The following is a 117,604-nucleotide window of genomic DNA, read 5'->3' as shown; positions in this document are numbered from 1 at the left end:
CCCCAAGACGGTCTTGCAAATGTTTGCAGACAAGGATCGCCCTCGGTCCCACTCACGGACTGACCGTCCCCCATCAGTGGTTTTGAGTTGGGACCCTCGTCACTGGGGTGAGTGGAAGGGTCGATCCCAGTGTTGGCCCTGGTTTTTCTTAGTGGTCTCTCCATGGGCAGAAGCGTTTCCCGTCTCTGAATGTGAGCTCGCTCGACCATGCATCGGGGCGCCTCGTGCCTCCTTCCTATGGCCATCGTGAGCACTGAAGGGCCCCGAAGGAGTGTCCCCTTCCTGTCACCACCTCTGTAATCTGCTGCCGTCACGGTGGTTCCCACATGGAGAGTCTGGGAGGTAGTATGGAAACGTGGCCTGCCGCAGAGACCCCTGAGGCGACCTGGGAGGATTTCTCCCCGCCCCTGGCCACTCAAAAGACCAGAGAGGAACAGACATGAGAAGGACGGAGGGCTGTTTTCAGAAACCCTTCTGGAGGGAGGGTTACCTCTTTACTGATGCGGATGGGGATGTTCAGTTGTCGGGCATCATAGCAAGGCGGGGGGCCTTCGGTGTGGCCAGGTAGGGGGAGAGGGCAGAGCTGGCGTAATTCAGGCTGTTGGGGCCAGCGGGGGGTGTGTTAACAGGGCTGGCAGCAGAGGGCGGGGAGAGGGTGGTTAGCGCCACACCGCCCTCATCCAGGGAGCGCTTGTAAGGGACTGGAGCGTCGTTCCGGAGGTCCCGGAGGGCCAGGTAGGCCTGGAATGCCTGTGGGCAGAGAAGGGCACACCGGAGGCTGGCTCGGGTCGGGCAGGGAAGCGGGGAGACCGGGGCCGGGGACTGGCCTCGGGAGGGAGACACGGGGCACGGCTGCGCCCACCGCTCACTTGGACAAGGGCACCCAGCGCGACGCCCGACGCCGGGCTGCACCCGCTCGGGGTGGGGGGCGCCTTCTTTCCAGTTTGCCCAGTCACAGAAGGGGCTAGCAGAGGCCCTGGGAGGCGCCCTGCGCCACCCCCAGGGGAGCTGAGGTGAGGGGGGGGGTGTTCCAGCTCCCCGGCCCCGCCCTGAGGAGGGCCCCCCTCAACTCACCCAGATGAGGACGGAGAAGAAAGTGAAGGTGATGGTGGCCTTGGCGCTGCTGCTTCCCAGGAGGAGCCCTTCGGGGGGTGAGTGCTGCCACTGGTTGGCCAGGAAGCAGAAACCCACGAACCAGATGCCTGTCCACAGGACTGGGGGGGGCCGCAATAGAGAAGAGGGGTGGAGGGGCCGGGGGGGGCTGGCCCAGGAAGGGCGGCTGGGTGCGGGAAGCGTGGGGCGCCGCCGGGCAGTCCGCTCCGGGAGCCACCGCGGGCCACACATGGCAGGTTGCGTGTCAATCACTTAAAACAGGATTTAAACATGCCGCCCCTCTGTTGCACCGGCCACACCTCGAGTGCTCAGTGGCCACGTGTGGCCGGTGACTCCCATAGCCGGGAATGTAGGTGCGAACATTCCCAGCCTCACAGAAAGTTCTCTCGGATGGCCCTGGACTCAGTGACCTTTGGGGGTCCTCCCAGCCCTGAGATGCTGGAACCCAGCCTGGTGCGGAGGAGGAGGAGGAGGAGGAGGAGGAAGAGGGAGAGGGAGGGGGAAGGAGGGGGAAGGAGACAGTTGAGATCAGACTGGGGGTGGAAAGCCCAGGGCCTGAGGTAAAGGAACTCATTATTTAGCGCCTACTGTGTGCCAGTCTCTATCTAGGGCACTCGGCAGTGGTTAGGATGTGAGACTTCGCTCCGAAGCCTGGAATTGCCACTTAGCAGCTGTGTGCCCAATTACATAATCTCCTCGAGCCTCAGTTTCCTCCTCTGCCCAATGGGGACATGACTTCCCACCTCAGGTGGTTCTGAGGGACAAATGAGACGAGGCACGTGGAGCCCTTGGCTCTGTGCCTGACACGTGGGAAGTGCCCAGAAAAGGTCAACGTTACTAGAGGCCTCCTTCCTCTCCTGCAGCCTCAGAAAAGCGCTGCCTTGTGGGGGTTTTCATCCCAGCTTCCGCTGAAGCCCGGAGAGGGGAAGAGAGCCGCTCGCGCCCTCGGGGCGACGAGGCGCCCGAGTGGAGGTTTCAGACTCCAGTTTGCCTGGCTCCGGGCTGGAACCCCACCTCCCGCCACCGGGTGGCTTTTCAAGAAATGTTCTGTGAAGAGGGGAGGTGAATGCGAGGAAAAAGCAGGGCAGAAGGGAGGCTGCTAGAATTAGCCTGGGGGTCAGAAGAGGTGACCCTCACACTGAGTCTAAAGGATGAGTAATAATTCCCTGGAGGGGGGAACCAGCGGGCGCAGAAGAGCTTCTGGAAGGGAGGGGCGAGGCTTCAGGTCACGTGTGGGGGACGGTGGCGAAGGGAGGCGTCCTGGGGGGCCGAGGGGGCGGCTCTGGGCGGGCGGGCGGGCGCAGGGGCTCACCAGCCAGGATGAAGTCCAGGAGCTGGAAGGCCGTCTTGAAGCGGCTGCTGCCGATGCGGCTCTCGTGGGTGTCCAGGGCGAGGAAGGCCAGGCAGGTGAGGAAGGCCAGGAGGCCGGCCCCCACGGCGAAGCCGCAGGCCGTGCTGTTGCTGTTCAGGACGCAGCGGAGCCTCGAAGACTCCGTGTTGTTCTGGTGGCCGTCGGTCAGCAGGGAGGAGAGGACGACGAGGGAGAACACCTACGGGGACGGGGTAGGGGTGGGTTCCCAGCCGCCTGAGCGGAGCTCAGAGTCCACCCGATCTGCGCCTCCTCCCAGGTCCCCGTCCGGACCCTGGGCCCCGCTCCTTCTCCCCCTGTCACGTCCGCGGCCCCCCCCCCCCCCCCCCGGAGCCTGTCCCTCCGGCTGCTCGTCTTGTCCGCCCTGGCGTGGGCCTCGTCCTCTCCCCCTGGGCCCTCCCGCGCGGCCTCCTCCTTTGGCCTCCCTGCCTCCAGTCTCGGCCCCCGAGCCCACCCTCCACCCCAAGGCCCCAGAGAGGTCCTTCCACGCCCTCCTGTGTGGTCTGTATCGTCCTCGCTCTTCCGGTCTCACCTCTCCCCACTCGGCCCTGCCTTGCCCACACTCCCCTCCCGCCACCCCAGACAGGTCCCTGTTACCAGACCCAGGTGCCGATACAAAATGCCCAGTGTGGTGCCGGGGACACCACGTGAGGAACTCCGTCAGCATTTGCCATCACGATCGTTCTCTCTGCCTCCACCCCTCCCCTCTGCCTGCTCTTCCCCTTCCCTCCCCGCTCGCTTCGTTCCTGTTAATTTTTTTAAATTAAAAAAGTTTTTTTTTAATGTTTACTTATTTTTGACAGAGAGAGCATGAGTGGGGGAGGGAGGGGCAGAGAGAGAGAGGGAGACACAGAATCCCAAGCTGGCTCCAGGCTCCGAGCTGTCAGCGCAGAGCCCGACGCGGGGCTCGAACTCCCGAACTGCGAGATGGTGACCTGAGCGGAAGCCGGTCGCTCAACCGACTGAGCCACCCAGGCACCCCTCCTATTAAATTTTTAAAAATAAATTTGTGAAATAGTCCAAACACACAAAAAAGTACAGAGCGAAACGTGACAAACCCTCAGTACCTAACAAACATTACCATTTTTCTCCTAACCCCCCCCGCCCCCCCCCCACACCGTTTTTTTATTTGCTTCAGGAGTTTTTTAAAAGGAAAACAGAACCTCACAGATACAGCAGCCCCCTGCCTGTGCGTGCTGCGGACAGCAGGCTGTACGGAGTACGACAGTGTTTATTTATTAAATGCCACTGAAGTTCCCCACCAGCGAGCCAGTGAGCAAGCGAGCGTGGGAGCCAGAGTCAGCCTTACAGTCACGCTGGGATGTGGGTTACCACCAACACCCCCATTGTTTTCGATCATGGAACCCGGGCCCAGAGAGGCTGAGGAGTTGCCCAGAACCAATCAGCTGGTAAGTGGCAGTGGCCATGGGCGTGGCCTGGCTCCTGAACCTGCTTTAAGGCCCCGCTGTACCGCTGTACCGCCTCACGCTGAACCGGACGCCTCCGGGGCAAGGTTCCGATCAGTACAACTGGGTGGAAATTTGCCCGATGGCGATTGGCCCCAGACAGATATGGAAGGAATGGGTGTGTGTATGGGGCAGGGGGGAATTGTTCCGGGGAGGCTTTCTGGATGACGTGGCAGGTCTGCGGAGTGAGGAAGGCTGAGGAATGAGGACGTTGTCTGGAGGGCAATAGGGAGCCACAGCAGAGCTGCGAGCAGGGGAGGATAGGGGCAGATCTGGGGCCTGTGTGCAGACAGACTGGGGAGGGTGAGACTGGAGGTCGGGAGGCTAGGGAGGAGGCTGCGGCCTGGGGTCTGGGAGAGAGTCAAGGTTTGAGCACCTAAGTCGTGGGGTTGGATTTAGGAAGAAATAAAGGCAGGTGTGGATTGCGTGTCAAAGAATGAGGAGTTTTTCAGGCAGACGGGGGAGGAAGGGCATTCCAGGGGGGCAGGCTGTGTGTGCAAAAGCCAGATGCTGCAGAATAGGGCTCTTTCAGGGGCTGCAGAGAAACCTCATCGGAGGGATCCAGTATGAGAGGACCCTGGAAAAGTGGGCAGGAGCCAGACCCTCAGAGGCTTTGAACACCAGACAGAGGGGCCTGGACTTGGGAGCCATGGAGAGTGAAATTTCGTACTTGGATTTAACTTCATGCAGGGAAGTGTTCTGAGCAGAGGGTGGCCAGGGTTAGACGTGGCCCTGGAGTCTGAGAAAATCTCCAGGGTCACGATGGATTGGAGGGGGTGAGACCGAGCAGCCAAAAGACCAGAGAAGAGACTGGTGGGAAGAGGCCTGGGCAGAAATGCCGGGGCCTGAGCTGAGGTCAGAGCTCTGGGGAATCCAGTGACAGTCAGGATGTAAATTTGGACTTGGTGACTGACTGGACGTGGTGGTGTTGGGGACGGAGCAGGGGTGGGGGGAGGAGGCGAGGGGAAGGAGTTCACTAGAATTTGGACTCCTCCCGGATAGAAGGGTGTGAGAGCCTTCTCTCTATGCCCAGCGCCAGCTTGGACCTCAGCCAATGCGTGCTGGAAGTCACTTTGGACCCTTCTTTTCTCGTCCATTGGAGTCTCTATCCTCAGTTGAGCATCCGACTTTGTCTCAGGTCATCATCTCACGGTTCGTGAGTTTGAGTCCCGCATCGGGCTCTGTGCTGTCGGTGTGGAACCCGCTGCGGACCCTCTGTCCCCCCTTCTCTCTGCACCTCCCCCCGTGCTCTCCCTCTCTCTCTCTCAAAAATAAATAAGCATTAAAAAATATCACGATCACAATAACGGCCAGTGCTGCTTTCGCTCGGCCCTATAGCACTACCCAAGGCTGTCCACATCTGTTCTCTGTTTCGGGGCCAGGAGTCCACAGAAGGGGGGCATCTCGCCCTGCTGCTTGGGGACAGAGCCAGGTCCAGGACTGGAAGGACCATTGATCACTTGAGCCCGTGTCCATTTTACCTGCGCTCCCTCCCTTGCGCCAGCCCCACGTGGTAGACGTCACTGATTCATTTCTGTTTCACAGGTGATAAATCGAAGCCATTACGGTGGGGTGGAAAGAGCCAGACGCGTCTGACTTTGCCAGCTGTGCGGCCTCGGGCAAATCACGCACCCCTTGGAGCCTCAGTTTCCCAGTCTGTCTCAGTGCTGTGAAGAGGCGGTGGGGGCCTAGGCCTGATCGTAGTTCTCATGACCAGAGAGGCGAAGTGTCCTCTCAAGGTCAGTCAGCGAAGGAGGGGGGACTGGGATCCGACCCTCCTGACTTCCGGGCCCGTGGGCTGTCTGCCCAGTGACCCTGGGAACCTTGGGCTGTGGCGCACGCCCAGGGCACTGGAGACTCAGGGAGGGGGGCCCAGCTGGGCAGAAGGGACCCCGGCCCCCTGAAGCCAGAGTCCAACCTCCTTCCACAACCTCCTTGGCCCGTCCCCAGGGAAGGAGCAAAGATTCATCAGTTAAGGTACCAGCTGGCAGGCGGCAGTGAGGACAAGGGCACCAGCTGCCCACAGACTCCCTACTGGGGAGCCAGGCCAGGGGGGAAGGAGGAGAGGGCGGGCGGGAGGGAGGCGGCGGGCAAAGTCCGTGACCAAAACGTCTGGCGCGGTTGGCGGTCCTTCCCTCCCCTTTCCCCACACCAGTCCGTGCCAGCTGGGCCTCCTTCTCCCTCGCCACCCACTTTTCCTTCCGGAGCTGTGGAGGCGCGAGAATCCTTTTGACTCGCCCGCCAGCTGGGTGACATCCTTGGGCAACCCCCCCCCCCCCACCGTGAGCCTCAGTTTTCCCTTGGGTCAAACAAGGGTAGTAACACCAGTGTCCCAGTAGTAACTCCTCGTGGTGACAAGAGCTCACGCCAGTGAGGGACTCGGACGGGGAATTCGTAATCCCCCTGGGGAAGGACAGCAGTGTCCACAAGTCCCTGTCGCCCTGGGCCCCCCAAAGCCATCTCCTCGCTCACAGCAATGGCCTGTCAAAAACAATGTCTATTTAACGAGTGATTATTGGGGCGCCTGGGTGTCTCCGTTGGTTGAGCTGGGTTGGTGTCGGCTCAAGGCATGACGTCACGGGTTCGTGGGTTTGAGCCCCACATCCGGCTCTGTGTGGCGCCTGCTTGGGATTCTCTCTTTCTCCCTCTCTCTCTGCCCCTCCCCCGCTTGTTCTCTCTCTCTCAAAATACATAAATAAACTTAAAAAAAAAAAAAAAGGAGTGATTATTTACTTTCCAGGCCCATGCTTATCACCTTGTCATTTTCAGGACAATCTTTCCTAGGAGCAGGGTAGGAGGGGCCTTTTCTTACACTCAAGGGTATGGAGATTCAGGGAGGTCAAGTCACTTTCTCAAGGTCACACCGACCTAGGGTGACTGGGTCAGTTATCTGACAAAACGGGGGCACTTTTGAAAATGAAAGCCGGAGGGGCGCCTGGGTGGCTCAGTCTGTTAAGCGTCCGACTTCGGTTCAGGTCATGATCTCACAGTCTGTGAGTTCAAGCCCCGTGTCAGGCTCTGTGCTGACAGCTCGGAGCCCAGAACCTGCTTCAGATTCTGTGTCTCCCTCTCTCTCTGCACCTTCCCTGCTCATGCTCTGTCTCTATCTGAAAAATAAATTTAAAAAAAAAATTAAAAAAAAGAAAATGAAAGCTGGAGCTATTGCTGATTCAACCAGGACCGGCCCAGGCGAAGCCGGGAGTGCGTCACCCTCTGTGGACAGCGTGGATTCTAAGTCCTTCCCCGCCCACAGTTTCCAGAAGGGGCAGGGAGGAGATGCTCTGGATTCGATCCAGGGCACCCCACCTACTCCCATGACCCCAATCAAGTCTCATCACCTCCTTGGGCCTCAGTTTCCGGCTCCGTCAAAGGAGAGCAGAGGAGGCCCAGAGAGGCCCAGTGATTGGCTCAAGGTCACACAGCCAAGTCTGGGCTGAATGAAGATTTGAGTGCAGGTGCCTTGACTCTGGGAACGTGATAAGGATCAAAAAACGCCTGTAAAGCCCTTGCTTGGTACACAGCCTGGCACACAGTGACCACCCCAATGCCTGGTATCTTAGGTCTATGTGATGTACTCTCCTCCCACCACCGTGCACCTCTTTCTTCCTAGGGGACCCAGACCCGCTCGTCTCCCGGTCCCTTGCCCGAGGAGTACAAAACGAATGGGTTCTGGCCTGTCACAGACCCCCACTTTGAATCCCGGCCCTGCCTCTCACTGTGTGCCCTTGGCCAACACTGTCCAATGGAACTTTCCGCCATGACGGAAATGCTCGAAGATCTGCATCATCCACTCCAAGAGCCACGTGTGGCTGGTGGCCATCTGAAAAGTGGCCGCTGTGACTGAGGAATGGAATCTTTTCTTCTAATGAGTTTAAATTGCGAGAGCCACACGTGGCTTGTGGCTACGCCATTGGACAGTGCAGCCTTGGAACCGTGACTTAACTTCCTCTGATGCTGTTTTCTTAGCTCACCCATGGGGCTCATAGCACGACTTGGACGAGTTGTTTCCTCCTGTGAGAGTTAGTAAGTGGTCCCAGTAGCACAGGGGCTATAGCTCGGTGCTCAGTAAAAGGTGACTTTGGTTATTAGCTGCCTTTTGCTTTGTTGTCCCCATGTGACCGCTTCCGTCCCCCCACCCTTTCCACCCTGTGTCCGCGGGGCGAGAACTATTTCCTGTCGCCCGTGGGGCAGTCGGGCCACAGGAGGGCCTCACCCCTGCAAAGATCCGGGTGATCGTCTTTGGCCTCTTCAGAAACTGCACGGCTTCACTGTCAGCCAGGTCCTGGAGGCTTTCAGGGATGTGCATGGCGGGTGCTCTGCTCCTGGGGCCCCGGGAGGCGGGAGCAGGGATGCTGGGTGCTGCTTGCTGGGCGCCGCCGTCCAGAGGCTCCAGGCCCGCCCTGGGCTTGGCTCCTGCAAGACGAGACGGATGGTGGGAGGTTAGAGGCGCAGGCGTGGGGTGAAGGAGCTGCCAGGAGTCCCAGGAATAGGGGCATGGGGTAAAGGGTGCTGGGGTGGGGGTGGGGTGGGGTCCCAAGACTGGGTTCATGTGGGGTGATGGGTCTACCAGGGTTCCGAGGATTGGGGGCATGGGGCAAAGGGGCTGGTAGGGGTCCCAGAAGTTAGGGGTGCAGGGTGAGAGGGTGGCTGAGGGGCCCATGAATTGGGTGCAGGGTAGGGGAGCTCCTGAGAAATCCGGAGATGGGGGTACAGTGTGAAGGGGTTGCTGGGGGTCCCAGGGGTCAGGAATGCAATCCTAGGAGGCTGTAGGGTGAGGGGGCTGCCTGGGGCCCCCGAGGTGGAGGTGCACGGCGAGGGGATCCCAGCGCAGGGAGGAGGCGTGGGGAGAGGGCTGGGATACCCGGGTCACCTCCCTGACCCAGAAGCCAAAGGGCTCATTCTAAGGACTGTGTTCTCTAAGGAGACGCGAGTAGGACTTTCCAGGGACCAGGGGGTGCCAGGCTGTAGATCGGCGCCCCCGGGGGGAGGTCTGAACCACAGGAGTCCCTGCCACGTTTTGGGGTGACAGCGCCCATAATGGAGGACCCAGGCATCTCAGGGTGGATTTCAGCCTGTCCTCGTGGCTTGGGATTTTCGTAGGATGAGAGCCTCCCCTCCGAATTCAACTCCATTTTCCCGAAAGTGCTTTTTCCTCAAGCTGGGGGGGGTCTGGACCTCACAGGTGTGGGGAACATGGGCTGCGAACTGAGCTGTCCCGTCAGAATTAGGAGGCCACGCCCCAGGCACCAAGCTACCTTTTAAGAACTGGAGTCTTCCCTTTAAGGATCTGGAATGGGGGTGGTGGGGCTTGGGGGTGATGCTGCCTGACAAAGGGCCACCCCTACTCCGGAGGCCCGGTCTGCGTCACCTGGAGGCGGGCGCTTCCTTCCGCCCACCCTTCGCTCCGGGTCTCCGGCGCCACCTCCGCCTTCTTTTGGGTCCGCTTTTTCCCGCCTTTTCGCTCCTCCACAGCTGATTGGCTGCGGCCAAGTCCCGCCCCCCGCCCTTTCCCCGCCTACTCGGGAGCGGACACGAGCGGGGGCGTGGCCTCCGCGGACGTTGGGCCGCCCGCCGTTGGCTGGCGGCGCGCGGGAGCCCTGCCGAGACCCAGTCCTCCCGGGAGTCTCGCGCCCGCTCCGCCCCCTTCTCTTTGAAGCGCGCGGACACGGAGAGGCTTCCGCAGCGCGTGCGCCGCGCTCAAACAAGGCGAGAGAAGAAAGGCTGGCAGATGGCGCACGCGCGGTTGAGACAGGGCATCGGAGGGAAGATGGACAGCGCGCCGTGACCCAGGCTTTGCGCATGCGTCTTACTGCAGGCTGAAGCCGAACCTTGGGGACCCAGGACACCTTCGTACGCATGCGCAGGAGGCTCAATGACAGTCGAGCGTTGGCTAAGGTGAGGGAGACGGCGGACTGCATGGCCGGGGGAGGGCCGCCCTGCATCCCCTATGTAGCCTTTCCGAGCCTCTCCTATGCTCCTAAGATTCACCTGTTGCTTAGACCCCGCAGAAACCCGTTATACAACTAAAGGGTCTCTGGGCCCGAAAAACGCCCAGGACTCAAAATCTCCGACTCCTGCCTGGGGCGCAGACCAAATGTGCAGTGTGGGAGGGCACACAGGCAAGACGGGCTACAAGACTGGCAGATGGGCTCTGTGCCCTGCCTGGGGTATGGACGGTCCCTGGAGGTGGAGAGGGCGCTTTTCCTGTAGATGACCTTTGACCCCTGCCCATTTCCCTTGTTTAGGCTCCAGGGAAAGGGTCTGGCTATGCTGCTGGTGACCCGGGGGGTCTGGGGATCCAGGGTCCGAGTATGGTCCCTGTTGCCCACGCTTCTCGGGCCCCCCCGGGCCCTGTCGTCGCTAGCGGCCAAGATGGGGGAGTACCGCAAGATGTGGAACCCCACGGAGCCCCGCGACTGGGCCCAGCAGTACCGCGAGCGGTTCATCCCGTTCTCCAAGGAGCAACTGCTCCGCCTCCTGATACAGGTACCGCCTGTCCCGGGTCCAAGAGCCCGGGGACTACGACTCCCGGCAGGCATCGCGGCGGCACAGCCCTACGTGCCGCAGAGGGCTCTCCTGGCGCCTCCTGGGAGTTGTAGTTCCCGTTCCCTTTGTGCTCCGAGGTGGGCGTGGCGTTGGAATGCGGCGGGGGTGGGGGGGCTCTGTGAGCCGTGGATGTAGTTGATTCCAGACTCAAGCTTGTTCTGGGGTCTTGCTTGAACAAGCCTTCTCTGGGGCATGGTTTTTACCTCTGCAAAATGGGTATGATAATCATCCTCATCAGTATTCTTACTGCTACCTAATAATAATCACCATACTTATGAAGCTTTAATCATAATTATTATCACACTGTTTGAGCTCTTACTGTTTGGCACTGTGCTAAGCATTTTCCATGCGTTGTTGGATCATCAGAACAACCCAGTAAGAGAGACACTTCCGTCATCCCCATTGTACAAATGAGGTAACTGAAGCAGGGGAAGGAAAGTGACTGACTCAAGGCTGTGTCGTTGTGGCCCAGGTTTGCACCGAAGTGGCCTGACCAGAGCAGGGCAGGGACTGTGGTCTACGGTGAGGCATTAGGCACCTGCTCCACTGAGAGTCCTGGTCTGGCTCCAGAGCTAAGCTCCTGCCCCACTGTCATCATCCGACTTGTCATGATTGAGGGTTATCATTCATTCATTTTAAAATTATTGATTGAACACCTGTCTGTACTAAGGCCTGTGCCAGACTCGACCCACAAGCACACACGTAAATCAGACATACGTAGACACACACGCATGTATATGGACACACGATGGCATTAGATTGTCACCATCGATCTCCGACAAAGTGGGTGTGATCCTCAGTTGCTGATAAGGGAACAGGCCTAGAAAGGTAAAGGCGTTCACCTAGGTCACGGAGGTAGGAAGCACAAAGAAAGAGTTAAATATGTGTGTTCTGGAGTCAGACAGGCCTGGTTTGGAGTCTCGGCTTCTTCTTCTTTTTTTTTTTTTTTTAACGTTTTATTTATTTTTGAGACAGGGAGAGACAGAGCATGAACAGGGGAGGGTCAGAGAGAGGGAGACACAGAATCCGAAACAGGCTCCAGGCTCCGAGCTGTCAGCACAGAGCCCGACGCGGGGCTCGAACCCAGGAACCGGGAGATCAGGACCTGAACCAGGAGATCATGACCTGAGCCAAAGTCTGACGCTTGAGCCACTGAGCCACCTAGGCGCCCCCAAAACAAAATTTTTTTTAATTTTTTTTTTATTTTTATTTTTTCAACGTTTATTTATTTTTGGGACAGAGAGAGACAGAGCATGAACGGGGGAGGGGCAGAGAGAGAGGGAGACACAGAATCGGAAACAGGCTCCAGGCTCCGAGCCATCAACCCAGAGCCTGACGCGGGGCTCGAACTCACGGACCGCGAGATCGTGACCTGGCTGAGTCGGACGCTTAACCGACTGCGCCACCCAGGCGCCCCCCAAAACAAAATTTTAGAAAGCCCAGAGCTGCCAGAGAAAGAAATCCTCCCTGTGAGGAAGGGGAAGGAGGCCTACAGAGGAGTTTTGTTTCCTGGGGTTACAGGAATTCCACTCCAGCCCCGCGGACAAGGCAGCCTTGGAGTTGTTTGCGGCGCACGTGGACTTCTGCACCTTGTTCCACTACCACCACATCCTGGCCCGACTGCAGGTGAGGACGTGGCCCCGCCCACCTTGGCCTTGGGGTGCCTGTGCCCTAACCCATTCATCCGGTACACAACCTGGCTATGCTCCGAGCAGTGATGGTTGAGTGAAGACCCGAGTGAAGACAGGGAGAGAGCCCGATCCGTGTCTGGTGGCCTCGGGCGGGGGTGGGGGTGGGGGTGGGCACATTCCAAGCAGAGGGGGTGGAAAGCAAGTGCAAAGGCCCTGGGGTACGGGTGTTGGAAGAACCCGAGGGGGCTACTGTGCCGTGGATGAAGGCAGAGAGGCATTGGGGGCAAACTGTGCCTGGCCTTGTGGGTAGTGGGGGGGACTTCGCCTTGACTTCTAAGTTAGCTGGGAGGGCTACTGAGCAGAGGAGGGACATGCGCTGATTTAGGTGTTAGCGGGCGCCTTCTGGAACAGCCTGTCAGACGCAGGGAGATCTATTCAGAGTCTATTATGTTCGTCCAGCTGAGGGATAATGGCCACCCCAGCAAGAGTAATAGCGGTGGACGCGGAGAAAAGTGGTCTGGACGCTGGTAATGGTTGGAAGGCACTGGCGTTGGGCTGTGCGGGCGGGCGATGGGGGGGGAAGGAGAAAGTCAGGGGGTGCCTCCAGTTCCTCTGAAAGAACGGAGCTGCCATTTACCGAGCCGCGGAAGACGGGGCGGGGGCGGGAGGCAGGTCTGTGGGGAAGACGGGAGCTCGGTCTGGCACTCGGGAATCTTAGATGCTTCTAAGCCAGCCTCATAGAGTGATGGACCTGGATGTGGGCTCTGGGGGTCGGGGGAGGGGGCTGGGCCGGGAAGCATCCCTGGGAGCACTTAGATGGTACTGGACAAGACCACCAAGGGGGTTAGCTTAGCCTGGGATCCGCCCAGCCTTGAGATCGGCATGGGGAACTAGCCCCAGGAGGGGGGCGGCCAAAGAGCCAGCCGGAGAGAGAAGCAGAACCCCTGGAGAGAGGGATGTCAGGAAGCCACATGCTCCGGGTCCCCTTCCTTCCCCGTCCCCGGGATGCCGGCTGCGTGGGGGGTCCTGGAGACAGTGATCAGCTTCGGGGATCTTCTGTGAGGGACTCCCAGAGCTCAGAAAAGCCCTTGTGCTCACAGTCGTGGTTTATTGCAACGAAAGGAGGGCGAACAAAACAAAACGAGCGAAAGGAAAAAGGCGATGGGGCCGGGGTGGGGGGTGGGGGCAGTGGAGGGGCAGACAGAGAGAGAGAGAGAGAGAGAAAATCCCAAGTGGGCTCCACACTGTCAATGCAGAGCTTCGCAGAGATTCGGGGCTCGATCTCACAACCATGAGATCATGACCTGAGCTGAAATCAAGGGTCGGATGTTTAACTGACTGGGCCGCCCAGGTGTCCCCTAAAGATCTTATTTTCGAGGAATCTCTACCCCTAACGGGAGGCTCCAACTCACAAGCCGGAGATCAAGGGTCACATGCCCCACCCACTGAGGCAGCCAGGTGCCCCAACTGGTGTCCAGGATTTTAGGGGGCAGGGGGTGGGGGGAGGGGGTCTGTCAGCGCCTGCGTAGCTGACCTGAGCTACTCAGTCACCAGCTCCTCCAGAGGTCAAACTGCTACTTCATGGCCCGAGGCCCCGCCATAAACCACATAGTTAGCATAGACTAGCTACTGGGCAGGGAGAGGGGAAGAAAAAGAATCCTAAGCAGGGCCCGCACTTTCAGCGCAGAGCTCGACGTGAGGCTCGATCTCACGCACCCCGAGATCATGAGCCAAAATCGAGAGTCCGACGCGTACCCGACTGAGCCACCCATTCGAGTGCGTCCGAGCAAGACCCTCCGATCGGGCAGAACATTTCCAAGGGCCTAGAAGTTATCCCAAGAGCCCAGTCGATGGCCGGTCCTTTGGAAGGTGCGGGGTTTGGACACCCCAGGCCTGTCAGCCAGCCCCTCACTGCTCCCTGCCGCTGCCCTCGGACACGGCCCCTCTCTGCTTTGAGTAGCAGTGACATCGGCCCCTTATTGCTGAGCTCACTCTGGGTCGTGCTCGTCGGCTCCTTCCTGTGGAATCGAGGGGGAGCCGCCCGGAGCCCCGTTTGCAGAGGCAGAAACCGAGGCACTGAGAGGGCCTGGCTGAGCTACGATTTGCCCCCATGTCCAGCTGCCTCTGAGCTCTAGCCCGGGGACCCCAGGAGGCAGGGTTTTTCAAAAACGCTGTTGAAAAAGATCATTTTCTTTATTCATTCATTCATTCATTCATTCATTCATTCATTCATTCATTTTATGATTTTAAAAAATGTTTTTTATTTATTTTTTGAGAGAGTGCAAGCAGGGGAGGGGCAGAGAGGGGGGGGACAGAGGATCCGAAGCGGGCTCTGCGCGACAGCAGAGAGCCCGATGCGGGGCTTGAACTCACGAACTGTGAGATCATGCCCTGAGCCCAAGTCGGGCACTCACTGACTGAGCCACCCAGGTGCCCCCAAAAGCATTTTATTATGTGAACATTTAAATGTACAGGAACACATGGGGCGGTGGGCGGCTCAGTCAGCTAAGCGTCCGGCTTTTGATCTCCGCTCGGGTCATGATCTCACAGTCTGTGGGTTCAAGCCCCTCATTGGGCTCCGTGCTGACAGGGTGGGGCCTGCTTGGGAGTCTCTCTCTCTCTCCCTCTCTCTTTCCCATCCCCGTTCATGCTTGTGCTCTTTCTGTCTCTCTCTCTCTCTCTCTCTCTGTGTCTCTCAAAAATAAATAAATAAACTTAAACAGTTTTAAGAATTTAAAAAACATATGGAAACATAGAAAACGTATACAGCAGAGATGCATATTTCCACTGAGGTAGGAGATTCTAAGCTGCGATGCTAGGAGGAGAAGGGAAGAGCTATAGAGACAGGTGGGACACATGAGTGACCCTTTGCTGGTGACCTGAGTCCCTCGAGGAAGCGGCCTGGGGCAGGAAAAGAACAGCTAGCTTCATTGTTCACTACCTGTGTGGGTGACCTTGGCAGGTGACCTCCGTCCGCGCCTCCTTTCCCTCATTCATTCATCCGTGAGTGCACAGCAGATATTTCTTGAGCACCTACTGCGTCCTCCAAATGGTTCCAGGCCCCAGGACGTAGTGGTGAGCCTGACCGATGGGCGTCTCTGCCTCACGGGATCACGTTCTAGGGAAGGACCCAGGTCTTCAAGACGGCGAAGACGGAGGGGCGCCTGGTTGGCCCGGTCGGTGGAGCATATCCGACTCTTGATCTTGGGGGTGTGAGTTCGAGCCCCATGTCGGGGTAGAGTTCACTTAAAAGAGTTTAAAAAAAAAAAAAAAAGACGGTAAGGAAGTGAAATGTGTGAAGAGGCGCCAAGTACTGAGGAGGAAGTTGCCAGATCAAGCAGAGGGCACCCGGTTTATTTGTTTCCAACTGCTGCCATCACAAATCACCGTAAAGCGGGTGGCCGAAAACCACAGAAATTTGTTCTCTCGGAGTTCGGGAGGCCAGAAGTCCAAAATCAAAGTGTGGGCGGGGTGGGTTTCTCGCGGAGGCTCTGAGGGGGGAACCACCCCGTGCCCGGTCCTGGAGGACAGTGACTGTCATTGTCAGCCTTCCTTGGCTCGTAGCCACGACGGTCCAATCTCTGTCTCCGTCTTCACATCACCTTCTTCTCTGTGGCCCTGCGTGCCCTTCTCTGTCTCCTATAAAGGCCACCGTCACTGGATATAGGGCCCACCCGAATCCAGGATGGTCTCACCCTGGGATTCTTACTCCTTAGACCTGCAAAGTCCCTATTTCCAAATGAAGTCAGATTCTGAGGTTCTGAGGGGACACCATTCAACCCTCTCCACCTCGTTAAATTTGAATTTCAGATAAGCTGGGAATAATTTTTTTTTTTTTTTAGTATAATCATGTCCTAGGTAACGCAGTCCTCAAATATTGCACGGGACATACGGAGGCCGAATAATTATTAGTTGTTGATCTAGAAATCAAATCTCACCTGGTATACTGTATTTTTTTTTTTTTTTTGTGGCTAAATCTGGTAACCCTAATTAAGAAGAAATTAGAGGGGCGCCTGGGTGGCGCAGTCGGTTAAGCGTCCGACTTCAGCCAGGTCATGATCTTGTGGTCCGTGAGTTCGAGCCTCGCGTCAGGCTCTGGGCTGATGGCTCAGAGCCTGGAGCCTGTTTCCGATTCTGTGTCTCCCTCTCTCTCTGCCCCTCCCCCGTTCATGCTCTGTCTCTCTCTGTCCCAAAAATAAAATAAAAAATAAAAAAAAAAAAAAAGAAGAAATTAGAAAACAGGAATGTTTTGCAATGATAGGGAGAGTAGTCAGGGGAGGCCTCACTGAGGCGGCGACATTTGAGCAGAGACCAGAAGGAGGCAAGAGGGAGAGCCATGAGGAGATCTGTGGGAACAGTAAGTGCAAAGGCCCTGCGGCAGGGCTGTGCATGGTGTATAGGAGGGATAGCAAGGAGGCTGGTGGGGCTAGAGCTGAGTGAGCACAGGGGAGAGGGCTGGAGATGAGGGCCCAGAGCCTTGTGGGACACAGTGAGGACTTTGCTTGGACTCCAAGTGATGTGGAAGCCACCAGAGGGCTCTAAGCAGCGGGATGTAAGCTGCCTTCTATTACGACGGGCGCCCTCCGGCGGCTTCCCGGGGAACGGACTGGGTTGGGGCTGGAGGATGGGAGCAGGGCAAGGGCAAGGGGGGGCTCAGACTTGGCGCGTGGAGGAGGAGGGGTGGTGGGAAGAAGTGGTTGGATTCTGGATCCGTTTTGAATGGGGGTCCATCAGGGATTTGCCGATGGGTTCAGGGTGGGCACCTGGAAGGATGGGCTTGGACGCTTCTAAGCTGGGTAATGTGGCGGGAGGAGCAGGTCTGGGGAGGGGTCTCAGGACCCCAGTTTGGGACGTAGTGCCTTTGAGAGGATGCCCGTCGGGTGCCCGCGCGGAGGTGTCGAGACGCCCGTCGGACGTCTGTGGCCACGCGTCGAGTAGGCTCTTGGCATGTAAGTCCGGCGCACAGGACCCACCTGAGCAGCAGACTCGGGCCCGTACCCTGCCCTCGGACAGCTGAACTTGGGTGGCAGGGACAGTTGTGAGTCAGACACCCTCCCCCGACGAACAGATACAGCCACACAGTGAACTCCCAGGGTGCAGTTCGTGCCAGCGCGTAACGAAGCTTGACCTTGGTTTCTGAACCGAAGTCTGTGTGCGTATCAGAAAACGCACCCCTTTCTGTCGCCTGGTGCTGTGCACGCGACATTGGCAGCTGCTAGCCCCATGTGGCTGTTTAAATGTGAGGGCGCTGAAATGAAATAAAATTTAGAAATTCCGTCCGAAATTTCAGTTGTGTTCGCCGTGTTTCAAGTGTTCCGGAGCCACCGGTGACCAGTGGTGAGGTATTGGATGGTGCAGATCTAGATGTTTCTATCCTTGGAGGCAGTTCTTTTGGAATGTGCTGCTCTAGACCCTTTATTTCCATCTGAAAGGGCGACTGTTCCGATAAATGTATGGGTCGACAGCATCTACAACGGTGCTTATGTTAGACTGGCACATTTGTGCAGCGTACAATCTGCCCAACCACGCAAGGCGGCTCTGCTCAGCCTGAGGAATGGAGGGGGGCTTTTTGAGGGCGAGAAGGGAGCTGGAATACGATAGAAGAGTGGGACTTCAGTCGCGGAAAGGGAAGGAGGAGGGGAGTGGGGGGCAGGGAGAGTCTCTTAACAGCATGTACAACATCCCTGTGACTGGAGGAACTAAAACCATTGTGAGCCACCAAGGGGGACCGTGGTGTTAGGTCCTGGGAGGCCTTGCGGGAAGGACACGGTCCAGAGCACGGTCCTACTTCCTGAGGGCAGTGGGAGCCTCGGAATGAGTTTTGCAGGAGATTGACATGGTTACATGTGTAATTCCTGATATGCCACTTCCTGGCTGTGTGACCTCAGGCAGTTCCTTAACCTCTCTGTGCCTCATTTCCCACATCTCTAAACGAGGATAACCACAGGGGCCATCGTCACCTTATGTGCATAACGCGTGCACAACCTGCTTCAAACAGTGCCCGACACACAGCAAGCGCTATATAACCGCGCGTTATCATTTATTACTGTTGTTCTCGTGGTGCGATGGAATCTCGGCTGCCGTGTAGACAGGACAGGTGGTTGAGGGTGGGGCGAGGGGCTTTGGGGAGGCCACTGAGAAGGCCGCTGGACTCATCCAGGTAGGAAGAGGAGTTGGTGGTGTGGACGGGGTGGGGCCAGTGGGCAAAGGGGGCCTGTTTCGGAGGGAGAATCAGCAGGGTTCAACGTGTGGGGGAGGGGAGGAGCCGGGGGTCACCTGCGGCCTCCAGGTTTCTGGCCGGAAGCCCTGCGTGGATGTCAAGTGCCCAGCGGAGAATCTAGCGCGCGGCGGATGCTTGCCGAATACCGATTTCTCGCTCTCTCCTCCAGCTCTGAGCTTCCCTCCCTGTCAAACCCCAGCTCTGTCCGGGAAGTGAAATTTCTCAAGGTCACTCTCTGAGTCTGAGAACAGGAGGGACTTCCGGCACGGGGGGGGGGGGGGGGGGGCGGGGGGGGTGCTTTGGGCTGGAGTCCCGCCCCCCTGGCGCCCGCCCCAGCCCTGGGAGTTCGTTCCAAAGGGGGTTTGCTAGGCTCGGCTGCCAGGTTGTTTCCTGCTCCGTCGTTTCCAAGGTCGTGGGCCTTCCCACCTCCGGACCTCTGCCCAGGCCGTTCCTGCCGCTGGTAGACCCTCTTCCCTTCCACCAATTCAACCCTGCACTTGGCCCGGACAAGTGGTTCCTTAAGGCTACCTCTCCTGGGAGACACGGAGAGTTCGGCTCGTTTTATGGACCAGTGAGTCCCCTGTGCCGCATAGTCTGGCGTGAGTCACGTGTCTTCCTGAAACCGGCAAATAGGCTAGGCACCCAGCAGTTCGCTCACTCACTCATTCATTTGTTCATCCATCCATCCGTCCATCCGTCCATCCATTCAGTCCACAAGTTTTTGCAAGGTGGGTAGGGAGGGATAGGTGCATAAGATGAGGTGGGCAGGGTGGAGGCCAGTTTGCGAGGGGCCTTGGAGGCGGTGGAACGACTCTGGTATTTATTCCAAGGGCAGGGGGGAAGCCACCGCGGGGAGAGGGTGTGGGATCTGTTTATAGTCTAAATAATAAATGAGCTCTTGGTGCGACAGTTTCGTGGAGCACGGTGTAGGAGAGGCGAGAGAAGGGGCACCTGGGTGGCTCAGTCGGTTGAGCATCTGACTTCGGCTCAGGTCATGGTCTCGTGGTTTGTGGGTTCGAGCCCCGCGTCGGGCTCTGTGCTGACGGCTCAGAGCCTGGAGCCACTGCTTCGGCTTCCGTGTCTCCCTCTCTCTCTGTTCCTCCCCCACTCTCGTTCTGTCTCTCAAAATAAATAAAAATGTTAAAAAATTTAAAAGAGTGGCGAGAGAAGAAGCCCAGTGCAGTTGTTTGGGGCAGAGGACAGGTAGCCGGGACAGGAAGGGGTTACTGGAGATGGGGGTGGGGGGAGGGGAACGATGGATTCGAGGACTCCTCGGAGGTCTAGCCAGTGAACTTGCAAAAGGTCTGGACCAGGGGGCGACCACAAGAAAGGAATCAAGGATGCCTCCGAGGTGTCTGATCAGAGCATCCGAATGAATCAGGCAGTGCCCTTTCCTGAAGGGAGAAGGCTGGGGGGAGGGAGAGGAAGGAACGAAGCATTCTCCTTGGGCCGTGTTAGATGTAAGGTGGCGTTTCCAACGGGAGATGTCAGAGATCTTTGAATATGAGAGTCTGACGCCCAGGGTAGAGGCCAAGGCTGACTGGAGGTGGGGGGGGGGGGGAATAGGTTTGGGAGAGGAAACCGGGAAACGTATTCTCTCTGTGCATCCCTGCGTCCACCTTCCCGTCTGTTACTGGGGGAGGAGGGACAGGACAGACGCTCAGGCCCCGGAACTGGTTATTAGGTCCAGAACCTGGAGGACGGGTCCGGGCTGGAGACGCGAGTCGCGCACAGATACATAGAGACGCACAGAGTGGTGTTTAAAGGCACGGGAATAACGAGGCTATTTAGGGTGCGCTCAGAGAGAGGAAAGGGAAGAGGGCCCAGCACAAGGCCTGGGGTCCCCCGTCATCTGAGGGATGGGGCCGGGAGCAATCCCTCATGCCGCGCCCTAGCCCGTCTCTCTTCTCTCTGACTCTCTCCTCAGGCCTTGTATGACCCCATCAACCCCGACAGGGAGACCCTCGACCAGCCTTCGCTTACGGACCCACAGCGTCTGTCCAACGAACAGGAGGTGCTCCAGGCTCTGGAGCCCCTGCTGGCCCAGGCCAATTTCTCCCCGCTGTCTGAGGACGCTCTGGCCTACGCTCTGGTGGTCCACCACCCTCAGGATGAGGTCCAGGTGCCTGTCTTCCAGAGGAGGACCAAAACTCCGGAAGGCCTGGGGGCAGGGATGAGCCTTTGGGAGGCAGAGGCTGCTGGGAGTTGTCCTGAACGCAGGGCGTGAGCCCATGCAGCGTTCTCGGTGAATTAGACTAGGGCACCTCTTTCCCAGTCGGTCCACTGCCATCTGTTGGAAAAAGAAACGGACCTTCTTAGGACTAGAGGCTTTCTCGCCATCTGCCAGAAAACTGTGATAATAAGTAATACGAAATGCTCATCCTTAAAGTAAAAAAAAAAATAATAAAAGTACTATAATCTTCCAAACTCCCCCATTTTAACGATGTTAAGACATACTTTTTACTGAAGTCACATTCTATTGTCCCTGAAATTGGAAAATAACTTCTAAGTGGTGGTGTGGCCTAGTGTTAATTGGCAATATATTTTCTCTTTCAATTGCTTCATAAGGTAATGGAGGATCCAATCGACAATCATATTACAATATATAAATGCATCAAAGTGAAATGTCGTGTACCTTAAGCTTACACAATGTCACATGTCGTATCTGACAACCGGTGGCATCTTAGATTCTCAGAAATATGGCAGTAAAAATGACTGTGAGGTAAATGGTGCCATCTCAGATAGTATGCCCTTGCGCAGTACACAACACGAGCAACCATACAGGGCCACCCTGCCTAAACACCGGGTGATGATAAGCCTGGGAGGAGGGTGGACATCACTGGGAGAAGGGGCATCTAATTCCAGTAACCTGTGCTCTCACCGCAGACCATGCTCATCCGCCTCTGCTTCCTTTGTCCCCCTCGTCAGGTGACAGTAAATTTGGATCAGTATATCTACATGCAGTTCTGGGCCCTGGGCCAGCGAGTTGGGCAGATCCCCCGTAAGTCCAGCGTGGGCTCCAAACGTGGCTTCATCAGGTCGCCCCCCGCAGAGAGGTGAGGCGGCCCTTGTTCCCCAGCTGCAGCGAGAGGGAGCAAGGTTAGAGTCGAGAGGGGACTGCAGGTCAGTGTCTGCATTTGGGTGTCTGGGCCCTGGGTGGGAAGTCGAGAAAGGGGGCGGGGAGATCACCCAAATGCCGCCTTTCCTTCCCAGGGGGAACATAAGAACTAGCATTCCCAGGGGAAGAGAGAGGGGAGCGACACTTGTCCCCATTTTCCAAATGAGGAAAGCGGAGCCTCAAGCAAAGGAAGGCCACATTCTGAAGAAATGGCGCCACCAGGACTCCGATGAGCCTCATACTTTGAACGGAGGCCCTTCAAATACAGAGTAGGGTCAGGAGAGCCAGATCTTCCCTTGGGCCTATAAATTACCCGATCCTTCTGGAAATCAGTTGATCAGATATGGTCACGAATCCAAAAAAGCAAAGCAAAGCAAAGCAAAACAAAACAAAACAAAACAAAAAAAAACACCGCCGAAGACAAAAAGCCCTCACGCCCCTAAAGCAGCAATTCTGTTTCCAGGAATCTATTCCAAGGAGATATTTATACTTTGCAGGCTGTGTAGTTTAATTGTCTGTCTCTCGCGCTGGATTATAAGCTCCACCAAGGCGGCGATTGTCTCTCCAGAGCTTCGTAGCACTCCCTGGCACCTAGCAGGCACTCTAAGTTACAAGTAGAATTTGAATTTGAAAAAAAAAATAAATAAATGAAACACACAAACAAAAAACCAGAACTAAAGAAAAGACAGTCTATTCAGCTCTCATTTACCAAGCCCAGGAAACCAGAAGCCATGGTTGTGTCCAATAACCGGGGATTGCATTGTTCAGCTGACGCCCTGTGGTTGGACCCTTGGCGTAGGTCTGACTTTCCTCCCACCGCCTTGGGGTAGCAGCCTTGAAAATGACCGCGTTACTGCAGAGCTAGAGAGGGCGCCCCGGGGGGGCTGGAGGGGGCTCCCCGGGGCGGTCCTGACCACCTCGCCCCTTCTGTCTTGGTCCGTCAGGAGGTACTTCAAGCGGGTGGTGCTAGCGGCCCGAACGAAGCGGGGGCACCTGGTGCTGAAGAGCTTCAAGGACACGCCGCTGGAGGGTCTGGAGCAGCTGCTGCCTGAGCTGAAGGTGCGCACGCCCACCCTGCAGCGTGCGCTGCTCAACGTCACGCTTTTCGTCTCGGGCGTGGTGTTCTTTGTCAACGTGGGCATGGTGGTGCTCTCGGACCTCAAGATGGCCACCTCCCTGCTGCTGTTGCTCTTTGCCGCCTTCATGGGCCTGCGGGCCTCCAAGGTAAGGGGACTGCCCGCCACGCTTCTTGGGTCCCTGCCTCTGCGCGTTCGTTCGGCCCCAAGGTCAGGCCACCCTCTATTTTGGTTTATTTCCGGCGTTAATCTGCTTCATGCCTTCCCTCCTTCGCTCAGTCATTCTTCCTTCCCCTCCCGCCTCCTTTCCTTCCTTCCTTCCTCATCCTGGCCGGGGCGTCGTTATCACCAGGCGAGCTGTTGTATCGGGGCAGCCTCCCTGAGCTCCAGCCCGAATGGACTCAACGGGAAACTGGGCCTGGGGCCCGGGAAACTATATTTTTAACACACCCCCTTCCTGATTCTGCTACATGTGAATGCAGGGCCACCTGGTACAGTTGCACAGGTTGTTCACCATCCAAGGATTCAGAGCTGAGGGCCTGGCAGCGGGGGGTGGGGTGGAGCTGAAACCTAACTTGTGCCCTGTGTGCTGTCTTGAGGCTGAGTTGGCCGGGGGAGAGGGGCTGCCTTTTACCAATTCTCCCCAGGGTTGGCACCGGTCCCAGGAGTGTGGACTGGACTGGTGTGTGGAGTCCATTGTGCTTGATCATTCACTCGCTGGTTCATTGGTTTTCAAGCTGTTTACAGCCATCCCAGCAGGCTCTTAGGACAATGATAATAAATCCCGCAGATAATAGCCAGGCTGTGCTGGCTGAGAAGGTGAAGGGCTGGGGGTGGGGGTAGCTGCTGAGGACCAGGGGTCAGGCAGGATCTAAAGGAAGCTTTTTTTTTTTTTTTTTTAATGTTTATTTATTTTTGAGAGAGAGAGAGAGAGAGAGAGAGAGTGTGCAGGGCAGAGAGAGAGGGGGACAGAGGATCCAAAGCGGGCTCCTCGCTGACAGCAGTGAGCGAAGGGTGGGGCTCGAACTCACGAACCATGAGATCATGACCTGGGCTGACCTCAGTCAGCCTCCCGTTTGAAAGGGGAGGAGTGAACCCGGTGGAGAAAGGGGCTGGGCAGGCACAGCGTGGTGGGGGGGGGGGGGGATCTCGCAGGGCTGGAGTCCGGGGTCCAGGGTGGAGAAGTGAGGCCCTAGAGAGTGGCAAGGGCCTTGAATGCCAGAATAGGGACCCTGGGGTTTAGCCACTGGGCAGCAGCTGCTATGGAAGAATTGCAGGCCCCGAGGGAGCCTGCAGCCTCCATGGAGGGGGTGGGGCTATGAGACCAAGAGCAGGGAGGCTGGGAAGGGTGTCAAGTGGTCTGGGGGGGCACCCAGAGTCCCAGCCCCAGGGGGACCATCCGTCCCACCTCACAGGCCCCTATTTATTTATTTTATTTTATTTGTTCAAGTTTATTTATCTATTTTGAGAGAGAGAGAGAGAATGAGCATAGCGGTAAGGGAGAGGGGGGACAGAGAAGGAGAGACAGGATCCCAGGCAGGCTCCGTGCCATCAGCACAGAGCCGGACGCGGGGCTCGAACTCACGAAAACGTGAGCCGAAATCAAGAGTCGGACGCTTAACGGACTAAGCCACCCGGGCGCCCCTCTGAGGGGCCCAGTTCCAAACCCGGTTCACTAGTTAATGTGACGCATCCGTTAAATGTTTTCCCACGCTCTGGGCGGAGCCTCCAACCCTTGACCGTGAGCCCTCCCAGCCTCCTTCCAGCCGCCCCTCCCCGTGCACACTTGTTCCCTCCTGTGTGTCGGTGGCTCCCAGATATCTGTCTCTGGTGCAGGCGTCTCTCCCAGTCTCCAGCCCCCCACCCCACCCGCCCCCTGGACACGCCCGAGCCCTTCCCACGCGCCCCACATCCCACTGAGCTCAGGATCCTTCCTCCCCAACCCCCCTTCATCCCGAGCCCCTGTCTAAGGGGCCGGTCTCAGGTGATTTTGCCGCGATAGGCACGTCCCTCTTTCTTTCCCCCCCTCAAAGAGCTCATCCACTTCTGGCGTTTCCGCCGACAGCTTTCTACATCTCCCGGATCGGATGCTCCGCGCCCAGCCTGGGGCCGCCAGCTCCGGGCCCCCTTTGCCCTCCCCTCCAGCGGCGGCTCCCCACACACCTGCTCCTCGTCCTGGTTCTCTGTCTGCAGAGGGCCCTGTGCCCCCTGTCACCGCTAGACCCTGAAGCTGCCCTCGCCCTACCCCCTAGTCTGTCCTTCCTGCCCCGATATTGTGCCCCGTCTCGTTCCCTCGGTCCTGGCCCCAGCCCAGGCCTTCCCAGCCTCCCCGTCGGTCCCCTCCAGCCCATCCCCGAGGTCCCCGGAGCTGGCCCTGGTTCAGCGTGGGCCCCCTCAGCTCAGCACAGAGCAGGGCCGGGCTTGTTGAGAAGCAAGCAGCCCAGAGATCTCTCCCTGGAGGGAGACATGCGGAGGTCGCAGTGGACACTGCAGGAGCCTGATGACACAGCTGCCCATCTGGGGGACGCGGCGTCCTTGAGGACTGAGCCTTGAGGATTGAGGCAGTGAGTGTTTTCTAAGAGCAGCCCAGGGGTGACTTGGCTTGTTCTGAGGCCCCAGAGGCCCAAGACAGAGGGCAGCTCGGGATACTGTTCAGGGGTTAAATTGGCTCATCGGCACGGGCTGCGTTCAGAGAGGAGGAGCAGGAGGCCAGCGGGAGAAACCTTCAGGGGCCGGGCCACACAGGGCCTTGGCCAGGGAGCTCGGGCTCTCTGAGGGCGCTGGGGAGCCACGGCAGGGCTGTGAGCAAGGGGGGAGCGGGGTCAGTTCTGGGGCTGTGCAGAGACAGACCGGAAGGGGCAGAGGCCGGCGGGAGGAGGCCATGCACCAGGCGGCTGGGAGAGGAGGGGACAGCGCAGAGAGGGGGAACCGGCAGGCCAGGAGGTGGGCTGAGGGGAGGCGTTTTGGTTGTCGAAGGGGACACCCAGGTGGCAGCCGGTGTGTCCTCAGCGAGAGGCCCGGCCTCATCTGCGTGCCACGGAACGTGGCGTGACCTGCTCACTTAATGTAAGAGAATTCAGCTCCATGAGCTTGGCCGAAACAGACACAAAACCCAACGTGTATTTCATCCCAGACCGTCCCTAACACGCGCCCTTCCTACACCTCGCCTTCAACCGAAGCGATGGCGATTCGTTCCAACGCAGGGACGCACCCCGTGCCGGGCTGGGCTCGTAAGAAGAGGGGGCACGGTCGCGCACAACCGTGTCATCAGTCCCTGGCAGTGATCTGAGCGATTTCCACGGCTGGGCTGCCTTCAGAGGCATTTCACCCTAGTTCTCCGCGCAAGATGGGCAGACAGCCCGTGCATTTAAAAGATGGCAGCCTGGGGCGCCTGGGTGGCGCAGTCGGTTAAGCGTCCGGCTTCAGCCAGGTCACGATCTCGCGGTCTGTGAGTTCGAGCCCCGCGTCGGGCTCTGGGCTGATGGCTCGGAGCCTGGGGCCTGTTTCCGATTCTGTGTCTCCCTCTCTCTCTACCCCTCCCCCATTCATGCTCTGTCTCTCTCTGTCCCAAAAATAAATAAAAAACGTTGAAAAAAAAATTAAAAAAAAAAATAAATAAAAATAAAAGATGGCAGCCTGGGGCGCCTGGGTGGCTCCGTCAGTTAAACGTCCAACTTCAGCTTACGTCGTGATCTCATGGTTCGCGGGTTCGAGCCCCGCGTCGGGTTCAAGCCCCGCGTCGGGTTCTGTGCTGACAGCTCAGAGCCTGGAGCCTGCTTCACATTCTGTGTCTCCCTCTCTCTCTACCCGTCCCCCCACTCACACTCTGTCTCTCTCAAAATAAATAAACATAATAATTTAAAATTTTCTTAAAATAAAAATATAAAAAAATAAAAGACAGCAGCCAGCCTGGAGCGTGGACGAATATTCCATAGTAGCTGATGTTGAAACGCCCTGGCCGTTGTGGGCCTGGCTTCGTGCCAAGAGCCTGCCTCTTAAACCTCTTGTTGACTCTCTGACCCTTTCCTGCCATCTAGCCGGGCTCACTGATAGTGTTCCCCGAGGATTTAGGTTTGGGCCAAGGGCTCACAGTTGGCCCCAGCCTGCCAGGCTATGAGACCCAGCAGTGTTGAACTCATTTTGTGGCTGAATGGAGGAATCTGAGTGGAGGATTCTAGCGTGAGCCCCAGAGGGCACTGGTGGGCTCGCATTTCCTTCCTTGGGGGACACCAAGCATGGGGATTGGGGTCCGGGAGAGGAGGGGGCAAAGCGTGGAGAAGGAGGCCCCAGACTTCTTTCCCTCAAGGAGGTTTGGAGTATTTGTTTTCTGTTAGCACTTCTCTTGACCATTTCATATGTAAACCCTTCTTCTTACTATGGAAGAAGTTCAAACAACTGTGGGATTAAAAGCACTTGATGAGCTCCTGAGCATCCCCGAGTCTCTAATTATCAAACAGTCAATCCGGGTCCACCTACACGCCCCCTGCCCTCCCACCACTGGGTTATTCGGAAGCAAATCCTAGACATGCCCTCTGGAAATACTTTAGTGTGTGTCTAAAAAGATAAGGACTTAAAAAAAAAAAAAAAAATCACTGTAGCAGAAAGTTCCAAGGCTGCAGCTCAAATGGTCTGGAAACCCTTGAGCAAATCCATTACTATGTGGCTCAGCTAAGCAGACCAGTGAAGCGGTTGCTAAAAGCTGTCGGTGGCCTCGGGGTCAGTGGGGCGGGAGCGAGTGTGTGTGTGTGTGTGTGTGTGTGAAAAATACAAATACCCGGGCACCAGCCCCGGGGACCTGAACCCGAAGAGGTCCGGGGAGGGCCCGGGAGCCCGCGGAAAGGACCATGCCAGCGTTGAGTGGCTGGGGGTGGGGTGGGTGTCGGGGTGGGGGGCGTGGGGCCCCGGGCGGCCCTGCCCCCTCCCACCCCGTCGCGCCGCTGAGCCCGCGGGGCGCTGTCCCGCCCGCAGATGTTCGGACAGCGGCGCAGCGCGCAGGCGCTGGAGTTGGCGCACATGCTCTACTACCGAAGCACCTCGAACAACTCGGAGCTGCTCAGCGCCCTGGCCCTGCGCGCGCAGGAGGAGCACGCCAAGGAGGCCCTGCTGGCGCACAGCTTCCTGGCCCGGCTGCCCCGGACGGCCCGCGGCGCGCCGGAAGGTAGGACTTGTCCCCGGGGCCCCGCCCCCGCCCCATCCCTTCGCGGCCCAGAACTGACGTGGCCCCACCTGAAACGAACTCCATTCACACCCTACACGGTCAAGACTCCGCCCCCCCATTCCCAACTGGCCCCACCCCATTGAGGACACCCCCCCCCCCCACCCTCACCGCGCAGGCCCAGTACTCCCGGTTCCTACGGGCGAGTCTGACCTATAACATCCCAGGTGACCTCGGCGCTCAGCATGCCGATGGGAACCCTTGAACCCAGCTTCCGATCTTGATGGATCGAGTCCCTCCCTGGGGTGACCGACTTCCCTATCCTGACCTCCTCCTGGATTAGGGTCTCGGGTCATCAGTCTCCTGTTGTGGCATGCCCTCCTTTGCTCCCACCTTGCCCAGCGCTCCTTCCAAAAGAGGCTCTTGCCCCTTCCCCCTGGGAGCCCCAGGTTGACAGGAACCTCCACCCTTCCCTGAACAAGAGGCCCTGACTTGTCCCTAGACGAGAGCCCCAGAGTCGGACCCTTCCTAGCCTCAAGCGGACCTCTAGGCTGCTCCCAAACCCGGACCCCTTGTATTCCTTGTCCTGCGCCCTCCCTGCTGTCCCTTCCGGGTCCTTCCAGGCCCCAGTCACCTCCTCACAACACCTGCTTCTCCCCCTGCAGAGACCTCCCTGTGGCTCCAGTCCGAGGTAGAGAACTGGCTTCTGGCCCAGTCGGGCTGTGACGTGGCCTTCAACGGAACTCGGGCCCTGGCCCACCTGCAAGCCCTGACCCCCAGCGTCGGGATGTACCCGCCCCCGGGTTTCCCCAAACTAGACGCGTTGCCTGCAGTCATTTCCGAGTCCCCCCGGTCCGCACCCAGTAGTGACAAGCCCTGAGCGAAACCACTGCCCAGCCTCGCCCAGCCACCTGGTTAGGAACTAAGCCCCGCCTCCTCCACGCTGAGCTGTCAATCACAGCCACTTCTGCTTTGCCCCTCCCCAACTTCCACTTACCCACAAGCAATCGCTTTCGTTACTCCGTATTCTCAGACAAAGCCGGCAATTGAGGCAGCCTAGGGTTGCTAGGCAAGCCCCCGCCCCAGCGCAGCCAATCTAAGCTTTTTGGCTTCTGCGGCGGTTCCGTCGCTTAGTCCCACCCCCGCCGTAAACAGCCAAACGGGGTTCGGCCCAGGAGGAGTGTCGGCCAATCAGAGCTGCTCAGTGCTACGAACCCCTGGGCACAGTTGTTAGACTGTATCTTCCCGAGGCCAGAGATCATTGTCTTTTTAGCCCGCTCCGGGCTAACTGCCCAACTTGCTCGCCGAGGCGGGGCCCCAGCCCACAGCCAACGGGAGCCGCTCAGCCCCGCTCTCTGGCAAACTGCCAACGACAGCTGCCGGGCACCAGCAGCCCTGGGCTGCCAGTTGGCGCTGCGTAGAAGAAACCAGTCAACATTTCTAAAAGGAAACCTGATCTTTCCATGAATTGACGCTGCTGATAAAGGCAGGCTATCTGGTCAGCTGCTGATCAGCTTGTCCAGGCTGAAGGGGTTGCGAGCCTTGTGTCGGGCAGAAAACCGCGGGTCAGGAGGAAGCAGCGACTACGCTCCCTCCAAGACGCATTTCCAACTCAGGCCCCAACAACCTCAGGTGCCTTTCCTGCCCGGGCCCCTCACCCTTTCGGCAGAAACTACCTCGGTCTGGATCTTTCTTCCACCAGTGGCCTGTGCAATATTTATTGGTCTATCAATTTCGCCCTCGTCCTCTCTCCCAAAGGAATAAATCGTGTGCAATGAATCTGGATGAGTGGGGGTAGCTGCAGGGGTTGGAGAGAAGGAAAGCATCAGAATCCTTGAAGGAAGAGACTGGGTCTTGGGGAAAATTGCATTTGGGTGGGTCCTAGGCAGAAAAAGCTGTCACCCTAGGGAGAGACTGGGTTCGCAGTTGGTGAAGGAGACTGCCTGTGGTAACGGAAGAGGATCTGAGAGAAAACCTGGCTCCCCAAAAGACTGGGTCTTATGAGCAAGGGAGATAGGACAGCCATGTGCCGTTGTGCAAGTTGTTCACTGCCAAAGGCACACAAGCCAGGGCACCGGTGGAGGTAAAATCCAGCCATCCCTCCACCCCCCCACATGCCTCCTAATGGGCTGAGTAAGCCTGGAGAAGGTGCGGGGGGGGGGGGGTGGCAGCTCACTTTTACTAAGGTGTCATCTGGGTTAGAGGCAGAATTGGATGTGGGAGGGGAAAGAAGAGGGGTTGTCCTAACGAGAGGAGAGTGAGTTCCAAGAAGGAAATAGAAAAGTGTCTTCGGGGGGGGGGGGGGGGCAACAATCTAGAACAACACACATCCTGCCTGGTTGAGAGAAAGACACCCTTGTACAAGGAAAGAGGACAGGAAACCCACAGTCTTGGTTCTTCCCCACAAGTGCCTAGAAGTCTAGACTCAGGAGGAATCCTGGGACGGGAGGGCCCAGGGCCCCCGGTCTGTGTAAGGGGAAAGGCGGCTGGGACACCGGGCCCCTGTGTCTTGCTTTAGAAGGGAGGCCCGGAGCTGTGCATTCCGAAGGCTGCTGCTGGAGCGGCTGTCCCCGGTTTTGGAGACCTCAGAAGTGAGCGACCTGGGTTCCTGGAGGAGGCAGGAAGGAAGGAAGGAAGGAAGCAGACAGAGCGGGCGGTTAAACGGTTTATTGGTTTTATTTTCTGGAGGACGCGGCGGGGCCGGGGCTTCGGGGTGAGACCGAGGGTCCGGGAGCGGGCAGGGGGCTGCAGGGCGACGCGGGGCCCTCACTCCCGCTTCCGCAGGTGGATGTAGATGACGCCGCTGGCCAGGGCGAGGGGGAAGGCCACCCAAGCCAGGGCGAAGCAGTAACCGAAGCTGCCCCCCGCCGGGCGCTCCGCCAGGATCTCCTCCGCGTGAATGGCGTAGATCAGCGCCCCCGTAAACACGGCCACGCCTGAGGGGAGACGGGAACCGGGTGGCACGCAGTACCCGCAAGAAGACTGCATTTCCCAACAACCCATGGGGCAAAGAAGCCTCGGGAAGGCCCGTGCGCAGCACCGCTGCCTTCTGGGAGTTGTGGTTCGCTGCCTCCGCGCCGTGCACGGAGGCTACTGCAGATTGGCTTTGGGCAATTCAGTTCGTCTAGCTGGGTGCCCCTTACTCATCCATAAAATGGGACGATAGTATCCATCCATCCATCCATCCAACCATCCCTTCAAGGAATGTTTTTTTATGCCTTGCTATGAGCTAAGCACGCAAATAGTGATTTAAGACGGCAGGGGCTTTGTAGGAACCTAAGAAGGTACGATTCCCGAAGCCGAGGACTATGATCACTTAGCTCTTTGCACCCGAAGTCAAGAAAATTGAAAAGCACATAAACTCCCTTCTGAAGTGTCTGATACACGGTGGGTTATAAAACCACTACCATTATGATTCAGAGTTCTCTCCTGGAGTATTACTTAGCCACTGCCTCTGCCCTCCCATCCCTGGGATCTACATTATTTACCCACACCACGCTCCCCAGCTCTGGCTCCTTGAAGCTCTAAGTGTCAGTTTCCACATGACTCAGAGACACAGACTGCAAACCACAGAATCAGTGAAAACTACTGATTCCCTGGCAGAGAGGTAGCCCACGGAGGCACTTCAGGTGGCCCCTCCCTCCCCTCCCCCCCCTCCCCTCCCCTCCCCTTCCCCAGGGGGCAGTGCTCACTGGTGCAAAGCTGGCAGAGGCCAGTGGCATAGAATAGCCCCCCTCGCCGCATGGTGTAGAGCTGGAACATGAACAGGATGAAGGACAGACAGCAGAGGATGAGGGACAGCACCATGAGGACCTGGACCGCCTTCAGCCAGCCTGCAATAAGGAGGAGAGAGAGGTGGAAGTCACAGTAGGTTCCGGGGTTCCGGCTCCGTCCGCTCGCTCACCGCCCCATTGTGGGCCATACAAGTTTGGTGGCCACTTCTATTGACCTTGATTCCCGGAACTTTGCTGAGTCCCCTTATCAGTTCTCAAAGCTGCTTTGAAGAGTCTTCAGGCTTTTCTACATGAACACATCCCCTGGGAATAGAGACCTCTTTTTTTTTTTTTTTTTTTTTTTTTAACTTTTGCCTCTCCCATCTTTACACCTTTTATTTCTTTTTTCTTGCCCTGTTGCGTTGGCTACCTCCAGGACAACACCGGAGAGCACTGGTGAGAACAGAAGTTCTGGCTTCGCTCTCTGGGGAAAAGCGTTTAATCTCTCACTTCCAAAAACTTAAAGGGGTACAGTGCCACTCCCTTCTAGCTCAAATACATCAGCAGCAGCACCCCCTCCACCCCCCCCCCCCGCCACCTTGTTCAGGACTTGGAAGGATTCAGCCCCACTCTTTTGTTGGAACTCAATGAATTGGTCCCAGCCATCCATTCCAAACACCAGTCTCCTCTCCTTAGAACTTCGAGAACATAATTCTACCTTCTCAGAATCTTGGGAGCTCTCTCCCCATTCCTTAAACCTATAGCATGTGGCCTCCACTCTTTCTGAATCAAAAGGGAGGGGGGCCTTTAGCCGATCCTCCTTAGAACATGAGCATATCACCCCCCCTACCACCCAGAAAAGTGGGTCATAATCAGCCCCACTCACTGAGCATTGGGGCCCAGACCTGCCCCCTCAAACTCTGAAGGGTTCCTACCTAATTCTTGATTCTGGGAAGAGACCGGGGTTACCCCTCCCCTGGCAGACGGGTCCCCGATGCCCCTCACCATTCTCGCTGACGTTACTGCAGGCCCACGTTTTGTTGTCATTGTTCCATGTGCAGTCATACCAGAGATTCAGGGACTCCTTCCCCGGGAGGGTCCACCAGGACTGGGATGGACCAAGAGACAAGGGCAGGGTTAGGAAAGGCAAGTGTGCAGGGTCAGGGAGATTGTGGGGAGGGTTAGGGAAAGGGTGAGGGGCTGGAGGGCGCTGAACTGGGGGCAAAGCATGGATTTAGTGAGAAGGGGTCGGGGGGGGGGGGACAGTCAGGGCAGAAAAGGGCAGGGGAGACGCATCCGAGCCAGGGCTCAGAAGGAGAGATGCTAGGGAAAAGGGGCGGGGCCAGAGTGGCTTCAGAAGAGGGGCGTGGCGGGAGCCTTCGGGAGAAGATAGCCCGCTGCTGGAGTAGGCTTACCTTGTCCAAAGTGGCCACGAAAAGCAGGATGAGAATGAGGATGTGAAGGGCAGAGACCACCAGCAGGAGGAGGGACATGGCTACGTGGAAGCCGGCGATGGGGGGTTGTCAGGAGATGGCTGTTTCAGGAGGTTGGGACAGGGGCGGCTGAGCCCCCTCGGATCCTGGTGGAGAAGGGGGCTGAGTCCAGACTCCAGGGCATGCTGGAGAAGAGGGGCCGGGAACCCGGACCCTTTGAGTCTGCGCGGGGAGGAGGCTGGGGGCCTGAACTCCTGGATCCCCCAGGGGTTGAAGCAGGCCAGGGGTGGACTCGGGTCCAGGAGTGAGTTGGACCAGCAGTGTCTCCTCAGAGTCCTGACCCTGGGCACATATGGGCCAGGATATGAAAATTCAAGTTCATGCCATCCCAGGTTCATCAGAAGCTGGGGGCTTCCCCCAGAGACAGGCATCCTTGACTCACCCCCCTCCTCTCCTGGGGTGTGGGGGGGTGGGGGACCGGTGAGTCACCCGGTGACTCATCCCTCCCCCCCCACCCCTGCCTCCAAGCACCAGGGAAACCCCAGCCCCTGGCTATGCCCACGAGGTCCCCACCCCACCCTGCTGCCAGACTGACGGTGCCAGACTGGTGCCTGCTGAACATCTTCTGGAGAAAATGGGCAAGACCCAGGTTGGGGGTAGGAGGCTGGGGTTGGGGCGGGGGGAGGCTTGAAAAGAAGGAGCCAGCCTCCCAGGACCCTTCAGTGTCTAGAACGGGGTGGGGGGGGGCGGGGTGCCTGGAGGTCCCCCAGACTTGGGGTGTACTCGGGCAAAGCCCTGGGCTCAGCGTCCTCAGGAGAGACTGGACGGCCGTGGGGAAAAGCTAAAGAAAGTTTACCAGTGGAGGGCTCTGCTGAGAACCCCCAAACCTTGCAGGGCCCCACCCCTTCCCGAATCTCCACCCCAAGTGCTAAGAGATCACTTCTTAAATTACAAGCATTTCCATGGGATCTGAGAGTGGGGGCGTCTCTCCCAGCCTGGGGTTATTCCCAAACTGCTGCACTCCCAAATAAAGAAAGAAATCCCAGTCCGAATAACGGACTGGAAACTTACCGCGAGCGGCAGAAAAAGTCAGAGTTGGAGTCTCGTCCTTTGCTTAGGGCCTCCGCGCCCCGCCCTTCTCCTCCCTCCTTCCACCCTCTCGAGGCCCCCGCCTCTCGCCTCTCCCGCCGCCTCCCTCCCTCCCTCGCTCTCTCCTCTGGCTCTCTCCCCCCTTCTCCCCCTCAATCCGGAACTCTTTCCCTCTCCCTCCTTTCCTCCCTTTTTCTCTCTCCTTCTGCCTCCTGTCTCTCCAGTCCTCACTGCCTACACCTCCTTCTTTCGCTCTCTTCTCACCCTCCTGGTTTCTCTCTCCGCTCCTCTCAATATATACTGACCCTTTTATACCCACCCGCGCCGCGCCCAGCCCAGCTGAGGTCTGCAGCCGGAGGGAGGGCCTAAGCACTTGGGTTCCTTATTCTCTGGGCCCCCACCCACTGCTCCCAGACAGGCATCTTCTGGGGCTCCCTCCCAGGATTGAGCTGAGAATTTGGAGCCAAGGGAGCCGAGCAGGGCCAGGGTGGGGCAAGAATCAAAGAGTGGGAGGGCCCGGTTCTCAGGCCTCTGCTCTGGGTCTTGCCCCGGCCCCGGATGTCTGCTTTCCTTGATGGGGTTTAGGACTGGATACTCTAATGGGGGTCTGGCGGAGGAGACCAGACCAGGCGGAGGTCTGGTTGAGAGCTGGGAGAGTTGGCCCGATTGTGGGAATCAGGGGATGGAAAATGGGAACACGTCAGACTCTGGAAGGGGGCAGGCGGTGGGATTTAATCCGGGTGCCACCATTTCCTGCCTGGGGGTCCTTGACCAATGATTTAAACTCTCTGAGCCTCGTTTTCCTCATCTGTGATATGGGTACAATGATACTGATCATACTGACAAGATACTGGTCGTCATAATTTGGATACTTATTCTAAATGAATAAGGTAGGGGCGCCTGGGTGGCTCAGGTCACGATCTCACGGTTCATGGGTTCGAGCCCCTCGTCAGGCTCTGCACTGACAGCCAGGAGCCTGGAGCCTGCTTTGGATTCTATATCTCGCGCTCTGCTCTCAACAATGAATAAGGAAACATTTAAAAAGACAAATGAATAAGGTAATACCAGTACACTAACACACCTACACGTTCAGGTTCATTCCTTTCTTCATCAAACATTTATTGAACATCTGTTAGGAACCAGGAGGTAAGAATAAAGAAAACAGAGGCAATGCCTGCTGTTATGGAGCTTACCTTCCCTGTAGGAGCAGACTTTAAAGAGAAAACCCATCAATGAAGACTGATGTATTGCAGCCAGTGCTAAGTGCTTTTCAGGAAATAGAGTGGAGGTGATAATGACCACGTGGGAGGAGCCTACTTTAAACAAGGTGATCAGGCAAGACCTCTGTGAGGAGGTGATCTCTGAGCTGAGACCTGAGGACAGGACAGTCATTTCAGTGCTGGAGGAAGGGAAAGTGCAAGACTCCGGAGAACAAGCTCAGGTTGTCTGGGGAGTGGACAGAAGGGCCAGTGTGGCTGGAAGAGAGGGAGTTGGAGGGAGTGGTAGGAAGAGAAATCAAAGAGGGCCCTTGAAGAACTAGGGGAGGAGTTTGTATTTTATTCTAAGTGCAGTGACAAGCCATTGGAGGGTTTTAAACAGAAGAGCAGCACCAGGGACTTAATGTTAACTATTTATTATTATTATTATTATTATTGTTGTTGTTATTAAGTTATATCTGGGTCTCTTGGAAGGTTTGGGTGCTAGTGAAAAATTAGAATAAGGGATCAGATGTCTGGGGTCCTGATGAAGAATTGAGTTGGAGAACTGAAATTCTAGGTTCCTACAAGGGAAGGAAACTGGCCGATAGGGTGGCTGGGTATCTTGATGGGGCAGGAGAGTGGATGGTCATCTCGGCTCCCTGAAGGGGTGAGGGCCGGGCAATTCAGTGACTTAGGTGGGTACTCAGGAGACACAGAAACTGGGGCACCAGTATGGCAGTCTATAGAGGCCAGTGGGCAGCATTCCAAACTGCTACACTCAACAGCTGTGAGTTAGGACAAGTTACTAATAACCTTTCTATGCCTGTTTATCTGTAAAATAGGGCTAATAGTAAATACATCATAGGGTATTTCTTAGACTGTCGGGCACATTGTTATACCAACCACTGGAACCCCGAATGGAGGTAGTACTGGGGGACTCTAGTTCAAGGTCTCTAGGATTGGGGGGAAGGAGAAAATTCTTGGGTCCATTGGGCCCCAAAGGCTAAACAGTTGGGAATACAAAATGAGGGTTCCTGGGGGGTGGGGAATAAATAGTCCCAAACTTAAGTGTTTGAGAAGGACACAGACTGGGGGCCAGGGTCACTGAGAAAAAAAATGAGGCGGGAGGGTCACGTGATCTTCATGGAGCCCTGGCACAGGGAACCAGACTGGCCCCGGAAAGAGTCTGGAAGCCAGGGGCTAGGGAGATGGAAATGTGGGTGGGCAAGGTGGAAAACAGGAGGCTAGGACTCGAAATCAAGTTCCCGGAGTGCAATGAGCGCCAGACTTGGGGACCTTGGGAACGTGGAGGAGGTCCCTCGTGCTAGGACCCTGTGGAAGAGGGAGAACCAGGGAGCCCCAGGGCGGTAACGGGATCTCCCCGTCCTGGGCCTCCAAGGCTTCGAGCTGAGCTGAGCGCCCGCGGGCTGCTTCCTCCCACAGGAAACCGCAGGCTTCGGGCACACCCAGCCGGCAGGGAGCGGCGCCCACTACCCGCCCGCTCCGGGGAGGCCCACGTGGGCAGCAGCCCGCAGCGCGGGCGGCCCGCCTGCCGAGCGAAGGGGGCGTGGCCAGGAGGGGGCGTGGCCGGAAAAGCGGGGGCGGCCCGAAGAGCCCGAGGCCCCGCCCACTCCCGCCTCTCAGGGTGCGGACCCACAAGAAGTTTTTGGCGGCTTCGCTGGAGGCCGTTGGCCGCGCATGCGTAGTGAGTCACTGCAAGGACCGGCGTTGGTGATGAACGTTCCTTCCTCACAACTCCCGGCATCGGCACCGTCTTCCTGCTAATGACTCTTCAAACAACGTGGTCTTGACTTAAGACACGCATCTCTCGGGCCTCGTCCCGAAACACCTGGGCCTAGCTCCAAAGCCTTCCAGACCTTTCCCTCCCAGTCCTGGCTCCATAGGGTCTTTCAGCTTCTGCCTCTCCCTTCCGAAAGCACAGCCCGCCGCTCACAGTCCCTCGCTCTCGGTAGGCGCCTTCCCACCGGGTCCCTTAACGAGTACTTCTAGCCACGCCCCTCGCAAGTCCGTGAACCTACGGCCTCGGCAGGTACCGGTGCCCCTCCCATCGGCAGCCCCCCCCATAGCCCCACCCCTCGCCACTCCCCGCAGCCCCTCCCTCCACAGGTAGCCGTGCTCCTCCCACAGGTTCCAACCCTCGCTGGCCCTGCCAGCCCCACCCCTTACAGGTCTCCCTGCCTTCTCAAGCCCTGTAGCCCCGCCCCTCAAGGCACGCCCAGTTTCTCAACGGCCCTCTGCCCCGCCCCTCGCAGGGCTCACAGCTCCGCCCCTCGCAGGGCTCCCCACCTCCCAGCCCTTCTGTTCACAGCCTGCTAGGTCTCCTGAGGTCTCCCGGCCGCCTCGGCCCCTCCTCTCCAACCTCCCCTCCCAAGACCCCTCTTCCTCCGCGCTCCCTCCTCCCCCGCTCCCTACCCAGGCCCCGCCTCCTCAGCCTCCCCTCCCACAGCCCCTCCTCCCCAGCCTCCCCGCCCATGGCCCCTCCTCCCCAGCGCCCATCCCAAGCCCCTCCTCCCCAGCCTCCCCTCGCGCGGCCACTCCTAGAGGCCTCCGTCCCACCCCCGCCGCGGTCCTCAGGCCTCATTGGCCCTTTATCTCCCCAGTAACCAGGCCACAACAGTGAGCTTGGAGAACCAAGGACAGGTCAGGCACTCCAGCAGGTAGGGGACAGGGCTCGCTCCCCACAGCCGGCCGGGGTTTCCTTCTCCTCCGTGTCTCCTTCCCCCAAACAGCCACGCCTCAGAGATACCGAGAGCCCAGGGGACCTGCCCCCCTGCCAGAGTCAGAGTAGAAACACAAGACAGAGAATATGGGAGGTCGGGAGGGATGTGGGGAGAGGCCTGAGAGGTGCTCCCCTACAACTCATTGGAGGCATTGAGACTCAAAGAGAGGCCAGAGTTGGTTCCGGGGTCACCTTCCGATTGCCTCGCGGTCCGTCCCCACCCTCCTTCCGGCGCCCTCCTGCTCTCTGTCTGAAGGGGTTCCTGTGTCGCCCCTACAGGAGGCCCCCCCCCCCACCTTTGGCCAAGATGCCTTTGGGACTCTCTGCAGGGAGCACCCGCTCCGAGGATGGAACCGAGGCCTTCCTGGAAGGAATGGGTAATTCAGACGCTCTTGGCTTTTTTTCCCACTCATTCCTCATTGTCCCAAGTTCTAGGTACTGTGCTCTGGGACACGGGGTGGGGGGTGGGGAGAAGCGGGGAGGCCTTCCAGGAGAGTCCTCTAGCGGGAAACACACATGCGTGGGAATGGAGGTGGAGCAGGGCAGATGGATAGGCCAAGCCTGGAGGGCTTCCTGCAGGAGGAGAAGTTTGTGTGGGGCTTGGAACTCCTCCCAGGAGTTACCGATGGGAGAAGGAAGGGATGAGCGTTTCAGTAGAGGGAACATGTGCCTAGAACAGGGTTTCTAAGCCTCCACACAGTTGACGCTTGGAGTCAGATCATTCTTTAGTCATGGCGGCTGTCCTGGGCATTGTAGGACATCCCTGACCTCTATCCATTATATGCCAGGAGCAGCCTGTCCCACCCCGTCCCCACATCCTGACAATCAAAAGTGTCTCCAGACATTGCCAACTGTCCTTGCGCGCAGAATCACTGGTTGAGAACCACTGGGCCTTGGGAGGTGGGGAGCTAGCTGGTGGCCCAGACTGGAGAGGTGGTTAGGTTCGGGTCATATGGGGCCTTGAACCCCGGGCCCAGGACCTGCGGCTTTGTTCTCAGGCCCTGGAACTCCGTTCTGGGTGTAGAAAGACCTTCCGGGATTGTGAAGGGAGGCCTGGAGGCTGGGGAGGAGGCTGGGGTGATGGTCCCGGCAGGACAAGATGAGACCCGAGCTTGGAGGATGGGCTGCGAGTGAGGAGGCCAGAGGACAGGACTGAGGACTGCTGGGCTACGGGGGCTGAAGGGGCGAGGGGGAACAAGACTGCGGTCCCCAGATCTTGGCCGCAAGTTCCAGATCCTCTGTGGCCGGCGCCTGAGGACCGTGAGGCCTTCCGGGAGCGCCCTCTAGTGGGGAGGCGGAAGTGTGCCCAAACCGGGAGTAGACGTGGGTTTGGGGGAAAAATCCCCCGGAGGTCAGCTTGGGGTCCGGGAGTACCAAGGGGGTGAGGTAGGCGTGAGGGATACAGGAACTGAGGTGCAGGGCTAGAGGGGTGTTGGGGACTGGGTGGGCCTTTCGGCTGCAGTTTGTGGGAGCCGGAGTTCCCAGGCCCTGGAGAGGAAGGGGCTGGGGCCGGGATCTCTACTGAGCCCAGTTGGCTGGTCCTGCCCTCAGCGGATTGGGAGCTGAGCCGACTGCGACGACAGTGCAAAGTGATGGAGGGAGAGAGGCGGGCTTACAACAAGGAAGTCCACCAGCGCATCAACAAGCAACTGTGAGACCCGTGCCTGGACCCGGAGCTTGGGGAGCGAGGGGGCTCTTAAAGGGGTTGGGGGCCCGCCTCCTGGGTCCCAGAGGGGAAGGGGCAGGCCGGGTGTCTGGCCCTTAGTGATTCTGAGACTCTGCCCCTCGCTGGCATGCTCTCCAACTCCCCGCCTGGGCAGTGAGGAGATCCAGCGCCTGGAGGGGGTGCGGGATAAACTTCAGGTGCAGATCCGCGTGGCCCAGAGCCAGGTCAAGCGGCTGCGGGACAGCGAGAGGCTGGAGAACACGGGTCATCTGCTGAAGTGTCAGGTCCGGGTGCAGGCCGAGGTCAAGGAGCTACAGGAGCAGACCAGAGCCCTGGACAATCAGGTGGGTTCGGACACCAGCCTCTGTGGATCGGAACTGCTCTGAGCCTTGGCTTCCTGGTCTGAAAATGGGCCCATTTGAAATCATGCACGTGGGAGAGTTATAGTCAGACTCCAATAGGAATGCAGGTGTTTTGTGCTTAGCACAGCCCCACACACCCCAAAACGGAGCTGGTGAGGTTAAAGGGGAAAGAAAGTCTCACCTCCTGACGTCAGCAAAACCTGCAGTAGAGTCCTGGCCCTGCCGCGTCAGAGCTGTGTGACCACGGGCAGCTCTTCGACCTCTCTGGGCCCTAGTTTTTGCGCGTGCAAAAAGGGGACGTTGGTAACCCAGCCGTGTCGACCTGGGTCTCTAATCCCACCTGCTCCAAGACCTTGACCTGGGACACAGCGTGACTTTTCTAGGGCAGGGTTCTTCCAGGTTTCTATGACCGTCACTCCTGAGGCAGTTCACACGCCTGTGGATGTAAACACACACGTATTTGGGAAACACAAGTTTTCACCAGGGAATAGTTTTGTTTTTTTTTTTCCCAGGTGGGATTCATTCTGCTATTTTCTGTTCTATTCTTCATTAAAAAGAAAAAGTTGCTTCCCTAGACCAAATGATTTCTTGCACACGATTGGATCACAAACAGGAGTTTGAAGGTTGCTTATCTCGGTGGTCTGTATTACTTTCCTATTTGTGCTGTAACGGATTACTACAGACTTGGTGGGTTAAAATAATACAAATTAGTTACCTTACAGTGCTGGAGGACAGAAGGCCAAAATGGGTCTCCCTGGGCTAAATTCAGGGTATCAGCGGGCAGCCTTTCTTCTGAAGAGACAGAGTGTGAGTAGGGGAGGGGCAGCGAGAGAGGGAGACACAGAATCCGAAGCGGGCTCCAGGCTCTGAGCTGTCCGCACAGAGCCTGACGCTGGGCTTGAACTCATGAACTGTGAGATCGTGATCTGAAGTCAGACACTCAACCTACTGAGCCACCCAGGTGCCCCTGGACTTTTAAAAAAAAATTAAGAATTTTTATTTTTTTTAATTTTTTTTTTCAACGTTTTTTATTTATTTTTGGGACAGAGAGAGACAGAGCATGAACGGGGGAGGGGCAGAGAGAGAGGGAGACACAGAATCGGAAACAGGCTCCAGGCTCCGAGCCATCAGCCCAGAGCCTGACGCGGGGCTCGAACTCACGGACCGTGAGATTGTGACCTGGCTGAAGTCGGACGCTTAACCGACTGCGCCACCCAGGCGCCCCAATGTACTGACTTTTAAAACTTCCAATCTACTACCGACGGCTACTTGTATAAGGCTTTTGCCTTGACACTTGCACTCAGAATAGCCTCAAAACACAGTTTCTGATGCTTGCTTAAATTCTCTCATTTTCTGAGCCTGTCACGTCAGAGACTGATGACAGACAGCCCTTGGACTTGCACTAGTTTATAGCGCTCACCGGTCTGTGTAGAAATAAAAAAAAAGTGGGGACACCTGGATGGCTCAGTTTGTGAAGCATCTGACTTCAGCTCAGGTCATGATCTTGCAATTTGTGAGTTCGAGCCCCACATCGGGCTCTGTGCTGACGGCTCAGCCTGCTTCAGATTCCGTGTCTCTCTCTTTCTGTGCCCCCCCTCTCTCTCAAAAGTAAATAAACATTAAAAAAAAAAAAGCTGATAAAATTCAGCATCCATCCATGCTAGAAACTCTTAGAAGGTGACAAGGAATAAAAGGAAATTTCCTGAGTTGGCAAAGGACAACTATAAAACATCTATAGAAAATATCATATTTGATAGCAAAACATGAAAAAAAATTATCTTTGAGATCAGTAACAATATAAGGATGCCACCTAGCACCACTTCCGTTTAATATTGTACTGGAGGTTCTATCTGGTGCAGTGGGGCCAAGAAAAAAAAAACATTGGAGAGGAAAAAATGAAATTGTCATTGTTTGTAGATGATGTATTTGTGTACAGAGAAGATCCAGAAGACTCTAACACTAACTGTTTTTGTAATTAACAAGGTATGTTAACCATATGGCTGGATACAGAATTAATGTTCCAAGTTAATGATACTTCCCTGTATTAGCAGCAACTATGATAAAATAAGAGAAGAAAACACGCACTTATAATAAGCCACAGAAGTACCTGAGAAGAAATCTAACAAAAGTGTGCCAGACCTCTATGGAGTAAATTGTAAAATTTTATTGAGGGGTATTAAAGAACAGCTTAATAAATATAGAGATCTATCCATGGATGGGAAGAGTTAGTGCCCTAAAATGCCAGGTCTCCAAAATAATTTATAGTTTCAGTGTAATCCCAACCAAAGCATGGAAAGTCTTTCTTCAATGGACGAAATTGACAAGCAGATTCTAAGGTTTCTATGGTAGTCAATGGACGAGATGACATAGACTGACTTAAAAGAAGAAGAACAATGTGAAAGGATGTGCTTTCTCACTTCTCAAGATCTAGTATAAAATTCTTGTAATTGATGGAGGGCTAATCAAATGGATCAATGGGACAGAGGAGAGAGCCCTGTAAGAGACCAATGCACATGTGGACATCTGATGCACAACTTCGGGACATGGGAAAAGAGGGCTTTGATAATGGTGCTGTGAAAACTGGATGTTCATACTGTAAGATGAAAGAGAGACCCTTATCTCTCCTCCAACCCCCATAACTAATTCCAGATGGATCAGATCTAACCGTGTGAAGGTAGGGAAGGATTTCTTAAATTAGTTATAGAAATCTGTACTTCTAAAGAAAAAGACTGTTACTTCTGGTGACTTTAAAGCTAATAACTTTTGTTGAAAGAAACAGAGTGTGCAAAGAAGGTCGTGGAATGGAAAGTTATTTGCAACGCATATAGCTGACAAAGGACTATTATCAAGAACATATAAAGAACAACTACAAATCATTGAAGAGTCAGCCCAATTAAAAAAAAAATAGCCAAAGGATTTGGGCTGACATATCACAAAACGAGAGATTCAGATGTCCCAATAAATGTAGGAATGACTCACCACTCATTAGTAATCAGAGAAAGGCAAATGGATTTCGCAATGAGGTTCCATTAATCACTCACCAAATTTTCCAAACTCAGTGTCCGAAAATACCAAGTGTTGGGTGTAAAGGGGCAAGTGGGAGCCCCTAATGAACCGTGGGTGGGGACATAAATTGTCACACGTATTCTGAAAAGTCTTTCCCCCCATTATCTATTACCTTTAAAGATAGACCTACCCTGGGTTTCAGGGTCACACCCACTTGGCATGATCACCGGAAACAGTCTCCCAGGAGGATAGGGAACAGGAAACACCTGCATCTTCTCATGACGGCATCAAACACATCTTCCTTGAGCATCCAGGGGCTGCTTCTCAGCACCTCCAGCTGGGTGATCCCACGCAAGCGGGTGGGTGATGCCCACCTTGGCAGAGGGAGGCATCACACCCAAGAGGAGTCATCTCTGTAACAGCTCATGAAGACAAAGCCTAAGTCTAACCACCCCCCCACTCAGTGATAAGAAAAACTCCACAGAGAAGCCAGATGTCTGCTCAGTCCTGGTCATGTAGGCTCTTGGGATCTATGAGCCCACTCGAAGTCCTTTTAGTCCAATGTAGTTCACCAATCAGGTCGTTTTTATAATAAACACCGTTGCCTGGGAACAGAGCTGGCATTCCATAGTTACCTTAACCCGGTATGTTTCCATGAAAACAGTGTCAGAAGAAGGTAAGCCAAACTCACCTTCTAAGGGAAAACAGGTTTAGACCTATTGTTAACTCTTCTTCCCACCCAGCAAGTGCACTTCTGAGCATGTGCCCTGGAACCAGGATTCATGTAAAGAGATATTGAAAGAAGCATGATCACATATTGGCCAGCTCCAAACTGGAAATAACCCAAAGGTCCATCAGTATGTGAGTGAATAAATAAATTGTGGAATAGTCACATAACGAAATAGTATACAGCAACGAAAAATGAGTGAATCACAATTACAGCCACAAGGGTGAGTCTAACACACATTTGCAGGAAGCAAGACAAAAAACATACAGAGAGTGGGGCGCCTGGGTGGTTCCGTTGGCTAAGCGACTGACTCTTGGTTTCAGCTCAGGTCATGATCTCCCGGTTCATGGGATTGAGCCCCGCACTGTCAGTTCAGAGCCTGCTTGGGATTCTCTCTCTCCCTCACTCGCTTCCCTTCCCCCACTCGCACTCTCTCTTTCAAAATAAATACACTTAAAACAGAGAAAAAAAAACCCACACAGGTAGCACGATTTCATTCACATAAAATTCAAAATCAGGCCAAATGCAACTTTTGTTTTAGGGGTACGTACATGGGTGATAAAACCATAAAGTAAAAACATGAATTTCACTTAAGGAAGTATGGTAAACAGAAGAGTGATCCCTGTAAGACGTCCACCTCCTAATCCTGGGAACCTGTGAGTATCTTACTTTATTTACATGGCAGAAGAGACTGCGGATGTGATTGAGGATTTTGAGTTGGGGAGATTACCCTAGATTAAACCGGAATTCTCCCCCGGAGCTTCCAGAAGGAATTCAGCCTGGCTGACACCTTGATTTTCTGAAACCAGTGAAATTGATTTCGGATTTCTGACCTTCAGAACTGTAAGAAAAAAGGTCGTGGTGTTTTAAGCCAGTCCGTGTGTGGTACTTTGTTCCAGCAGTAATAGGAACTGACAGAGGGAGGGCAGTGGCACGTATGGAGAGGAAGGGAGGAGTGATGGGGGGGGAGGATCTGCATTGCTGTCGGCATTCTGGTTCTCGACCTGGCAGGTGGTTCAAGGATGTTCAGTTAAAAATACGTATAATGAGTTGTACGTACATCATCTATGCCCTTTTCTGTGCACAGTGACTTTTTAAAAAAAAAAGTTTATTTATTTTTGAGACAGAGACAGAGAGAGGCAGAGAGAGAGAGGGAGGGAGAGAGAATCCCAAGCAGGCTCCACACTGTCCGCTCAGAGCCCGATGTAGGGCTTGAATTCATGAACCGTGAAATCATGACCTGAGCCAAAACCAAGAGTCGGATGCTTAACCAACTGACCCACCCAAACAGCCCCATCATGACATTTTTTTTTAAAGAAAACAAACAAAAAAAGATGTTAGCCATTGTAGACCTAAATGTAAAATCTAAAATTATAGAACTTTTAGGGGCCCCTGGGTGGCTTAGTCAGTTAAGCATCCGACTTCAGCTCAGGTCATGATCTCATGGTTCGTGGGTTCGAGCCCCGCATCAGGCTCTGTGCTGACAGCTCAGAGCCTGGAGCCTGCTTCGGATTCTGTGTCTCCTTCTCTCTGCCCCTCCCCTGCTCACACTCTGTGGGTGGGTGTGTCTCTCTCTCTCAAAAATAAACATTAAAAATTTTTTTGAAACTATAAAACTTTTAGAAGGAAACAGGAGAAGAGCTTTGTGAGCTTGGCTTAGGCAAAGATTTCTTTCTTTCTTTCTTTCTTTCTTTCTTTCTTTCTTTCTTTCTTTCTTTCTTTCTTTCTTTCCTTCCTTCCTTCCTTCCTTCCTTCCTTCCTTCCTTCCTTCTTTCTCATTTTTTTTTTTTTTTAAGCTTAGGCAAAGATTTCTCAGCTACATCACCAAAAGCATGATCCATAAAAGGACATATTGACAAACCGGACTCCATAAAATTTGAAAACTTTCCTTCAAAAGGTATTGTTAAGAGAATGACAAGCTAAGCCCTACAAGGGGAGAGAATATTTGTCACGTGTGCAGCTGATAAAGAACTTGTATCTAGACTTTATCAAGAACTCTCAATAAGAAAACAGCGGATCCAATCAGGAAAAACTGGCGAAAGACTGGAACAGACACTTCACCAGAAAACATATAAGATGATAAGCACGTGGAAGAGGCTCAGTGGTGTTAGTCATTAAAGGAATGCAAATTAAAGTCACGAGAAACTTCTACACGCCATTTTAGAATGGCTAAAATTAAAAAGACTATACCAAGTGTTAATGAGGATGTGGAGGAACTGGAACTCTCACAGCCTGCTGGGTGGAATGTAAATGGCACCACCACTTTGGAAACCACTTTGGCAGTTCCTAAAAAACTAAATGTACCCTAACCATACGAATCAGACATTCTACCTCCTAGGCATTTACCCAAGAGAAAACGAGGCATATGTTCGTTGGTACAAAGACTTGTACGCGAGTCTTCATAACAGCTTTATCTGTAAAATTCAAGATGGAAACCATTCAAATGTCCACCAGAAGGTGAATGGATAAGGAAATTGTGGTACATCCATACAATGGAAAGCTACTCACCAATAAAAAGGAATGGGCTATTGATATACCCAACAAGGTGGATGAATTTCAGAATAACTTCTCTGAGTGAAAGAAGCCAGACCCCTCCCCCTCACAAAGAGTATACACTATGCGAGTCCATTGATTGACTGACTGATTGATTTTTAAGTAATTTCTACACCCAACGTGGGGCTCGAACTTACAACGATCAAGAGTCTACCGACTGGGCCAGCCAGGCACCCCTATGATTTCCTTTACAAAACTCCTTAGTGACAGAAAACACATGGGTGACTGCCAGGGGGAGGGGACTGTAGGAAGCAAGTGCACGGAAGAATGACAAAGGGACACAAGGAAACTTTTGGGGGAGATATGTTCACTAATCTTGATTACGCCAGTCTTATCAAATTGTATACTTTAAATGGTGTAGTTTTATTGTATGTTATTTATACTTCGATAAAGCTGTCAGAAAAGTTTCCTACCTCACACCGTATAAAAACATAAGTTCTGGGGCACTTGGGCGGATCAGTCAGTTGAGCATCTGACTCTTGATTTCCACTCAGGTCATGATCCCAGGGTTGTGGGATCAAGCCTTGCATCAGACTCCGTGCTGAGCATGGAACCTGCTTGAGACTCTCTCTCTCTCTCTCTCTCTCTCTCTCTGCCCATCTCCCCCACTCATGCTCTCTCTCTAAAATAAACATAAATTCTAGTGTTATTAGAGACCCAAATGTGAAAAGCAAAATTTGAGGAGCGTGTTTTCTAATCTTGGGAGGAATTTCTGAAGTGAGTGGGTCCTAAACTTTCCTTGTGCCCAGAACCCTTAATTTCTGAGTAATATTTTTAGAACCTCTAACCTCCAACAGTCAGCGGTGTACCATGAAACCAGCAGGTAGGGAGGCAAAACACCCTGATTTATAGCATTGGCTGATTTTCCTAACAAATACAGGTATCCCCTGCTGTTTGAAAATTGCGCGTTATACCGCTTTGCTTTTTCAGAAGACCTGTGTTAGTACCTGTTTTCACTAAGTGAAAGACGACTGAGGAGGACTTGAACTTTTACCAGAAAAAAAAAAAAGGCAAAAAAAGAAAAAATAGCATTCAGCATTTGTGGCCCCCAAGCTCCTTCCTGGGGACCACACTCAGCATACCAGAGGTGTGAACTCGGTCTGTCGGCGTCTATGTTTTATCTTGGTTTATTTTGTGTATCTGTTAGCAAGGTGTGTCCTAAGGTATCAGAAAAGCCTAAGAGGTTATTTTTGGGGTCTCGGAATGCTATACACTTTTTCCCGTACAAATTACTGGTAATTCCTTCTTCACTTTCTGCCATGTTGGCTTATAAAGGGTCTCGTAGGTGGGGCGCCTGGGTGGCTCAGTCGGTTAAGCATCCGACTTCGGCTCAGGTCATGATCTCATGGTTCGTGAGTTCGAGCCCCGCGTTGGGCTCTGTGCTGACAGCTCAGAGCCTGGAGCCTGTTTCAGATTCTGTGTCTCCCTCTCTCTGACCCTCCCCCGTTCATGCTCTGTCTCTCTCTGTCTCAAAAATAAATAAACGTTAAAAAAAAGATTAAAAAAAAATAAAGGGTCTCATAGGAACGGTCTACTTTCAGATGATGGGGAAACCTGTACTCTCGACTTGGCTGCGGTGAACACATCCTAAGATGACCCCCAGTGAGTCACACGCTTGTGCAACGCCCTCCCCTTCAGTTGGGGGCAGAACCTGTGACTTGCTTCTGGCCAAGAAAATACAGCCTGAGGGGATGTCACTCCCTTCATTAGGTTATGCCATCTAAGACTGTCCCCTTGGGGTGCCTGGGTGGCTCAGTCCGTTGAGTGTCTGACTTCGGCTCAGGTCATGATCTCACAGGTCGTGATGTTCGATCCCCACATCGGGCTCTGTGCTGACAGCTCAGAGCCCGCTTTGGATCATCTGTCTCTCTCTCTCTCTCTCTCTCTCTGCCCCTCCCCTTCTCTCTCTCTCTCTCTCTTTCACACCCCCCCCCACACACAAATAAAAACATTCAATAATAATGAAAAAAAGACTGTCCCTTACTAGGGGCGCCTGGGTGGCTCAGCTGGTTAAGCATCTGACTTTGGCTCAGGTCATGATCTCAGGGCTCCTGAGTTCGAGCCACGAGTCCGGCTCTGTGCTGACAGCTCGGAGCCTGGAGCCTGCTTCGGATTCTGTGTCTCCCTCTCTCTCTGCCCCCCTCCCACTCACGGTCTCTCTCTCTCACAAATAAACATTCAAAAGATTTTTAAACAAACCAGTGTTTTCATCCTAACAACCTAGAGACCATTTGAGAATCCACAAGTAGAAAACAAAGTTGTATTTCATTCTTTTTTTTAAATGTTTATGCACTTTTTGAGAGACAGAGCATGAGTGGGGGGAGGGCCACAGCGAGAGGGAGACACAGAATCCGAAGCAGGCTCCAGGCTCTGAGCTGACAGCAGAGAGAGCCTGACTCAGGGCTCGAACCTACAAACTGTGAGATCCTGACCTGAGCCGAAGTCGGACGCCTAACTGACTGAGCCACCCAGGTGTCCCCTGTGTTTCATTCTTAAAAACCACAATTACTTACCTGTGGGATGTTTGTGCCTTTGGGTCTTGGAGTCAGATTGGACTCACCACTCTTGCTTTGTGCTGACTTCTGTGCAGTACTTGGCTTTTCTTTCTTTCTTTCTTTCTTTCTTTCTTTCTTTCTTTCTTTCTTTCTCCTTTCTTCCTTCCTTCCTTCCTTCCTTCCTTCCTTCCTTCCTTCCTTCCTTCCTTTTTTCTTTCCTTCATTGAAAATTTGACTGGGATAATTATAGATGCATGGCAATTGGAAGAAATAATAAGAAATAGAGGTCCGTCGTACACTTTGGCTAGTTTTCCCCGCTGGTAACATTTCTGTATATTTGATTTATTTAAAAATGTTTATTCATTTATTTTTGTGCACGAGAGGGGCAGGGACAGAGAGAGAGAGGGAGAGAGAGAATCCCAAGCAGGCTCTGAGCTTTTGGTAGCCCCCCGACGTGGGGCTTGATCTCCTGAACCATGAGACCACCACCTGAATCAAAATGAAGAGTTGGCCACTTAACCAGCTGAGCCACCCAGGAACTGCCCCCTCCCACCCCCGTGGATGTTTGAAACTCAGTTTCACAAAGACGTGACTCATCAAAAGGAACATAGCACCGTCTTATGTTGAACCTGTGAACTACCTTGAGCTTGTAGTTCATGCGGTGTCTGACCAGTGTCAGCGTCCCTCCCTCAAAACTGAAAATATCAGGGCGCCTGGGTGGCTCAGTTGGTTGGGCGTCTGACTTTCGCTCAGGTCATGATCTCACAGTTCGTGGGTTTGAGCCCCACGTCGGGCTCTGTGCTGACAGCTCAGAGCCTGGAGCCTGCTTCAGAGTCTGTGTCTCCCTCTCTCTCTGTCCCTTCCCTGCTTGCACTCTGTCTCTTAAAAATGAATAAAAACGTAAAAAAAATTTTTTTTTAACTAAAAAAACCCCTGAAAATATCCCCATGGTTGCTTGCCCCTTTGAACTTGTTGCAGTGCTCGGGGGTGCCTGGGTGCATGAGTTCGTTTTCTAGGGGACGCGATAACAAAGAACCACAAACTTTGGGTGGTTTAAATGACAGGAATTTATTGTCCCATGTTTTGTAGGTTGGGGGCCCAAGATGGAAGTGTTGGAGGGTGGCGTTTTCCCTCTGTGCACCTTCTAGGTCCAAATTTCCCCTTTGCATAACGACACCAGTCATACTGGATCGGGGCCCACCCTCATGACCTCATCTTGACTTGATTATCTCTGTAAAGAGCCTGTCTCCAAATCAGGTCACGTCCTGAGGTCCCGGGGATTAGCACTTAAACATAGGAATTTGGGGGGGGGCGGGACCCAATCTAACCCGAATTAGGAAACGCAGCCTTAAAGCAATTCCATTTATTCGTCTGATCTGCACGTTTTAGTGAGAACCTACTGTGTTAGGCACACGCCCAAAAAGACAGCATTCTGCCCTCATGGAGCTTCCCATTTTATTGGGGAGACGGCATGCCCCGAATGAGTAAAGATGAATAGGGAAATGAGGACAGGTTGGCAAAGGTTTCACACATAGCTACACCCAGGGGACTCTCACGGCATCAGGGCTCATTCTCATCATTCTCTCAGTCTCTTGTCTCCACTTTGTCTGCTGGCCTCATCCTCCCAGGACCCTCCGTGTGCTGGGGACTTGGACCGCGGAAGTCCTAGAGCCCCATCCATCTACCGCACGCATGTGCCCCCAAAATACCAGGAAGGGATTCAGGCTGGTTCCGCTTGGCTCACGTGCCCATCCCTAGGACGGTCACATGGACTGTAGGAACCTGGGTCATGTGGCTGGTAGGGCGGCTCGTTGTGTTTGGAAGCTAGAACCACACGCAAAGTGGGGCCCGCCAGCAGAAGAAGGATAGAACAGGTGGCTGGGGCCACAAGGTTGGCAGATGGCAGCCACACTCGGCCGCTCACCTCTCTTGGTGCCTCAGTCACTCGCACATTCAGCCATCGAACAGTTACTACCACCCCCTCTCCTCCAGATCCAGGAGTGGGAGACCCGGATCTTTAGCCACAGTAAGGATATCAAGGCCCCGGGACTCGTCCTGGATCAGAAGGTCAAGATCCGGCGAAGGATCAAGATCCTAGAAGACCAGTTGGACAGGGTGAGGGCCAGCCTCTTGGCTCTCTCCAGACCTGAGCTCTGGGGGTTGGGAGGGGAAACTGAGCATGGGGTCACGTTCCAGAAATGGTGGACCAGATGCCTGGAGGGGGGCAGGCCTGAAATGCTGGGCTCCCTGAGAAGGATCAGGGGGCATCCTGAGGGATGGAGTGTCCCCAAGGAAAGGAGACTGATGCCTGGGTCCTTAGGGGAGCTGGGCAATGCTCTCAGGGTCCCCAAATAGGGAATGGGCCCCCGCACGTGACAAGCGCCCAACCTTGGCCGAGTGTGGAAGAGGGAGGCAGGCGGGGCCTCAGACAGACTTTTGTACCCCCCCCCCCCAGGTCACCTGTCGCTTTGACATCCAGCTGGTGCGGAATGCGGCCCTGCGGGAAGAGTTGGATCTCCTGCGCATTGAGAGGAACCGCTATCTGAACATGGACCATAAGCTGCAGAAGGTCAGTGGCCTCGAAGGGCCAAGGAGCCCTTGGCCCAGCTGGGGTAGGGAGAGGATTCGACTCCAGCACTCCGGCCTCAAGTACGGAATCCACTGGAGACATAGGTTGACATCAGTCCAGAGGGAATGGGGACCTCGAAACTGTTCCAGGACGCCTCTCACAAAGAAAGCAGCCTCGTTTCGAATTGCAGAAGCCAGGGATGTCATTTTGAATATTTTCAGCCGGGGCAGTCAATGAGCGAGCAAGACCATTTCCGTTCTATGGGTATTTCTGTAATCTTCGATGGCCCTCGAGGAACCTTCTCTTTCTCCTCCACCTTCCCTTCCCTGAAAAAATAGTGCAAAGAACTCTAGCCTTCCCCAAGATTGATAATTTGCCATATTCACACACACACATGTTCTAATTATTATTATTTTTTTTTTACTGAAAATAATCCGTTATCATAATTGCTGGACTTGGGAGAGCGCAGGGCAGACATTATGCCCCTAAGAACTTCCATGTGAATTTCCCAAGAATGAGACCATTTTCTTACCAAAACACAGGGCGGTTTTCCAAGTCAGGGACTTCAAAGTTATTACAATCCTAAACAGTCCCTATTGAAAGTTCTCTGATGGTCCCAGTGATGCTCTTTGTAGCCGATTTGATTTTCCGGCTCCAGGCTCCAAGCCAGGGCCCCACGTCGCATTTGGTTGTCCTGGCTCTGTTCATCTGGAACCATCCCTGGGCCCTTCTTTGTTTTCATGACTTTGACATTTTGGAGCCAAGTCTCCTCCGTGTGGGTTTGTCCGATCTTTCTTCACGATGAGATCCACCTTGCGCATTTTTGGCGGAACACCAGAGAAGCGATGCTGTGTCCTTGGTACGCACTGGGTAGGAGGCACGTCGGTCCCTTAACTAGCGATGTCGCCGTTGATCCCTTGGTTAACCAGATCCCTCCCACGGACGTCTCCCTTTGTGATGAGTAAGTAGAGATTTTTGGAGACTTAGTCAATATCTTGGTCCCCGACACATTTTTCACTCGGTTGTTTGGGCATCCATGAATGATTCTTGCCGGAATGATTATTACTGTCACAACGGCTGCCGAATGGTGACCCCTTTCTCGACCTCCGTCATCTCTCCTGCATTTATTAGTTAGCATTTTACTCAAGGAAGGGCCTCGCATTCTCCGCTGTATATTTTGTGTGTTATCAGGAAGCTTTCGAGTATTCTTACATCATCGTTCATTAGGATGTTCAAATTGTCCCGGGTTGGGCCAGTGGGAGACCTTAAGCTGGCCTCTGTGTCCTTTTGATGGGCCCCATCGTTTTTGTTTTTGTTGTTTGTTTTAACATTTCCTTCTGGCACAGGAAGATAGTCCAGGTAATTTGCATTCATTCTGCCCCCACCCGGGAGTTAGCCGCGATGCTACTCCTGGGAGTCCTGGTCCCTTCTGGAAAGGAGGAGGTGTTGAGAAATGATGAGACAGCCACTGCCAGAGGGGCCTCAGGGACCCCGGGGCAATATTGCTTTGAGGCCCTTTTTCTGGAGAGAACTAGGGAACACACACATATACTTTGTTGTTGTTTTTTAATTAAAAAAATTTTTTTCTAAGAGAGAGAGGGAGAGAGCGCACTGAAGAGGGGGAGGGGCAGAGAGAGGGGGACGGAGGACCCGAAGCAGGCTCTGCAAGGAAAGCACAGAGCCCAGCGCGGGGCTTGAACTCACAAACCGTGAGATTATGACCTGAGCTGAAGGCAGACACTTAACCGACTGAGCCACCCAGGTGCCCCTTTTAAGTTTTTAGAAAATGTGTATTTATTTATTAAAAAAAATTTTTTTTAATGTTTATTTTTGAGAGAGAGGGAGCACAGAGCCCGACGCGGGTCTGGAACCCACGAACCGTGAGCTCATGAGCTGAGCCCAAGTCCGACGCTTAACAGACTCGGCCCCCCAGGCGCTCCCCCAAAACCTGTTTAAAGTACAGTTCGGTTCATTTGCTTCTGTTTTGTATTCTGTCTTACTTCTCCCCCTTCCTCCCGTCACTGTTGATTCGGTATTCTTGATGAACATAGAAACCATTAACAGAGGTTCCCAAACCAAAAGTCTTCCAAAAGGTACCCCAGAGAAACATCATTTCTAATTGCATTCAAGTAATACGCATTATATCCGTGGGTAAATATATATATATTATATATAAATATATAATTAATATATAATAATATATTAATATAATAACATATTATTATATATTATATAATATTATATATTAATATATTATATATTAATATAATATTATATATGATATATAATATTATATATTATAATATATAATATAATATATATTATATATATTATATTACATAATATATATATTTCCTCCCTTCTCTCTCCTGAAAGGACCCTTTGTACCCATAATAACCGCCAAGACATTTCTTTGCAACTAGAAAGTGGATGGGTGTGGTCACAGGAAATTCACGCACATTTCTGAACCCAACTTGGGTGGGTGTTCTTAGGAATGTTCTGGGGTGAGGGTTTCACGGCGAGAAGCCCTCTGAGCCAGCAGGCCAGCCCAGCGGCCACCAACGAGGAAGGTCCACGCATGTGGGAGGCCCGCGAGTCCTGCCTGCTTATTGCGGGGTGGGGTGGGGGTGGGGGCGCCGGGCCTAAAAGAAGGCCCTACAGTGAGGAGGCCGTAAGAAAGACATCGGTTCTGTCTCGTCCTCTGGCAGGAAATCAGCGCCCTGCGACGCACGGTCAGCGCCCTAATGGTCTCTTCTGCGGCCGCCTACACCGTCAGGTAGGACCCCGCTTTGGCTCCCGCGTGGGGGCCGCGCTCATGCAGCACGTGCTTTGCGGTAGGCTGTGGCAGGCGGGTCGGAACTGCAGAAATAGACTGTCGCAACCTTTTTTTTTTTTTTTTTTTTTTTAAATAAGGTGCCCCCTTTCTCTCCTTCCGGTGATCTCCCAGTCCCTCGGGGCGAGGTCCCACTCGGGGGTATGGAGGAACCTCTTTGGCCCCAGTCTGTGAACGGCATTGTAGCACACGGGCTGTGGGGAGAGTGAACCCAGACGCTGCTTGCCCTGGCGCGGGTGGCCCCGGGGACAGCCACCTGGGAAGCGTCGCGGCATGAGAGTAATTAGATCATTAGATTGTTACGCTGAAAGGTAGGAGATCCTCTCAGGCCCCCTTCAGATGGAGTCACGTTGTGGGGAGTCCAGAAGTCCCCGCCGTTGTACATTTTGGCCTCTGTCTGGGGGCTCCCGCGCTGGCTCCTGCCCCAGCCTTGCTTCTTTATGAGCTTGGACCCCTTCTCTTGCTCCGAATGGTTTCCTACCTTCTTTATTTTATTTTATTTTATTTTATTTTATTTTATTTTATTTTTTACACTCTATTCTGTTTTGTTTTATTTATATAGGGGCGCCCGGGTAGCTCCGTCAGTTCAGAGTCCGATTTCGGCTCAGGTCATGATCTTGCCATTTGTGGGTTCGAGCCCCGCCTCAGGCTCTGTGCCGACAGCTCAGAGCCCGGAGCCTGCTTCGGATTCTGTGTCTCCCTCTCTCTCTCTCTGCCTCTCCCCTGCTCATGCTCTCTCTCCCTCAAAAACAAATAAACGTTAAAAATTTTTTTTTAATGTTATTTATATATTTGGAGAGAGAGAGTGAGAGACAGAGCGTGAGCAGGGGAGGAGCAGAGAGAGAGCAAAGCAGGTTCCAGGCTTTGAGTTGTCAGCACAGAGCCCAAGGTGGGGCTCGATCTTGTCAACCGTGAGATCAAGACCTGAACCGAAACCGAGAGGCGGACGCTTGACCGACTGAGTCACCCAGGCGCCCAGTTTCCTGCCTGACGTCTGCTTACTCATGGCACATGATGCCTCAGGACATCAATTATAGCCCAGATCGACCTTAATGGTTGCTGAGATTTCTTCCTTGCTTGGGGCCTCCGATGGCACTCCTCCGGCAGATGGCCGAGGGCAGGCTAGCTGGGTACCGGGACAGGGTGGTCTCATCGTATTGACGCTTCCCGTCAGACCTGCCAGCGGGTCCACCGCTTCCTTGCTGGATGACCCGGGGCCGGTCACATCCGCTCTCTGAGCCTGCTTCCTCCGCGGTGACGGGACGCGTCATCATGGCGGCTACCTCACGGGGATGCTGTTGTAGAAAGGTCGGGAAGTCGGGATCCCTCTTCCCCGCCCCTCAGTTGGCATGGAACCCAAGGCACGGAAAGCGCCACGAGTCCCAATCCCCAAGAAGGGCTGCCACCAGCACCTGGAGATGGAGGTGTCACTGGGGGCTGGTGGCAGGGTGGGGTGAGGCCTCCCACGGAGGAGGGCTGACTTGAGAAGGCCTTGAAGGAATTTGAAAAGAACACGAAGCTGGCGAGGGCGCCTGCGTGGCTCGGTCGGTTTAGCATCAGACTCCTGACTTCGGCTCAGGTCGCGATCTCACGGGTCATGAGTTCGAGCCCCACATCCGGCTCTGTCGGCAGGGAGCCTGCTTAGGATTCTCTCTCTCTGCCCCTCCCTCACTTGTGCGCAGGAGCTCGCTCCCTCAAAATAGATAAATGAACTAAAAAAAAAAAAAAAAAAGAAATAGAAGCTGGGGCTGGGGCTGGGGCTGGAGGCAACCAAAGTTGGCACGGGTCGGGAGGTGGGAAGAGAATGGCTGGAGGGCAGGGACCTGCGGAGATGGGCCTGCTGTTCTCCCAACATAACGACCGGGTGATCTTTGACCCTGTGACGCGTGGGGCCCTAGGAATTTCCGCTGCACCATGTGTAAAAGCTGAAAAGCTCAGTGACCGAGGCTTCCAGAGCGTCCCCCGATATCCTGACACGCGGCTGATGTCATCTGTGTGTCCAACACGAGGCCCCGAATGGTCCGGGCCGCTATTTCCAATCACACGACCCTCCGGACTCCGCCGATTGCCTTAACGCCTGGGGTCTAACCCTCCCGGGGCGGGAGCAGAATCTCTAACCGTGGCCTCCTGTCTCACGGCTCACGCAATAATGCACAGCCTCCCTCCCCCCCCGCCAGGACCCCGTGTGTGCTTCGCAGCACGGCCCCCTCGTGGGTGAGGCCATCAGTCCCTTATGTGGCCCCGTCCCCACCCTGGTTCCACACCCGTCACCTGACTCCCTTGCAGGATCCTAGAAAGTGTTCTGCCTTTTTGTGACCTGGAGGGGGGGGGGGGGATGACACCTGATTCTGATTCTGCCCCATCCCTGGGACCCCAGGCTGCGCCGTCCTCCCTGACCCCAGGGCTCGCCCCCCCATCCCCCCCCAGGGAGGAGGCAAAGACCAAGCTGGGCCTGCTGCAGGAGAGGGCGGATAAGGAGGTGGCCCAGAACGAGACGGAGCTGCAGACCCTGCATCGGCACATAGCGCACCTCGACCAGTTCCACCGCTTCCTCAAGCTCAAGAACGACGAGAGGCAGCTGGACCCCGCCGTCGTGGAGAAGCGCGAGAAGCGGGGTGAGACCCGGGCCGCCGGCCGGGGTTGGGGGGGAGGAGGGGGACGGGGCTCGGGGGCTCCCGGCCCCTCCGCCGACCTCACTGCCGCAACTCCCGCAGCCCGGGAGGTGGCCGAAGGCCTCCGGAAGACGTCCCAGGAGAAGCTGGTGCTGCACTGCGAAGATGCCATGAACAAACTGTCCCAGCTGACTGGGGAGAGCGACCCGGACGTGCTGGTGGAGAGGTACCTGGAGAGTGAGTACGGGGCCGCGGCGGCGGGCGGGGGGGGGGGGGGGGGGCTCCAGGCGCCGGATGGGCTCGGTCACCCGCATCGCATCGGGGGCCTCCGCTTGGGCCCCGGGGGCTTCTGCACCTGCGATGCAGACGCGAGGGGTCAGGGACGCGCTACTCGCCCGGCTCCGTGCGCCCCCCGTCTCTCTCCCTCCCCGGTCTCTTCCTTCTGCGCTGGTCCCCCTGGGGCCTGGAACGCTCAGTCCCCTCGGGGTGTCTTTATTTCCGTTTGGTGTTTGTTTCTGGGCGTGTCTGTGTCCCCGTCCCCCCCACCCCCCCCCCTTCGAGGGCCTGCCGGTCACTCTCCAGATCTGCCCTCGACCTCTGGGAGTCTCCCTCTGGTGCTTGTTGCTGTAGTCCCCCGGGGCCTGATCTCGCGCGCGCGCGCGCGCGCGCTCTCTCTCTCTCTCTCTCCCCCCCCCCCCCACCTCTGCTGCTTTCTCTGCCTCACTTCTCTCTTGCTCTGCGTTTCTCGGTATCTCTGGGTCTCTCTCTGGACTTGGCCGCCGTCTCTCTTACTCCGACTTGCTCTGCCTGCCTCTGTGCCTCTCCGTCTCTGCCTCCCTTGGTCTCTGCGTGTTTGTCTCTGCGTGGTCGTCCTCCCCGTCCCTTTCCCTGTCCCGCGCGGGTCCCTCCGCCTCCGGCCCCCTGGATCCGCCTCTCCCGCCTCTCGCCAGGGGAGGGGCGCAACTTCGCGGAGTTCACCTTCATCAACGAGCAGAACTCGGAACTGGAGCGCCTGCAGGAGGAGATCAAGGAGGTGAGGGAGGCCCCCCTTCCCCACTCCCTTCTCCCCTCCCCTCCGCCGCCTCCGCGCGCGCGAGGCTCCCCCGCCCTCGCCCCCAATACCTCCGGCCGCGCGCTCGCGCCCCGCAGTTGCAGGAGACCTTGGCGAGCACCCGCCAGAGCGAGGATAACCTTCGCGAGCAAAGAGAGCAGCAGCGAAGGGCCCTGCAGCAGCGAACCGACGAGGTGCGCGCGGAGGCCGACCAGGTGGAGGCCCGCTTCCAGAACCTTCGGGGACAGCTGGAGAAGCTCAAGGCCGGTGAGCGCCGGCCCCACCTCCTTCACCTGGGAGGACGCGATGCGTGGTCGGCCCCGGGCGGCCGCCTGGAAATGGGCCCGTCTGCCCACCCGGTACCCCCCATCCACTCCTCCATCCTGCCATCCTTCCGGTGTGCGGGGCCCAAGAGTCAGGCTGCCCCGGGTTTGAAGCCAGCGCCGTCTTTTGGGTGCGGTTTCCTGGGCCTGAGCCCCTCTGGCAACTGGAATGGGCGGCCGCGCGTGGATTCCTGGGTTGTCACGAGAATTGGATGGGGTGACCGTCGGGAAGGGACAGAAGGTGGCCCTGGTGCCTCTGAGCAAGCAGGGGGGCCACCTGTGGTCACAGTAGGAGATCGGTTACCGGCAGATCCTCCTTTGCTCTGTGGTGACCGTGACTGCTGCCCTGTGCTAGGTGAGGAGGCAGGGGTGGGGTGGAGGGGGGGCAGGGGTGGAGAGGAGACCAGCCTGAGCGCTGGGTGTCCCGCAGCCTTCGGAGGGGCTAGGGTGAAGGACGGACCCTCAGACGGGGTGGGAGCCTCGACCCCGCTTGGGATGCGGGGACCGTAACGTGCGAGGCCCAGCTGAGGACCAAAAGGCGGGGTCCCTTGTTAAAAAAAAAAAATGGTGCAGGGGCCTACAGCCGGCTGACACCTGCTCTGTGAAGGGGGGGGAGTGGGGGTGGGCGGTGACCCATGGCTTCCTGGGAGCAGAAATGCTGGAGGCTGAGTTTGAGGGGTGAGTGTTTAACTGCAGAGCTGGGAGGGGTAGGTGCTCCCAGCACGTGGGGCCGAGGCCTGGAGGTGCTCCCAGGAATGTTGGCTCATTGTGTGGAGAGGGGATGCGAGGGCGTGGGTGGGAGGTGCAGGGTGGTGGATCCTGGAGAGATGCCAGGCTGGGGTACTGGGGAGCCATGGTAGGGCTGTGAGCAGGAGAGGCCATGGGTGGGGAGGTTAGGAGAGGAGGAGGGAGAGAGGAGGGAAGGGAGCCCAGAAGTAGCAGACGGATGGGTCATGGGGGGGGGGTGAAGCACACGGGGTCTGGCCTGGTGGGGGTAAGACCCCTCTATGAGTCAGGGAACGTGGGAGAAGGAGTGGGTTTGGAGATGCCCCTGAAGTTCAGAGTGAGCACCGCGGGGGGGGGGGGGGGATGTTCAGGGAGGGACCCCCGGGACCACGGGGACAAGCGGTAGAGACGCAGTGAGGTCAGGTGTGCCATGCGGGATTTGTGTCAAGGTCACGGGTGCCGCCTGATGTCACTAACAATAACCAGTCACAGCCGAACAATAAGTAGATACAAGCGGGTCCGCCAGGGGCAGTGGTTAACGCAGTCAGGGCAGCAGCGGGGGGGCGGGGGGGTGGCCCAATATTTAAAAAACACAGGAAACAGCCTCAGTGGTGGATCTCCCAGGGGAGCACCCCCCCCAGGGGAGCACCCGTGTGAGTACCTCTCTGGGGGAGCTCCTGAGGTGGGGGTGGGGGGTCACTGGGCGGGATGGGAGTTGGGTGTTCCTGAGCTGCGTGAAGAAGTCTCTCAGCAGGTGGTGACTTTGTCCGCTTTCCCCTTGACCACCCCCCCCTCACTTTTTGAACCCCTGTGGTTCCTCGGGAGCCGGCTGGCCAGGCCCACAGTGTCGCTCTCGTGCCCTCTGAGCTCGGGCAAGTGGCTTTCCATCCCGGAGCCTGGCTTGGCATCTCCGTCGCTCCGGAGCAGCGGAGACCGGAGGGCAGGGAGAGGCAGGGCGTCGCATCCGTGACGGCCTGTCCCCTCTGACCTCAGACATCCAGCAGCTCTTCACCAGGGCCCAGTGTGACAACACCATCATCAAGGACCTCCTGGGGGTCAAGACCCACATGAGAGACCGGGACATCAGCCTCTTCCTGGGCCTCATCGAGAAGCGGCTGGTTGATCTCTTGACGGTGCAGGCCTACGTAGACGTCCGGGTGGAGGTGTGGGGGGTACTGTGTGGGCGGGTGGTTGGCGGGGGGGGGGGGGGGGGGGGGACAGGGAACCAGAAGCTTGGAGGCCAGGGCCTTGGGGGTGAGCCGACCACTGGCTTGTCCACCCTCCAGACCCCCACCCCCTCCAGCTTGGCTAACGCTGCCCTCCTGGTTCTGGGCCAGAGCCCCGAGGATCTTCCAAAGAAGCCGGCCCCGCCGCAGCTCCCTGACAACCCGTGAGGCCTCCGGGCGGGAAGGAGGGGCAGGAGGAGGAGATTCCGTGGGGGCAGAGGCGACAGTGGGATGGAGGCTTTTGGGGGGGGCTCCAGGATCCCGGAGGGTGGGTGTGGCTCTGGGGCGGAGTAGAAGGTGGGAGTGATCGCCTCGAGAAGGAGTCGGGGGCTGCTGAGGACAGAGCTGGCCCCGGGGAGACCAGAAAGGGCCAAGGGCGCTCGGGCTGGCCGGAGCAAGGCCTCTGGGTAGCGCAACGGGGAGCCCTTGGCCTCCTGTGGGGCTGAGTGTCCTCCCTGCCTCCCGCCCCCCACCCCCCACTTTAGGGACGACGTCCCAGGCTTCGAGGCCAAAGACGACTATCCGATGAGCAAGGAAGAGCTGCGCAGCCAAGTGACGCAGTTGGTGAGGATGGGAGGCAGGCCCTCCCTCCCGGGGCAGGTCCTCAGCCCCCTGGTGGGGCCCTCATTCGCCCCCTCCCCTCCCCCCACACAGCTCGAGGCGCAGGAGCAGCAAGAGAAGGAGTTAGCCGAGGCCTTGAGGAAGGTCAACAGCAACCTGAGCGTCTCCAGCCTCCCCAGCATCCAGAGGGTCAGCTCGGGCTCACCCCTGACGACCGCCAAGAGCCCCAGCGGGGTCCCCGGGTCCATCCTGAGCCAGAGGACTAGTGGCGTCCTGGCATCCAGTGGAGACCGCACCACGAGCACCAACGTCGGCCGCGTCGCCTTGGGAGAACCCGGCTCCAGCACGGGCCGCGTGACCTTCGGTTCCGCCGGCGCCGTGGGGGCGCCCGTGTCCAGCCGGGGCTCGACTGGGGGCCGTGTGACCTTCAGAACCCCCAGCTCTAGTAGCTACCTGGGCTCCACCGGATACTTGAGGTCCAGCGGAGGCCAGGACAGCCCCGCGGGTGCGGAGAGCAGGGGCACCGGGTCAGAGTCAAGCGCAGGCCCCGGGACCAGCACCAGCAAAGACTAGCGGCCCGCCCCCCCGCCCCCCTCCTTGCCCTTGGCTCCCTGCAGGCCCTTCTCTGCCTTGAGATTTCCCCGCGACCCTCCCGGTTCCAGGCCCTCTGTGAGTCTTTGCTCCGCATCTGTCTGCCCCTGCCCTTCCCGTTGTCCCTGTGTCCATCCGCTGGCCGTCGTCTGCTCAGCGATGTCTCCTGGTCCCTTTCTCTCTTTCCAAACCCCGCCCCCCCATTTCCCTTCCTGTCTCCCCATTTCCTGTCGTCTTGGCTTCCCATTCAGTGTGTGTTTCTGTCTCCTGTTCACATCTCTGCCCCCATCACTGCTGGTCCCCCGCCTCCCCCGTCCTGTGTCTGCTTCCCCACTTCTAATTCCCTCTCCTGTCTCTACCTGCCGGGCTCTCCTTGTGCCTCATGACCCCGTCTCTGCAGCTCCTCGTTCCTCGCCCTCCCCCCAGAGCCCCAGGACTGCCCGCCCCCCCCCCCCCCCCCAGGACTGGGCAGCAGGGGAAGACTTGGAGGAAAGATGTCAGGGTCAGCATGAGCTGCGACCCTAGAAAATAAAGGTCAGAGCCTGTTACCCCAGCCCAGTTACAGGTGTATATGTGGGCGACCAGGCTGGACACATGGCGGTTCCCTTTACCTCTGGCCCAGGGGGAAATGTATGACCTTTGTCCCTACTCCCTGCAATTCATTCTTATTTATTTATTTATTTATTTATTTATTTATTTATTTATTTAACCTATCTGTCTATTTATTTATTTTTGAGACCTCCACATTTCAGGCTCTACTGAGAACTGGGGTGTATCAGTCAGGATGGGCTGGGTTATGCCTCAGTAACGAACACCCCCCCAGGATCTCAGTGGCCTTATACTGCAAAGGCTTATTACTTGCTGGTGTTCCTGGTCTTATGTGGGTCCCCTAAGGGCTCTCCTCTGCGTCACCTTTGTGACCCAGGCCGGTGGCACAGCATCCGCCTGGAGTGTTGCTAATTCTTTGGCCGTGGGAAACAGAGAAAGTGGTAAGGCTGACAAAGTTCTTTTTTTTTTTTTTTTAATGTTTATTCATTTTTGAGACAGAGAGAGACAGAGCATGAATGGGGGAAGGTCAGAGAGAGAGGGAGACACAGAATCTGAAACAGGCTCCAGGCTCTGAGCTGTCAGCACAGAGCCCGACGCGGGGCTCGAACTCATGGACCGTGAGATCGTGACCTGAGCCGAAGTCGGATGCCCAAACGACTGAGCCACCCAGGGGCCCCCTAGGCTGACAAAGTTCTTACAGCTTCCGTGTGGATATGATCCGTGTCACTGGACTTGCATTTATTGACCCAAGTAGGTCATGTCATGATGTGTGACTTCAAGAATTTTTTTTTTCTTAATGTTTGTTAAGTTTTGAGAGACAGGGTTAGAGACAGAGAGAGAGCAAGCATGAGTGGGTGAGGGTTAGAGAGAGAGGGAGACACAGAGTCGGAAGCAGGCTCCAGGCCCTGAGCTGTCAGCACAGAGCCCGATGTGGGGCTCAAACCCACGAGCTGTGAGATCATGACCTGAGCCGAAGTCGGACGCTTAACCGACGGAGCCACCCAGGCGCCCCCGATGATGTGGAACTTCAATCTGTCCATGGAAATGCAATCTGTCCATGTGTCTGGAAGGAGAGAGAGAGAGAAGAATATTTGTGGACAGCCCTAATGCCTGCTGCATGGCCCCAGAGATCGAGCAGACTGTCTCCCTTCCTGCTGGGGTTGGGGAGGTGGTTTGGGAAGGAGAGGGTTAGAACACCACGGGTCACTCTTTCTGGCCGTTGAGTCCTGCTGAATGCCCTGTCTAAATTTAATCTAAATCCAGACTGAAGATTAAAATTGGCATAGTTTCTCATTTGTTCAGATAATCCAGTCTTCCCCTCCCAACATCCTGCCCTATAACCTGGTGAGGCCTACCCGTCGGTAAATATTTAACAACTCGGGGCACTGGGGGCTCAGTTGGTTGAGTGCCCAACTCTCGGATTTCGGCTCAGGTCATGATCTCATGGTTCGTGGGTCCGAGCCCCACGATGGGCTCTGCATTGACGGTGAGGATCCTGCTTGGGATTCTCTCTCTCCCTCTCTCTGCCCCTCTCCCCCCTGAAAATAAATAAACTTAGAACAAAGTGGAAGTTGCCTTCAAATTTTGACAGCAAAAAAGTAAATAAGTAAATAAATAAATCCTAATACAGGAGACCCCATGTTTCCTCCTTTGCTTGATCACAGAGGTTTTCAGGAGCTTTTTGCTGCAAAGAGTTATCTGGGACCTGGGTCTTGAGCTGGAAAAGAAGGTGTGGTTTCCCACTTTTTTTTATGTGGAAGCTCTAAATGCCTTGGGCGGGGAGTTGGGGAGCAACATTGGGGCACATCGGAGTTTGGCCTTGGCTTCAGTAATTGTCCAAAATGTGCCAGTTGGGTCACCTGGTTGGCTCAGTTAATGGAACATGCAGGGTTGTAGGTTCGAGCCCCATGTTGGGTGTAGCGATCACTTAAAAATCTTAAGAGAACCACACACACACACACAAAATCCCCCAGAACAGAATGTGCCAATCAACATTGGCTTTGACCTTGCCCCGGGAGCATGAATGACCAGCTGCGTATTTCACCGGTGACATTCCTGAACTCGTGGATGCTCTGTGATGCTGCAATCACGTAGGTTACTGTCACACACACACACACACACACACACACACACACACACACACACAGCATCGCAGGGTCAATTTTAAGAGCAAAACACTTTAGTTGCACTTCTGAGCTTTTGTGCACACCCTTTCCAGTACAGGTTACCTGGAGTGACAAATCGTGTGTTCTCTCCCCGTGAAATTCTATCAACTGAACTATAAGATGCGTATTTTCACTGCAAGACTGTATTTGTTTATTTACACTGCAAGATTTATGTATGTATTTGTGTATGTATTTATTTACTTATTTTTTGAGGGAGAACGCGAGAATTCCAAGCAGGCTCTATACCGTCGGCATGGAGCCCAACGCGGGGTGTGAACTCACAAACCGAGAGATCGTGACCTGAGCTGAAATTGAGAGTCAGACGCTCAACCCACTGAGCCACCCAGGTGTCCCCTGCATTAACATATCCCCATCTTAAAAAAATATTTTTTTTAAGCGTCAAGCCAGTGATGTCGAGCCCTGTCCATTTAAGACAGACCTGGTTGACCTTCTGGAGGTCAGAGGTCATCATAACCCCACTAGCGATCACAGCTAGCTTCTCCACCTTTGATTGTCCAATTATTTCACTGGACAAGCGATTAATTCCAGGTACAGAATTTTAGGTACAAGAATTACAAGGATCTCAACAGCTGCATGCACATTTGAATAGCAAGGGAGTATGTTTACTAGGCAACTCTAGGAAGAATATTACTTCCTTTCTGAATCAACAAACTTTTTTTTTTTTTTTCAACGTTTATTTATTTTTGGGACAGAGAGAGACAGAGCATGAACGGGGGAGGGGCAGAGTGAGAGGGAGACACAGAATCGGAAACAGGCTCCAGGCTCCAAGCCATCAGCTCAGAGCCCGACACGGGGCTCGAACTCCCGGACTGCGAGATCGTGACCTGGCTGAAGTCGGACGCTTAACCGACTGCGCCACCCAGGCGCCCCCTTTTTTTTTTTTAAATTTACATCCAAATTAGCATAGAGTGCAACATTGATTTCGGGAGTAGGTTCCTTAATGCCCCTCCCCCATTTAGCCCATCCCCCCTCCCACAACCCCTCCAGGAACCCTCAGTTTGTTCTCCCTACTTATGAGTCTCTTCTGTTTTGTCCCCCTGTTTTTATATTATTTTTGCTTCCCTTCCCTTATGTTCATCTGTTTTGTCTCAAAGTCCTCATATGAGTGAAGTCATATGATGTTTGTCTTTCTCTGACTAATTTCACTCAGCATAATACCCTCCAGTTCCATCCACGTAGTTGCAAATGGCAAGATTTCATTCTTTTTGATTGCCGAGTAATACTCCATTGGATATATAGACCACATCTTCTTTACGCATTCATCCATTGACGGACATTTGGGCTCTTTCCATACTTTGGCCATTGTCGATAGTGCTGCTATAAACATTGGGGTGAATGTGTCCCTTCGAAACAGCACCCCTGTATCCCTTGGATAAATGCCTAGTAGTGCGATGGCTGGGTCGTAGGGTGGTTCTATTTTTAGTTTTTTGAGGAACCTCCATACTGTTTTCCAGAGTGGCTGCACCAGCTTGCATTCCCATGAATCAACAAACTGTGATAAAAATTTAAATTGCAATGTTTTTATTTGTTTTGAGAGGGAGAGAAAGAGTTTGCGCGAGCGGGGTTGGGGCAGAGAGATGGGAGAGACTCGTGGGAGTAAGGAACATGAGAAACGCCTCTTTAAGCATTCGCCCCTTAAGTTACCCAAGAGGCTACATCGTGGAGATGATTCTAAGATTGTAATAGGTCCAGGAAAGTCTCCCCGCTTCCAAGGCACAGATGAATACATAGTAGGAGAGAAACACAGTAAATGCTAGGATTGCTGCCACTGCCTTGCCTCATCCTTCATCTGGGACCAAAATTCATTGCTTTCCAGTTTTGGTTCTCTAATAAAATCCTCCGAGATGATGAATATGCTCTCTGTGTGCCTTTCCAGCTCTGAATTTTCAATATGTAGTAGCTTTGTTAGTATTTACACACGGGTGTTCTCACCAACACGAGGCCCTGTTTGAGCCTGTTTATTTTTTGATTTTTTAATATTTATTCCTGAGAGAGAGAGAGAGAGAGACAGCATGAGCAGGGGAGCGGCGGAGAGAGAGGGAGACACCGAATCCGAAGCAGGCTCCAGGCTCCGAGCTGTCAGCACAGAGCCTGACGTGGGGCTCGAACCCACGAACCGGGAGATCATGACCTGAGCTGCAGTCGGACGCTCAACTGACTGAGCCACCCAGGCTCCCCCTGACGACTCGCATTTTTAAGCATGAGCTCTGGAATGTCATTAATCTATATTAAAAAGCATCAAAACCCCAGCAGGCCGGCGCAGCACAATCTTCTTGGCAAAAACGGAGAAAGGACTGAACTAAAATGTGCTTCATAGCACTGATATTTGGAGCACTTGGTGATTTCTATCCTCCAGGAGTGAGGCAGACACTAGCCATGCTGCATATAACCTGTGTGGCCTTGGACAAGTGTCTTAGCCTCTCTGAGCCCAGTGTATCCTGAATCGGGGCTGGCAGGGGACTCCCTGGGGACGTGGCGAGAGACGACTGCTGGGGAGTGGTCCGGGTGCGAACACTTTCTCCATCGCAACCTTTGTCAGCTGGAAAGAAAAAGAAAACACCTGAGGATAATCGAGGCCATGGATAACTCTATCCTGATTACCAGCGGAGATTTATTAGAGAGTAAATCAGTTCAAGGGGACCGGACCGGCATTTCAAAACAGGAATAGAGTAGAATAAAAAAAATCATGCCGTACAGGGTGGCATTTCCCGAAACTATGGTGATGTGAGATGATTTCTTGCTGTGCATCACGGTCAGAAAGGCCTGGAAGCCAATAGACGGTTCCCAGCTTCACACTGCTTTCCGGACCACCGCCGGGAACGTTCTGAGAGCCTCGCCCAGAGCGAACCCCCGTCTCTCGGCGGCGCTGCGTTGGCGGGACTCCGCCGCCAGGTGGCGCCCGTGTCCCGCCGCGAGAGGGCTCGGCTCGGTCCGACCTCCCAGGCCCGGGTTTCCTTCTGGTCCAGCGTCGCCCAGAGGATCCGTTCGCTGGGACTGGAGGCCCCGCCACGAAGACAGCTCCCCGAGCAGAGCGCGGTGGGAGGGCTTGGGAGGCCGGCAAGGGATGCGGCCATCCTGAGCCCCACCCCTCCCTTCTTATTCCGCAGTGTTCAGCCGATGCCTCTCTGTGCCCCAGACGGGGTCGCTGCTCCCAGAGCTCACATCCCAGTGGGGAGGACAGACAAGAAGCCACAGTGGCGACCCCGCCACTGCAGGGACGCCTCCCCGCCTAGGGCTTAGAGGCAATTGTGGTGCCGGACAGCTGGCTGTGTGACCTTGGGCAGCTGGCTTAGCCTCTCTGTGCCTCAGTTTTCTCTGCTATAAAGTGGGAAGATAGCACCCACCGCACAGGGTTGGCGTGAGCATGAAACGAGTTCGTGTCCGCAAAGCACTTAGGAGCCCTAGGATTTTTGTGAAACCAATGGTTACAAATTCTCATGTTGCACCTGTAGGAACCCGAGGACGTAGGCAATGGGGAGGCAGGAGGAATCCCCAAAGCCACACCCTTCCTCGCCTTTCCCTGGAGTTGAGTTCAGGGATTGACTCCCAGCCAGGATACTTTCTCTCCGCACGGTGCTCCCTGGGGGGTAACAGTGGCTCCAGCCCCCTCAGCCTGGTCTGGGGCCGACAGGGAGAGACTGAATGCACCCATTGGTGATCCGAGGACAAATCGGTGGGCGACAGACGCAGGCGGTGGGGCTTGGGGGTGGGGGGGAGGGCCAAGCGCGCTTTCATCCACAGGCCGCCCCCGCCCCCAGGCCCTCCCCAAACACCCGGAGCTGAACTTCGCAGAGCTTTTGGGCACCCCGCAGCTGTGGGCACCCAAGAAGGCCTTTGATGTTCCTTTTTCCGTCTCCTTTCCCCCTTTCTTGCCGTCTCGGGTAATTTACGGATCGTAGAAGCCACTCATTGTCAGTGAACATGCAGTGACTTTTCACAAAGTTACAGAGTCCTACAATCATCACCACAGCCCAGTCTTGGATCATTGCCTCCGTCCCCGAAGTTTCCCTCTTGCCAGCCTGCGGTCAGCTTCCTGCCCCACCTCCCGCTGGGGCGATCTTGTCTCTCCAGATTTGCTTCTTCTGGAAATTTCATACGAATGGAATCATCCAATTCATCTCCTGTCTGAAATGCTTTTCGGTTGGACACGTGCATCCGGTGCAACGCAGCAATATTGACTGCTAAAACCAGAAAATAGATTTGGGAATTTATGCAGGGGCAGTAAACACACACACAAAAAATTCAAAATAAATTTGTGATGGGCCTGGATGGTATGTGGGGATCTCTTTATCGACTTCTATTTATGTATGTATGTACGTATTTATTTACAAATTGGTTAAAGACATTTATTTCAAAGAATTTTTTTTTGTTTTATTTTTGAGAGACAGAGTGAGCGCAGGTGGGGGAAGGGCAGAGAGAGCAGGAGACAGGATCCAAAGCGGGCTCCGTGCTGACAGCAGAGAGCCTGCTGTCGGGCTTGAACCCTTGAACCATGAGATCATGACCTGAGCTGTAGTCAGACACGAAAGCGACTGAACCACCAAGGCGCCCTGACTGACTTTGAACTGTATCTATCCATCTCTGTAGAATTTGGGTCGCCATATTTTCCAATTTTTAAAAAAATTGAGAAGAAAAATAAAAACATCAGGATAGAGAGCCATGCCTCTATATATGTCTTATCCACAAGAAAGCATGAGATAAAAGCTTGTTTTGTTCTTTCCTTTAGACCAGTGGCCAGCAAATTACAGCCTGTTGCCCAAATCAGGCCCGTGAGCCAAGAATGCTTTTATGTTTTGGGGGGCACCTGGCTGGCGGTAGAGCATGTGACTCTTGATTGTGGGATTGTGAGTTCAAGCCCCGTGTTGGGTGGAGAGATTACTTAAATAAAAACAAAACTTAAATTGGAAACAAAAAATAATCAAAAGACTATTTTGTGATATGGGAAAAGTATGTGAAATTCAAAGTTTGTGTCCAGAAATGACACAGCCGCATCCATTTGTTATGTACGGTCTACGGCTGCTTTATGAGACAATGGAAGAGCTGGGCAGTGGAGACAGGGACAACCTGGCCCACAGAGCCTAAGATGTTTCCTCTTTGGCTCTCCATGGAAAAAATTTGCTGACCCGATAGAGACCCAGAGTCTTCCACAGTCCTTGGCCTCAAGGAGATGCTCAGGAAAATATCTGTGATGAACAGCACAGTCTCAAAGGCCAGAATAACTTTAAGGTTTGAAGGTTTTCTTTCAGTCAGTTAATAAGCTTGATAATTTCATAAGTTACTGTGGTAGACAGAAAATGGCCCCCAAAGATGTGTATGTGCTAATATCCAGAGCCTGTGCATATGTTATCCTATATAGCAAAAGGGAATTAAGGTCACAGATGGAATTCAGAGTTGCTAATAAGTTGATCTGAGATGGGAGATGATTCTGGGCTATCTGGATGGGCCCAATGTAGTCACAGGTGTCCCTATAAATGAAAGAGGAAGGACTCTTAGAATCATGAGTCAGAGGGATGTGATGTGAGAATTCAACCCCTGTTGCTGGTTTAGATGGAGAAGGGGCCATCAACGAAGGAATGTGGGTGGCCTCTAAAAGCTGGAGAAGGCAAGAACATAAACTTTCCCCTAGAGCTTCCAGAAAATATAGTCCTGCGGACATGTTGATTTTCACCCAGCGAGACCCATTCTGGACTTCTGACTGCCAGCAATGTAACATGAGAGATTTGGGTTGTCTAAAGTCCCTATATTTGTGATAATTTGTTGTAACAACAACAGGAAACTAATACATGTGTGAAAGCCTGAACTTGACCATGAAAACACCCACTGCCTTGAAACTCAAAGGAAGCTGTTTAACATCAGCAAGTTTCCTTAACTTCTGTGCTTCAGTTTCCTCAGTTATAAGAAGGAGATAAGCATTTATTTGTGGAGTGGTGGTGAGTGATAAATGGAGTGATATATGTAAAGTCTTCCACATAGTAAGGGGCTTTCCCTTAATATATGAATGAACAAAAATAAAGTGTTAGTAGAAAAGATGGTTAAAACATACAGGAAGCAAAAAACTCACCTGTAATAAAGAAAATGCCCAAACTCCTATGCATCTAATAACATTGTCTACAAATACATTAAGCAAGAATTGACAAAGCTGTAAGACTTCCATCAGGGCACCTGGGAGGCTCAGCTGGTTAAGTGTCTGGCTTTGGCTCAGGTCATGATCTCGAGGTCCATGAGTTTGAGCCCTGCATCGGGCTCTGTGCTGACAGCTAGGAGCCTGAAGCCTGCTTCGGATTCTGTGTCTCCCTTTCTCTGTGCCCCTCCCACACTCATGCTCACTGTCTCTCTCTCTCCCCAAAATTAAATGAACATTTTAAAAAACTTTAAAAGACTTTGAGAATACACTTCTCTAATGAGGTATTGTATTACAAGCTTACTCAGTAACAGATCAAGAATCAAAAATTTTGTTAGTAAGAGAATGTGAAACAGTCGAGAATCTTGACCATTCAGACAGGTACTGAACCCTGATCCCACCCAACACCAAAGAAATTCCGTGTTTAAAAAAATCTCCCTTAAAATGCTCCTTAATCAAATCAGGGGCTTGCTTCATCTACTTAGTCTAGCCACACAGTCTGTTGCAGCCACAGACACCCAAAAACATGTCCAGGGGAGTGAGGACTCTTGTGTTTTGAAGGTTGTGTTATTGGGACCATGACCTTCATTTCAATGATCCTAAAGTTGCTTGTGCTAATTCAGGGAATTTCACCCAGTCTCCAGAGAGCAGCTAGGAAAGAGAGCAACAGGAACTTAGTTAAGACAAAATGACACTCTCGTCTTTCGTACAGCTTTCTAGGAATCCAAGCCAGTGAATTCTGTCAGGGTTGCAAGATCTACCCACTATCTGTTATGAGAAAATGTAGAAAATGCATTTACAAACCTTCAACGGGGCTAACTCTGCAAAAACAAGTCTATGGACCCTTATACTTACTAAAGAGGATGAGAAGAATGCACGTGGCCAGGCAGTTGATGGAAGTCAGCCCCATGGGACTGAAATGAACATCAGAACACGTGTCCCACAGCAGCATCATAAAGACCACATACTCGGACCATAATGCAGTCAAATCATGACCAATAACAACCAACTGACAAAAAAAAAAATGTTATCCCAGAGCACACCAAACCCCAACTTGAATTAAAGGAGGCTCAGGGGCGCCTGGGTGCTTCAGTTGGTTAAGTGTCCGGCTTTGGCTCAGGTCATGGTCTTGAGGTCCATGAGTTTGAGCCCCGCGTCAGGCTCTGTGCTGACAGCTCGGAGCCTGGAGCCTGCTTGGGATTCTCTGTCTCCCTCTCTCTCTCTCTCTTAGAAATAAGTATTAAAAAAAAATCAAAAGATAAATGAGGCTCAAACAGGGCCTCGTGTTGGTGAGAACACCCATGTGTAAATACTAATAAAGCTACTACATATTGAAAATTCAGAGCTGAAAAGGCACAGAGAGTATATTCATCATCTCGGAGGATTTTATTAGAGAACCAAAACTGGAAAGCAATGAATTTTGGTCCCAGATGAAGGATGAGGCAAGGCAGTGGCAGCAATCCTAGCATTTACTGTGTTTCTCTCCTACTATGTATTCATCTGTGCCTTGGGAGCGGGGAGACTTTCCTGGATCTATTGCAATCTGAGAATCATCTCCAGGATGTAGTCTCTTGGGTAACTTAAGGGACGAATGTTTAAAGAGGTGTTTCTCATGTTCCTTACTCCCACGACGAGTCTCCAAAGTGTGAATTCGTGCAAGGATTACATTGAGACAACCTTGAAGGTTTTTCCAGATTCCTTAGATTCATAGGGCGTGTCTCCAGTGCAAGGGGAAACGTCTAGCAAAGATGAAAAAAGATGACAAACTTTCCAGAGACCTTACCTACATAGGGTGTGAATATGTCAGGGTGTTGGGTTCTCACATTTCTGTCGTTCAGGGAAGACTCGAGCTCCCTCCCAAAACGTCCTCATGTGCTCATTATTTCGAGAAAACTAATGAAACTTCTCCCACGTTCCTTTCATTCGCAGGACCCCTCTCAACTGTGAGTTTCGTTTTGTATTTTTTTTCAAGTTTATTTATTTAGGCAATCTCCACAGCCCACGTGGAGCTTGAAAGCGTGACTTTGAGATCGCGCTCTTCTGAATGGGCTAGCCAAGTGCCCGTCAACTGTGAGTTTTTAGGTGGTTTTTAAATCTGTGAGAACTGATGAAGGCTTTCCCACATTCCTCGCATTTATAGGGTTTTTCTACGATATGAACCCTTCTATGTTCGGTAAGCTTTGAGAACTCATTGAAGGTCTCCCCACATCGCCCACATTTATAGGGCTTCTTGATAATGTGCTTTTGCAAGTGTTTGTTAAGGTGTAAGGAATATTTAAAGGCTTTCCCACATGTCTGGCATTCGTAGGGTTTTTCTCCGGTGTGAATTTCCATGTGTCTCACGAGGGACGACTGATACAGGTAAGATTTCCTACATTCTTGACATTTGTATTTCCCCCCTCCGGGCTTAGTCTCCTTGCGTGAGTCAGAATTTGCAGGGTGGGCAAAGGATTTCTCATCTTGCTTAGTCTCATGATTTGCCTCTGCCATACAGGATTGCCTCTGTGCCTCATGGATCGAGCTATCTCGGAAGGTGATTCCACACGGATCGGACGCGTAGGTTTTCTCTGTAACGTGAGACCTGCATACGTTGAGGCAGACGTCTTCACCAAAGGCTTTTCCAAATGGATCCCATTCATGAACGTCCGTCCCCATGCGAATGTTATTATGGCTGTGAAGCACATTGTTGTAATCGTGAGGCCACACGTTTGACTCCGGCCCCGTCTGACTCCTCACAAATGGGATCAAGACAATGCTTTGCCATAAGAGTCTGTCATATCCGTAGTTTTTATAGATCTTTTGATTACTGGTTAGGACAGGATTTTGTTTCAGGATATCTGAGCCCCAGTTTGGGATACGGTTTCTTGCGGCATCTCTCTGGGAAGGCACAAGCTTGGAGCCTGGTTTAGGATCGTCTTTCGTTTCGCGATATTCACAGATTCTGACCGGAGACTCGCCCTTCCTGTGAATGCCCGCAGCTTGCTGCCACTTTCGGTCCCTTTGCTTGGGCGGCTCCCCCATCTCGTGGCATTTCCAGTCTTTTCCCCGCGGGGAGGGCCGGGAACTGCGGCTCACGGCACACACTCTGTTCGCTCCCCGAGGGGTCTTCTCGGCGAGAATGTCCTGCCGGGGGGTTGAGTTTTGGGTCTTACGTTGATTCAGCGAGTCTGAAATAAAGTGCACAAAAGTCAAGTTCTTTGTTGAGAGCTAAGGTGGGTTGGGGATGGGTTGGGGAGGATAAGACAGGGAAGTGCCCAGGTGGGTTTCTTGTCGAACGGTCACTCTGCACGAGAGGGAAGGAAGAGTGAGCAAGAGAGCGGAAAGACATCAGGGATTTGGGCCGTGCCGGGAGCTCGACTGCAGTGAGGACGGGTGCTGTGTGGACGGGACCTGCTACGAAATGCTTGTTCAGGGATCGAGGAAAGGAGTCGTCAGGAAGGTGTAGCCTCATGGAAGAGAACCGGACAAAGAGTCTGCCACGGACTGTTTTTGTGTCGCCCAGAAATCCATTACGTTGAAGCCCTCATCCCCCATGTGATGAGGGGATTTGCAGGTGGGGCCTCTGGGAGGTAATCAGGTCTAGATGAGAATGTGACGGTGGGGCCCCCACGATGGGACTGGTGTCCTTACAAAAGCAGAACGGAGCTCGCTGTCTCTCTAGCACGTGAGGACACAGCAGGAAGGCGGCCGTCTGCAAACCAGGAAGAGAGGCCTGGCTGGGAACCAAACCCACTGGCACCTTGACCTTGGACTTCTCAGTGAAGAGACAAATGTGTGAAAGCCACCTGGAACATGGTATGGTGTCCGCCCGGACGGACTAAGTCAGAGTCCGTGTGTGACTTTAAAGGGGCACAGGTCTTTGGGACAAAAAGAAAGAATAAAAGCCTGGACGATTCTGATGCGTCTTAGAGTCTTTGCTTGCCTCCCAGATGAAATGGATTCTTTCTTTTTTTTTTTTAATTTTTTTTAATGTTTATTTATTTTTGAGACAGAGAGAGACAGAGCATGAACGGGGGAGGGTCAGAGAGAGAGCGAGACACAGAATCTGAAGCAGGCTCCAGGCTCAGGCTCTGAGCTATCAGCACAGAGCCCGATGCGGGGCTTGAACTCACGGACTGTGAGATCATGACCTGAGCTGAAGTCGGACGCTCAACTGACTGAGCCACCCAGGCGCCCCTCTTTCTTTTTATTATTCTTAATTTTTAAAATTTTGTTTGAGAGAGAGAGAACGGGGGAAGGGCAGAGAGGGAGGGGGAGAGAGAGAGAGAGAGAGAATATCCCAAGCCCCACAGAGCCCGCTGCGGGGCTCAAACCCATGAACCATGAGATCGTGACCTGAGCCGAAGAAACAAAATATAGTCTGGCCACACAGCGGAATAGGACTCAGCCATAAAAAGGGGTGATGCGCGGATAGCTGATGGCAAGAGGGCTGAACCTCAAAAGCATCGTGTCAAGTGAAGGAAGGCAGACACGGACGACCACGTTTTGTCTCATTCCACGTATATGAAATATCTAGCGTAGGTCAATCTATAGAGACAGAAAGCAGCTTAGTGGTCGCCCAGGGCTGGAGGCGAGAGTAAGGGAGTGACCGCTTCGTGGCCCAGAAGGTCTCCTTCTGGGGTGATGGCAGCTCGGAGCCTGGAGCCTGCTTCGGATTCCCGGTCTCCCTCTCTCTCTGCCCCTCCCCCGCTCGCACTGGGTCTCTCTCCCCAATAAGCAAAAGAAAAATAAATTCCACCTTGTAAAATCCTTCCTTGTGAGGATTCCTATCTGCCTGGCGAGCAGGTCCAGGTGCAGGGGTAAACTTACCCCCCTGCACCATTCCCAGACCTGCTCCTTGCTCGCCCAAATGGGAGACCAGACTAGGGGGTGCCTCCCTGAGATCCTGGTCACGGGGTGTGTGTGGGGGGGGGGGTAGATAGCGGTGCCAGAAACAGAAACTCCCTGAAGCAGGGGTTCTGAAGCCAAGCAAGTATGACTCTGCCGCACCTAAGCGGTCCCTCCGCTTCCCTCACGCATGCGCTAACACCCTCTGCGCTCCGTGTTCACCCACCTAAGGATCCCCCGAGGGCTGTTAATCATGAAGCGAATACAAATGAACCGCAACGGACAGAGTTCCCCTCTCATGGGGTCAAACCCTGCGTCCACCCCCGGGGGGGCAGGGGCCGCAGCGCCCTGCTTAACGGTCCTGGCCCCGTTTCTCAGCTCCCCTCCGGGAACTCAGGAAGGGCCAGACTCGCGTTGGGCCCGGCCACGGGTAAGCCGAGGGAGGGAAGCATCCTCACCCACGGAGGCCAGGTTCCTACAGTTCTCCAGCATCACGTCTCTGTAGAGATTTCTCTGCGCGGGGTCCAGCAGGGCCCATTCCTCCTTGGTGAAATTCACGGCCACGTCTGTGAAGGTCACGGCGTCCTAAAACAACACGCCCATTTGGGGCGCTGTTACCGGCGGAGTCGCGACCCTTCCCAAGGACAGGCCGAAGTCCTGACCCCCCCGCCCCCCAGTACCTATGAATGTGACCCCGATTTGGAAATGAGGCATTTGCGGATTCGCAAGGGGTACCAGGAGGTCACGCTGGAGTAGGTGGGCCCTATTCCAATCGACCGAGGTCTCACAAGAAGAGGAAATCTGGGCACAGACACACGGAGGGGAAGAATGTCACACGATATTCTTCAGAAGTGGAGACTGGGGTGGGTTGTCTGCAACAAAGGCGGGCCAAGGAAAGGCGTTTGCCAGTCGTATATTAAGCTAGCCCACCTCCCCGGGCGCCTGGGTGACTCAGTTAGCTAAGCATCTGACTTCATTTTGGCTCAGTTCACGATCTCAGGGTTCGTGAGTTCGAGCCCCACATCAGGCTCTGTGCTGAGAGTTCGGCTTTGGCTTCTGTGTGTCCCTCTCTCTCTGCCCCTCTCCCACTCGGGCTGTGTCTCTCTCTCTCTCTCTCTCTCTCTCTCAAAAATAAACAAACACTTTAAAAAAAATGAGTGAGATCTCTTATCCATGGATGTAAAGTGATATCCTGTGGTCTGTATATATATACAGACACACACACAATTTAAGGGAAAGAGAGAGAGAGTGTGAGGGGGGGAGGGAGGGGCAGAGGGAGAGAGAGAGAGAATCCCAGGCAGGCGCCACACTCAGCTCAGAGCCCGATGTGGGGCTCGATCCCATGACCCTGGGATCACGACTTGAGCTGAAGCTGAGAGTTGGACACAGCCGACTGAGCCACCCAGGTGCCTCCAAACCCTGTTTTTTTTTTTTAATTTTTTTTTAACATTTATTTATTTTTGAGGCAGAGAGAGACAGAGCATGAACGGGGAGGGTCAGAGAGAGGGAGACACAGAATCCGAAACAGGCTCCAGGCTCTGAGCTGTCAGCACAGAGCCCGACGCGGGGCTCGAACCCACAAACTGTGAGATCATGGCCTGAGCCGAAGTCAGACGCTTACCGACTGAGCCACTCAGGCGCTCTCTTACAGATACTTTATATGCACTGCAGGATCAGTCAAAGGGACTGTGTTCATAAGGAAGCAAGGTTTTTAGCCCGAGAAGAAAGATTTCAAATCTAAAATTTTAAGAAGTCAGGGGGTGCGCCTGGGTGGCTCAGTCGATTGGGCGTCTGACTTCGGCTCAGGTCATGATCTCGCGGTTCACGAGTTCAAGTCCTGCGTCGGGCTCTGTGCTGACAGCTCGGAGCCCCGGAGCCTGCTTCGGATTCTGTGTCTCCCTCTCTCTCTCTCAAAAATAAATAAAAACATTAAAAAGTCAGGGCGCCTGGTTTGCTCAAAGTCAGAAGAGCGTGTGACTCTTGATCTGGAGGTTGTGAGTTCGAGCCCCACGTTTGGGGAAAAGATTACTTAAAATAAATAAACTTAAAAACATTTTTTTTTAAATTTTTTTCAACATTTATTTATTTTTTGGGACAGAGAGAGACAGAGCATGAATGGGGGAGGGGCAGAGAGAGAGGGAGACACAGAATCGGAAACAGGCTCCAGGCTCTGAGCCATCAGCCCAGAGCCCGACGCGGGGCTCAAACTCACGGACCGCGAGATCGTGACCTGGCTGAAGTCGGACGCTTAACTGACTGCGCCACCCAGGCGCCCCAAAAACATTTTTTTTAGAGTTCAAAAGTGGCCGACTTTAGGATAAAGTATCAGCAGGAACCACACACACACACACACACACACACACACACACACACGCACGCACACACTTCCCTGGCAAATGTCTGGAGAGAAAGCGCCCAGAAGAAATAAGCAGGAAGCCCTGAGAAATGGGCTGATTTAGGAAGAGAAAATCCACAGGGTGAGTCTGAGGGACCCTGTGCTGTCAGAAGGCGGAGAAGCCACCTTAGACTGTGTTAAGAAATACAGAGGCTGAAAAGAAAGGAAGGAAGGAAGGAAGGAAGGAAGGAAGGAAGGAAGGAAGGAAGGAAGGAAGGAAGAAAGGAAAGAAAGAAAGAAAGAAAGAAAGAAAGAAAGAAAGAAAGAAAGAAAGAAAGAAAGAAAGAAAGAAAAAAGAAATACAGACGTTGACTGTTAAGGGTCTGCCAATGGCCCAGTTTGGGAGATTCTGAATGTAACTGTGCAACTGATTGAAACGGACTCGTTACTAACATGCGAACTCATCATGATCCCCAAAAAGGGGAAACCAAAGGGGCCATAAAACAGCACTTCTCGGGGCACTTGTGTGGCTCAGTCGGGGAAGGCATTAGACTCTCGATTGCGGCTCAGCTCATGATCTCTTGGTTCGTGAGTTTGAGCCCCGCGTCGGGCTCTGGGCTGACAGAGCCTGCTTGGGGTTCTGTCTCCTCTCTCGCTCCCTCTGCTCCCCTCCCCCGCTTGTGATCTCTCTTAAAAAAAAAATTAAATAAATAAGAATAAAATAAAACAAAAACCCTCAGGGGGTGCCTGGGGGGGGGGGCACAGCCAGCTAAGGACCCAACTCTGGATTTTGGCTTCAACTGCAAAAGGGAGAGGTCACGTGGCTTCTGGCTGGCTCAGTTGGGAGAGGGTGCGATTTTTCTTCTTTTTCTTTCTTAGTATATATTTTTTAATGTTTGTTTATTTGGGCGGGGAGGGGCAGAGAGAAAGGGAGAGAATCCCAAGCAGGTTCCACGCTGTCAGCGCCGATCCCGACGTGATACGCACTGTGTACTGTAATTTTTATATGTTGTGTGGGGCACCTGGCTGGCTCAGTCAGTAGAGCATGCGACTCCGGATCTTGAGGTCACGGGATCGAGCCCCATGTTGGGCATGGAGCCTACTAACAACAAAACAAAACAAAACAAAACCAAAAAACCTGTTGTGTGGATGCAAACTGCTACACTCATATTGTGAAAAACATTTCTTTCACACAGAAAACCTGATAGCCCTGGCGCACCCAGGTGGCTCAGTTGGTGAAGCGTCCAACTTTGGCTCAGGTCACAATCATGGTTCCTGGGGTCGAGCCCCGCTTCCCGCTCTGTGCTGTCACGGTGGGCGGAGCCTGCTTCGGATCCTCTGTGCCCCTCCCTTCCCCACCCAACTCTCAAAAGTAAATATTAAACATTTTTAATTAAAAAAAAAAAAAAAAGAGGAGCGCCTGGGTGGCTCAGTCGGTTAAGCGTCCGACTTCGGCTCAGGTCATGATCTCTCGGTCCGTGAGTTCGAGCCCCGCGTCGGGCTCTGTGCTGACAGCTCAGAGCCCGGAGCCTGTTTCAGACTCTGTGTCTCCCTCTCTCTGACCCTCCCCCGTTCATGCTCTGTCTCTCTGTCTCAAAAATAAACATTAAAAAAAAATTAAAAAAGAAAAAGAAAATCAGACAGTCCCAAATCTACTACCTATAATTCTACTCCAAGATTTATATTGTGGAACTGCCTTTCGAAACTGAATCGGGTTCCCCAGGCCTGGGGAGGAGCCTGGGCGTGGGATTTCTAACAAGGTCCCATTTGTTGCCCATTTTGCTGGACTGCAGCCTGCACTTTACCAGCCGAGTGGCAGGGGACACTCTTCCGCGTGAGAAGCAGGAAGGACACCTGGACAAAAGTGATCCCGGCAGTTCTGTCCGAGCAGCAGCCAAGGTGGGGACGGTTCCGCATCCCTAAGCAACAGAGGGGCGGACTCAGTGACACCCTGCAGAAACCTGGGAACTGCACTGTTTTCAGGGGAGACGTGTTGAGGCGCAAGGGGTGAGATGTCGCGATATCTAAAAGTCTCTCTCAGGTGGTTCAGCAAAAAACAAACAAACAAAAAAAGTGTGCACGAGCATCTGTGAACACGCACGCGCATACAGACAGCCAACAGGGCAACCTGCGTACCTGACTTTATGCGACCATGTGTTCATATACAGACAGCAAATAAAGCAAAATACTAGCAAATCTGCAAATCTTTACGTTTCCATGGGTATTTGTTTTATTATTACTATACATTCACCGCAGGTCTGAAAATGCTTCAAATATACACTTAACGGGGGAAAAAAGGAAGACCGAAAGAATGATCGACAGAACATTCAAGATGGCGGGGCGCCTGGGTGGCCCAGTCGGTTGAGCATTCAACTCTTGGTTTTGGCTCAGGTCACGGTCTCAGGGTTCGTGGGTTTGAGCCCCGAGTCAGGCTCTCAGCTGACAGCGCGGAATCTGCTTGGGATTCTCTCTCTCTCTCTGCCCCACCCCCACTCGAGGGCATGCTCTCTCTCAAAATAAATAAACTTAAAAAGAATTTCAAGGGGCGCCTGGGTGGCGCAGTCGGTTAAGCGTCCGACTTCAGCCAGGTCACGATCTCGCGGTCTGTGAGTTCGAGCCCCGCGTCGGGCTCTGGGCTGATGGCTCGGAGCCTGGAGCCTGTTTCCGATTCTGTGTCTCCCTCTCTCTCTGCCCCTCCCCCGTTCATGCTCTGTCTCTCTCTGTCTCAAAAATAAATAAACGTTGAAAAAAAAAAAAAAAAAGAATTTCAAGATGGTGATTAACCCCAGAAGGAAGCAGGGCAATGGGGTCAGGCAGGGATGGGCGGAGGGTCTCTAACCAACAGCAGTGTCTGATTCTTTAACCTGAGGACCTATTTATTACATTATTTTTAAAATTCTGGGGAGCCTGGGTGGCTCGGTTAAGTGTCCGACTTCGGCTCAGGTCATGATCTCACAGTCTGTGGGTTCGAGCCCCGCGTCGGACTCTGTGCTGACAGCTTAGAGCCTGGAGCCTGCTTCAGATTCTGTGTCTCCCTCTCTCTCTGCCTCTCCCCAACTCATGCTCTCTCTCTCAAAAATAAATAAAACTTGAAAAAAAATTTTTTAAAAATCTATTTGTGGGGTATCTGGCTGGCTCAGTCGGTAGAGCGTGCAACTCTTAATCTGAGTCCCAAGCTCAAGTCCCCTGTTGGGCATGGAGGCTACAACTAAAATAAAATAATTAAAATAAAGTAAAATAGGGGCGCCTGGGTGGCGCAGTCGGTTGAGCGTCCGACTTCAGCCAGGTCACGATCTCGCGGTCCGTGAGTTCGAGCCCCGCGTCGGGCTCTGGGCTGATGGCTCAGAGCCTGGAGCCTGTTTCCGATTCTGTGTCTCCCTCTCTCTCTGCCCCTCGCCCGTTCATGCTCTGTCTCTCTCTGTCCCAAAAATAAATAAACGTTGAAAAAAAAATAAAATAAAGTAAAATAAAACTAACAAAAAAAAATAGAATAATTCTACTTGTTAAGTTTTATGTACTCTTGCCTTTATGAAATTTTTCATAAACTTAATTCATATGTTAAAGCTTAATTTTATTTATTCTGCCATGTAATCTTACAGCCAATTCATCCTGGCTTTTATTTTATTTTTATTTACTTTTGAAAAGATTTTAAGTAATCTCTATCCCCAACGTGGGGCTCGAACCCACAATCCTGAGATCAAGAGTCCCACACTCTGCTGACTGAGTCAGGCAGGTACCTCTCATTCTTGGCTTTAAAAAGCTTAGTAGTACAGGGGCTCACGGCTGGCTGTTTGCAAAGCGCGCGACTCTTGATCCCAGGGTTGCGAGTTCGAGCCCCGTGTTGGGTGCAGAGGTTGCTTAAAAATAAAATCTTTAAATAGCGAGAGAGGGGGAAGAAAAGCTTAGTACAAAAGAACTTTCTAATTTTTTTTTAGATGTTTATTTATTTTTGAGAGCGAGAGAGAGAGAGAGACAGACACAGAATCCGAAGCAGGCTCCAGGCTCTGAGCTGTCAGCACGGGCCCGATGCCGGGCTCAAACTCACGAACCGAATTCCCACATCTTCTTAAATATACTGATTCCGTTTAAGAAAGAGGCAACCATACTACGTTGGTCTCAAAAATGTCACCGGTTTACGTGGGTTCCCCTGTATTCACTACTCTGGGGTTTACGCGAACCCAGGTTTTCACAAAACAGAACTGTGACCCTCAAATAATATAAAGTCATTAGGTGCTTGGGGCAAACAGGAGATTTTTAGGCAACCCTGCCATTGTGAATGAACCGCCTCCCAGCCATTCGTCCCGTCCCCCAGAGTTGCAATCAGACAAGAATGAAACCAGCAGCAAAGACAAAAGGACTTTTGTCCCTCCCCCCCTCCACCCTTACTCAACTGTTTTCTAACTCACTGATAAACTTTATCCTCTAAAACTCGTAGCCCATTTGACATCCTATCATATCGGTAAGAAGAGAACATTCCACTCTTGCCTGGGGGATCTTGAGTCACTGGGACAGAGAAGCGGCCTCGCCTCCGATCTGCAACCTGGGGCAGGACTCCTGATAAGGGGTTTGGGACACAACATTCCCCATCTATCTTGACCTTGTAGTTTCCAAGGGAACGTCCAGACCAGATAACTCCTTTACACTGGGCTCAGTTTGAGCCTATCTAAGCCCGGGTCCATTTACATACACCTACCCTGAATTACTACCACCTCCCCCCCCCCCCCCAACCTTGGGATCCTATAATAACGCCAACCCTTCCTTCCGCAGGTTCCTCTCAGGTGCGATCGATCTCTCTCCTTGCAACAAACCATTACAACGGGGGCTCCAGGTGAGTCCCTGGCGATCTCAGACACATTATAATGTTTGGGACAGTGGGAGAAAAGAAACGAACAAAGAGAATGTGTAATTTGGGGTCGTCTCGGGGAAGCAGGTGGGAAAGAAAACCCCCGCGTCTGGCAGCTAGAGCGCATCCCCCCTCCCTGTGCGCTGAGCTTCCTGTGAACCAGACCTTCCTGGAGGAGACTAAGGACAGGCAATTTGTTCAGACCATGGGGTTCCATGCTGACTTCACTTGAACTCCTTTCAACGTGTTCTTTTAGAAACGCTCTCTACGGAGGTCTCAGTCCCCCCCCCCCCCAAGAAAGAAAGTGCTCACTGGACCAAACCCAGACCCCGAAATCCTTTCTCTAGTAGAGGAGAACCCGATGGCCACCCTCTCCATGTGAACGTGCCCGGAATTTTCCTAATCGCTGAGGGACTCCAACACTTAATGGGTCTGAACAGCCCCCCTCCCCCGCTCCTGCCCTCCCCGCCCCCCCCCCCCCCCCCACGCTGCACGCAGGTATCCCTCTGCCCACTCCAGGGACCACAGCGTGGAGGGACCGCCCCTTCCCCGGGGGCTTTTAGGGCTCAGCACGTGGGCCACTCTCCGCTTCCCCTCTCCTCCAGGGCGGAGGCAATCAGGCTTCCGCAGACAGCTGCCCCCGACTCCCCGGAATCCGACCCGGTCCCGCCCGCGGTGTGGATCGTGCGACAAGCCGGCACACTCACCATGCCTGCCGCACCAGCTTCTGGACGCGTCGGTGGGTGGCGCAGCCCAAGAGCTCATCCCCTGCACCGGATAGAGGGTTGCAGGGCTGCAGACGAGAGGGGTGGGATTGCAAAAAGAACAATTAAATAAACAAATAAAATAAAAAACCACGCCCTCACCACCCCCCCCCCCCACCCCCCCAACAGGGATCGACGACAGAGATTCATCCTGCGCGGGCCTTTTGTATCTACTTCCGGACCCCGGCTCCTCAAAATGGACGGTTTAAGGGGTGGAAGCAGGGGAAGGAGGAGCCAGCAGGAAGGGGATCCCGGGACTTGCCCCCCCAGCCCCACCCTGGGACCCCACCCCCCACCCCCCGCACCCAGGGTCTCCCCAGCCACTTCTGCTCCTTAGAGGCGTCCAGAAAGAGAGGCGATTCCCAAGGAAAGGAAGACTTTTTTCTGCCCTGGAAGAGGACACGGTCGGGAGGAGGGGTCCTCAGTTTCCCTCTCAGGCCTCCCCCTTCTTTTCCTTCCGCTGCCTTCCTCACCCCGCGAGCGTTGACCAGCCTGTGACCTGCGAGGTCTGCGCCAACAGTTGTAACAAAATACTGTGCTGACCGTTACTGGGATTGAACCGGCGACCCTCCCGCGAGGAACCAGAACGTCCTCCGATCCCCAATTCCAGGGAAAGAGAACAGCTGCCTGAATGCAGCCGGCGAGGACGCGGCCCCCGCTCCCCGCGACCCTGTTAAAAACAACAACAACAACAACAACAACAACAACAACAACAAATCACCTACATCTGTTTAAACTGGAGGGTCACCTGACCTGCAGGTGCCGGCGAAGAGCGTCCGCGGAATAACTTCAACCCCGACTGGGGATTTCTTTTGGAAGGTCCCCAGCCAGGCCTGATTAACATTCCGCCCCCCCCCAGCCCCGCCCCGTTCCCGCCCCCTCCCCGTCCCACCTCCACCCCTGCTCCACCCCTCCACCCCTCCTCCCCTCCCCCAAAGACGGAGGCCAGCCCAGCCAGTTCCCCGGCTCTCTAGGAAAGGGCAGGGAACCTCTAAAAGTCAAGTCAATTAACCTTTTATGAAATGTCTCCTCTCTAGGAATGCAATTCTACCCTAAAGCTTACGTTGCCTATTATTACTCTGTACCTAAACTCGTCTTTTAAAAAGTAATCGCCCACCCAAGGTCAGTCTCGAACTCACAACCCTGAGATCAAGAGTCCAATGCTCCACTGACTGAGACAGCTGGGTGCCCCTAAACTTGTGTTGGAAAAAAGACTTCATGGGGCGCCCGGTTGGCTCAGTCCGTGGAGCACGCGACTCTCGATCTTGGGGTTGTGAGTTCAAGTCCCACATTGGGTGTAGAGATTACTTTAAAAAAAACCAACACTTCTGGGCGCCCGGGGGGGCTCAGGTGGTTAAGCTAAGCGGTCGACTTTGACTCAGGTCATGATCTCCCCATTCCTGAGTTCGAGCCCCGCCTCCGGCTCTGCGCTGACAGCTCGGAGCCTGGAGCCTGCTTCTGATTCTGTGTCTCCCTCTCTCTGCCCCTCCCCTGCTTGTGCTCCGTCTCTCTCTCTCAAATAACCCTTAAAATTTTTAAAAAAAAAATTTTTTTTTTCAACGTTTATTTATTTTTGGGACAGAGAGAGACAGAGCATGAACGGGGGAGGGGCAGAGAGAGAGGGAGACACAGAATCGGAAACAGGCTCCAGGCTCTGAGCCATCAGCCCAGAGCCTGACGCGGGGCTCGAACTCACGGACCGCGAGATCGTGACCTGGCTGAAGTCGGACGCTTAACCGACTGCGCCACCCAGGCGCCCCAAAATTTTTTAAAAATATATTTTAAAAAGACTATTATTATTATTAAAGCAGTATTAGGTTTACAACAAAACTAAGGTACAGAGATTTCCCATATGCCCCCTGTCCCCAAACATGCAGTTTCCTCCCGTATCAACATTAAGCACCAGAATGCTACTTTTTTTCACTTAAATTTTAAGTAATTTATTTTTAATTAATTATTAATTATTTTAATTAATTTATTGTTCACGCTGGGCGTGAAGCCCAATGCGGGGTTCCAACTCACCACCATGAGATCAAGACCTGAGCTGTGATCAACAGTCAGCTGCTTAACTCACTGAGCCACCCGTGTGCCCCGTACTTTTTTTTTTTTTTTAAACTAGAGACGAACCTACATTGAATACAGGGTAATCACCAAAGTGATTACACAGTTTACCTTTGGGTTCACTCTTGGTGTTGTATATTCTTTTTTTTTTTTTAAAGCTATTTTATTTATATTTTATTTAAGTCATCTCTACCCCCAACGTGGGGTTCGAAATCACAACCAAAGCAGTCAGGTGCCCCTGATGTTGTATATTCTGTGGATTTGGACGAATGTATAACCACCCGTGTCCACTTTTATACAGTGTTTTCACTGCCCCCCAAATCCTCTGCGCTCTATGCATCTTCCTCCACCCCCACCTACACTGCGACAAAGTTTTTGTTGTGATAAAATATACAGCAACAGACATGTCCCCTTTAACCATCGTTAAGGGTACAGTGCAGTGGCATTCAGCACATTCACACTGTTGTGCAAACATCACCACCGTCCGTCTCCAGAACTTTTTCACCTTTCCAAGCTAAAATTCTGTATCCTGTCCACTGAGAGAAAACCGACCTCTGTTCACCACCGCCTGGGAGACAGTTTTCTCCGTTGCTCTGAAGACTGCTCCAGGGGCGCCTGGGGGGCTCTGTCCCTTAAGCGTCTGACTTCAGCTCAGGTCATGATCTCGCAGTTTGTGGGTTCAGGCCCCGCGTCGGGCTCTGTGCGGGCAGCTCAGAGCCTGGAGCCTGCTTCCGAGATTCTGTGTCTCTCTCGCTCTCTGCCCCTCCCCCGCTCGCTCTCTCGTGCACGTGCGCGCGCTCTCTCTCTCTTTCTCTCTCTCTCTCTCAAAAATAAATAAACATTAAAAGAACTCCTCCAAAGCTTGTTAGCTGCTGGGGATCATATAAACAAAAGGGAGACGCGTATCCTTGTTTGCAACCAGTTCTCCAAATACTTGAGCGTCACAAGGTGTAATTTGTTTCCGGCGTAAAAATTACATCTCCACATCTCCACGGAGACAGGAGAGAGACCCTCAAGTCACCTCAATACATTATGCATCTATCCTATCTGATTAAAAATATTGCTTGCGTGCCTCTGCTTAACCGGTTTTTCAGCTCTTCCTTTTTTTTTTTTTAATTCTTAAAATAATTTTTTTTAATGTTTATTTCTTTTTGAGAGAGGGAGAGGGACAGAGCACGAGCAGGGAAGGGGCAGAGAAAGAGGGAGACACAGAATCCGAAGCAGGCGACACGGGGCTCGAACTCACGAACCCGAGAGATGGTGACCTGAGCCGAAGTCGGACGCTCAACCGACTGAGTCACCTGAGTGCCCCAGTTGTTTTTGATTCTTCCTTGAGGTCACTTGAGATGGTCACAGAAGGCTGACATCAGTCACTTGCCACAATTTGAGTGCTTTCTCCCTGCTTCCTTTTCCCTCCAGCCCTTAATAACGTCTATCTGCTTTCCCTCTCTACGACTGACAGTTCTAAGTGCTTCATAGAGGGGCACCTGGGTGGCTCAGTTGGTTAAGCATCTGATTCTTGATTCTGGCTCGGGTCATGATCTCACAGTTCACGAGTCTGAGCCCTGCATCGGGCTCTGTGCTGATAGCTCATGAGCCTGCTTGGGATCCTCTCTCTCTCAAAATAAACAAAAATAAACTCTAAGTACCTCATAGAATTGGAAGCATATAATACATGTCCTTTTGTGTCTGGCTTTTTTATTTGACATAATGTTTTCAGGGTCCACCCGTGTCATAGCCTGTGTCAATGCCTCATGCACCTTTTTTTATGGGTGAATAATATTCTATTGTATGGATACATCACATTGCGTTATCCCTGCATCCATCTACGGACCGGTGGGTTGTCTTCAACTTTTGGCTATTGTGAATTATGCTGCTATAAACATGGGTGGAAAGGGGCACTGACAGCAGCCTGATGTGGGGCGTGAACCCATGAACCAGAAGATCATGACCTGAGGCCGAAGTCAGACATTTAATCCACTGGGCCACCCAGGCACACTCATTTTTATTTTTAAAATATATTTTTACTGGGTATAGAATTCTAGATTGGCATTTTCTCCTTGGCACTTTGAAGACATCATTCCATAACTTTCTCTGTGGTCCGATCTTTCTATTGGAAATTCAGCTGTCATTATAATTTTTATTCTTTTAAAGGTAATATGCACTCCCCACCCCCTCCCCAATACTGCTAAGATTTTTTTTAAGGTTTTATCTTAAAAAATTTTTTTTTTTAATTTTTTTTTTCAATGTTTATTTATTTTTGGGACAGAGAGAGACAGAGCATGAACGGGGGGAGGGGCAGAGAGAGAGGGAGACACAGAATCGGAAACAGGCTCCAGGCTCCGAGCCATCAGCCCAGAGCCTGACGCGGGGCTCGAACTCATGGACCGCGAGATTGTGACCTGGCTGAAGTCGGACGCTCAACCGACTGCGCCACCCAGGCGCCCCTAAAATTTTTTTTTTAACATTTTATTTATTTTTGGGACAGAGAGACAGAGCATAAACGGGGGAGGGGCAGAGAGAGAGGGAGACACAGAATCGGAAGCAGGCTCCAGGCTCTGAGCCATCAGCCCAGAGCCCGACGTGGGGCTCGAACTCACGGACCTCGAGATTGTGACCTGAGCTGAAGTCGGATGCTTAACCGACTGAGCCACCCAGGCGCCCCTAAGGTTTTATCTTTAAGTAATCTCTACACCCTACGTGGGGCTTGAACTCACAACCCCAAGATCAAGAGTCGAGCCCTCTACTGACTGAGCCAGCCAGGTGCCCTCTTTTTCCATTCTTTTTTGTATTTCCTTCTCTTATACTCCATTCGGGTTTGCTTCCCCTACCAACCTCCTGTTCTTTGTTATTTGCTTCAGCTGTGCATAATCTGAGATTATTCATAAAAACTCATAAAGAATTAATTATAAAAGTGCTTTTCATCTCATGCTTCACCCCAGAGCTTCTCTGCTTCTGCAGGAAGTGATCTTGGGGGAGCCCACGTGGCCACTCACACTGGTATGTGTTCCAACCTGAAAGTGGGAAGGCATCACACTCTCTTGGCAGCCCCTGACTGAGGGCTGATGGGAACCAGCGAGAAAAAGGCCAGCCCCCTGCCCTCTGTCGCAACAGAATGTCCCTACATTCCTTGTAGTTCCTCAAAAGACACCCAGAGGCACCTGGGTGGCTCAGCCGGTTAAGTGACCTTTGCTTGGGTCATGATCTCACAGTTTGTGAATTTGAGCCCCGCATCTGGCTCTGTGCTCTCATCTCAGAACCCGCTTTGGATCCTCTGTCCCTCCCCCTCTCTCTCTCTGCCCCTCCCCTGCTGTGCTGACAGCTCAAAGCCTGGAGTCTACTTTGGATTCTGTGTCTCCGTCTCTCTCTGTCTCCACCCACCCCCCACCCCCTGCTCGCGCTCTGTCTCTCTGTCTCAAAACTGAATAAACATTAAACAATTTTTTTAAAATAAACAAAACATTAAAAAAACCTCACAAAACTTCAGGGGACCCAGTCACAGGGTTACACACATGAATAATATTTACACACACACACACACACACAGAATTCTTGTTACACCATTACTTAAAGTGGGAACCAGAGCGATATTATTTATTGGGGCGCCTGGGTGGCTCAGTCAGTTAAGCATCAGCTCAGGTCATGATCTCACAGTTCCTGAGTTTGAGCCCCACATCGGGCTCTGTGCTGACAGCTTAGAGCCCAGAACCTGCTTTAGATTCTGTGTCTCCCTCCCTCTCTGCCCCTTGCCCGCTCATGCTCTGTCTCTTTCTCTCAAAAATAAAATAAAACATGAAAAAATAAGTAAAAGTTTTTATTATTTATTTTTTAAATTTAATTTGATTTTTATTTTATTTAGTTTTTTAATTAAAAAAAATTTACATTGTTATCTCTTTGGGTCTCGATTCATTATGGGTCCTCTGTGTGCCTGTAATACAACTCTGTTGTTTTCTCATTGATCTGTCTCGTGTTAATTAATTAATTAATTAGTTCGTGTAAGTTTGATTCTTAGTCCAGCTGGGAAACCTTGAGGGATAGAGGAAGACTTTTGCTTTCCTTGCAAAATCATTATGATGAGGAGAACAAATAGAAGAGAAATGCACATAAAACTAAATTTCCTTACCTCTTGCAGCCCACAGATAAATACCTGGGGACCGGAAGAGCCCCAGGGGACCTTCCTTCAGGAACTCACAGCTGCCTTAATGTTAATGCTTTGCTAGAGACTAAAAGCAACCTTAGTTTGACATTAGTCAAGCCTCCAGGATTCTATAAGTCTTCTTTAACATATGGAAATCCCTTTAGAGACTTCCGTAAACTCTACCTACCCCTCCAACTTAAAAAATATATAATCAGTCGCACCTCACAATTCCGCTGCGCCTCTTTCTTTCTGCCCACGGGTCTTGTCCCCATGCTATAATCAAAGCACTTCCTTTGCACGACAAAAACGTCTCAAGAATTCTTTCTTTCTTTCTTTCTTTCTTTCTTTCTTTCTTTCTTTCTTTTAAAATTTGATTAAAAACAAAAAAAATTTTTAATAACATTTATTAATTGTTGAGAGACAGAGTGAGAGCAGGGGAGGGGCAGAGAGAGAGGGAGACCCAGAATCCGAAGCAGGCTCCAGTTGCTGAGCAAGAGGTCAGCACAGAGCCCGATGCGGGGCTCGAACCCACGAACCGTGAGATCATGACCTGAGCCAAAGTCAGATGCTTAACAGACTGAGCCACCCGGACGCCCCAGAAAGTCTTTCTTTCTTTTAAAACAAACTTTATTTTGTAATGTTTATTTATTTTTGAGAGAGAGACAGCACATGCGTGATTGGGGGAGGGGCAGAGAGAGAGGGAGACAGAGGATCGGGAGCGGGCTCTGTGCTGACAGCAGAGAGCTCCATTTGGGACTTGAACTCATGAACTGAACTGTGAGATCATGACCTGAGCTGAAGTCCATCACTCAACCGACTGAGCCACCCCCCAGTTGCCCCAAGAAATCCTCCTTGACTGTTGTGCTCAACAACCCAGCACCAATTATACTGTTGTTGCATCCACACGACTCCTGAAACCTAATGCTACGGGCACCAGTGACAGTCACCACAAAGTTTATTGCAATGAGAGGCAAGGCCAACGTATCGGGACCGACACTCTTGACCAGAGTGCGGCCTCGAACAGGCAGGGTACAGAGTTTTTATAGCCGACCACATCATCTTATCATCACCTGGGAACAGAACAAAGAAATAGTTCCCAGATGGGGGTGGAAACAGTTCAGACCTTCTGCAACTAAGCCACAACCAGTTGACCTCCTTGACCCTGCCTCTGGCCCACTTTTTCAAAGTTTTCCAGTCAAACACCAATCCAGTTGATTTCCCTTGAGCTTTTGTTCCCTTGATTGATAGGACAAGGCTGTTATCTCTTAACCTACAGTGTCAAATTTCCTAAGGCTATAGGTTAGCCCTACACTACAATTTAACCCTTACACTGTATCCACCTTAAACCTGCATAGATTACATGTCAATATCTCCGTAAAGCTGGGGAAGGGGTGATGGTGGGGGAATATACCACCCCAAAATGTCACTTTGGCATAAGGATTATTTTGAGCGTCAACAGATGCAAGACGAGCTCTCAGTCGTTCCCTTAAGTCCCTGAAAGCAGGGTGCCTGGGTGGCTCAGTCGGTTGAGTGTCCGACTTCAGCTCAGGTCATGATCTCACACTCTGTGAGTTTGAGCCCAGCGTCCGCCTCTGTGCTGACAGCTCAGAGCCTGGAGCCCGCTTCAGATTCTGTGTCTCCCCCTCTCTCTGCCCCTCCCCTGCTCATGCTCTGTCTCTCTCTGTCTCAAAAATAAATTTAAACATTTTTTAAAAAACCACTGAAAGCAGACCATAAGTGTCTCTTTGAGGAAGGTACCTGTGCTCCCTCCCCAGCTCGGGATCAGGGAGAGAAAAGCAACTTTTATCCTAGAAGGTGGGGAGTCAATGCAAAGATGAATTTGCATAAACCGACCTTCCTAAAATAGCTCCTATCTTCCATTAGTTTCTCCCTATGTTTCCTAGTCCCTTCCCTCACTAGGGATTGTCCCTTAAGGCCCCAAACCTCTTTCCTACTTCTTCTTTGAGTTTCGCCTCTTTACTGTGAACTCCTGAACATAAAGCTATTAATAAATCTGTCTTTTGTTGGTTTAATTTGCAGGCCCCCAGGAGAGTAAATAAGAGGGTAGAGGAAAAATTTTTCCTCGTTTACGTGGGAAAAAACGGTGCAGGAAATCACAAACACCGAAGATCACATGACTCTGTTTACATAATGAGGATAGAGGGCCCTTTAAGAAAGGGAAATTGACTTTGTAGCATCCTCTGGCTCTATTCCTTGATTTGAAAGTGATCCACTTTGAAAATAAAATACAAAATAAAAGAAGCAAGAATTTCCCCCGAAGGTATTTTCTCCTCCACCAAGGCATTTCAAAGCATGGTCTTCTATATGATGTTAACTGATCTTGCTTTATGCCTGAGGGCTGAGTTCTATTTTTAAAGGGGGCGGGGCACCTGTCTGCCTCAGTCTTTGGAGCCAGGGACTCTTGAAATCCAGGGGTTGGAAGTTCTTCCAGCCCCACGTTGGGTGCAGGGATTACTTACAGCTGAACGCAGGATAATGTCTCCAATAAGCCATACTCACACACTCCAGGGGCGCCTGGGAGGCTCAGTCAGTTAAACATCCAACTCTTGATTTCGGCTCAGCTCATGATCTCCCGGTTCGGTTCATGACTTCGAGCCCCAAGAAGGACTCTGCCTGAATAGCGCGGAGGCTGCTTGGGATGGTCTCTCTCTCTCTGTCTCTGCCCATCCCCCACTCTCTCAAAAATAAATAAACTTATAAAAAAAAAAAAGGAAATCACATACTCCAAACCAATGGCAGATCAATCACACTATTATTCCAGGCAAGGGGAGATGAAAGGAATCAAGTCCACAGTTAATCAGTACCCTGGAGAGCGGATGTCCAGCGGCCAGCCCCAAAGTGAAAGTCCCTGGAAGCTGGAGCACTTGTTGGTAGGGAACGAGATGGGTCCCTGTGCGGATGGCAAGAGGATGGCCTTTGGGGGTTCTCTGCTTAGCTTTCCACACTGTTGGCAAGAGTCGCCTTGACCGTGGAAGAGCCTGGTCCTTCACTCTTACAGCAAAATGATTTTTCTCTCTTAAAAAATTCTTTTTTAATGTTTATTTATTTTCGAGAGAGAGGGAGACAGAGTGTGAGAAAGGGAGGGGCAGAAAGAGAGGGAGACACGCAGACTCCAGGCTTTGAGCTGACAGCACAGAGCCCGACGCAGGGCTCAAACTCACGGACTGCGAGATCGTGACCTGAGCCAAAGTGGGACGCTCAACCGACTGACCACCCAGGCGCCCCAAAATGATTTTACTCTTAAGAACAATTTCATTTTGGGGGCACCTGGCTGGCTCAGTCTGTACAGCATGTGACTCCTGATCTCAGGGTCTTGAGTTCAAGCCCTACTCTGGGTGTGGAGATTACTTTTTAAAAAAAGGACAATTTCGTTTTGTCAAAAACATTAGATTTCCTGTGCTAAGAGTGACAAAAGTCTTTTTGTTATGTTAATGAGTTAATGGGGTGGGTCCTCCACCCGAGGATGGGGATGGTTGCCAGAGGAACCAATCTTGTGATTGGAGGGTTGGAGCTTACACACACACACACACACACACACACACACACACACACACATCCCTGCCCCGCACCCCTGCCTCCCTGGAGGAGAGAAGGGCTGGAGGTGGAATCAATCACCAATGGCCAGTGATTTACTCAATCATGACTATGTAAGGAAACTTCCCTAAAAACCCAAAAGGACAGGGTTCGCAGAGATTCTGGGTTGGGGAGAGAGTTGTGTCTGGAGAGGGCACGAATATAATAAACTGGCGATCTAGCAAGTAAAATGTTTCTCTGGGTTCTGTGAGCCACTCTAGCAAATTAATCAAACCCAAGGAGGGGGTCTTAGTGATGTGAGGGAACAAAGGCATAAAAAAAAGTAGATACAATTAAATTTCCTTGGAACCTGCAGCCCATTGACAAATACTTGTGTCTGTCAGAGTATGAGATTCTTCCAGGAAGTTCCTACTTATCTCAGTGTTAATGCTTTGCTAAAGGGCAAAGCAAGTGGCTAACTGATAGAGATCACAGTCGTGCAGGACGGGAGTCTTGATCAGTTTGCAACTGTCTTAATGATTTACAAGGAAACACAGAGCAATCTTATCAATAGCCAAACTTCCGGAAACCCGTAGATTCAATTTCCTGTGACCCTGACGTCACCTTCCCCTCCAAAGGATAGAAAATCTTATATAATCAGTCAGCCGTCACAACCCCAGGCAGCTCTATCTGCCCGCGTGTCCTGTCAGCATGCTTTAGTAAAACCACCTTTTTGCACAAAGGCGTCTCAAGAATTCTTTCTTGGCTATTGGCTCCAGACCCCATCACTTCAAACCACATCATTAGGAACCTCTGATCTGTTGCCAGTTGGTCAGAAGCACAATGCGTGGGCTTTCGACTGGTGTCTTAAGGGGTGGGGACAGTCTTGTGGGATGGAGCTCTTCACCTCATGGGAATCTGACACATCGCTGGGTAGACAGGATCCAAACTGAGGCGAATGAGGGCTCTTGGCTGGCTCAGTGATAGAGCACATGACTCTTGATCTCGGGATTGTGAGTTCGAGGCCCACGTTGGGTGTAGAGATTACTTAAAAATAAAATAAAATAAAATAAAATAAAATAAAATAAAATAAAATAAAAAACTGAGTCGAATTCTAGGACATCCAGCTGGTATCCTGAGAATTGCTTGTTGGTGTGCCGTGCCCCTCCCCCACCACACACTTTGGGATAGGTACTGGAACCAAGTTAAGAGGAGACTCCATTTCCTTGCCTCTCCCAGCATCTAGAGTCTGCCCGAATTCCTTGGTCATGGCCCCTTCCTCCATCTTGAAAGTGCGTCTTTTCACCAATCGCTTCTACTCTCTGGTCTGTGACTGATGCTCCCAATTCCCTCTTTCTATAAGGGTCTTTATAAAGACCCTCGGGATCTTGGGCGCATAGGTGGCTCAGTCCAGTAAGTGTCTGACTCTTGATTTTGGCTCAGGTTGTGGTCTCACATTTCGTGAGTTCAAGCCCCGCACCGGGCTCTGTGCTGACAGTTCAGAGCCCGCTTGGGATTCTCTCTCTGCCCCTCTCCTGCTCGCTCTGACTCTCTCAAAATGAATAATAAACTTAAAAAGAGGGGGCCCCTGGGTGGCTCCCTCCGTTAAGCGTCCGAGTCCGGCTCATGTCATGATTTCGTGGTTCATGAGTTGGAGCCCCGTGTTAGGCTCTGTGCGGACAGCTCGGAGCCTAGAGCCTGCTTCGGATTCTGTGTCTCCCTCTTTCTCTGCCCCTCCCCTGCTCGTGCTCTCTCTCTCAAAATAATAAACAAACATTAAAAAAAATAAAATGGATAATGAAGATGTGGTATATATATATATATATATATATATATATATATATATATATATGATGGAGTATTACTCGGCAGTCAAAAGGAATGAAATCTTGCCATTTGCAACAACGTGGATGGAACTAGAGGGTATCATGCTAAGCGAAATTAGTCAGAGAAAGACAAATATCATATGACTTCACTCATATGGGGACTTTAAGACACTAAACAGATGAACATAAGGGAAAGGAAACAAAAATATTATATAAACAGGGAGGGGGACCACACAGAAGAGACTCATAAATATGGAGAACAAACTGAGGGTTCCTGGAGGGGTTGTGGGAGGGGGGATGGGCTAAATGGGGGAGGGGCATCAAGGAACCTACTCCTGAAATCACTGTTGCACCATAGGCTGACGCACTTGGATGTAAATTAAACAATAAATAAATTATTTTTAGAAAATTTAAAAACTCAAAAAGATACAGTAAAAAAAGGAATAAGAAAAGGCATGGCCTGTGGGTGACCGCTTCGTAGGGGAGAGAGAAAACTGGGAAGGCGCTGGAAAGCAAGGGCAAGTTTATCTCCACGTGGATGAATCTGATGGTATGTGAGGGATCGGGACGTGTGTATCTTCCAAACGCAGAATGCAGGTAGCTGACTCCACAGAAGGAAAACGCAACAGAGACAGGAGAGCGTGGGGGCATGGCTAACAGACAAAGGAAAGTGTGGGTTGGAAAAATCCTCACGGGTAATTCTCTCTACACAAACTCCGGGGGAAGGCAGCAGTCTGAACCTTGTTTTCTGAGGAGACTTCTCTCCAGGGCTAATTTTAGGAATTGTTCATTTGCATACCGATGGCCAGGAATGACTCGTCTATTACCCTCATTTAGGTTGTCCTCTTTCCACCTCAGTGAAGCTCTAGAAATTAAGTATCTATGTGGCTTCAAGACGTCTGTCTTCTAGATCCGGCAGTCAGTGGCTTATGAATTATTCATGGCTTAAAGGTCTTCTTTCCAATTTTAACCCAAAACAAGTTATAGCATTTTTTCCCCCCACAACGTGTGGAAAGTTTCTCAAAGAAATCATGTTATCTTGCAGAATATGAAACACTTTATCAGAGCGTGAGCTGTACCAGAAAGACCTTTGGCTTTGGTATCTTATACGTCTAGACCTGAGCCTTCCAGTAGGTTAGTTTCCGTGGCCACTTAAATTTAAATTCACTATGGGCACCTGGCTGGTTCAGTCAGTGGAGCACGAGAGGGACCCTTCTTCTTGGGGTTGTGAGTTCAAGCCCCACGTTGGGGGTGGAGATTACTTAAAAATAAAATCTTTGAGGGGCGCCTGGCTGGCTCAGTTGGTTAATCGTCCGACTCTTGATTTCGGCTCAGGTTATGCATGATCTCACCATTTGTGAGATCGAGCCCCAGATCGGGCTCGTGCCGACAGCGTGGAACCTGCTTGGGGTTCTCTGTCTCTCCCCTTTTCTCTTTGCCCCTCCCCTGCTCTCTCACTCTCTCTCAAAATAAATAAGTGCTTTAAAAAAATAAAATCTTTATTTTTTAAATATTTTTTTAGTGTTTATTTATTATTTATTATTATTTTGAGGAGGGGCAGAGAGAGAGGGAGACACAGAATCTGAAGCAGGCTCCAGGCTCCGAGCTGTCAGCACAGAGCCCGACGTGGGGCTCAAACCCACAAATCATGGGATCTTGCCCTGAGCCGAAGTCAGATGCTTAATCGATTGAGTCACTCTTGTTTTTTAAATTATGTGTTGGTGACAGAGTTTTTTCAATTTTCTGACTTTCTCAACTTGTTATTAAGAACAGAGGACATCTACTTCCTAGTTAGATTTTTTTTTTTTAATATTTATTTTTGAGACAGAGAGAGACAGAGCATGAATGGGGGAAGGTCAGAGAGAGAGGGAGACACAGAATCTGAAACAGGCTCCAGGCTCTGAGCTGTCAGCACAGAGCCCAAGATGGGGCTCGAACTCACAGACCGTGAGATCATGACCCGAGCTAAAGTCAGACGCTTAACCGACTGAGCCACCCAGGCGCCCCTTCTTAGTTAGATTTTGTATGTATACATGATGTTTCTGAAATAGGGTCTGACACTAGATCCTCCAAAAAAAAAAAAAAATTACCTGCTATTTCCCTCATGAACCCCAGTCCCAACACCAGGGACAAATACAGAGATTTGATCATCGCAAAATTATTAAGATCCAATCTGTCTTGTCACTGAACTTTCCCACCTACAAGTCATTTGAATAGATTCTGATCATTCCAGCTGCCTCCAAAGTTCTTATTCTAAGTATAAATTTCAGGGGCGCCTGGGTGGCTCAGTCGGTTAAGCGTCCGACTTCAGCTCAGGTCACGATCTCATGGTCTGTGAGTTCGAGCCCCACGCGGGCTCTGGGCTGATGGCTCAGAGCCTGGAGCCTGCTTCCGATTCTGTGTCTCCCTCTCTCTCTGCCCCTCCCCCGTTCATGCTCTGTCTCTCTCTGTCTCAAAAATAAATAAACATTAAAAAAAAATCTAAGTATAAATTTCAGAAATTCATTGATCAACAAATCTGCGATACTACTGATGAGCGGCCAGAGAACACTGTTTTATAATGGAAACTTGAAGTCAAAAATATACTCAAGAACAAAGGAATTTTTTTTTTTTGATGGTAAAAATCCAAGTTATTTGGATGAGAGGTAAATCGTATTTTTGGGGCAAGAACCATGCAATAACACTGAATGATCAAGAAACCCCCCCAAATTGGTCTCTGGTCACCAGACATCTTTCCCAACTAATAGAATTTAGGAAAAACTTTTGTTAAATGGACACCCAATCACCTAATCTGTGTCGTGGGGACAGGTGTCTGTGACACAATAAATGACGTTTCCCCCCACTTCAAAACTCCACGAAATATATTATCTGAAGTAGGAGCAACTTCTTTCTCAACATTATATTTTCTTATGGCATGAAGAATACAGTCAAGTGAAGATGATGTCATTTTACCCGTCTCGTGGATTTTAATGATATTTTTGCACGGAACAGGCTTTGAAATGCCCATAATCTCCGGCATTCAGATCATGGCCTTTGCCTTGAATCAGAGGACAACGTTCTTTTCTTTTTTTAAGATTTAAAAAAAATTTTTTTTAACTTTTTAAATTTATTTTTGAGAGACAGAGACAGAGCGCGAGCAGGGGAGGGGCAGAGAGAGAGGGAGACACAGAATCCGAAGCAGGCTCCAGGCTCTGAGCTGTCAGCGCAGAGCCCCACGCGGGGCTCGAACCCCACGAACCATGAGATCATGACCTGAGCCAGAGCCAAGAGTTGGAGGCTCAACTGACTGAGACACCCAAGTGCCCCTTACTTTTTTTTTTAATTTTATTTTTTTAATTTACATCCAAGTTAGTTAGCATATAATGCAACAATGATTTCAGGAGTAGATTCCTTAGTGCCCCTTCCCCATTTAGCCCATCCCCCCTCCTACAACCCCTCCAGGAACCCTCAGTTTGTTCTCCATATTTATGAGTCTCCTCTGTTTGGTCCCCCTCCCTGTTTTTATATTATTTTTGTTTCCCTTCCCTTATGTTCATCTGTTTCGTCCCTTAAAGTCCTCATATGAGTGAAGTCACATGATTTGTGTCTTTCTCTGACTAACTAATTTCACTTAGCAAAGTACCCTCCAGTTCCATCCACGTAGTTGCAAATGGCAAGATTCCGTTCTTTTTGATTGCCGAGTAATACTCCATTGGATATATATAGTTACCACATCTTCTTTATCCGTTCATCCATCGATGGACATTTGGGCTCTTTTGATACTTTGGCTATTGTGGATAGCCAAGTGCCCCTTACTTTTTAATTTTTTAAATGTTCATTCATTTTTGAGAGAGAGAGAGAGAGAGAGAAAGCGTGAGTGGGGAATGGGCAGAGAGAGATAGAGACCGAGGATTTGAAGCAGCTCCACACTGACAGCAGTGAGCCCGACGAGACAGCAGTTTGAGCCGATGTGGGGCTCGAACTCATAAACTGTGAGACCAGGACCTGAGCCAAAGTCAAAAGCTCAACTGACCGGGTCACCCAGGTGCCCTCCCAAAGGAATTTTTATATACACGTTAAAGTAGACTTACAGGACCTTGCAGGGCCTGGCTAAGATTGCCTTTTGCCCTTAGCAAAGTGTCCTCATTGAGGCAGCTGAGCTCGTAGAGGGGGGGTCACTCGGATTATCTCAAGGACTTGTCCATGGGCTGTAAGCTGTAAAAGAGACTTAATTTTTCATTTGCCTTTGTTTCCCACATCAATCTCTACACCCAACCTGGGGCTTTGCACTTGGAACTCCAAGATCAAAAGGGGCCTGCTCCGCTGACGGGGCCAGCCAGGCCCCCCCTGGAGGACAACAGATGTGAAATGCTAGATTGAAATGGAAATCTAAATTGCTCCAAGTGAAATGGAAAGCTGATTCCCAGAGAAAAGCAGTTCTTAGACCATCAATACTTGAGCAAGTCACAGAGGGTGGGAGCCTTCCTAGGAATCGGCCAAGGCCCCTTCATATGGAGTTCTCAGCCCTAGCTACAGGTGTTCAGAGGAAGCGGAAAGACGCCATGATTCGTGGATGTGGGAGGTCAGGACGCCAAATGGACGTCCTGTCCCCCTCCCTGCCTCCTGCAGCCGAGTCCCGGGAAATCGTTGTGTGACCCTCTCTCAGCTGGGAAGGATGAGCTGGTCACTTAGCAGGGACTCTGACAGTCATGTGAAGAAATGTATCATTCATAAATGAACTCACCGATGACTATTTTTTTTCCTAATTTTTCCAAAATCTGAACCTTACTATTGAGAACACTGCACGACTCTCTCTGATATGTCTCCTAGGTGATTTGGACATTTGAAAACCATCCACAATCTTGGACATTATCACCCTGGTTTTTGTTCCCATCTACTTTCTCCAAACTCTGAGTCCCACTATAAGAAACACCGAAGGATATTTCTCAAACGACTTGTGGGATACTTTGGAGATCTTCTCTACCAAACGCTTGCTCAACAAGGAGGGTGCATGTTACAATCTGATCAGAATGCTCCCTAGGCCAGCGATTCTGAAAGCTGACTTCACATGATCATCACCTTAAAAAAAATTCCTAAGATCCCAGGAAATTTACTCCCCAGGTTTCTTCTATAAGGTAAACATAGGGGCGCCTAGCTGGCTCAGTTGAAAGAACATGTGACCCTGATCTTGGGGTTGTAAGTTCAAGCTCCACATTGGGTGTAGAGATTACTTAAAAAAAAAAAGTTAAACAGAATTACAATATGATTCAGGATTTCTCCTAGGTGTATACCCAGAGGAACTGAAAACAAGTATCCATACAAAAACTTATACATGAATGTTCACGCGAGGGCTATCCACAAAAGCCAAAAGGTAGAAACAACCCAAATGTCCACCGACGGGTAAACACAATGTGGTTATGAATACAATGGAATATTATTCAGCCATTAAAAAAGGAATGAAATACTGATACATGGTTCCACGTGGACGAACCTTGAAAACACTATGCTAAGGGGAAAGAAATCTGTCACGAAAGGCAATATATAAATGGCTTTATTTATATGAAATGTCCAGAATGGGCAAATGGTAGAAACAGAAAGCAGATTAATGGTTAATCTGGAGGATTAATGGGGCTGGAGGAAGGTGGGATAGGGAGTGACCGATTAATGAGTATATTCAGGTGTTTCATTGTGGGGACAAATTCGGGGACCACTGAATTAGAGGGTTCTGTTACTATGTTCTTTACTCTGCTGGGAGATGCCCAAGGAAATGACAAATTCGAATTTGAGATAATCATAAAAATCATCAGGACTCAATGAGTGAGCCATATTACATCATTTTCAAAGGTTCTGGACTTCCTATTTAAAGTTTGTTTTTAAATTTACAGGGGCACCTGGGTGGCTCAGTTGGTTAAGCGTCCGACGTTGGCTCAGGTCATGATCTCACGGTTGTTGAGTTCGAGCCCCGCGTCGGGCTCTGTGCTGACAGCTCGGAGCCTGGAGCCTGTTTCAGATTGTGTCTCCCTCTCTCTCTGCCCCTCACCCGCTTGCTCTCTCTTGCTCTCTCTCAAAATAAATAAGCAAAAATAAATAAAAAAATAAAATTTATAAATAAAATTTATATTAAATAAATAAATAAAATATATAAACAAATAAAATTTATATTATAAAATAAATAAATAAAATAATATATATTTAGGCACCTGGCCAGCTCAGTCACTGAAGCATGCCACACTTGATCTCAGGGTTGGGAGTTCGAGCCCCATGTTGGGTGTAGAGATTACTTAAAAGTAAAATCTTTTTAAAAAGTCAATAAAATAAAATTTACCTTTAATAAAATTCATCCTTTTGAAAGTACAACTCTGTGACTTTTGACGATGCAGAGAGTTTTGTAGCCCTCAAGATACAGAAGGTGAAGGAGGACTTCAGGGCTGTCAAAACCTTTTCTTGTGCTGCCCCCTTGTGGTCAAACATCCTTCATTCTTGAGCCTTAACTCCTGGCAACCCCTGGTCTGTTCTCTATCCCTATAGCTTTGCCTTTGCTAGAAGGCTACAGAAATGCAGTCACAAAACGTAAAGGCTTTTGACACAGGCTTTTTTTTTTTTTTCTCCTCGGTATGTGGCATGTGAAATTTATCATATGGATGACTGAGAACCTCGTTCCTGTTTATTTCTGAGTAACGTACTACAATTTGTTTATCCATTCAGCCATTAAGGGACATTTGTTTGGGGTAGTTTCTAATTTATGTGCTTTATGACTAGAGATGCTTTTTTCAACTTTATTTTTTTTAATGATTTTTATTTATTTTTGAGAAAGAGAGAGACAGAGCATGAGCAGGGGTAGGGACAGAGAGAGAGGGAGACACAGAATCTGAAGCAGGCTCCAGGCTCTGAGCTGTCAGCTCAGAGCCCGACGCGGGACTCGAACTCACGGACACCAAGATCATGCATGACCTGATCCGAAGTCGGATGATTAACCGACTGAGCCTCCCAGGCTCCCCAAATAATCCCACTTCAGCTCAGGTCACGATCTCACAGTTTGTGAGTTCGAGCCCCGCATCAGGCTCTGTGCCGACAGCTCAGAGCCTGGAGATTCCCTGTCTCCCTCTCTCCCTCTGCCCCTCCCCCGCTCGTGCTCTCCGGTGTCTCCCTCTCTCCCAAAAATAAATACACATTAAAAACAATTTTTTTTTTTTATTATGCGAGGGTTATGCAGGGTTGGAAGGGAAGAGCGATTTCTCTCCCCAAACATCAGATTCTCAAGAAAAAAATGGTTGTATCGCAGGCTCCTTCAGAGGATTTGCATACGGCTCCCTCAGGATCTTCTGACAGAATAAATACAAGAGCGGCATCCTGATTATTATCCCGGAGGCTAACTAATGGAAGATTGGAGCAGAATGCATTAATGCCCAGTATAAGGCCGCCTCTTGCTCTCAGGAGGCGAGGCTATAATACCTACCAAGGGCAATCACCAGGGAAGTCAGGACGTCATTGTCACATATGCAGACTAGAAAAACAATACATACCTTCTAGCATCTACGTATCATGTATAAATAGCTCTCCCCCTGAGTCTGTGAGTGAGAGAAAGGTGGATGGAAAATCTTGCAGTCTTTCTCGGAGGGAATGAATTTGTGACATTTTAAACATGGTCATGACTGATCTCTAGTGCGTACCAGCCAGGGACAGCCACCTCCCTAAAACGTGCAAGGGACCTTTGGAGTCTGTTTTCCAGGGATGCCGAGGGATGGAAATGTTTGCTCTCTTCCTGACTTTTAATTTAATTTAATTAAAAAAATTTTTTTTAAATGTTTGAGAGAGAGAGAGAGAGAGAGAGACAGTGCAAGCAGAGGAGGGGCAGGGAGAGAGGGAGTCACAGAATCCTAAGCAGGCTCCAGGCTCCCAGCTGTCAGCACACAGCCCGACGCGGGGCTCAAACCCAGGAGCCATGAGATCATGGCCTAAGCCAAAGTCGGACACTCAACTGACTGAGCCACCCAGGCACCCCTAACTTTTATTTTTTTAACATTTTTTTTAGTATCCTAATATTTTTTTAAAGCTTATTTATTTTGAGAGTGAGCAGGGGAGGGGCAGAAAGAAAGGGAGACAGAGAATCCCAAGCAGTCTCTTAGCCCTCAGCACAGAGCCTGATGCGGGGCTCCATCCCACGACCTTGAGATCATGACCTGAGCCAAAATCAAGAGTCGGGTGCTCAACCCACTGAGACACCCAGGTGCTCCTCACCACCCCCACCCCCCTCAATTTTTTTACATGGATGAACTTATCAACTTATCTGAGGGCCCATATTTGCTAAATATTCCTGGGCAAACATTCATATGACCATTGCTCCTTTATTTATTTATTTTTTAAAAAAATTTTAAATTTATTTTTGAGAGAGAGAGAGAGAGAGAACGGGTGGGGGAGGGGCAGAGAGAGGGAGGCACAGAATCTGAAGCTGTCAGCACAGAGCCCGATGCGGGGCTTGAACCCACGAATCATGATATCATGACCTGAGCGGAAGTCGGACGCCCAACCAACTGAGCCACCCAGGTGCCCCCATTGCTCTTTTAAATTGCTGGAAGCTTTCAGGGTGCCTGGGTGGCTCAGTCGGTTGAGCATCCGACTTCCGCTCAGGTCACAATCTCGCCATTCGTGGGTTCGAGCCCCGCATCGGGCTCTGTGCTGATGGCTCAGAGCCTGGAGCCTGCTTCGAATTCTGTGTCTCCCTCTCTCTCTGCTCCTCCCCCGCTCATGCTTTGTCTGTCTCTCTCCTTCAAAAATAAATTTAAAAAGCATTAAATTGCTGGAAGCTTTCAAGTGTTTTTGGATTTTTTGGGGAGGAGCAAATTGAAAATTGGACCTGATATTTCCTTGTGTTTATCCTGTATCATCAGCGGTGAGATAGCGCCATGGCCTAAAACCATATCTTATTTGAGAATTTCTCTCCAGTTAGGAGATGAGGCGTATTCAAACCTGACATTGATTGAATACTTCCTCTCCCTCCATGCATCTCTCCTGAATACATTTATTCATCAGTAATTACTAAGCGAGGCATGACGTTTGAGTAGAAGAGAAAACCGCAGAGGACACAGCAGATAAAATGTCTGCTCTTACAGAGCTCCCATTTTGTTAGGGGACAAAAGAAAGAAATCAGTAAGACTAAGACAGGTGCAGTGGTGCTATTAGTTAAATGCTTTATTTAAAAATAGAGCGGGGGGTGGGGGAGGCGGGGCACCCGGGTGGCTTGGTGGTTTAAGCGCCAGACTCTTGATTTCGGCTCCCGTCATGATCTCATGGTTCATGAGATCGAGCCCCACGTCGGGCTCTGGGCTGAGCCTGGAGCCTGCTTGGGATTCTCTCTCTCTCTGCCCCTCCCCTGTTCTCTCTTGTGCATGTGCAATCTATCTCTTAAAATAAATAAATAGACTTAAAAAAATAGAGCAGGAAGAAGAGGTGTGGGTCTCTGAGGTATTGGATGGGTGTGGTGGGCCTTGCTAGGATGGGATATATGAGAGAGCTGCTAAGGGAATGAGGGGATGGGGCTCCATAGATATCCATGGAAGAACATTCCAGAAAAAGAGAACAGGATGTACAAAGGCCCTGAATGATGAGTGTTTTGAGCACAAGTCAGAATGCCAGGCGACTGAGGTGGAGTCAGTGTAAGGTACAGCTGTGGAGAGGGGGGTAGAGGCAGCCAAGGCCAGAAATGGGTCTGTAAGGTCACAGGGAAACACATGAACCTGGGGTCGACCTCAGTGCTTTGCAGATTTAAATCTAATAACAACCTCGGAATGGTTCTGGTTTTACATATGAAAATATTGAGGCTGAGAATGATTCCATTATTCATAGGCGTCCTTGGCCAATACATGGTAAATTCTAGAAATGCTGCTACCCAATATGGCCACCACCCCCAGTGTCTGGCTGCTGGGCATTTGAGATGAAGTGAGTCCAAACTGAGATGTGCCCTAGGTGTACATCCTGGGTTTCAATATATCATTATTAATTTTATTATATTGACTATGCTTTGAACCGATAGAATTTTGGACATATTGGTTAGATAAAATATATTATTGAAGGGGCATCTGCCTAGCTTAGTCAGGAGAGCATGTGAGTCTTGAGTTTGAGCCCCACTTTGGGCAAAGAGATTAGTCAAAAAAAAGAAAAAATATATAATTAAAATTAAACTTACCTTTTTATTTTTTACTTTTTGTAATGAAGCTACTAGAAAATTTACTGTTACATATGTGTCTTGTATTTATCATATTTCTAAATGACAGGGATGTTCTAGAAAACAAACTCAGTTATGCCTGGCATGAAATATTGTGATTTTATGGTACTGTGCTTGACTTCAGGGAGCTGAGAAGATGATTTTTCTAATATTTGACTCTATAGCCCTAGTATGATTGAAGCTTTCAGCCACACAAGGACATCCTATAGCAGGCTTGTCTTTAAAAGACTGCCTCGGGGCGCCTGGGTGGCGCAGTCGGTTAAACGTCCGGCTTCAGCCAGGTCACGATCTCGCGGTCCGTGAGTTCGAGCCCCGCGTCAGGCTCTGGGCTGATGGCTCAGAGCCTGGAGCCTGTTTCCGATTCTATGTCTCCCTCTCTCTGCCCCTCCCCTGTTCATGCTCTGTCTCTCTCTGTCCCAAAAATAAATAAACGTTGAAAAAAAAATTAAAAAAAAAAAAAGACTGCCAGTGAAAATAATATCATTTTTACAGCAAATTGGACCATCTTCTGATTTTCATGCTGCTATCCAAATATGTCATTTTTCAAACAAGCGTTCTGTACAGCTCCATATCTCAGAGTGTTTGTAGAATTATATTTTATAACTTATTTTTTAAGAAAATATTTTCACTTAAGTATACTTTATAATATATATACATTTACTTTTCTATAAACTATATTCAATGATTTAGAACTCAAATTGTAGGTGAAATTTGAGTTTCACTGGTAATTTAACATTGAGCATCCTAGTACCCAGGAGATGAATTACATCAACATATTTTCAAAATGGTGTCATTGAGTATGGATAAATGACACAGTTTTGTGGCTTCCTGAAACTCACCATCAGCGTTAAGCGACTTACAGGTGTTAAAAACCACCACAGTTCTTTTTTTTTTTTTTTTTTTTTTTTTTGTGAGAGAGAGAAAGAGAGAGTGGGGGATAGGGGCAGAGGGAGAGAGACAGAGAGAGAATATTAAGCAAAGCATGATGAGGGTCTTCATCCCATGATCCTGGGATCACAACCTGAGCCGAAATCGAGCTGAATACTCAACCGACTGAGCCACCCAGGGGTCCCTAAAACCACAGTTCTTTTAATCTCTCTCTACCTCTCAAACAGAATCAGTCACTTTGTAACTGCCTCATCCCTGCTGGTTCCAGACCTGGTCAGATAATCCATTTCTTCTATCATTGGCAACTCTATCAGAATGAGCGATAGAAGGGTCAGGAAGTAGGGAGGGACGAAGGGACGACAGAACACACATAGAAGGTAAAGGCAACAAGAGAAGTCAATTTGGAAGAAACCATATGAACACTGAGAACAGAAAAACAGGATGTTATTGAGTTAAGAAAATAGGTGGGAGGGGCTCCTGGCTGGCTCGGTCAGAAATGCTTAGACAATTTTTTTTTTATTTTTTTTTCAACGTTTTATTTATTTTTGGGACAGAGAGAGACAGAGCATGAACGGGGGAGGGGCAGAGAGAGAGGGAGACACAGAATCGGAAACAGGCTCCAGGCTCTGAGCCATCAGCCCAGAGCCTGACGCGGGGCTCGAACTCGTGGACCGCGAGATCGTGACCTGGCTGAAGTTGGACGCTTAACCGACTGCGCCACCCAGGCGCCCCATCTTAGACAATTTTTAAAAACAAATTTGTTTTGTTTGTTTATTAAATTTACTTATTTTTGAGAGACAGAGAAAGAGCACGACTGGGGGTGGGGGGCAGAGAGAGAGAGAGGGAGACACAGAATGTGAAGCAGGCTCCAGGCTCTGAGCTGTCAGGGCAGAGCCTGGCACGGGGCTCGAACTCACAAGCTGTGAGGTCATGACCTGAACTGAAGTTGAATGCTTAACAGACTGAGCCACTCAGGCACCCCAATAATGCCTTTAAAATATTTTTATTGGGGTGCCTGGGTAGCTCAGTCGATTAAGCATCTGACTCCAGACTTTGGCTTAGGTCATGATCTCTCGTTTTGTGAAATCAAGCCATGAGTTGGGCTCTGCACTGAGAGTGAGGAGTCTGTTGGGGATTTTCTCTCTCCTTCTCTCTCTACCCCTCCCCTGCTTGCTCTCTGTATCTTTTTCTCTCTCAAAATAAATAAATAAATAAACTGAAAAGACTGTTTGAAAAATAAAGTAAAAAATATTTTAATTTTATTTTCTGTCTTAAGTAGGCTCCACACTCAACGTGGGGCTCGAACTCATGACCCCGAGATCGAGAGTCACATGCTTCTCGGATTGAGCCAACCAGGCGCCCCTGATCATGCTTTTGAGCTGCATTTCCTTTTTTTTTTTTTAAATATATGAAATTTATTGTCAAATTGGTTTCCATACAACACCCAGTGCTCATCCCAAAAGATGCCCTCGTCAATACCCGTCACCCACCCTCCCCTCCCTCCCACCCCCCATCAACCCTCAGTTTGTTCTCAGTTTTTAAGAGTCTCTTATGCTTTGTTGAGCTGCATTTCCAATACCTATTTCATCTTGGCTATCTGTAGAAGAAGGAAATTACTACCAATATTTGCTGCCAAACCCCACCATCTGACATGGGCAAATCAAACCGTGAATAATTATTATTGTCCACAGCTCTTCAAGCCATTACTTGGAAACAATTATAACATTCAGTGATACTAGATCGTTGATTGCCTCAGGAAAACAAAGACTCTGCCTGTTGGCTGTTTGCTCCAATCTATTTTCTCCTTTTGCCTTAGTACACGGACCCTGAGATTTTGGCGGTGGTTAATTGCTTTTAGCAACATGCCAGGCTTCCTTGTAGTGGGATGATAGTGTGATTAGATTATGGCAAATGACAAATACCATGTACATAAATACTACTGTGTTCCTTAAAAAGAAGACTTAGTTGGCCGGCATGTGATTTTATGTCTTGGCTTTTCTTTCCCACTAATTGGAATGTAAACACTTTAGTTAGAATGCCAACAATAATGTGACTTGACTGTCAGTTATGACTGGGTATGGAAATTATAAAGGTACCCCACTGAATCTGCTAGCTCCTGGACAACGTAGTGCTCCATGCTGTCTTTGGTAACAGCCAGCCCATTTCCTCTTGGTAATCAGGATCAGTTGCCCTAACCTATAAAGCAAACCACTCCCCGCTACGGTGTTCTATCATTTTGGTGGTGTTAGGAGCACAAAATGGTGCTGGGGGGCAGTAAGCACGCGATTTAGAGGAACGTAACTGTGTTCCATGGTAGAAGAGTTCCTTCCTTGACAGGGAGGATCTCCGAACCTGCTAAGTCGAAGGTAGTGAGGTGGAGAAGCAAAAATTCCAGAAATGGGATAATAGGTGTATCATTGAAAGGGGCCGCTCCCCAGTTTATGGCATGTTCATGAATCTGTGTGCACTGGCTATGAGTGAAAGAGCACAAAATCACAGGTACTTGTGAGGACATATACCACATCTTCTATTTCGTAGTTTTTTAAAGTTTATTTATTTTGAGAGACAGAGACAGCGGGAGTGGGGAAGGGGCAGAGACAGAGGGAGACAGAGAATCCCAAGCAGGCTCCGTGCTGTCAGCACAGAGCCCAATGTGGGGCTCTGACTCAGGAAACCGTGAGATCATGACCTGAGCTGAAATTGAGAGTCGGATGCTTAACCGACTGAGCCACCCAGGGGCCCTTACGTATACCACATCTTTTAAGGAAGCACTCAAAACTCACAGGGTGCCAGAAATTAACCTTAGACTATTCCAATTTTTCACCTGCCAGCTCCTAATCAGTGATGGGCATAGAACAAGACCAGACATTTCCATCAGGGTAAGCACTTCCTTCATGAAAAATGATTTTCCTTGCCAGAAGCAATGTTGTACAGAATAAAAGGGGCTAAATGAGACTTTTAAAATTCATGGATATGGTGAGTTTTGGAAGACAAGCCAAATAAAAAATATGGATCCAACTCCTGTGTCCATGAGGAGACTGTAATCAATTCACCATTACTTCATGAGAGCGGTCTATATCAAAGATAGATCATTAAATTTTGGAACAAGCCAATGGATAGTGGTCCTAGTAAATATCCCATTATGCTCTCTGGGAACCTTTTAGGGGGTGAAACATAGGTAGCTGTAGTCTTACAAACACACAACCCAGCACCAATTAAGTTGTCTTGGATCAGATTAATTTGTCTCCAATGTATCTGCTGATAAGAGGATAGAAACACACTCTTGAAGAAGATATCATTATTCATAGCTTCTAAGGCCTACCATACACAATGCCCACCATTTAAGCAAACACTTAATTGTTAGATTAGAAGCTCTGTTATTTAGCCAGAAACATCTTGATTTTTTATTACGGAATGGTAGCCATAACTAAACAAACAAAACCTACCCAAGGAATGGTCTTTTTTTTTTTTTTTTAATTTTTTTTTTCAACGTTTATTTATTTTTGGGACAGAGAGAGACAGAGCATGAACGGGGGAGGGGCAGAGAGAGAGAGGGAGACACAGAATCGGAAACAGGCTCCAGGCTCTGAGCCATCAGCCCAGAGCCCGACGCGGGGCTCGAACTCACGGACCGAGAGATCGTGACCTGGCTGAAGTCGGACGCTTAACCGACTGCGCCACCCAGGCGCCCCTCAAGGAATGGTCTTAATAGTCATGAATTTAGCTAAAAAGATCAAATTCATTTGTATACAAGACCTTGAGGTTCAGAAGTCTCTGCCACAGTGACGGACATGTCTGTATTCTGGGTTGTATAAATATTTTCACAGACTTGGGCTGTCTTTCAATAAGAAAGATTTTTTAAAATGTTTACTTATTTATTTTAGAGAGCAAGAGAGAGTGAGCAAGAGAGAGCAAGTGGGGAATGAGGGCCAGAGGGAGAGAGAGAGAGAGAGAGAGAGAGAGAGAGAGAGAGAATCTCAAGCAGATTCCACGCTCAGCACAGAGCCCAATGCAGGGCTCAATCCCACGACTGTGAGATCTTCATCTGAGCGGAAATCAAGAGTCAGATGTATAACTGACTGAGCCACCTAGGTTCCCCAAGAAGATTTTGAACTTGTTTTCCAGGACCTGACTCCATCATGGATATCCAATCACGGCGTAAGCTACTAAATCATATAGTTAAGACCTAATAATCCAATAAGCCATACAAATGATATTATGTATCCAATAATTATTCGGGGGTAATGATGGCCTATAAACGATGGGCACTTCGTCAGAGGTGGGAGAGGTCGTAAAATAGAGTGGTTGGCAGTACAGACCGAGAGACAGAAGTTCGGTTTAACTTCTGGACCCACTGCTCCTCGGATATATGACCACGGTAACATTAATTCATTTTTCTGTGCTTCAGTTTACTCTTCTGTGAATCGAGCGTTGATGATTGTAACCACCCCATAGACTCGTCATGAGGATTAGAGGAGTTAATACACACAACGCAAAATGTGGGGAAATCCTTGGCGCATAATAAGTGCTATGTAAATGCTGAATTGGTTATTAATATTATTCTCTATTAAAACAACAACGCCAACAGGTCATCTCTTAGGTAAAAACAGAAACCTCAGGACAACGAAGTCAGCTTGCTATTTATTCTTACAGGCTGAAAGTTGAACAAAATCATGCCTACCATTTGGGGTAGGCTGACAAATAGCCCCTCAGAAGATATCCACGTCAAATCCCTGGAATCTGTGGATGTCCGTAACCTTAAGTAGCAAAAGATGTGATCGGGAAAAGGACCCTAAGTAGAGGAGAGGACCCTGACTCATCCAAGTGGGCCCCAAATGCAATCACACGGATCCTTAGAGAAGCAAGGCAGAGCAGAGTTTTGAGAGAGACACATACACAGAGGATATGAAGGCGGTGAAGGCAAGTCTTCTCCCCTGGAACTTTCAGAGGGGGGCACAGCCATGCTGATGCCTTGATTTGGGACTTTTGGCCTCTGGCGCCTCAAGAGAAGACGTTTCTGTTGTTTTCAGCCACCAAATTTGTTATGACAGCTGTAGGAAGCCAAGGTACCATCTATCAGACTGTGTTTTAGCCAACATGAAATACAAAGAAACAGCCTTGCAATAGGAATAGAGGGGGTTGAGATTCCAAAGCTAAATAATACTGCAATAGAGGAAAAAGGGGGTCACTGCCACCATCCCAATTACCTCTGAAGAATGATTACTTTTTTAGCTGGTCCTTTTTTTTTTTTTTTTTTTTTAAGATTTTATTTTTAAGCAATCTCTATACCCCGCATGGGGCTTGAGCCAACAACTCCACGGACCAAGCCAGCCAGGTGACCCTAGCTGGTCATTGATTGGCAGTTTAGTGACAAAAAACTTTTCCACTAATTCACCCAGGGCACCTTCTTTAGAAGAATTAAGGGGGAGGAAGATCTCTTCATTAAAATGGCTGATCAGGGGCGCCTGGGTGGCGCAGTCGGTTAAGCGTCCGACTTCAGCCAGGTGTCACAATTTCACGGTCCTTGAGTTCGAGCCCCGCGTCAGGCGCTGGGCTGATGGCTCAGAGCCTGGAGCCTGTTTCTGATTCTGTGTCTCCCTCTCTCTCTGCCCCTCCCCCGTTCATGCTCTGTCTCTCTCTGTCCCAAAAATAAATAAACGTTGAAAAATGGCTGATCAATTTATTAAGATTAAATACATACACAGCTGGCATTTTGTTATGGGTTTCCCTAACACGTGCATGGAAGAATACAAGTTTTATAAGGCAGTATACACCCGCTGACTCAACTGTTTCTCAAAATACGATAAAACAGCTTGTAAAAGTTGATGGTAGCCTATCAATACCTCAGCGGGTTAAATAGCAAAATTTGTCTCTTGTCTCCATACATCCCAGGTGTGCTGAAAGATATGATTTTTGGGCTTGATTCATTTTTCTGTTGGCTTTTTAAATTTTTGACCGGTAATTAATCAGGTGAACACCCTGAAAATATTTTCTGTTCTTTCCTTAGGAAGAAAGACCATGTATACGGTGGACGATTTTTAGGTCAGATTACTGTAATTACCTTTAATGTTGAAGCATGGGGCTCTGTTCCAAGACCCATCCTACCTTGGAATGATTTTCATCCCAGTGAAGTCCCTGACTTTTCATCTGGGCTCAGCTCAATGCTTAAACTGATCATCTTTTGAGGGCAAGCCGTGTGAAGGGAAGCAAAATAGAGGTGCCTGGGTGGCTCGGTCGGTTGAGCATCTGACTCTTGATTTCGGCTCAGGTCATGTTCTCATGGTTCACGGGATCGAGCCCTACATCGGGCTCTGCACTGGGCACGGAGTCTGCTTAAGATTCTCTCTCTCCCTCTGCCCCTCTCCCACCCTACTTGTGAGCGAGTGCGTGTGCTCTCTCTCTCTCAAAAAAAAAAAAAAAGTGAAAGGAAAAGAAAAAGAAAACAGACACATCTTTCAGATGAATCTCTAAGAGCTTCATATATTCAGTCTTCAGATTGATTAGTCATGGTGAACAGTAAAATGGGAGGAAGAGGTATGGTGGGCGGGTCTACCTACTTGGAAATATGAACATTTAAATATCAAAATAATTTACCATGATGAGTATGATGGAAAGTGCAGGGCTAAATGTCAAAGCCATCTGATGTTCCAACGGAAACTACCTACACCATAAACCCACACCAAACACCCACACCATAACCCTACGCCATATATCCACACTATAAATCCACACCATAGCTCCAGGCTATAGTCCTAATGGTCAAGAACTTGTTAGGCAGTCCAGAACAACCAGGGCCAATAAGATGTTATACCCACAAATATACGACCTGTGTGGTCCCACTAATCTCACCCCAAGGCTATGGATTCATTTGGTCATGAGTCTTGAGTTGCTCGGGGAAATGCATCTACAGAGAGAAGAAATCCAAAAGGAAAGCTTATGTCAGTACTATGGACCCCAATCCAAGGACACTTAAAAATAATTTTATTAAAAAAAAAATTTTTTTTTCAACGTTTATTTATTTTTGGGACAGAGAGAGACAGAGTATGAATGGGGGAGGGGCAGAGAGAGAGGGAGACACAGAATCGGAAACAGGCTCCAGGCTCTGAGCCATCAGCCCAGGGCCTGACGCGGGGCTCGAACTCCCGGACCGCGAGACCGTGACCTGGCTGAAGTCGGACGCTTAACCGACTGCGCCACCCAGGCGCCCCAAAAATAATTTTAGTTGGGGACACCGGGTGGCTCAGTCGGTTAAGCGTCCAACTTCAGCTCAGGTCATGATCTTGAGGTTCATGGATTCGAGCCCTGCGTGGGTCTCTGTGCTGACAGCCTGGAGCCTGCTTCAGATTCTATGTCTCCCTCTCTCTCTGCCCCTCCCTTGCTCGTGCTCTGTCTCTGTCTCTCTCTCTCAAAAATGAATAAATGTTTAAAAAATAATTCTAGTTGTCTTCTCTGTAGTTTATTCTGCTGACCAGCATTTACCACCTATAGTTCATTTACTACTAGACCAGGATTTATCTGAAAAAGCATACCTTGTTCAGGGCCTGGTGTAGAGTCATTTTCAGTGAGGGTTTCCTTAGATCAATGACTACATGGAAGAATGGATGCCTGAATCCACAGGGAAAAATAGATGGTTTAAATTCAGTATAATCTGGGGTGCTCGGGTGGCTCAGTTGGTTAAGCGTCCGACTTTGGCTCAGGTCATGATCTCACAGTTTGTGAGTTCAAGCCCTGCGTCGGGCTCTGTGCTGACGGCTCAGAGCCTGGAGCCTGCTTCGGATTCTGTGTCTCCCTTTCTCTCTGCCCCTCCCCTGCTCACGCGCTGTCTCTTTGTCTCAGAAATAAATAAACATTAAAAACAGTTTAAAAAAAGAAAAGAAAAGTAAATATCTTATAACTTTGGTGATACTAGTTATGTCGATGAAGCTAGATGTTCTGATAATATGGGACATGGAATTAGAACTTCCAAATGTTGACCCATTTCTTTTCACATATGAAAAAAAAAAATCACATCTGTGAATGTCATCACTGTTCTCAAAAAAGAGAAGTCTTTAACTATTGGGTAGTTAAAGCCCAGGTGACAGATACAAGTTTTCAAAACTTCAAAATTTCACTTGAATGCTCAAATTTTATTATTGGCAAATGCTTAAATTTTATTATTGGCAAAATGAGCTGTTTCTTATTTTCCTTGAAACGGCAGGCTTTCTTTGTTGAGTTTTCATGAAAATGTTTGCCAAATATTCAAGTCTGAACAACCACGGTTTGCCCATTAGTTGTTTTTTCAAGTAAAAAAGGAGCTAGTTAAAAAAAAATTTTTTTAACGTTTATTCAGTTTTGAGAGACAGAGTGTGAGTGGGGGAGGGGCAGAGAGCGAGGGGGACACAGAATCCGAAGCAGGCTCCAGGCTCTGAGCTGTCAGCACAGAGCCCGACTCGGGGCTCGAACCGACGAACCGTGAGATCATGACCTGAGCCCATTGGACACCCAACTGACTGAGCCACCCAGGCACCCCCGAAGGAATGTCTTTTATTTTTATTAAATTTTTAAATGTTTACTTATTTTTGAGAGAGAGAGAGAGAGAAGGAGACACAGAATCCAAAGCAGGCTCCAGGCTCTGAGCTGACAGCACAGAGCCCGATGCGGGGCTCAAACTCACGAACCAGAGATCATGACCCGAGCTGAAGTCGGATGCCTACCCACCGAGCCACCCAGGTGCCCCCCAGCTGCACACGCTAAAAGCCTTGGTGCCACCTCCTTGTTTGCCTGTTAGAGTTTCAAACCACAGAAGCCCCTTCCTGTGACTGAGAATCCTCATCCGGCCCCCCACTAATGAACACAAAACCTCCATGCCAGTCTTCTTTCTTTGCTCTCTCATGTTATTTGTATTTTATTTATTTTTTAAGTTTATTTATTTATTGTGTGTGTGAGAGAGAGCACGAGCAGGAGAGGGGCAGAGAGAGAGAGAGAGAGAGAATCCCAGTTGGGCTCAAACTCATGAACCAGAAGATCATGACTCCAGCTGAAACCAAGAGTTGGACGCTTAACCCACTGAGCTACCCAGGTGCCCCTCTCTTATTTTTAGACCTGCTTGGAAATCACCCTCCTCTCCCCAGAAACCTTGACATCTGAATAATAAATAAACCTTCGATACTCTCTTTGGGTATGTGTACACACAGGTACACACACAGGGGGGTCATCAGTCTCAGTATCTGGACAAAATTTCAGGTGGAGATCCATCGTGTTTCTGTGCACTTTCCACAGCCCCGTGTCTTTATTTCTTTGAACTCACTTTACACCTTGCGGAAATGCAGCAGCGTCGGCTTTATGAGGCTTCAGTAATTTTTCAGTTATTCCTTTGTGTGCTTTGCCACCGTATGCAATACATCAACTTCCCCTGTGAAATGCTTCCGTGGCTTTTCCACACCCCGTTTGAAAAGTTATAAGGAAGAATTTTTGGCTTTAAAGAAGTCGTCATGTCTACATTAATATCGTCAATTACTTGGGGCGCCTGGGTGGCTGCGTCGTTTGAGCGTCCGACTTCGGCTCAGGTCATGATCTCACAGTTCATGGGTTCCAGCCCCGCGTGGGGCTCTGCGCTGACATCTCGGAGCCTGGAGCCTGCTTCAGATTCTGTGTTTCCCTTTCTCTCTGCCCTTCCCCCCTCGCACTCTGTCTGTCTCAAAAATAAACATTTAAAATAGTTTTTTTAAAAAAAATATAGTCAGTTACTGATTCTTTAAACTCTAAATTATTGCTCTCAAAATGATGCCAGGACACAACTGGCACCATAATTAAAGTGTCCTCTGGCATAGGACCCCGTGAAAAAATGTATTAACAAGTCAAGAGTAAGTAATCCCCACTATCTTTCCATTTTTTTAAAAAATTGAGGTACAGTTGACAACATCATACTTCCACTTTTAAAAATAAACGTTTATTCATTTTTGAGAGAGAGCATGAGTGGGGCAAGGGCAGAGAGGGAGACAGAGAGTCCTAAATGGGCTCTGCTCTGACAGCCAAGACCCTGATTCGGGGCTCAAACTCACAAACTGTGAGATCATGGCCTGAGCCGAAGTTGGACGTTCAACTGACTGAGCCACCCAGGTGCCCCACTTCCATTAAAAAGAAAATTTTTTAATGTTTATTTATTTTTGAGAGGGACAGAGACAGAGACAGAGCACAAGCAGGGGAGAGGCAGAGAGAGAGGGAGACACAGAATCTGAAGCAGCTCCAGGCTCTGAGCTGTCAGTACAGAGCTCGATTCGGGACTCGAACTCACGAACCATGAGATCATGACCTGAGCCAAAGTCGGACACTTAACCAACTGAGCCACCCAGGCGCCCCTCTTCCATTTGTTTTTTTAATTCACAGATTTACTGTTTACCTATGGTAGATTTCCTCCCTTCTGTGAATCAGAAAACTCTGATATGTCAGATTCACCTGTTGTATCGATACAGTGAGTGCCAAAAGTTCACAGTGCAAAGGATTTGGACTAGTTTGGGAGCTTGAGAAATAATTTCCTGGATGATGAACTATTTTTGAAAGTTGGGTGTTTCTTTCTTACAATAGTAGCAACGAATAGGGCAGTTAGTCACAGTGTGCAGTTAATGTTTTTTATTTTATTTTTTCACACTTCTCCATTTTGTCCTCACATCCCTCCCCTGGGGAGGATTCGCTGACATGCACCCGTTCAGAGAACGAGGAAGTAGCTCCACCAGAGTGGAACCCGAGGCATGAATCCCAAGTCTGTACATAAGCCACTGACTTCCAAATCACTGGTTTGGCTTCTAGCCAACTCAGAATATCCAACGAAATGAATGGGAGTAGGGTCTGCGAGACACTGGGGAATCACGAATGCAAGAGATTAAGGGAGAGAGAGAGAAAGGTCATAGAGCACGGCAAAGAGAGCGAAAGAAAGTGTAAGTATCCCCACAGTTCCATCCTTCAGGGAAGAGCCTCTCTTGTGTTGTCAACAGAATTGAAATAAAGTGAGAAAGCCATTTCCTCTGTTCACACCGAAACGGGAAGTATGGTTGTTGGTGGAGAAAGACCCTGAGAAGAGAAACTACAGAGTCAAAAGATAGAATTTCTATGATCCCAGTGCTGAGTTCAAGAACATATAGCTTCATGTTCAACCCCTTTCGCCCAGTCATTCCTGCCAGATCAGTGATAGATAAAGTCTTGAGGATGCCATACCAATTAGAGACCCCAAAGAAAGGAAGATTCCTTCCCTCAATGAACAGACATATGTGCACTCCAAATTTTCAACACAATTTTGGGTTGTTGGATCCTTGACCAAGGGCAGTTTCCCTGGCAATGGTTTTTCAACCTCAACTTGAATACATCTGCTAATGGAAACTTCCTTACCTATGGAGCCTGTAGATGAAGTCTATGGACTGAATTATGTCAACAACTACTTTCCAGGGGCACCTGGGGGCTCAGTTGGTTGAGCTTCCAACTCTTGATCTCAGCTCAGTTCACGATCTCAGGGTCGTGCTGAATGTGGAGACTGCTTAGGATTCTCTCTCTCTCTCTCTCACCTGAATAAAAAAATAAAAACTAGGGGCACCTGGGTGGCTCAGTTGGTTAAGTGTCCAAGTTGGGCACAGGTCATGATCTTGTGGTTTGTGAGTTTGAACCCTGAGTCAGGCTTTGTGCTGACAGCTCAGAGCCTGGAGCCTGTTTGGGATTCTGTGTCTCCCTCTCTCTGCCTCTCCTCTGCTCATGCTGTGTCTCTCTCTCCTTCAAAAATAAATAAATATTAAAATTAAAAAAATTTAATCTTTATTTACTATTTTTGAGAGACAGAGAGAGAGAGAGACAGAGTGCAAGTGGGGGAAGGAACAGAGAGAGGGAGACACAGAATCTAAAGCAGGCTCCAAGCTCAGTGCTGTCATCACAGAGCCCGATGCGGGGCTCGAACTCACGAAACTGTGAGATCACAACCCGAGCCGAAGTCGGACACTCAACTGACTGAGCCACCCAGGCTCCCCTTAAAAACTTTTTCTTTAATAAAAAAAATAAACAACAACAACAACAACAACAAAACAAAGGAAAAAAAGAACTACTTTCCATCAGCTGCATTGGTGGAAGCGGATTAAACTGGATTGGCTCTTTTTTTTTTCAATACAGAGCTTGAACTCATGACTGTGAGATCAAGACCTGAGC

General features: G+C 51.4%; 5 protein-coding genes across 12 annotated transcripts; 2 read left to right on the top strand and 3 right to left on the bottom strand.

Annotated features, from left to right (window-relative positions):
- Positions 1-457: 457 nt before the first annotated feature.
- Positions 458-9,473, bottom strand: SYNGR4 (synaptogyrin 4). 2 transcript variants are annotated; one of them, XM_086690274.1, is made up of 5 exons: positions 9,317-9,473; positions 8,162-8,361; positions 2,426-2,663; positions 1,075-1,214; positions 458-750 (listed from the first exon to the last, which is right to left on the bottom strand). In XM_086690274.1, exons 2-5 carry the CDS (start codon positions 8,252-8,254, stop codon positions 517-519), a joined length of 705 nt encoding a protein of 234 aa, XP_086546400.1. In that variant the 5' UTR covers positions 8,255-8,361; positions 9,317-9,473; the 3' UTR covers positions 458-516. The 2 variants fall into 2 exon arrangements, with proteins under 2 accessions (XP_086546400.1, XP_086546402.1); XM_086690276.1 differs by lacking the exon at positions 9,317-9,473 and adding an exon at positions 9,204-9,310.
- A 63-nt stretch (positions 9,474-9,536) lies between these two features.
- Positions 9,537-29,473, top strand: TMEM143 (transmembrane protein 143). 2 transcript variants are annotated; one of them, XM_086690270.1, is made up of 8 exons: positions 9,544-9,843; positions 10,194-10,434; positions 12,016-12,120; positions 20,273-20,467; positions 21,274-21,401; positions 22,408-22,687; positions 27,508-27,697; positions 28,360-29,473. In XM_086690270.1, exons 1-8 carry the CDS (start codon positions 9,821-9,823, stop codon positions 28,572-28,574), a joined length of 1,377 nt encoding a protein of 458 aa, XP_086546396.1. In that variant the 5' UTR covers positions 9,544-9,820; the 3' UTR covers positions 28,575-29,473. The 2 variants fall into 2 exon arrangements, with proteins under 2 accessions (XP_086546397.1, XP_086546396.1); XM_086690271.1 differs by lacking the exons at positions 27,508-27,697; positions 28,360-29,473 and adding an exon at positions 25,673-25,933 and having other exon boundaries at positions 9,537-9,843.
- Positions 29,474-30,346: 873 nt separating this feature from the next.
- EMP3 (epithelial membrane protein 3 (MAM blood group)) lies at positions 30,347-34,357 on the bottom strand. 2 transcript variants are annotated; one of them, XM_086690273.1, is made up of 5 exons: positions 33,912-34,357; positions 32,823-33,182; positions 32,413-32,515; positions 31,387-31,527; positions 30,347-30,630 (listed from the first exon to the last, which is right to left on the bottom strand). In XM_086690273.1, the coding sequence occupies exons 2-5, from the start codon at positions 32,898-32,900 to the stop codon at positions 30,461-30,463; spliced, it is 492 nt and encodes a 163-aa protein (XP_086546399.1). In that variant the 5' UTR covers positions 32,901-33,182; positions 33,912-34,357; the 3' UTR covers positions 30,347-30,460. The 2 variants fall into 2 exon arrangements, with proteins under 2 accessions (XP_086546399.1, XP_086546398.1); XM_086690272.1 differs by having other exon boundaries at positions 32,823-32,986; positions 33,912-34,354.
- A 2,394-nt stretch (positions 34,358-36,751) lies between these two features.
- On the top strand, positions 36,752-61,722 carry ODAD1 (outer dynein arm docking complex subunit 1). 2 transcript variants are annotated; one of them, XM_086690269.1, is made up of 16 exons: positions 36,752-37,178; positions 37,750-37,806; positions 38,148-38,245; positions 39,420-39,519; positions 39,689-39,878; positions 50,670-50,792; positions 51,133-51,246; positions 53,955-54,022; positions 56,507-56,694; positions 56,794-56,928; positions 57,642-57,724; positions 57,841-58,009; positions 59,785-59,954; positions 60,078-60,181; positions 60,503-60,581; positions 60,672-61,722. In XM_086690269.1, the coding sequence occupies exons 3-16, from the start codon at positions 38,176-38,178 to the stop codon at positions 61,149-61,151; spliced, it is 2,073 nt and encodes a 690-aa protein (XP_086546395.1). In that variant the 5' UTR covers positions 36,752-37,178; positions 37,750-37,806; positions 38,148-38,175; the 3' UTR covers positions 61,152-61,722. The 2 variants fall into 2 exon arrangements, with proteins under 2 accessions (XP_086546395.1, XP_086546394.1); XM_086690268.1 differs by lacking the exon at positions 36,752-37,178 and having other exon boundaries at positions 37,224-37,806.
- Positions 61,723-71,392: 9,670 nt separating this feature from the next.
- On the bottom strand, positions 71,393-83,597 carry ZNF114 (zinc finger protein 114). Of its 4 annotated transcripts, none has more exons than XM_086690267.1 (5): positions 83,520-83,597; positions 82,738-82,823; positions 75,533-75,653; positions 75,311-75,437; positions 71,393-73,192 (listed from the first exon to the last, which is right to left on the bottom strand). In XM_086690267.1, the coding sequence occupies exons 4-5, from the start codon at positions 75,342-75,344 to the stop codon at positions 72,090-72,092; spliced, it is 1,137 nt and encodes a 378-aa protein (XP_086546393.1). In that variant the 5' UTR covers positions 75,345-75,437; positions 75,533-75,653; positions 82,738-82,823; positions 83,520-83,597; the 3' UTR covers positions 71,393-72,089. The 4 variants fall into 4 exon arrangements, with proteins under 4 accessions (XP_086546393.1, XP_086546391.1, XP_086546390.1 ...); XM_086690265.1 differs by lacking the exon at positions 83,520-83,597 and adding an exon at positions 83,268-83,508; XM_086690264.1 differs by lacking the exon at positions 75,533-75,653 and having other exon boundaries at positions 83,520-83,596.
- Between the last annotated feature and the right edge of the window lie 34,007 nt (positions 83,598-117,604).

The sequence above is a fragment of the Puma concolor genome, chromosome E2, assembly GCF_028749965.1.
Source record: "Puma concolor isolate L17-30 chromosome E2, mPumCon1.1.hap2, whole genome shotgun sequence".
NCBI classification, from domain to species: Eukaryota; Metazoa; Chordata; class Mammalia; order Carnivora; family Felidae; genus Puma; species Puma concolor.
The sequence above is the reverse complement of the archived record's forward strand: the minus strand, read 5'-3'. Positions and strand labels throughout refer to the sequence as shown.

Excerpts from the sequence above, each read along its gene's own strand:
- SYNGR4 (XM_086690274.1), bottom strand. The coding sequence starts at position 8,254 with ATGCACATCCCTGAAAGCCTCCAGGACCTGGCTGACAGTGAAGCCGTG. Across the intron at positions 2,664-8,161 it reads TCACCCGGATCTTTGCAGGG|GTGTTCTCCCTCGTCGTCCT; the intron begins GTGAGGCCCTCC and ends CCGTCCCCGTAG. Across the intron at positions 1,215-2,425 it reads CCTGGACTTCATCCTGGCTG|TCCTGTGGACAGGCATCTGG; the intron begins GTGAGCCCCTGC and ends GGCCCCCCCCAG.
- TMEM143 (XM_086690270.1), top strand. The coding sequence starts at position 9,821 with ATGACAGTCGAGCGTTGGCTAAG. Across the intron at positions 10,435-12,015 it reads TGCTCCGCCTCCTGATACAG|GAATTCCACTCCAGCCCCGC; the intron begins GTACCGCCTGTC and ends CTGGGGTTACAG. Across the intron at positions 12,121-20,272 it reads ACATCCTGGCCCGACTGCAG|GCCTTGTATGACCCCATCAA; the intron begins GTGAGGACGTGG and ends CTCTCTCCTCAG.
- EMP3 (XM_086690273.1), bottom strand. The coding sequence starts at position 32,900 with ATGTCCCTCCTCCTGCTGGTGGTCTCTGCCCTTCACATCCTCATTCTC. Across the intron at positions 31,528-32,412 it reads CAGTAACGTCAGCGAGAATG|GCTGGCTGAAGGCGGTCCAG; the intron begins GTGAGGGGCATC and ends TCCTTATTGCAG. Across the intron at positions 30,631-31,386 it reads CCTCTGCCAGCTTTGCACCA|GCGTGGCCGTGTTTACGGGG; the intron begins GTGAGCACTGCC and ends GTCTCCCCTCAG.
- ODAD1 (XM_086690269.1), top strand. The coding sequence starts at position 38,176 with ATGCCTTTGGGACTCTCTGCAGGGAGCACCCGCTCCGAGGATGGAACC. Across the intron at positions 39,520-39,688 it reads CAGCGCATCAACAAGCAACT|TGAGGAGATCCAGCGCCTGG; the intron begins GTGAGACCCGTG and ends CCGCCTGGGCAG. Across the intron at positions 39,879-50,669 it reads CCAGAGCCCTGGACAATCAG|ATCCAGGAGTGGGAGACCCG; the intron begins GTGGGTTCGGAC and ends CCTCTCCTCCAG.
- ZNF114 (XM_086690264.1), bottom strand. Across the intron at positions 73,193-75,310 it reads TAGGAACCTGGCCTCCGTGG|ACTCGCTGAATCAACGTAAG; the intron begins GTGAGGATGCTT and ends ACTTTATTTCAG.